This window comes from Anser anser (assembly GCF_964211835.1).
Source record: "Anser anser genome assembly, chromosome: Z".
NCBI classification, from domain to species: Eukaryota; Metazoa; Chordata; class Aves; order Anseriformes; family Anatidae; genus Anser; species Anser anser.
The window spans coordinates 35,399,444-35,539,176 of NC_139723.1; the positions used below are offsets into that span (position 1 = coordinate 35,399,444).

At 40.9% G+C, this 139,733-nt stretch overlaps 1 protein-coding gene and 1 long non-coding RNA gene across 11 annotated transcripts in view; one reads left to right on the plus strand and one right to left on the minus strand.

Annotated features, from left to right (window-relative positions):
* Positions 1–4,600, minus strand: part of LOC310889750 — a 7,059-nt gene extending 2,459 nt beyond the window's left edge. Inside the window, exons 1-2 of the long non-coding RNA XR_014576756.1 lie at positions 2,442–4,600; positions 1–708 (exon numbers count right to left, since the gene is read on the minus strand). The exon at positions 1–708 is cut by the window's left edge and continues 2,459 nt beyond it. This is a non-coding gene — a long non-coding RNA (uncharacterized lncRNA). The remainder of the gene's footprint in view (positions 709–2,441) is intronic.
* Positions 4,601–22,141: 17,541 nt separating this feature from the next.
* ZNF462 (zinc finger protein 462) lies at positions 22,142–118,403 on the plus strand. Of its 10 annotated transcripts, XM_083817703.1 has the most exons (14): positions 22,142–22,765; positions 45,421–45,624; positions 62,873–63,124; positions 63,739–69,236; positions 70,177–70,341; positions 72,391–72,662; positions 78,877–78,995; positions 82,865–83,056; positions 100,207–100,471; positions 102,429–102,565; positions 108,009–108,232; positions 110,682–110,814; positions 115,935–116,049; positions 117,120–118,403. In XM_083817703.1, the coding sequence occupies exons 3-14, from the start codon at positions 62,905–62,907 to the stop codon at positions 117,319–117,321; spliced, it is 7,542 nt and encodes a 2,513-aa protein (XP_083673829.1). In that variant the 5' UTR covers positions 22,142–22,765; positions 45,421–45,624; positions 62,873–62,904; the 3' UTR covers positions 117,322–118,403. The 10 variants fall into 10 exon arrangements, with proteins under 10 accessions (XP_083673829.1, XP_083673827.1, XP_083673825.1 ...); XM_083817701.1 differs by lacking the exon at positions 45,421–45,624; XM_083817699.1 differs by lacking the exons at positions 22,142–22,765; positions 45,421–45,624 and adding an exon at positions 23,116–27,577.
* Positions 118,404–139,733: the final 21,330 nt, after the last annotated feature.

The following is a 139,733-nucleotide window of genomic DNA, read 5'->3' on the forward strand; positions in this document are numbered from 1 at the left end:
CATCTCCAGCCAGCAGCCAGGCCATGAAGCTCTGGCTGTACTCAGGTGGGACTGGCAGAGCATGATTCTGCAGGACAAATGACCCAGACATCTGGAGTGCTACGGAGAGAAGGCAAAACCTTTGTGAGAGGTTGTGTGTCAGCATGCTGGGGAGCTCGCCATCATCCTTCCCTAGCCCTGGCCAACCCCAACACAACAACATCTTCCCTGTGCTCTTAGTATTACACCAGTAAGATGGGTTGTCCAATACAGTACAGGTCAACCATGCTCTTTGCCTGGTTTTGACATCCCAGCACCATGGTGAGAGCTGAAGTGTGATAGATGATGAATGCAGCTTGCAGCCATAAGACTGCAGCAGGCTGAGCATATCACCAGCTACAGCTGAAATGTTAGCTGGAAGCTGGGTGAAAGGAATCTGTTTAACAGGTGTGCTAGGAGTCTGGCACGGAGACTTGGGCTGGGGCCAGTACCACTGAATGTCTGCTGTGTTGATTCATTGGCAGGCTAGAGTTACAGCAGGGTGGAGGGAACCGAACGCAAATGTCCCTTCGTCTGCAGAAGCTTCTCACTTGCTAGAAAATTCCATCAGTGTTCCTGAATCATCTACTGTCCAGGAGCTGTGACTCTCTTTTTCTCCTGGTTTTATTTTTAATTTTTTCCAAGAATTCATGCAGGTGTCCTTTGCCAGGTATTGTTCTTCTGCAGTCCCTGTTTAAAACCAGAAAACACAGATCAGCAGGGATAAACTGTCCTGAGTATTGGCTAATTCAGTGCAGCCATCAAAATCTTTTACATATGACTACGACAAGTAATGGACAGATCAGTGTCTGTTTGTTCCTCAGACTAGGTATTTATGCAGCAGACCTGGCTCTGTTCAGTAGTCGCTCTCAGGATTTCCAGAACTACCTTAATCTTAGCTAGGAAATTACTCCAATTTTTATATTGTCATTCCAAAGCTGCCAGCTCAACCTTCTCACCTCACTACAAAAAGATAACGTCTGGAAGAGATATGATAGGTTTGATGGCTTGGGACAGTTTTAGATAGCAAGTTAAGCAAGATCTTTTTGAGCCAAAACAGAATCCTCTGCATCCTCCTGACTTTAGCCACATCAGCCATCCCTAATATGTGAATGCCTGACTGGAAGCCAGAAGGCTTCCTGGTGTCCCATTGACTTCACTGGGAGTTATGGGTGCACAGGACCAGGTGACAAAAAAGGCCTGGAGATGTTTCCTTTGGTCTGTTGTTTTCAAATATGACTTTACCAATTATTATACAAAAGCTTGACTTTATGCCTCAGATCAGGAGGAGCTTTGCTTCTGATCTCAGTGGGCTTTTTGGAAGAGCATTTAAAATTTCTGTGCTCCATCCACCAATTATGACTGCATCAGAAATTTTAACCAAGTTCTAACACTACCTAGCAGAAATAGAGAAGATAGAAAAGCATGAGTTTGCTGTACAAATGGTCTAGTTGCCTCCAGAAAGAAGCAGCACAGGAAGTTCCCCTTGTCTGCACAAATCCAGCTGAAGATGACTGGTAATTGCTTGAAATCTGCTGGACCAGAGACATGATCTGTTCAATGTTATGTGATCTTACTCTCTCTCATTATTACCATCCTGCTTCTTGACTGATCTCACAGAATCATTAAGAGTAGCAGAATCTGTCCAAGAATAGTTAAAATTGAATAGAAATTTTCAACACCTGTACACAAGAACAAACAGAACTAGAAACATAGGTTATACAGGTAAATGATCCTAAACGAGCCTCATTTCTTAATTCTTTGAAACAGCAAGCATGCAATCAGGTCAGGGAAAACTGCTAACCTGAAACAATAATTATGATTTGCCTTTTGTGATTTAGCAATTAATTAGCATATGACTAGTGAACATTAGGCTTATGCAAGATTGCAAATCTGTAGTCCCAACCCCAGCTGGAGGCTCTGTTAGACTATACTACTGACATAAGTCTTAATAAGTAGATTGGTAATCTCTGTTATGGGCTTCTCTCCTGTTCAGAGGGTAGGAAACATCCCATTTCTCTAGGTCTGAAGCAGGATTAATTGATTGGTCTCATATGAACCTGAAAACCATTAAGAGCACGAAGGATGAAAAGCAATTCAAACTGCTTTATTACCATTTTCTGGTAAAGTACCAGTTTAGACTCTGGACCTACTGTGAAGCAGCAGGTTTCCAGATATTGACTGTGCTGGCATGTGCTTCTGGAAAAGAGGAAACGACTGATTCCTGAAAGCAGAAACATCTGCTCAAGTCATGAACACACTTTCTGGCTGAGGCCAAACAGTGGGATTGCTAAAGAAGTCCATGTGCTGCCAGCCACACTGGCTGGAATCACAGCAAAATGGGTGGTGAACAATGAGCCACACTAGCTCCTCCCTCATGCTCAACACACCATTAGATAAAAAAATGGTGTTATGGGGCTTACCTTAGTCCTTCCCATGATGGCTTTTATGAGTAAGGCAAGCAGTGTCATGTTTTCCCCTGGTGTGGATGGAGAAGCAGAGATGTTTCTGCAGGACACTCATGAATTTCACAGACGCAAAACTGTCCTCCTGGGTGCCAGTCTGGGGCACTGCGCTAGAAGCTAGTGCATCTTTGCATAGGGTGCTTCTCCTACAATGCATTTTCATTTTGAGGGTTGTTTGATCCAGTTGTTTTTCCATTTAAAGCAGTGTGAATAAACTCTACTGAAGTCTTACTGGTGGGACAGTGCTACAAATTGAAGAGAACTGGGCCCAGTGAATACAGTTTTGATACTATGAACCCATTAAAATGTTTTATTTCTTTCTCTGCCCAGAGTAAACTTTGTCAGAATGATGAAAATAAGTAAGGGGAAATGACCAGTTAATATAGCTTTGCTTGAACCAGCGGAGTTGCAAAAGTATCCAGGTATAAATGTCAAGATACTTTTAGTAGTTTAGGACCATCAACAAGAAAATACAATTGAGAAATATGAATACTATTGGGATTTCATTCTGGAGGTCTTAACAGGAAACCTCTCCCCTTTTCACATATGTAAGAAGGAAAACTTCAGTCAAATCAAACGAATGGCAGCAAATTCTTAAGGAAAGTTGGTGGTAAAATTCAACCCTGTATCAATGACTATTGTGTAAATTTATATTCTGCAAAAGCAGAGTGTGGGTTCAATTTTGACCTGTGATTAACTTTCCCAGGGAAGTCATCGGTTACTGACTGTAAGTATTTGCTGAAATCTTTGCAGAATGAGGACCATAGGGTTGAATGCAGCCCACACAGGAAAAAAAGAAAAAAAAAGAAAAAAAAAAGGTGCATTGTCAATCTGTGGGACATGTTTTGCAGTTCCTAGTGCACCTTCCATTACAAATTATTTACTCTTGTTCTCTGCTTCACAGTATTATATGGACATTTCCTGCTTCAGAACTAGTACTGCAGCCTTTGATCATGAAATGAGCCCTGTAAGTGAGATCTACAGTAAGGGGCTCTTTCTTCTTCCTGTTTCCAGCACTCACGAAACTGTTTCTCCATCCGCACTTCAGCAATGCAGTCAAGCGTGTGCTTAACATTAAGGTCATGCAGGACTTATGTATGTGATTAAAATTAAGCATGCATTTAAATGCTGCGTGGAACTGGGACCTCAGTGAGGATGGCTGTTGGATCAACCTGTTATGACCTTTGCTGAGCTGATTATAACTCAGCCTTTGTAGCACTCTGTTTTTCCCCAAAAGTCATAGTTTATTCAATGTGTTTTGCATCAGAAATTTAAATGGTCCTCTTTTTTTCTTTTTTTAAACACTACGTAAATTAATATTGATTTTTCTAGCTCTGTAAATATTTGAGATGATGGGATAGATTTCCTAGATTGCCCCATCACCAAACAAATTCTGTAACACCTTTTGTGCACCAAGTATAAAAATACTTTGCATACGTCTAAAGTTCAAGCAAAGATAAACCCCCTTTTTTTTTTTTTTTAATTCAAGTTTCCACAAACCAAGATTAAGAGGAAAAAGAAGAAGTTGGATTTGTGTCTGCATCTGAACAAAGAAGAATGGCTAATCACCCACTCCACAAAGACTCTTGCATTGTCTGCTTTTTGGCCATTGTAAATTTCGGAGGCAGATTTGCTCCACTTTCTCTTTGGAAGAGCATTCCTTTCTTGCTAAGAGCTCAGAGATGACTCTGAATAAACCTGTAGAATTGAGAAGCAGAAAGAGATTTTTAATTTTTTTTCTGCAGATTCAGGTCTATGGATTATGCCAGTATATTATCCTAAAGAAAAATAAAACTAAACAAAAACAAACAAACAAAAAAAACACGAGATCATCTGCATCGCTGCTGTAAACAGATTAGCCCATGTCATGTGAAAACTCCTTGTCACACAGCTGGGGTTTAACATACGAGGACTAACCCTCTGCCATGTGGCCCTGCATGTTCGTTCACCCTAATGTTATAACTGCAAAATACTTTAATAGTGTTTTTCCAATTTACCTATCACCCATATTATGAACAGAGACAGTTGATCTTCCTTCTGATTTTTAATCCTTCCCCCTTTCTGTCCGGAAGGACTGCTTAACCTAAAACCTTAATCCTTAAGCTTGGAAAGTCTGTAGTCACTTGCCTTCATAACCACGTTAGCTTTACCACTGCATCATCAGAGGTACTATTTTTTAACAGAAAAGTCGATGTGCTAAGCCTCTCCTCCAGCATTGCAGCCTTCTGATATTTTAGCCTGAGATAATGCCAATGTCTTTGACCAGCTTCATGGCTGGGGCACTTTTTAATTTTAGATTATCTTAATTCATCCCCAGATAGCTGGGAAATCTTGGCTAATCAAGAACAAAAAGGCTACTAAACATTTCATATCTTACCTTTATGGAAAAGAGACAAAACTGTTTTCCTTTAAAAGACAACTGAAAACTGGGATGAAAGCCCACTATTGTAAAGTCAATGAAATCTTCGTCACTGAGATCAGCATACCATAATTTTACCTCAGATATTTTATTCGTTTCTGGGGTGTTTGTAGCTTTGGCTCTACTCTGCTTCCACAGGCTTTACAATATGTTCAACCCATTTTCTAGCAAGAAGACATTTATATAGCTGAGTGTCTACATGATGTTTCCCTCCTCTATCCCTGAGAGCGGCTAATAACCTCACCCTTTATTAGATATGGGAAAAGCACAGGAAAGAGATGCTAAAAAACAAAATTCAGTATTTCTGCCACTCATGGAGGACTTTTTTTCTTCATTAATGCAAGTATCTTGAAGGCACAGGAGAGCTTTAACATCTTTTCCTCTGGTTCAGACTTCTGCTCTTATATCCTTTTACCATTCCATCCAACTATTTCTCCACTTACAGCATCTACAAATCATTTTTTTGGTCTTTCCATTCTACCTCTCACCAACTCAAATCTCTTCAGGAATGATTCTTTTAAAGATATACAGAACTTCTACAATACCTGAGATGCCTCTATTTATACGTGATTTACAAAATACATTGCTCACATTTTTATACTTGACTATAAAACTAGGTAATAGGAGATTAAATCAAGCAGGAAGCAAGGGATATACTTCTTTAGTTCAGTAGTATTCATGCCAATGAAAAGACGAAATCTTTCTTATTCTAAATGTTTAAGTTTCAAAAGTTAAACATGTCTATAATGTAATTGTTCCTAATTTTCTTTTTTACTCATGAAAAATAAAATCATACACAATATATTGTGCTTGTTTTGTAAAATGTGAATTTTTCATTTTTTTAAAAAAAGAAAAGCAAACAAAGACTGACAAGTTTAGATTGAAGTGGTTACTTCATGTGAAGAATTTCTTCCTGTACAATTTCCATTTTTTTTTTAATTAAAAAGTTATAGAGGAAAATGATGGTCTAGTAAATTAATATCTGACAATATATTTATCAAAAATGAGTAAGGGCCTAATAGGGTTTATCTTGGGGTTTCTGAGAGAGATGCAAAGTAGCTAGATCCTCAGTCCTCAACATCTAGAGCTTCCTGCCCAACCAATAAGGAAGGCATGCAAATACAGTGTTTGTTACACTGATTTTCTGGAATTGCAAATTATCATATATGCTAACATAAATGTCTGCATACCTGCAGTGGACAATGCCATCAACCACTGCAATTAACCCAGTTCTGCTGAAGAAAATGTTGCCACACTGATACATGCTGACCAAGGATGTGGGAACATAAAAATCTGTGCACCCCTATTAACAGCAGCACTGTTGATGTGCTCAAAACAAACATAAGTGGTTCATGTTTCTATCATAAGAATACCTCAAATTCCTCCTCTGAAAGGATGCCTGCTTTATTAGCTGCCTGGTAAAATAAAAACATGAGGTTCCTCCTGATAACCAGTATCTCAGCCTTAACCAGAAGTACAAAATGACATCTTCTTCAATTTTAAGAGTTTACAAAAGAGAAATTTCATCTAAAACTTTACATGCTCCCTGATAAATAAATAGGAAGACATCAGAAAACCTGTTTAACTTCTGTGGAAAACCTGAGGCCTACTTTGGCTTAGCTTAATGTACTGGTGAGTTTTGAATGTCAGTTGTATTCCTAACAGAGAAAGTTATGCTGTAGAGATGCTGCAGTGGTGAGAGTCTGGAATTTAATCCATTTCTTTTTTCTTTTCTTTAATAATACTATTTATTTTAACAGCATCAGGCATGAGTAAGACTCCATCTTGTTTGACCATTCACCACAACACTCAAGAAAAAAATAAATACACAATTACCTAGGGTAAGGTATGCAAGGTTTGTCACATTAGGTCAGAATAATCCTGTCTCTGCCAATGGCCAATAGTAGATTCTTGAGGAAGAAATATGAGCTCCAGAGACATCTTTCTCTGGTACAGTTAAGCAGACTCTGAATAATAATAATAATAATAATAACAACAACAACAACAATGGATAAGCCTCTACAAAACTGTATATACTACTACATAATGAGAGAATTAAGTTGTATAGTTGTCTATGTCTGTATACATAGTGTCATGCATTATTGGCTAGAAGGGGCTTCCAGTCAATTTATTCCAGCCTCGCACTTTGAACAACAGAGGGCTTACAGGACAGTAAATCCAACAAAACATATCTGACCTGCTGTACTCCAGAACAGAGCTTTCAAACCGAAGTCTTTGAATATGGTATCAGAGAACAACACCTAATCAAGTCATTCACTTTTACTTAAACACAGCTCAGATTTGCAGCCTTGCACAGACTGATTTTATTGATCTCAGAAAGACTGAACAACATCCCACCACTCCACCCCTCCCAAAAAAACTTAGTTGGGAATGAGATAAAACATACATACTAGCAACAGAAGCAAAAACCACATAGGATCAGGCTACTCACTGTGCTGTGGAAGATTTAAACACAGAGGAATCTGAGGGCCTCTGGGGGAGTAAACACTGTGAGGATGATAGTCACTCTTAGACCTGAGTGTTACTAATACTCAACCCTGTAAACTATTTGGCCAAAATAGAACAGGCAATCCCTTCATTTCTGTAGAACAATCCACACTATATTGAGCTTGGATTAAGGAGCCTGGAGCCTGCCAAAACTTTGACTTTATCAAATGTTCTTTAGTAGCCCAGCCAAAATCAACTTACTTTAACTAGTTGAAGAGCTTTCTGTTCTTTTCTGCTTGGGGTTCATATAGCACACTCATCACTTGGGCCTCTGCGTGTTTCCAGTAGGTCTATTGCATGTCTGTTCTCATATCCTCTTTCAATGGGTCATCTGGAATAGCAGGTACACTGCTTGCACCGTTGTACGTGTTTGCATGCATATAGCTTTCACATATACGTATGCTTGTGGCTATCTATTTGCATGAGACAAAGAAATTTCAAAGAAATACAGTTTCCTTTTTAAACAGCACTGTCGTTTGCAATTGTCCTAATAAGGCCATTTCTTAGCATGGGTGCAAGCCCTGAAGAGGAGCTGTGTTCTTTTCAGCGTGTTGTGGTGTGAAGATCCACTTTGCAGCAGGAATGAGGGACACTCGTAACCTTGGAAAGCATTGGAAAAGCTGATTGGCACCCCACGGGACATTGTTCTCCAGATAAACAAAGAGGGAACCTTTCTAAACTGAAGAATTGAAGGATTCTTCTATAAAAGAGCAAAGTACAAGTGCTCCTAGTAAGAAATGCAGGTCTTTCTCAAATGGTTTAGAAGGATGGCAAGAAGGAGCTAATTTTCTGGAAAGAACCATCTGAAAATGCAAACAGAACTCCAACAAGTGAATGTGACAGGCAGCCCATAAGCTTTCCTTAACCTGCTGCCTTCTGTTCTGAAGTGTTTGATGGCTTGTCTCAGCAGATGAGACAAGAAACAGCATCATGGAGGAAGAGAGAGTGGAAGCAGCCTGCCTCTGCTTGTGACAGCCCTTGTAGCTGAAAGAGCAAGCCAGTGGCTGTACTGGGGAGGAGAAGGCAGATGCTGCTAAGGATGATGGGGCTACATCCAACGTAAAACATCACTCAGTGTGAGAAAGAGTAGATGCATCAGCCCTCAAGGTTTGAGTCAAACCCCATTGAGGTTGATGGAAAGCTTTCCATTCATGTGAGTGGAATAAATGAATGATTCATGACACACATTGTTTAGGTGATAGTGAGTGAGCAGTTCCCTAAGACAGGAATGAATTAGAAAGGTGAAGGCTCATAATGTATATGAAGTCTTTTTTAGATACAGTTCACACAACAGGAAGCCTTTGATCTTCAAGATAAATATTACCCTGCCTTCAGCAATGTTGAGTACATGCACAATCCAGCAGATATGTACCCTGCAAACTCCAGTCTCTGTTATTATGTTGGTTTCACTTGAGCAACAAAATGAGACCAACAAAATAGCACGGCTGAAAAATGCTGGGTGGAAGAAGGACAGAAACGCAGGTCAGGACACTATTTCATTTATGAAACATTGCTCCCCTGGCTTCTGGAATAATCAGATTGGCCTAGGATTCATTTTTCCATTTTTTCCCCCTCTACATTGGGCAATCCAATACCCAGAAAGCATCCTGTAACCAATCCAACAAACAGCTAAAAGACAGGCTTGTAGGTACTTGCACGTGTGGGATTCATCAGGACCTCTCGTATGTCAGATGTAACAACAAATACTGTTTCTTTGCAGACCTGAGCAGAAAACAATGCAACTGCATTAGCAGAGCAAGGATGGTTTGTGCCTCTCATTGCTGCACGTAGTAAAAGTAAAGTGCTTACAGCTGTCAGAGGTAGCATAATTAGTGATTATTCCTTTCCTTCTTCATTCATTTACACAGCCAAGTCCACCTATGCCTTAAATTGGGCACAGACACCGTTTTCCTGCTAACTGCATGTTTCCTCAGGCAACACTGGCATTGAAAGTTTCAGTTTAGCTTTTGTGTTGTTGCACCCTTATTACAAGTCTACTTAACTGTGGTCATTCAAACTTTGATTTGTTCACCTTCCTGTTTTACTCCTCTCATTATTTTGAATATACTGGTAAGCAAACTAGTTTTGAAAACACTTGAGAAATGTTAGCTCAGTAAGTATTAGTCTTCAGTATCTGCTATGCCTACACACTTTGCAAAGATGCTCACTTCAATTTTATACTGAAGTTGTTTACATATTTGCAATACAAATGCTTCTATCAAATTTACCATGATAAATGAAATACAAATTTCACTTGAATTATTCTGTAAAGCTTAATTACTGTGGTTATAGTTTTCATAAATTCATACACTAGTGGATGAATATTTGATAAACTTGAATGTTAATAATTTTTAAAACAGTGTGATAAAGGTGGTGTGAAAATATCCAATCCATATTTTACAGTCTTCGAATCCCCATCTCTGTATTCACTGAATTACTATTAAAAATGACAATACTTCAGTGCAACAGTACTTCTAATCAAACCTTTGTTGGAGGAAGCCATTAATAAAAAAATTAAATAAATTATAATTATTATTTTTAAAATTACATCACCTGGAATAATTTTATCACCTACTGCTAGATACATGCATAGATGCATACAAGAATTAGTTAGATGACTATTGAGTTAACAGTTTCTGTTGGAAAATGAAGTTTTACCAAAATGCCATAATATGGTTTTGGTTATTTTTAATCAGAAAATAAATCATTGAAATTAAATATGTTGAAATATTCAGAAGAATTTTTGACTGCCTGTTCTGAATCAAACAAAAACCAGTTTCAAAATATCCAAACTCTCATGAAGTCAAAAGTGTGTTTCCCAGCCAACTTTATTTAACATTTATTAAACACACCCATTTATGAAAGGAAACCTAAAATGAGAAGTGCCCAAATTCACTGGTGGCCTTTCATGGTGTGCTTTTTAAGCCTTTAGAATAGGCTTAATTGGGTTTCATTGCATGGCTGAAGTGACCCAATATACTTTTTGTTCTCAGGAAGATCAACTGAAAGCCATTGCGTCTTGTTCTTTCTTAGGAAAGGAGAAAATAGAGAATGATTTATGTTCCCAAGACCACAAAGAAGAGAATCATTCTGCCAGTAGTAGGGAATGGGACTAATTGGACTTCTATCCTCACCTGCAAGAGTACTTCTTAATAAGCCAAAGAAAGTAATCAACAGTATTCAAGTTTAAGCTTTTTCTACCTTTCATATACCCTTTTGAGATAGGAAAAGGTTAGATTGACCTCTAGACACACCGTTCCTCATCTTTATAGCATTTGGTTTCAACCCTTTGTTCCAGGTCAGTTCTTTCATTTTCAAGGCCTTTCCTACCCCTGATCTCAACCTTGAATACTCACTGGAGAAAAATGAGCTGCCAAAGAAGGTTGGTAATGCAGGATGAAAGAGATGGTCAGAAGTAGGGATATATTCCTTCCTTGAATTCAAAGGAAAGTAAGTAGGTCCCTGATAGGTTATGGGCTAGTCAGACCTGTATAAAACAGATCCTTACAAAGGACAAGTGAAGGTTGCTGGTTTGTGTGGTCCCCAAAGGCTAGATACAAATGAGAGGGGAAAGACATAGGTGGCAAGCTTGAGCCTGACAGCAGACAGTGGTAGATTTTAGGAGGCCTTGGATATGAAGCATATATCCTAACAATACCATAGCTTTGCATTACTTCATAGAAATAAGCCTGAAATTGTGAGGAAAATAGCCTGGATTGTGATCTTTATGTGGTGATGGTTTTTTTTTCTCCAATGACGGGGCAAGTTTGCAGGCTATAAGAGTTACTGCACATACTACCTGAGACCATTTGAGCAGTGGTTTTCTTTTGTGCTGATGAATTTTACATAGCAAAAGGAAGAATAACTGTTATGTAGTAGAACTTGTATGTCTATTGCAGTCTTCTTTTTATAACACATGACTACAATGCAAAAAAAATCTCCATTATGCTTGCTCATGTTATTCTGGCTGGGACTTCAAGAAAACAAAGAAAGAAAGAAAGAAACAAAGGGAATGAAGGGAATGTGGTGTGAGGCTAATTAATACTGAGAATTACACTAAGCCAATAAAAAAGAGTATCCACCTACCCTGTGATGTGTACTTGCATTTAGGTGTCTTCATAGGACACATTGGTCTGTATTAAAGCAAATCCATTAGTATTTTGGCATTTTCTTCATATAATTTAATAACTTGTTGTGGAAAATAACTAAAAGCAAAAATAGTGAGAGGTAGAAAGCCATGAAATAAAATGTTCAGAAGGAAGAATGGCATATTTGCCTATCTTTTTTAAAGGGGTAAGTTGATGAAATCAGTGTCTACTTAAACTATGAAAAGGATTGAAGACGAATGATGGAATTTATTGATTTCATTAGGAAACATTAGACACACTGGAAGCACATTGGTGCTTTTATATCTCAGGAGCAGGGACTGCTAGATCCATCTATGTGAAAGCCAGCGAGGACAAAAAAGAATAGACCCATTTGACTACAGGCATGCATTCTGGCCTCAAGCTGTCCATTGCCTGGTTTGTTCACATTTGAACAAGGTTAGATATCCATGGACAGAAGAACAGAGGAGGATTTTAAGCTTGGCAAAAACAGAAGCATCCTGGTGGTAGGATGTGTGTGGCTTGGCTGGAGAGTCTTGGCTGATTGGCAAAAGATCTGGAATCAGATGGGTTCCAGGGCTGAAATGGCAGAAAGCCTTGAGTGAAATGAAAACGTTTGGCATGCTTCATAATCTAGGAGTGGAATAAGACTCAGAAATATGTTCCAAGGTTTCTGCAACAGGGGCCGTGGGTCAGACAAGAATATTAGTCTAAGGTCTTGTCTACACAGGAAATGGACCAGTTATGTTGAAATAATGATACCGCTATAGCTCGGCTGGTTAGTTTCCCAGTGTAAACAAGTCCTTAGTAAGGCAAAGAAATCATTATGAGACAGGAAGACACAAGTTTGTCTGGTCTTATCAATCATAATAGAGTATGGCTGACTATGAGCTGGTTATTCCGAAGATGGCTTTCAGTCCTGCTTATTGGGGTAGACCAGGGAAAACAACATCTGACAGATGGACATGTTAGCTAGGAAACTGGAGCCCTTCTGGCCAGTGAACACTGAAGCAAGAGCTGCACATTTCACAGGAATGGCAGTGGCCTTCTCCTACAACTCACAATTCCCCTGACTGCAGTCTTAAATCCTCACATCCAAGGGACAAACAACAAATGAAGAGTTTAACATAAGGGAAGAGGAGGATGTTTGAATAAACTTGTAGAATACTAAAGCATTGTGAATTGGCATTTGGTCAGGGCAATTATGTAATGTTTGATGGATAAAAAAAAATGATTCACACCAGCCCTCTAACCTAGGAAGTGTAAGACCAAATGTGAGAAAGACATTTAGACCTCCATGCCTCCTCAACAGCAAACCACGCCTGAGTTGGTACACCAAAGGATTCTTGTTGTCATGAAATTACATGGCAGCTTGATTTTTACTTTAAAGTTTCTGAAATCTGTGATTAGCTAGCTATGAAGGCAATTAATTATTCAGTACATTAATCTTAGGAACAATTAAGTAGGTAGGCAAACAAATTAATTTATTGGAGTCCCTATTTTTTTTTCTAGTATGCCATGGGTTCTTGCACTGGCAATTCCCATCTGAAGCTTGGAAGTTGTCAAGAGGGAAAACAGATATCATCACAACTCTAGACTTTCTCACCTGGAGGGCACGAGAAACACTTTGAAATTAGGGAATAAAAACTTCAGAGTGTTTCTACTGACATGATCAAAAGAGAAACAGTTCAAAATGTGGGGACAGCTCTAAAGCTGATGATTAAGTTAGAAGGTGAAGAATGACAATTTAAGAACATATTGAGATGAATGAGAAAGTTCAAACCTCTTGGAGCTATTGCTCCAGGCTCTCTGCAAGCTCAGAAGAGGTACCTGCATCAGCTGGTGTTTGAGTTACATTTATCAGAATTTCCTTTGCAGCCACAAAAATTAGGAACAAGTTACGCAACATGCAGACTTGGGCCTTGGAGCAAAACTGGGCATCAGGGCTTCCACAGACAACAGCACCTGCAGCACAAATAACAATCTGAGAACAATACAAACAAACAGCCACAATAATGATAAGCCAGTTTAGAGTCAGGGAGCAATTTTCAATGCAAATTTGACTGAACTATATCTAACTAACTGCAGCACAGCCTGGTTGTGACCCCTATATGCATAGTCCACCTACTTGTCTCTCTGAACAGCTACAGAGTTGGTGTTGCCCTCAACTGTTTGTATCCAACACATGAATTCTGACTGTTTTCCCTGAAGAAGTTAATTTGCTTATGGCTTGATTTTTATTTTTATTTTTTTGATTTTGCACACCTTTGGCTTGATTACCTTTGTTACAATCACTATGCTGCTTTGCCTTGATACCCACCATGTCCACTTTTACCTGTCCTAAGTACTTCAGCTCATCATTCCATCTACACCTCAGTGCTCTCCTAAATCTCCTTCACTGGTTGTTACTTCCAATCATGTCAAATTAAAACTTCTATTTTCTTTTTAAAAAACATCTATTTAATGCCTTTGTCAGTGACATGGACAGTGGGATCAAGGGCATCCTCAGCAAGTTCACCAGTGACACTGAGATCTGTGGTGTGGTCGACAAGCTGGAGAGAAGGGATGTCATCCAGAGGGACCTGGACAGGCTTGAGAGGTGGGCCTGTGTGAACCACATGAGGTTCAACAAGGCCAATGGCAAGGTTCTGCATCTGGGCTTGGGCAATCCCAAGCAAAAATACTGTTGAATTGGGCACTATACATATGTCATAAAAACATCTTGTATTTGCCCATTTAAAATCAGAGCATTCTTGTTTCATTGGTGATATTTTGTTTTCTCTTCCAAGGCTTTCATTAAAGTACACTTTCCACAATAATTTTTCTCTCTTGTTACATATTTTTGTGTGTGTTTGTATGTGAAGATTTCAAGATCCACAGCAAAAACCATGCTAACATAATATAACTAACGTATCTCTTAAATCTCTGCTCCATCATATCACTTCTCATTACATTCCATGTCAAGTTTTGATGCTCGGCATGTTTTACTATTAAAATAGTAAGTACCAGCTTGATTGCAGTAATATCTTTTGTAAGACTATACAGGAAAGAGTACCACCCACTTGCAGTTGTCAGATTTTCAGATAAATTAGTTCATTACTGAGGAAATGACGGCTTTTTTTTTTTTCTTTTCTGCCATCTTCTTTTGAAATTAATTCAAATATTAATATATTGATTGGACAGGTGACATTTGCATAGAGACTGATATGTATAAATAATTGTTACCTTTCTGAAGATAGAATAGGTTGCTGAAATCTTTTTGTAATTATAGGTGGGGATTTTTTTCCAAGTGTACTAGTACTATTTATGGACTTCCATTTGTGTTCTTTTTTTCTTTTTCTTTTTCTTTTCCTTTTTTTTTTTTTAATTTGTGTGTGTATGTGTGTGTGTGTTCTACATTCTCCCTATTCACAATATCCACCCAGTCACCTTCAAGACTGAAATGTAGATTGGGTTACTATAAAGAAGTTTGAAAATTGTGATACTGAAATGGTGCGGCCAAAAAGGAAGCAAAACATATCCAGCCATTTCCGCACGTCAGTGTAGAAACTTTAATATTGGAAGATTCAAGACAAATTAAAATGGCCATAGGTTATGAAATACATTTTGAAGTCTACACTATAGCACATCTTCCTACACATGCAGTTAACTTTCATGATGACTGCCCACCTCTGACCAGATCAGTATTTAATTTAGTGAGTGGCGTCCCTGCCCATGGCTGAATTAGATGATCTTTAAGGTCCCTTCCAACCCAAACCATTCCATGAATCTTTGATTAGTGTGCAACATTGTAAACACGAATTCACATTACCAATGGTGTCTCTTCAATACTAGAGAACACAACAGCTAGCTGTAAAGAAAAACACTGGAAACAATTTCTACTTTATAAATGAAGCATACTAGTACAGATGCAATATTACTGGAAAAGAAATACTCCTTTGAAATACAGCATGTTGAAATAAATGAATGCAGAGAGAAATTCAGGAAAAGGCTATACTTTAAAATGTAGGAAGTCAAGGTGGGCATTAGGAAACTGGGTAACTCTAGGAAGATCAAAAGAATAGAACACAAGAAATACGAATTTAAAAAACAGAATGTCGCCCTATGAGACATCATAGTATCAGAAGTATCATAGTGAAAGCATCAATGAGGAAGAATGTCTGATTTCAAGAAATGGCACCTACAAAGTACTGAAAGTAATTGGTAAAGATTATTAACCCAATTAGATGTAAGAATGAGCCAGGCAGAAGGTTTGAATTAGCAGTATATGCACTGGAGTCAATGAAGCCAGCCAAATTACATCAGTTGAGGATTTGGCTGATCATGTGGAGACGTGGAATGGAAAAAAAAAAAAAAAAAGTGCCATAAATACATGGGAGTAGAACAAAATCAATCTTTTAGCAGAGAGAAATGGGCAGCAGATGGATGAAGAAGACCTTCATTTCCTGTTAGTTTCAAACTTAAGATTGTGAGAAAAGTCTGTAATTGTTTTTTTTTTTTTTTTAAAAAAAAACATCTCCAATTTTACAGTAGCAGTGACAAGATCTCAAATAGGAATGGTGTGCCCAAAACAAACGATGTGATTAGTAGAATAAGGTAGAGTTTTGGCATGTACTTCAGCAGTGTTCAATTTTCTACAATGTGCATCCCAATGCTCATAGGGAAAATGAATTGGAATTGACCCATATGTACAATTGGGACTTCAGCAAAAGCAGAGGAAGAAACAACTTCGTTAAGAAATAAACTGTAAGCTGAAGCAATTCAAAAGTAGGAGATAAAATGCATTGTTTCCTTTTTATACTTTCAAAGACATGCAAGATGGGAAATCATCTATGCCTGTAATGTTTCCATGGGAAATGAAAATACCTACTGGACTTGCTTCAAAAAATGAAACTTGGGCTAAATTTGTAATGTATCAATAAAAATGTCATCAAACTGCATATACCAGACAGATTATTCAGCAGTACCAGGCACTTCCCTACAAAGCCAGAGATGGCCTTGCTCAATTTTATGGTGGGTCTAGAAAAATTAAATATCAGAAATACTGTCTAGGAAGTGGAACTCAAATCTATTGAAGGCTGTACATTATACAGGTTGAATAGGACATATGGAATAAAAACTGTTTGACTGGCATTTGAGAGCATAAGTTTTAAAAATACTGGAATGCAAGAAAGAGAGATCAAGAGATGCAAGCATTGCATTTAGATCTTTAAAAAGGAAAAGGAAAAACAGGCATTTTTCCAGCATATGCAAGTAAGATTAGCTTTGTATTGAATTGCAAACACCTAGTAAAATATACAGGGTGAGGTGGATTGAAAAATGACCAGTAAACATAGCCAGAGACCATTTATATCTGACCAATAAACTCAAAACTATTTCACAAATCTCTCAGTATTTATCTCTTCTGAAGACAAAATCAAACTGTTTCTCTCTAGAAGTCTTCTTACCAGCAAGTGTAATATCATGTTGGGTTATGACGTTGCTATACTAATCACCAAGTGGTCATCAATCCAGAAGGTCTGATGTTGTAAAGTGACTGTGGCTTCAATCTCATTGATTCCATCTAAAGCTATGCAGAAGTTAAGTGAAATCCAGCTGTGTGATTGGAAGAACTGAATTCATAAAACTTTATTTGCATTTATAGCGAAGAGTATTTTGCATCTAAACATTTCAAAAGTGCCAAGTGAAATTAATTAAACTTCAAGGTCATTGTTTAGAGAGTAAGAAATGTAGTCAGGATGTGTCTTTAGTTGCTCAGAGAACCCTTGTCACGGCAATTACGGATTTCCCCCCAAATCAGTTTGTTGCCTGCCTTCTGGTGATGGGGACACCTTTTTGACTGACTGTATTTTATCCATCTATTAAATCAAGTTGATCATTTAAAGGAGAATACACACTGACGTAGTACTTACTACGGTCTGTGGCCATTTGTAGTTCATGTTTCAGTTACTAAGGATGTGCTCTGTTTGGTTCCAACCCAGTTAATTTTAACGCTTGTGGAATTTTTTCATTAAATCCACTGGGAATTTGACTGGGCTCTAAACACAAGGTTTTCTGCTGCCTGCACTTTTCAAACATGTTCTGAGGTTGGGGAATCGATGATATGTAGTACTTACCAAACCCACTCTGAAGTTTACTTTAGCCTACCAACACCGCATGCCCATTACTCGACTCATGCCTAAATTAAAAGGTTCTGAAGCAGGACTTGTTCTCTTCGTGAACTGACTTATTGGCACCTGGTCTTGGTGTAGAGTTTCTGAGGAAACTTGAGGGTAGGAATAAAAAATAACCATGGGTTTATCAAAAACGTCTGACAACTGAAAATTTAGTTTCCTCAAGGGAGCAAAAATTTTATTTCTAGCAATTTCAAGCTATACATCTGTCCAATAATAAAGTGACTTCCAATACCCAGCTGATACAAGACTTCACCAGCATTCTTCCCTTAAGCTTTACACCAACATACATTGGCCTTGCAGATGATAAAGTGATCTTAAAATGGAGAGCTTGCTTCTGGAGATTTCAGTCTGAGCGCTGCCAGAAATAAAATGCTTCAAATTTTATTAGCAGGCTGAAAGTTTAGGTTTTAATAGAAGAATCTTCTGAAGGGTTCTTGAGAGCTTGGATCTGGATTATTTGCATGTAAACCCTCTCAAATGCACTGTCCTCAAAAAGATTGTTTGCTGAAAGAAAATTTGATGAGTAGATATCTCTTGTCTTTCATAGATGAGAGTAGGATTTCTCTGCTTCCAACCAACCAGTTTCTCCTCAAAGACCTTCACAGTAACAAAACCCTTAGAGGCTAAAGAAATAAGTAAGTTGCCAGGGTAAAGGTCAGAACAGCACATTTCTAATCTTCTTAGATAGGAGAGTGAAATTCTCTCAATAGCTGCAGAATGTAATATTCTAGAGAGAGTGATATTTGGTTCTCTAGTGAGCTGATACAATGCTTGCCTCTTGCATAAAGACTGAGAACCCTTGCTCTGGTAGGATAAAATAGCCATGAAGAAGTGAAGAATAAGTAGGAAGTTCACTCAAACTTGTTGCAGGAAACAGAAGAAAATCTTCCAAATTTGTGGAGAAAGAAAAGGCCACTTTCAGTTCTGTGAGAGGACATGAACAACAGTGCTTCACTGTTGATTATGTATAGAGAAGTGTCCTTTCAGAGTCTTATTTTCTACATCGCTGTCCTAGTGTCTCCTGCTCACTAAGGCCATGCTAAATGTATTAGAGTTTCCTGTCCTGAGGAGCTAATTAGAGCCTATGGGGAAATGTATTAAAAAAAAAAAAGAAAAAGATAAAGATAAATAAAAATGGAAAGGCAGAACAGCACCATCTTGAGCTTCCTGTGGTCTGCTCACACCTCTGCTTGTGGTCTTCCAGCTGTGGGGCTCAGTCTGCAGCCCCCATGGACTTCCAGTGGCTGCAGAAGTGGGACGCGGGTGTTAGTCAGAGCAATGGGGCAATGCAACCCTGAATCACTTCACAGCAGTGAAGACCTGGCCTGGGGATAAAGGTTTGGGCCCATGCTGGTCAGATTTTCTGGGTCAGGAAAGGTGTACACAGTCCAAGAGGCTGGAAACCGTTTTCTCCTTTCTTTCCCCTGGCCTCACGGTGGAGCATCATCTGCCATCCCCAGGTCGGGGGAGGACAGGGGGACCTATTTGTTTTATTTCTATTTATTTATTTGTTTGTTTTTTAGCCCAGAACACCTCTTCCTGTGACCTCTGCCAAGGCGGCGGTGGGACACGGGCTCTGTGAAGCCGAAGGCAGGCTGACATTCCTGCTCAGCCCCCCCGCCCGGGGTCGGTGCCGGCTTTTCCCCCCGCCGCCTCCCCGCTGCCGCGCTGCCCGGCACGGGAGGCACCGGCGCCTTTGTCTGCACCCTCATCTCCTCCGGCGTCCCCAGATGCCAGCACCGGCGGAGGTGCAAACTATCTGCATTCCCCTTAATGGGACTGTTAACTCGCCGGGGCAATTAGGGCCAGGGGGGTGTCAGCGCGGTTAACCTCTTTATCGCTGGGCATGGCACCGGGGCGAGCCGGGGGGGCTGCTCCGCAGCCCGGGACCCCCCTTCACGCCCCCCCCTCTCCCCGCGGGGGCCCTGCGCCCCCCTGGACTTGCTCTCCCCACCTCCACGGGAGCCAGCAGCCCGTCCCCGCGCGAAACCAGTCGTGCGTGGACACGGGGGGGCTCCCCCCTCTCTTTCCTCCGGCGGCCGCCTTTTGGTGGGCTCCCGCAGCCCAGCGTGTCCACCTCGCCGCCTGCTTTCCCCGGCAGCGCTTGCAGCCCGGAGGGGAAGGCAGAAAGTCTGCGGGACGAAGTTATGGACCACCAGACCGCTGGCGAGAAACCCCCCGCCCCGGGCACCCCGGCACTGCCCTCCAGTGCCGCGGTTTCTCCGGCAGCCCTGACCTTCATCCCCCCGAGATCCCCACCCGCGCAGGTGGCCCCGCGTGGGTGCCCGGACCCACGCTGCGGGGGAGAGTGCAGGGTACTGTTCCATGGCTACCTCCGTGAAGATACTTTTATTTTATTTTATTTTATTTTATTTTATTTTATTTTATTTTATTTTATTTTATTTTATTTTATTTTATTTTATTATTTTATTTTATTTTATTTTATTTTATTTTTAACTTTATTTTTTTCCTATTTTTATTTTATTTTACTTATTTTCTATTTTATTTTATTTTTATTCTCCCAGGTGTGATGCCCACTGTTCCCAAGAACCTTCAGTTTGAAATGGAATTGTTGCTTCCCTGGAGGGTGGCTGGTCAGAAGTCAGGTGTTTTGGGGTTTGTGGTTGTGGGGTTGTTCTATTTTCCTTTTTTTTTTTTTAATTTAAAATACAATGCTGAGAGACAAAGAGGTAAATTATCTGCCTCGGCGTTGATGGTACGTCAAAGATTGCAAAGCCCAGGCGCTCTCTTCCTGCGAAGAGGATGATTTATAGAAAATTGCAGGCAGAACACATGCACATTCTGGCAGCCTTAAAGACAGTCCCTCCCTTTTCCTTAATGTTCTTTTATCAGCTTCTTAGGAGGTGTCCGCTTCATTTGTCTGCATGAAACCAGTAGTCTTAGTAGGAATCCCCAGTTCTGATGTTTTTTCCCCTTTTTCTTAAGAAGGATTCTCTAAATCCAACAGTGCTCCTTCTGCCCAGATATTATCCTTCCTCCTATTTCTCACAGCACTTGTTTGGGGCGAGGGGGAGAGCGGGGGGGAGCGGAAAGAGGAGAGAGGAGGAGGGAGAAGATCTTTCTCCTGTTTAGTGATTAACTTGCACGGCTCAAAGAAAGAGAAGATTTAATAGGAGAGATCCTGGCTGTGTGCTTTGTATTTACAGCAGTCTTGCGGATGGGAAGACCGGAGACTGCATGGGTTTAATGTTTGACTAGTACCTGGGCGACCGATTTTTGTTATTTTATTTTATTGCTATCGTTAGAGTTTCTGCATTTGGTCTTCAGCTAAGCTGGGAGAGTTCAGACAATGAAGTCCTAGCATGCCTGACCTCTCCCAGAGCCAGTAAAATCTGGACTCCTTTAAGAAGATCATCTCAGCTTCACCACTCACACAAAACTTCCTCGGAGCTGGGGAGGGATCTCCCCCTTCACCCGAACCGGAGCTCTGTGGTTCTAGTCTCTCTTCCACCCATGCAAATTGCAGCGCTTGAGGGCTCGAGAAATCCCAGTTATGTTCCAATACCAGCCATGCCCTTGTGCTCAAATTGATTTTCCCTCACTCCCGTGCATTGATTTTATGAGTCTGCACATAACCCCTAATCCCCCCACTGCCCCCACCCCCAGTGTTAGGCATAACCCTAGAAAGAATCTGACCTGTTGTTGTAGAAAGAGTGGAGGGCTGGGGGGGAGGGGGGTCGAGCAAAAGAAGTAGCTAAGCACAATGCTTAATAGAACGAGGCTAAATATAAATGCAGACTACAGCAGCTTTGTCTTTGCTTGCTTGCCTTCATCACCAAGATACCTTTCTTTGTGAGCCTTGATCGTTTCTTTCCTCGGTTTTAAATAATCAGTCACAAAAGAGCAGACAACTAGGTGTTGGAAGGCATAAAAGTTATTTAAGTAGGATTATTTATTTTATTTTGCAGCCAAAAACGTTTCACCAATGTAGGAAGTGATTTTGGTGCTCGGTAGTACAAGCTCTCTTTTCTCCTAAATGCTTGTGAGAAATAAAAAACCTGGAGATGACTGTCTTTATTTCCGGGAGTAGACTTCAAAATACGTGCCAGAAATGGACAATTTGAGTCTCCTTTCTCCACATCAAATGCGAGCTGGAAGGGGGATTAAAAACCAACCACGTGGTAGATCTGGTTTTATACTTTGCAACCTCCAGCTCCATTTATGTTCTTTACCCTGCTCAGGGAAGATTAGCCTCTAGATGGATGTGTCTGAGGGATCACCTCAGGGGCAGATCTGCATGCAGAAACCGGTTTTTGCCATGGCTGGAAGAGAGCTATGACCTAGCATAGCGCTCCATCCGAGCGGCTCCCCCAGCATCGCAGGAGCTGCTGAGAGCTCCTGTGCAAGAAGCTTTGTGAAGGCAACAGCTTGGAAGGGGAAGCTCTTCAGATCTTTCCCCCTTCTTCTCCTCCTCCCTGGCCCGTGAGTGATTCAGTGTCCCAAACCTTAACTTTTTGTTACCACCTTCCTCCTCTTAATCTCCTTCATCTTCAACACCTCCTCCTCTATCACTACCATCTTCTTCTCCATCTGTCTGCCTCCTGGATCTCTCTCTTGTTTGCTTGCTTTCCCCCCTCCTCTTCCACCTCCCTCCTTCTCTTTCTTCTTGCCTTTTCCTTCTCTCTTTTCTTCTCTTTTCTTTCTCTTTTTCCTCCTCTTCCCCTACACGTTGTTGTTGTTTTTAGAAAGGATTCTTGCACCCCCTGGTGCTCTTGCGTTTTGTGTGGTAGGAGAGGAGATTGTCTTCTTTCTCTCTCTCCCTCTGGTTGCTCATTATTCAGAGAGAGACACAGAGGGTGAGTGAGAGAGAGAGAGAGAGACGGATATCTCAGGTCATCTGCAGCTGCAGCAAACCAGTGAAGGAGAGAGAGAGAGGGAGAGAGAGAGAGGGGGGGAAAAGCAGGGAAAGATGGCGATTCTCCATTGCTGAGACCTGGCAAGGAGCACATGAGACTCACAAAACAACTTCCACAACAATAACAAGAAGAAGAGCTAGGCAGAGAGGAAGAGGAGAGGAGACAGCAGCAAGAGCAGCAGTGCCGGGACGCTCCTGTAAGTTCTTGCAATTAAAACCCATCTCCGGTTTGGCATTGGAGAGATCATCTCTCATGTGTATATATATATCTTTTTGTTTGGTCTTCTCCGTCTTTCTTTCTTTCCACCACCTTCCTCTGAAATCCATTCATTCGGCCAACGGAGGAAGGAGGAAGAAAGAAAGGAAGAAAAAAAAAAAGAGAAGAGAGGGAGCGAGAGCGGGGTGTTTTGTTTGAGAGAAGTCTCTTGCATGGAGGAGGAGAAGAGGAGGAGGTGCTGGTGGTGGTGGTGGTGGTGGTGGTGGGAGGAGGAGGAAGGCGGTTAATTAATTTTTTGTTGTTGCATTAAAGGGGGGGGGGGGTATGGGGAGATAAGTGAGATATCAGTCGAGCTTTCGGGGTGGGGGTGCCCGTGTGGATATGTGTGTGTGTGCGAGGTCTGGATGGTGCTGTGCGTGTGGACTTGGATCAGAGACGGGAGAGACACGGAGGAGAGAAAAGCTCCGTGCTGGCACGACCCAGGCAATCGGGTGACCTCTTTCTTCCTTCCTTTCTTTCTCTCTTTCTTTCTTCCTTCCTTTCTTTCTTTCTCTCTCTCCCTCTCTTTCTCCCCCTCTTCCTCTCCTGCTCTTTCTCCTCGTCCCCTCTCGCTGCCCTCTCTCGCCGCTGGCGAGGCTGGTCCCTCACCCCGCCGCTGGTGCCCCCGCTGCCGCGCTCCTCCACTTGGGATGCGGGGGTCCCCGGCGGCGCCGGGGCTGGGGGGCTGGTGGTGCCCGCAGGAGGTTGCTTGGAGGAGGACAGCGTTCAGCTGGAGAGCAGGAGCCATTACACACGCTTCTGCTCTCCTTTGAGAGAAAGAGAGCGTGAAGGGAAGAAAGGAAAGGGAAGGAGCCCACTTCTTCTCGCTCACTTCTCCGATGTCCCTACCTTTAAACCAGGCAAGGGAGAAGGAGCTTTCTCCCCTGCCCCTTTCTCCACCACCCGGAGCAGCTTTCTCCCTATCTTTCCTTCTCTTTCCCTTTCTTTATCTCCCTGTCCTCCATTTGCAAGCTGTCTGCTTTGGTTCCAGTCCAGGCTCCACAACACAAAGCTTCTCCTCGCTCTCGCACACATGCACACACACAGTCTACAGGCTCTTTATGTCTTCTGGAGTAACCTTCTTCTACCCCCCCTGCGTCCTCTTAGCATTGTGGTTTCTATTCTCCACACAGAGATCCTCCTGGAGCTTCATGTAGTTGTGATCTGATAGGATTTCTCCCCGCCTCACATCCCTCTTTTGGGGGAGAAAAGGGAAAAGTTTCATTCGTTTTTCTGGTGTTTGGAAGGAGAAAGACCTTCAAGTTTGAGTGCTTTCTGCTGCTGCTTTTGTGTGTGTGTCTGTGGGGGTCTGTTTGTCTCATGAAGCTGCTTGCATGTCTAAGAGGAAGTGACTAGTTTGGCAGAGAGCTGTGATCTGAGTCAGGTAAGCCATGTCATGTTCTCTAGCTCCACCAGAAAATGGAGGAGAGAGAGAGTAGACAAAGCTGAGATGGGAAGTGCTCCTAACATCGTGGATGTGTCTCCATGTTTTGAAGCTTTGCTGGCAGAAGGTGGCTTAATCATGATTTTTTCCCCTAGGGTTTCTTCAGTTTTTTCAATGTACAACATTGTGATGGGTCTTCTCTCTGACTTCATGCTATCAGGAAATGAGGATTGGAGGAAATTGCTCAGATTCTCCTTCACACAGAGAAACACATCCTCAGGCTTTTTTGCTCTTATGCTTTCATGTGGAGGTCACCTTTCTAGACATTTTTCTTTGGTTAAAGACCACAGAATTTAGGAGGTTGATCAGTTGACCAAAGAATTGTGTATGTATGCTAATATTTATAGATTTTTGAAAGCATTTGGAGGTAAGTGCACACAGATTGAGGCTGCTCAGGTTCTTCCAGAGAATGTCATGAAATGTCATTTTTTTTTCTAGGTGATGCTGTTGATGCCTGATTTATGGGATTTTTAACTTCTGATTTTCAAGAGCATTCCTTCTTTTGGATTCATTTTATATTAAGATGGAATATTTCTCCCCACTCACTAGGTTGCATTAAAACGATACTGGCAAGCTTTTAGTAGGTTCCTCAGAGCATCATAAAATACACAATTTCTCTTGGAAAAAATGAAACAGTTTTCACAGCTGTCTTTTTTGGTGTCTTTAAAGGTTTTTTTTTTCTGAAAACTTATGGCAACATTCTTGTTATGATTTTAATGTAATTATGGAAACCTAAGATCTTTAAAGAGAGATAGCAGTTGAAAAGGAATTTGTGTGATTTTTTTTAGCCCACCTTTTAATCTGAAATCAGTTTCAGTAGTCTCAAACCAGGCCTCACTCTTTTCCCACCAATCTTGGTTTGCACATCAGATGCATAGTAGATGCAGTTCCTCAAAAAATTCAAACTACATGCTGAAATGCATGAGGTGGATACCAGGATGCAGTGCTACTGAGTTTGAATGCACTGCTCCATAGAAAGGTAGCATTCATATGTAGATTATTTTGAAGCATTTAAGAAGGAACTTGTTATATATGGGAGGTATATGTTATAGAATAGGAGACCAGTGAATCTGAAAACACACTCCCACATGGGCACCAAGAACAGAAAGATTTGATGACTGTAATCACTAAAGATGAACTTGGGATCCAGCTACTGCAAGGTTAAAATCAATGTCCTTGTTTCATTTTTCCTGTGGAATAAATTGTGTAGTGTATATACTCCAATATTATTGGAAAGTATACTGCATTATCAGCTGTGCATTTTGTTAGTGCTGGTTGCTGATAATGTCACACAAAGTACTGAGATACTGTGGTTATCTCCACCCTTCTGAAATGAAGCATTTTCAGAGGTGGGCCATGCAACATACCATTTCATGTATGTTTCATCTTACAGTTTGACAAAATAAGAAAGGAGGTTAACTATTTTTTTTCTTTTCTTTTCTTTTTTTTTTTCACCGATGTGATGTTCATTGATGCGCTTTACAATTTCTGTACAGGTCTAAATCAGCAGCCACTGAAGATAATAACAAAGTCCTCACTGACCTCTGCTGGTTGGGTCAGATCCTAAGTATCCATCCTCTCTATTAGGTATATTGTCTCCATAGGTATCTGATCGTGTTTCATAGTTTGAAATCATGAATTTGCTCTTACTTCTTGAGAAGTCAACTCAGTGTTTACACTACAACATGACCTGCAGATACATTGTTCATAAATGTGGCATGTGCAATACAAGAACAAGTTTAAGATTTAAGCTGGGGATCTTGATGGGAGGGCATCTTGCCCCTCTCCTGTGGTGACAGACACCCTAGGAAAAATAACATTTTTGCAATGGTTTGTATTGGAGAGTGGTGTTATTTGAATAGGTGTTTTCTCTACTATGAGACTGAAATATCTTTAGAGAAGAATATTCTCATTAATGATGTTCCTTGTTCTAGTCTGCCCAGACTGAATTTCACCTTACTGTTAGAAGACTAGCTGAGTGACTTTTATTTTTTAAAACAAAAAAGCAAAAAATGAAACAAAAGGCTTTCAGGGGATCTAGAATGATAATTTTAATTCAAGAGATAGTGGTGACCAGTATGTTTCTTGTCATCAGACACAAATTTCTTCATTCAGATATTGGATTTCAATTGCTTTTGATTTATGAGCACCCACAGTTTGTCCATGGTGCAAGATCTATCAGAAACTGCATTCATAGCTTATTGTTCAGTATATAAACTAGCTTTTCTTAATCACTTTTCTCAACCCCACTAGACATAACCTAAGGACCACTGCTTTAAAAATATTTAAACAAATATTTGATTTCCTTATTCCTTTTTTATAGGTTAATAATGAACTACATTCTGGAGAAACTTAAAACATCATGTTTATAATTTCTTTTCATTGGTTTTAAAAATAATTTTGATACAGGAGGAAAACTAAAAATGTGTTGTATATGCCCAGGCAGTGAGGAATATGAGTACACAATTGGATGCTGGAAATGGAAAACTGCAAACACAAGTGGAAAAAAAGATGGTCATTTTAATTTAGTAAAGTTTATAACAAATTTTGCAGTGTTGTGAACTTTGATTTAAAGGAGAATTGACTTTTAGGAAGACATGAGTAATTAAAGAGTTGATAAGTATTGGAGAAGAACTGCCTTCAACATAGATGTCTGGACATCTGGCAGATGTTACTGTGGGCCCCAAAGAATGGAAAAGTTTAATTTTAGTCTTAGAAAGGAAATGTGAAGAGCTAAAATCTTATAATAGTACAGGTTACAGTTTGAGGAAGGTTACTTCAGAAGAGCCCAAAGATGCCTCCTGAAATTTGGAATTCCAAGAAACAGGTGTAAATGAGTTTTTCCTGTGTGTTTTCCTATGATTCCAAACAACATGTGGAGTTACAGTATAAATTGAGATTGCTCTATTTTTGCTCTAACACTTTCTCTGCATGTTGTTGTGGATAATTACTTAAACTGAGCAGAACACTACTTTGAGCTTCATAATAGGGCAATATGAGTAAATGAATACTACATAGCTTTTCAATAATTTCACAGATATAAGTCCTTTTTCTGCAGTTTCCTACTTCATTTACTCACATTGCCCTATTATGAAGCTAACACTAACCAAACCTAGCAATGAAACCTGTAGAAGAATAATTATCAAAAAAAAATAATCTTAACAACAACAAAAAAACACTACAACAAAAAATGAACTGAAATACTGAAAAGGATGTTTGGAAGAAGCACAATGGTAAAGGAAGGGAGATACTCTTCTGACAGATCAGGAAAGGCCCATGAAGACCCATATCGTCTTTGAGTCATTTCAGGTACTATGTTTCCCTATATGTTGTACTTTGGTATATTTTCAATGTACTGTAGCAGAAAATAATATAAATGTTCTTTTTTTTTCCTTTTTTTTTTTCCCTTAATCTTTGTTTTGAACTGAAATCCTGTCTTTCATGAACTTGTTCCAGAGGAAAAAGGTCTGCTGTTACTATCAGCTATATGATTTACTTAACACTTAAAGGATGTGATCACGTATGAAGTTCTAATTGCTGGCTTTAGTAAAATCTTTAACTTCATCAAGTTAAATGTTTGCTATCTTTTCAAACAGTTGCTTCCTTCTAGAGTGCTAACTAATCAAGCAGTCTCTCTGAAAGGGCTTGTTTAATGGAAATCTTTCGGGTAGCATTAAGATATAATACGGGCCCATAGCACATGACACAATGAAGTATTAATTGAGGAGGGGATGAGAACTGCCACCTTACTCTTCAGGGAATGAAAGTGAGGGCAATTTTGAAGAGAAGTAAGGAGAATGATAAGAATTAAAGTTGCTTAAATATCTGTTAAACTGCAGAAACTTAAGTTCCTCAGAGACAGGAACTCAAAATTTTTAAAGAAAGAGATGCTGGAGAAGGTGGTGTGATGTAAGTCTTCTGCTGCTGGCAGAGACACAGTTAACATTGTAAATGGTTGAACTTCAGCATGGCACTTCTCCAAATGAGTTGACTGTTGAAAATAAAATGTTCCAGAAGAACTGGGAGAACAGGAAAGAAGTTAAAATAGCATGGCTTGTATGCCAGTGCTGAAAGAAGAAAAGGGGGGAGGAAGGGAGATAGCTCAACTTATGATAATTATCTTGTTGGTTGTAGTGAAAAGGCTCTAGCAGAAGTTTCCAAACGAGGGGACTAGATTTAATGCAATCTTAATTTATGTCCTGAGTTCTGGAAGTATTAGTCTACTTTCAGCATGTGTTTGGGAAGTTGAACACATGCGTAAATAAAAAGTCATATGAGATTGTTTTAGGGTTTGTTCCATTTTGTTCTTTTAACTTTGGAAACAATACCAAAGATCTAAAGTCTGACACTTATCTCTTGGGTTTTATGAAGCTGTGCCAGATGTTGCAGTACAAACACAACTCTGGAGGGTTTTGAAAGAGGGGATGAGATGGGGAAAGGGAAACCTTTATTTAGGGAAATCTTTAAATTCTGGTGTCTGATATTTGAAATACTCAGGCTTATGTACAACTTTTTTTTTTTTTTTCCTGTGTTCTCTTCATCTCTTACTGATTGAATATCTTGGTGCAGTTGCTTTGTTCAGCTTGAGTCAGTATCTGTTACTGCAGTCATCTCAAAATATCCTTGCTTAACCACTGATTGAAGGAGCTTTCCTTTTAGCAGTGTTTGGAAAAGAACCTTTCCTACACTCTTGGTTGTGATTGGTTTGTAGTCATTTTTTGAGACACAATGATTATCAGAACATGAGTCCCAGATTTAGCGGTAATACTATACCTTTCATTTCCTCTTGATCTTCACCTCTTTGTTTTTGACTAGCTCTTTTTTTTTTTTTTTTTTTTTTTTTAAATTTTTGGAAGTAATGATGGACCTCCATAGCTGCTGTCTGTGGGGAATACAGTGAGTTTTTGGCTGGGGCTAGAAGCAGTTCTGTGGGTAGAAGATCGTAGGATCCCTCAAGAAAAACAATCAATTTGGTAATTTAAAGAAGATGGAAATGAGACATCTGAGGATGTGCAGTCATTGTTCTTGACTGGAGTCAAACACAGTCTCTTTAAGAATACATTTAATAATGTCAGCATAAGGAGCTGTAGGCACAGCGTCAATGTCATGAGCGATTAGGAAGGACTTACTGAGAGCTTATCAGGGCAGCAATCATTGCAAGGCCACTGTGTTGAGGACAAATAATTCTGAGAGAACACTTTATTCACTGGACTATGGTTAGTTTTTCACTAGTTAAATTAAGAAATTAGTTGAAGTGTGTAGCTTGTTTTTTTGTGGTGGAAGATAAAAAAATCTAATTGGGAATGTGCAGAAAATTGAAGTTATTTTACACCTTTGGGAGAGAAGAAGCTAGATGCTTGTATTGTATGCCAGGAAAATGCAATTAATAATTTGCTGTTCATTTACATAATGGGTGGTTAGCAGCACTGGACAGTGTATTTGAAGCACTTTTTTTACAGGTATAGCCTCTGTGATGACCTGAAGATTAAGAAAGGGGATGTTCAGCACTGGCATTACTGTTGCTATTAAAAAGCTCTGGAAAGGGCCCTGAGAACCCCAGCTGCCGTTGTGGTGGAGGAAGTCAGGCCTTCAAAGGATACAAGGATTAGAGTGTCAGGAAAAGTAAATGGTAGCATCAGCACAAGTAGAAAATAGGCATAGCTATTCAGCAAACAGAAAAGTAGGCTAAGGCATGCCATAATTATGTGTAGTGGAAACTTGCTGCTAATAGAGCAATTGCGTGGGGTAGAGAGGCAGGAGAATGATTTTTCAAGACAAAACAAAGCAGACATTGCAGAGAATGATATAGGAAGACTGAGGATTCAGTGTGCTCGTGATAATGTGAAAGAGAAGACTTTGTTTTGAAAGATGCTAAAAATGGAATCTTCTGATGTACATGTGGTCACTGTTTCCGTGGCCTTGTAGGACAATAGGGGCTTCTTTGCACTGCCCGAATGAGCAAACTCTTCCTTCCCGCTTGCAGCTCTTAAGGTTCAAATAGTGCTGCTTCAGGGTGATAGCAGTAGTTGTGGAAAGAAAGCATCACAGGATATTCTTTTGGGGAAGAAGATGGGTCATACCGTATTGGTCTGTTGTCATGCAAACATTTCAAGATCTGATAGCTACGTATCACAAGAGCCAGGCAAATTCATCCCTGTCACACATTATCCCTAGATCTTTCATTGCTGTCAAAGAAAAGAGCAGAATGGGTGAATGTGACACCCAGAACCAGAGTTCCAGCAGCCTATACTTTGAGTTTCTCCTGATTTATCAAATAAACAGAGTAACCAAGGTAAGACTACATGTGCTGGAAAATTTGGGTTCAGCATGAGTTTGACATTCCGGGTGGTGCATTCTTAACCAACTGGGTTGACTTGGTGAAGATTTAAATAAATGTCTAGCTGAGATAGGGATCATTAATAAAGGGTCTGAATGCCAGAATGTGGCCTAAATGCCAGAATTCAGCTGTCTGATGATAATAAAACTTTTTTTTTTTTCCCCTCTTCCCTCTTGTTGATGTTAAATTGACAGCTCACATTGTTCCATATTTCCTATGTCAGGTTGTGCAGAAATTTTAGATGGATTGGTGAAGGTAGTTTTTAACACAGACAGTTAGTTCCCTTCCCTTCCCTTCCCTTCCCTTCCCTTCCCTTCCCTTCCCTTCCCTTCCCTTCCCTTCCCTTCCCTTCCCTTCCCTTCCCTTCCCTTCCCTTCCCTTCCCTTCCCTTCCCTTCCCTTCCCTTCCCTTCCCTTCCCTTCCCTTCCCTTCCCTTCCCTTCCCTTCCCTTCCCTTCCCTTCCCTTCCCTTCCCTTCCCTTCCCTTCCCTTCCCTTCCCTTCCCTTCCCTTCCCTTCCCTTCCCTTCCCTTCCCTTCCCTTCCCTTCCCTTCCCTTCCCTTCCCTTCCCTTCCCTTCCCTTCCCTTCCCTTCCCTTCCCTTCCCTTCCCTTCCCTTCCCTTCCCTTCCCTTCCCTTCCCTTCCCTTCTCTAGTTTTCCCACAGAAAACCTGTATTGAGCAAACTTTTTCTGCAGAGAACTTAGGTCCCTGAACATTTGTTTGTTTTCACTAAAAATTGGATTCTTAGGTGTAGTCAGACTCAACTAGATTTGTGGGTAAGAGGGTGTTTATAACATGATTTTCAGCATTTCTGACCAAACACTGAGGAGACCAAAGAACTAGTGGCCAGCTCTGGAAATCTTGCTGTTAATTTTTTGACTTCCTTAAACAATCCATTCCTCTATTCAGTGAAATAGCCATAAATAAAATATAATGGGGATATTGGAAATTAAGACCTTGGTGCTAGATTTTTTGCAGTCAGTTGAAACAAAACCATGTGTACATAGGAAAAGAAAAGGTTCCTTTTGGGAGTGGTTCTGGTGAGTGAGATTGGACCAGATCTCTTCTGTTTGCAAACACTTGGAGATGGCCACTGGAGGTATCTGCCACTTTTCATCTATGTCATTGCTCTCATTCTGACTGATCATTTTTTCTCAGATATGTTACTACTTGTGGTGAGTATGGAAGAGGCTAACTATGTATACAGCATCTACTTAGCTTTAGTTGTTAATGTATTAAAGTCTGGGAAGGAAATGGCCATGAGGAGTCATCATGTTTCGTATGTTGTGTGGCAAGTGGTACTGTCAGAAACATAAATAAATGTCAATAAATCATTTCAAATTTGTTCATATCTCTTTATTTGGTTGGAAGCTCTGATCATGCATTTCAGTTTTTCTCTTCCTTGACTGCATCTGGGTGGCTTTGGCTGCAAGATATAGGACCTCCAGCACTGGTAGGCCCTGAAACTGTGCTTCTAGCGTGCCCAGCTGAATAACTTGACGAGTGTAAAAATGTTAACAAATGGATGATGGAAAACTGAGCATAGCCAGGCAGCTCTCAACCTTGTTAATTAGCTTCCTGACTGCTGAATTCTCTCTGCCTTCTCACATGGCTGTAACTTGCAGCCTTGCAAGAAAGGGTTTGGGTTCCTGGCCAGGAGCACATACTGAAAGTTGAATTCATGTAACTTGAAGTCAGTCTGGACTGGTTCTTTTTGGTCTAATTGACCTTTTATCTTTGGTGGGGGAGGGCAGTGGGGAGAAAGCATATCAGCTTTCAACTGTGTCAGGTCATATAGAGGTCAAGTTCTCTTGTCTGTGATCAAGCATATGGTGTAAAACAGCCCTGTGCATGATAGCACCAGGGCCTGGGGAGAGGAGAACCTTATCGGGCCTTCAGGAGGTAAATATGACTGAAGGCCGTTGTGTGAATCAGCATGTATAATGGCTCTCCACTTGGGGGTTGCAGGATTTATGTTTTTAACTCTTTGGTGGTTCTGGCCCCTGGTGTGTTTCTACTCTGCTAGGTTGAGAAGAAGCTGTTGTTTCTCAAGAGCATGCAGATTTCTCCTGCCAGGTTATCCATGCATGTGAGAGACTTTCTGAAACCCCTGGCTCCAAGGGCATAACTGTATTATTCACTGAAGCTGCTGAAAAAGTGAGTCAATATATTCTGGGTCTCTCAGCTGCATGAATAAATGAGTAAATCTGAATTATTTTTAAATGATCAGATTACAGAGGTGATAAACTACAAAGATTTTTCCATTCAACTCCCTCTCCACAAATGCAGTGCTCTCCTTCCACGGTGGAGCAGGAGGCAATACAAGATTTTCAGTGTGTTTTGTTCCCAAGAAACCACATAAAAACTGTTAAGGTCCCTCTCAGAAAATGTTTTTGAGACCAAAAGCCTTGAGTCAGGAGTTGCTTGGCAGGATGACAGGCAGGTTGACCAAGGGTTGCATGTGGTGTTCTCTTGCAAAATGAACATGAAATCCTCATTGCCCTCCATGTTGCTTCAGTGCTTCCACAGGTTCACCCATGCTACTTCAGTGGTGTACAGGAATATAATTTGCTTGCTGGTGTTATGGTCTTATCTCTGAAGATATTTATTTTAAGAATTCATGTCTACATAGGTTTGTTAATACTGTACTGTAATATCAGATGGGTTGCTGAGACCTCAAGAGGGTGAGCAATCTATTTTTAGTGTGTTTGAAGGGTAGATGATGTTTCAGGTTGTGGAATGACTTTCTGGGGGGCCTGTTACCATACACTGAAGTTTTGTATGACATGGCAGTGGAGGCCAGTCATATGATGATGAGGTAGTAACTTAAATGGGACATAAAAAAAAATCCTTCTCATTGGGGAAATTTTAAAGATAGATGGAGCTAAAATGCTATACAGTCTATTCTTATGCTTGTTTCCTTGATATGCTGAAAACATCTAATCCTCTTTACAGGTGAAATAAGCAGCCTGCTTATGAGCTGAAGGCAATGCCTGCTGATCTGTTGACATCCAGATTGGAGGGTTATTCATGTCTAAGTAAGAATTTTAATAATAAATGACCAAAAGACTATTTAGTTGCCCAAGTGGCACAAAGAAGATGGCTTATGATCTCCTTCCACATCAGAAGTTAGTCACATGTGGGAAGCTGGACACTAGTAGTGCTGTCCTATTTAAACATATCTGAGATCCCAGCCCTAGAGAGACTGGAGCTCTAGGCTGAGAAGTCTGCCTCTGATAAATGTCTGCTTGCAGCAATCTGAATAGTGACTCCAGCCTTGCTTTGGAAGCACTGCACTGTAGTGGTAGCCCTGGAGAACCTATTTTAATGATTTATTATTGTTAGATTTTAAGTGAATTGGCTTCCTATTTGAAGGCACTAAAACTGCAACTTCTACAAGATTCTTCTTACATTCCTGGGATTTTGTTTTGTGTGCAGACATTTATGTGTTATTTATTTATTTAATAAATCCTCACTACCACTGTTACGAACATTAACAAAATGTTTTTTAATAGGTCAGACCTCATCTCCCATTGTATTTTGTTGTTACTGCAGTACATTTGGCAGATAATACAAGATGAGGGCTAAAGTCCTTATCCTGTAAAAGCTTATTCATTTGAATAGTCCCTGTGATATGACTTTGAGTTTGACTGCAGCTACTCCTGTTGAGTACGCATTTAAAGATCAAATCCTTAACTACATGGACTAATTCTTTTGGAGTTTTCAGGGAGGTATTTGGAAATTGCATCTTAAATAGAAGATGCCTTCAGCTTTCAACAGCTACCACCTACATACACGAGATGTTCATTTGTGATTGCATGTGATGGCATGGTTGTAGCTGGTTTGCAACAGCCAATGGGAACTAATGCTGTAGATAATTCTTTCACTTTCATTCATGTGCTCCTTTTCTTTCATTCTCACTCTTTGTATTTTGACAGGGGGAGCATGTGTGTTACAAATACCTCAAGTTTGACTTCAACTAATGCTGGCATGTCCCTGAAATATGATTTTATATGAGTTTAAGGGTGTTCAACTGGGAACATTCATGTTTCTTTGTTGCCTCTAGATGATCTTCAAGCATTTTGGAGCCACGTCACTAACTGTGGTGTTTTTGGAAGCCATGACTTTTCACACTTTTTTTGCCATTAAGAGAATGGTTTGAATAGACACTGGCATGGTAAATTCCTGTTCAAGACAGAGGTGCTTTGGATCAGGGAAAATGTAACCTAGACCATTTTACAATGATAGGAGTGTGTAAATTTGCATATGTGTATATAATAGAAGTTGCTATCCATGTGTTCATGCTACTATGGTACTTCATCTGGCAGATCATTTAAATATTTACTCCAAAAGATCTTGTTCTCTGTTGGTGTGAAGCAGCACTTCCAGTTATTTTTAGGTCATTTTCATCTTAGCAACCCTGTTGGAGATAAACCAGACACAAGTGCTATAAAGTGTCCCTGCGTTTTGGTAGAAATTAATAAAATAAAGTTTAATGGTTTGGTCCCAAGGGGAGAACAGACCATCTGGTTAACAGAAGGTTCAGCCAAGTAATACAGTGCTGAGAGTACCACAAACCAACCCAGAATATCTGGTAATGTGTCCAGTTGCTGAATGTATTAAGCACTGAAATGGTGCTTTCAGATCTGCAGAGCCAGCAGTTCTGTTACCACTGCTGTGACGCAGGAGATAATTCTGTTGGGCAAGCATCAGCATGGGGGTGGATCTACAGTACAGGATGTGTAATGTCAACATGAAGCATGGGAGCTGGCAGTAAGAAGGAAAGCAGCCATTTCATGCCAGCGCAGGAAGCCTAAATAGATTTTTCCCTCTGCATCTTGTCCTTTTATGCTGCTTTCATACTTGGTATTAAACACTTACCTTCTGCTTTGTCATCTGAAAACTTCAGTCCAGCAGGGTTTCATTTCCTTTTGAAATTCTTTTTTTCTTCTTTTTTAAATTGTTATTACCAATTTTTTTTTTTTTTTTTACAAGTGAAGTGCCCTCCAAAAGCATGTCTGATGGATTTTAAAAGGGGTTAGGGGGAGGCTGAAGGGCTAAGCAGATCTGGAGAAAGAGAAGAGTTCAATCATGTGAAAGTTCTGAGCTTCAGCTGAAGTTTCATTGTAGATCCTTTTGGCTTTAGTGCAGAGACAGTTTGTTCAAAAGCTGTAACCATTTAAGAACATTGTACTGCAGCTGTGAAATGCAGAAAGGTACAAAATACTGCAAGTGATACTGCATAGTCTTTGAAACTGTAATTACTAAGAAACTGCAGAAAGCCATTGTAATTGTTTCTGCTTTCTTTTAAGCAGGAATGTCCTATTAGATTTTTTTTTTTCCTATTTGATTAAGGCTAGTGCCAAATTACTTTGACACCATTTTTTTAAGTGCCAAATACCGTTACATGACTATCTAAATCTGGGGCTGGGGGGGGGGGGAGCAAAACAAAACAACAACAACAAAAAACTTATAAATAAGCTTTTCAGGCATTCTGTGAACTTTTAAATCTTAAAAAATGTAGTGATTTGTCTTCTGTATGCTCAGTCATGGATAGGTCTCCTGTTTTCGTTTGTTCTTGTTTGTTTGTTTTTGTTGTTGTCATTTTAATGTCCCTCTCCCCAATGTTTGGAGACATCTTCTTCTAACTGCAGCCTGGGAAGCTCTAGAATAGCAGAACTTGCTTCCTGATGGGCATGGCAGAGCCCTACTTCATAATCAGAGCTCTCATGATTTCTCTTGCTTGTTCAGCAGGATTTTCAAAGAATGATTTTACAGCTTCTCTTGAATGAATCCTTGTCTTAGATGCTGTTCTGTGGTAGCCCTGCAAAGGTATGACTTTCTTCATACGTTCCTAAGAACTGGAGTGGGAGTGTGGTAGTAGTCAACCCACAGGTATGTTTTCCCAGTTGTAATTTGGTGATGGGAGGAGGGGATGCATATAAAACAAGTCTGTATGTGAAGACTGTTTGTTCTGTTCTGCAGTAACTTCATCCTTACACAGTCCTCCTTGCTCCATTGGCCCCATTCAGCAGATTTTTTGGTTGAAACTATGGAGGACTAGCACTTCTCCATAGTGTACTTGGAAATAAATATCACTGAAAAATTAGGTGAAACTTGAACACCATCTCAGGCAGAACTTTTTCTTGGTTACGTAGATAACTCCATGTATGGTAGCTGTTTGAGCATTAGAAGTATCAAGGATACAGTCAAATCAATAGGCTTCTTCTTCTAAGATATAGTTACTGTGTACATATAATTTCTTTTGCAGGTTTTATTTTCTGGAAGTTGGAAATTTTATGGCTTTTTCAGTGTGTTGAACAGTTTCTAGTGCACACTGGAGAGAATGTTCATCAGAAGTGTTTCTTCATATGCAAATGAATAAGGCTTCTAAATTTTGTCTGTACCTTTTCTTGCTCAAACTAGAACATCTCTATACTGCAAAGAAAATACAGGGTCCTTCACTTTTTCATACCCAAAAAGGTGCTACTTGCTGAAGATAGTTTATTATAAATAACTGCTAAGATGATAATCTCACCACAGCATGCTTGGCAGTCTTCCACTGAGTTAGCCTGTTTCAGTAAGGAGCTGTCGCTTAAGATACAAAGCAATCTGCAGGGACATATGATCACACACACTGACTGTTTTCTCTGTCATCATGGATGCCTTATCATTTCCTGTGTCTGATAACTAGGAACTGGAATTGTTATCTGGTTCTAGCAAGCTCTAGCACCAGAAAGATGGACTTGAGTTCCCATCTCATAAACATGAGGTGACAGAGAAGTTCTCAGTTTTGAAAACACTGGTTCGAGAACATTTGTAGGACATGTTTTTTTTTTGTTGTTGTTGTTTGTTTGTTTGTTTGTTTTTTTTGGTGCCACAAGTGTAGACATCAAACTCTTGGTTTGTAGAAGTTCACAACAGATTTTCCTGTTAGAAGCGTTGGTGAAACGTGCCTACAACTAGCAATGAAAATGTAGAGACAGTTTTTGTTGTTGTTTTGATTTATTGGAGGTAAGTATTGACTTTGAGATCTTAGAATTTTTGTTTGTAAATATTCAAATGAAGGACTACAGTAGGAAGACATAAGGGACTATCCATTATTTTCTGAGAGTATCAGAAGAATAATAATATCTTTATAGGTTCAGTGTCAAGATTTGATTGTAGTCACACAGCTTGATGGTGGCTTATTTTTATTTTAAAATTTAATACTTCTTTTTGGTACATCGCTGTTGACTTATGTTGTTGCAACAGTTATTTGATGGATATCATTGACTGTTCTATGCAAAACAAGTAGAGTGATGGCAAATTTTGTGTTTTATTTATTTAGAAACAATTTGATTGGGCCACCTCTACTGCTCTGTTAGCAGTACAGTGTGAATCAGAACTTTGACTAATCTCTGCATTATTTATGGATTTTATTCCTTGACACCCGATGCTTTTCAGAGACCTAAAAACTTACACTTCAAGCATATGTTTCTTCGATTGTTTAAAAATATAGAAAGTGATCTTCAGTTGAAGCAATTGATAAGACTGAGATGGAACAAATGAAGGTACTAACCATGATGATATTTTTTTTTTCTCTCTGATTTGACAGACCATGTTAAATACTGTTTGTATCTCTAAAAGAACAAGGGAAAACCAGAACATGAAACATTTAGTGAGACACTGAGTTTCCAGCCTTAATAACAGTCCTTTTTTGCAAGCCAGACAAGTGACTCTCATCTGGGAAGTAATTTGACCTCTTCTGATAGGAAAGCATGGAAAGAGGCAGAGAGATGTAAGGTTCTTTATCGAGTGATGGTATCCCACCACACAAGCTCTACAAAGGCAAATTTATGTGTTCTTTCCTGAAATTGTGGGAGTAGATTAATGATTGAATGGGTTCTGCTCACTGATAAGATGAAGAAAGCGTTGGAACTGGTTCCTGATGTCCAGTGACCCAAGTATGCTTAAAGAGTGTTCTTCATCTCAACATGTGACCTGGATAGATGCCTTTTTACTAACTGATGGCTGTTCTGAATGTGTCATGTCTAGGAGCTGCCTAACTTGGGTGACCTTGTGGCTTTAAAGAAAATCCTGTGGAACAGTTAGTTGCAACCTTACTGAAGGACACATTCTGAAGAGCTAGCTCATTAAGCAAGCTTTGAAGGGTGTGCTCTGCAGATCAGCTTCCTGTTATTTGGTTAATGGTTGACCTAGTTCTATTGCCATATGCTTCCTGGAATGCTTTCTAATATAAAATATGTGTTAAAGCAAGACTGGGATAATAAAAGGAAAGTCAAAGCCTTTATGAAACAGAAATTATATAATGCTGTTGGATTTTGGAGGATATTGTACTTACTAAAAATGACAATATCTTCATGGAACTGTATTGATTCTGATTGAAACTCAGCAGTGTTAATCAGACCCATTTATGTATTTTTTGAGTCTGGCCTTGTACAGAAGGTTTGTATCAGTAATTCTCTGTGCTCTGTGTGTGAAGTTAAAGTTCGGGAGTGAAGCACTCAGAGTGATGTTATAGCTGTGAGGAAAGATTAGATTAGATTCGGTTAAAGGCAGAATGACTTTTTCCCCTGTGGTAGGGTTTGGTTTTGTTTTGTTCATTGCAAACCATGGATTAGCATTTTTTCTCCCCCCTTTTAAATCCTGGCTAGAAGCTAGAAATGGGGATTCAAGCTTTTACCTGGCCTCAGACACCACACAGCATACGTAGTCGCACGTAGGCAAAAATACAAGAGATTTTCAGGTACTAGATAAAGTTATACCTCCAACTTGAATGAGTGTTTTCTGACAGACTGAAGTTCTGAAGAACCTACAGGCTGTGCTTTCTAGTTAATATGATTTTCTGACCTAGGGAAAAAAAAGTCTTTGTGATAACAACGGTTTCATAAGTAGCATGCATTATGGTAGAATAGGGGGAAGGGAAAATTAAAGCCATGCTTTGTAACCTTTTGAGAGCTCATGACTATATCAATAGATGTGGTGATTTATTATTCTTCGTCAGTGTGGGAAACTGAACCGCTTACCAGACATACTGCTTTGAATATTCATCTAACTTGGCAGTAGCTAACACATGTCTCTTCAGTTGAAGATAGCTTGCAAGCAGTCCAGGTGTGAATTGTAGGTGAAGGTATGTCACGACAGTGGTGAGGGTTGCTGGGACCAGCCCAATATATCTGTGTGGGAAGAAATAAGTTGTTAGAATCTGTAAAAGCAGCTGTTGTTTACCAGCATGGGGAGTATATAATCTGCAGAGAAGTAGTGGGATGTCTTGGGATTCATAATCAAGTTCTACCCCTAGAAATCCTTCAACTTGGAGAGGCCCTTCATATGAGCCTTATGACACTAGACTTATTTGGTAGGGATATGAATATTTTGGTTTATTTGCTTAGGATACATGTACTGACAGTGTTGCACAGATTCCCCTTCTTCCTTTGTGCGTAACAGTGAGTGGTATTTTTGTAGATCTCCTGGATCTTGGGGAAAACAAACCACAACATTTTTAGGTGGACACAATGTGGTGTGTGAGATGTAATCATATTGGTCATGAAAAAAATATCTGCTCTGGGGACTGACACAAGCACAGCTATTTGTGCAACCTGATCAGAACAAAGGATAATGCTTCTGCTGCAAGATCAGACAGATCTGATGCTTCAGCAGGCTGAGCAAATGAATGGAGGAAGGGCTCCTCTTATCCATTGTCTCAAAGATGCAAGCTTACAGAGAAGAAAGGGAGGTTGAATAGAGCTTCTGAAGGAATATGCTGCTTTGTGTTCTGTGGGAAGAGAGCAAGCAGGATTTCTGGAAGTTCTCTGCGTTGGCAGGCTGACAAGCTTGTAATAGGAAAGTGTGGCAATGGGCTACTGGTATTGAACAAGTACTTTCTCTTCTGTAGCCTGCTTAGAAAATCCTAACTGTTATTAGGAGGCAGAAGAAATATACTGGGCTTGCAATATGGGACCAAACCTACCTCGAAGGAAGCTCAGTGCATGTAGAAGACCAATTAATTCTGATGTACTAGTAAAGAATGATTTAAGACTTTCTGTACATGAACAATTTTCAGAGTTTTTCCCTCCCTCCCTCCCTCCCTCCCTCCCTCCCTCCCTCCCTCCCTCTCATTCTCCCTCGTTCTCTTTTTTCCTTCTTCCCTTTTCCTTTGTCTCTTCTGAATAACCTATCTACGTGTTCTGGTATACCTCTCAGTTGTGTTCCTGGTGGGATTTTTATATAGGGAGAGCTGGGCTGATCAAATTAATGGGACAGTCAAAATCATCATCTGCTTGGAAGAATCCCTCTGTTTCTCTTGCTACAGCTGTCAAGCTGTCATAGGCAAATTAGCCCAAGTGGGATTTTAGTAGCAAGCTCTCTTTTTAAAGGCATAATGAGGCCAAGGAAATGTGAGAAGAGAGGGAGCAGAACAGGAATTTTTTGATAAGCTGAGTAGAACTGAGGGTTACATCATGTTCCAGAGCTGTAAGATTTGACTTCCACCCTCAAGGGGGATTTCAGCTGAGAAGTGAATGCTTTAGAATGAGGGGTGTGGGAGTTACGTCATTATCATAGTTGGTTAGATCTTTGTGTGTTACCTTTTTGTGTGGTCACTGGGACTAGCAGTTGCTAGCAGTTAAATTTCTGGTTATCGGAAGACTTTTGTATATATTCCCTTCTCTTTAAAACCAGGCTTTTCTTGGTTCAGGGACCCATAGCATCATTTCTTTAGCAAGCATGCTGTTTTTCTTTCTTTAAGTTAATGGATATGAGATTTGTATGTGTAATAACAAGAGAACCAGTCTTGGTGATCCATGAGATCTCTTCCATACTTTGTTCTCCAACAACCTGTCTAGAAGGTAATATGAATGCTAAGGAGATGTAATGAGTTTCACAAGATATGAACACAGTCCATCGCTACCTTGCATTGGGGATGAAGATGCTTCTTTAGGAGCCTGCTTAGAAAAGCGCATCAGAAAGTCACCAGACCCCTTGAGAGGAACCTTGTGTTGAAACTTTTAAATATGTGATGTCTGGGCCATCATGACCACCTTGTTTAGTATCCAAAAGCAATCGTGAAAGTTCCATCTTCTTATTCCTAGGAAGGAGTTAAACGCAGACCCAGAGGATGTGCCATGCTGGATTTGACCCAACATATCCTTCAGTACGGGTTTCCAGCTGTCTTGACCAAGAGGAAATACTGTTGGGAGAGGAAATGATGATACTGGTTTATCCGTGGCTGAGCTCTTGTGGCTTCTTTGCCTCCATTATTCAATTGTGGTTGCACCATGTCTAAACTAAATCAGCTTTGGGCAGGGTGACCAAAGCTACGTATATAGTCTGTTGGAAAAGAGTTAAATGAAGTTTCAAATAATACCTGGGTGTGAGGACAGGATGAAAAACCTCCTGGGTGGACATAAATCTCACACAAATCACAAAGCATTCTTCCAAGTGTTGCTGAGAAGGAGTGCTTTCTGAAAAGAACACGATCAGCTTGATGCTAAGCAGAGACAAAAAGTCAATTGTCTATCAATGAAGGCTGCAAAAACATTTCTTATTATGTTCTGCTTGCCTATTCAGGAAACAGGAGGCACAGCAGAGGATGTTGGCTAGTTTTGGAGATCCACTGAAGCTGTTACATATTCCAACCTTATATTAAGCAGATCTCATCTTTGCTTTGTGGGATTTTATTTTAGTGTGTTCCTAACAATACAACTCCTTAAGTTGGACCCATCACTGTTTTCTAGAAAGTCAGAACTACCAATTATAATTATGGTAATGTTTTCATAAAATACAGAGTATATTATGGCTTAGATAACAGAGGAACCAAGAATGGTTGGCTTGTATGAAACTTTGAACTGTGCAATAAGCAAGAGCCACTGTGTTTCTGAGTCATTCATCTATCCAGGCTAAGGAAGGTGGATATTTGAAGTTCTTGTGGGTAAATGATGATTTTTGGAATTTATCCAGTATCATTACAAGGCAATAGCCATTTGGGGGAGAACGGGGGAAGGGCTGTCCTCAAATATTCACAAAGGTGCCAAGCTGAAGAGGAGAAGTTATCAAAACATGTATTTGTACAATCTTTAAATCTCAGCCTAACATTTTTTATTATTTTTTTCTCCCAGTAAAAAGGGATTGAAAATTGAGTAGTTTCCTTGGGGTTATACAGATGGAGGTGCCTGCTTTTGCATCTCTAGAAGAAGGGGATTCTGGCGTAAGAAAACCTCATGCAGAGAGCACAGAGGAATCACAGGTCTTATTGGCTACTGGCTTTTTAGTATATCAGAAAATACTTTGGGGGCTTTCCATGACCAAAGTAAATACTGACCTTGCTTTAATAGATCAAACAGATAAAACCGGCCTTGTGTTTTTGAGAGCCCTTGATCCCAGAGAGAAAAGCAAGGGTCTTCCTTTTTCTTTTGGACCTGTTCCACTGCAAACAAAAGCATCCCACAGGTCAGAAAAGAGGGGTATCTGATAGGATTTAAAGAGACTTTTCCTTTTTCCTTCTGTTCTCTACACCAGTAATTTATATTTAGAAATAAAACAGACCTAAAATCTCCTCATTCAGTTTTTATCTGTAATGGATAGAAAATATGGAATAGAAAATGCTCTGTGAATCACTTGAGAAATGCCTTGGCTTGATAGCCAATGTTGACTTCAAAAGTCCCATCTTTCTCTTGAATTAGAAAACAAAAATGCTGTAAAGGAGTAGATATCATTCAAAATGGTTAGAATAGCTAAACAGACTACTACAGTACTCAGATATATAAATACAGGGGATACTGTCATTCCTCTGCTGATCTGTGCAAGTACTACTCTTGGAATATTAAATCCATTCCTGAAGTTGACATGTCTTTAAAAATAAGGGTAGAAATGCTGAGGATAGCAATGACTTGAAGTCTGGAAAATTGTGCTTCACAGTGAGAACTTACAGATAGTCCATTCTCCCCTTTCAGAGGATTTCAGAAGTGACATTTAGAAGGCTAAAAGCAGTTAATTTGACAGGCTATGCCCGATATTATAGGAATCTGGAATCTGTACCAAGCTGTAACAAGATGCAGTGGCTGGAATCTAAGACTAGAAAATGTTTGCTATATAAATAGTTATTTATTTCTAATTTAATAGTGGAAAAAGATTAGGAGCTATTGGAATAACTAATGGACTCGGTAGAAAATCCTAAGGCATCAAGCCTGTAGTCTCTCTCTAGAAGCCATGCTGAGAGACAGGCTTTAGAGTACTATCAATGAGTTGGATGAGGACAACTGCCTAGCTGTAGATGGTGAACTTTGAGCAAGGTGACTGCACTTATCTCATGCCAGGTCAGGGGTAAGTTGTCTCAAAGAATAGCCGATGAGAATGCTGGAGCTTTGAAATGTAGGAAATCTAAAGAGGTACTTGAGTTTTACTGGAACATGCAGTGAGAATCGTTTTCCCCAGGCATACCAGAGTGAAGCAAATAACCAATTAAATGAAATAATAAGGCAGACTGCAGGTTTGTAGTATCAGTTGATGCCTGATTATCTCTCTCCCAGGTTTTCCTCCATTTCCCCATCTCAGGTTTAGAACTAAGGATAAACGATTTGCACTTAATTCTCAGCATGGAATCTATGTACAAGGTTGGTGGAAGCTGCGTTCCTCTTACAAAGTAGATGTGTTTTCCGGTTGTCTTAATAGAGGAAAAGAAGAAATGGAACAAAGTTTTTATATAGTCCTGACAGTGCTGAGCTGCTACAGACTTGCACATTGTGGTTTCTAAAGGACAGTAAATCCCCCAAACAGAAGACCTCTGGTTTCCTCTGGACTCTACAGACCAGCACTTTGGTCACCCAGAACTTTAGTCCTGATTTTACAGACAGGAACTAGAGACTTTGGTCCTACAGTTACCACAGAGGTGGTTGTGGCATAAAAACTCAATCAGAATTTGTAAACATGTTGATTTCCTAGAGCAACCTAACTTTCTATTAAAAATACCCCACCAATTATATTGTGATTTCATAATAACCAGTTTTCATAATAGTCATAATTTCATAATAACCAATTCATAATATCTTTCAGTAGTAATCTATCAGTTTTTTGTTAGGCAACTTTCAAAATCATATTTATTCTGTTTAGGATGATACACCTAGGAAACTTTGAGATTAACTCTCTTGTCTTCTGTGCTAATCAAAACGCTTTTAAAATTAGCACTGTCATTAGATCTTCTGGGTTTCTTGATAACTGATACACAAATTAGTCAATATCTGAGAAAAATGGTATATTAGCTTCTTTTGAAGGTCATGCTGCAGTAAAGTCCTCATTGTAAATGCTTTTCTTTTTATTTTTTGTAAAACAGTTATTACAACGGATGAAGGAGAGTTTTGATTCCCTAATTGACAAAGTATTTGCAGTTCTTAATTTGTAGTTTTACTTTTGGAAGGCTTTCAGGATTCAGAACACTGTATTGCAGTAGTCTAATTGGAGGAGTTAGAAGACAATGGCAGAACAAAGGATTTCTCGAATGAAGAAGGGGGAAGAGGTCTGAGCTGTTTTTTCTATGTTTCCTTGGGAATGAGTGATTATTTTAACTCATAAGTAACAGCTGTCTTCCATCATGAAATGCAAGTGAAGTTAAGATAGAAGGTGACTTCTTCTCTTCCAACTGTTCCCAATCCATTTATCTTCCATATTCAGTTTCAAATCTTTTCTTCTTTTTGCATGGTTGCAAAGGTACCTTCTTGTCTTTAACTCGAACATTTCCTTTCTTCTTCTAATCAAGCCTACAGATATAGCCCCTGTATGCTCAGCTGAAAAGGAAACCACTTTTTTTTTTTTGTTGACAGTGAAACTTCACTGCCAAAATGATCTTGGACTGCAGGTGGCTGGAGGTATATGATACAAGTTAGTTTGTCAGCTTTGGAACACATCTGAAGGGCAGACTCTTCAGGAAGGGTGAGCTGCAGCACCAATCCTGTGATTAGCCAAGTCTCGTTCTGCCTCCTTTAGCTTCCAAGACCTTGAAGATCCATTGCAAGTTCTGCTTTCAGGTAAGGAGAAATGGATTCCCATTTTGACTCTCTATTTTGTAATAAAAGCTAATCAGTAAGTACTGATCCACATAAGGGTCTGGTCCTCAGCTGGGGAAAATTGGCAGAATTCCAGCAAGTTTCTAGAAATAAAAATAAAAATAAAGAAGAAGAAATCTCAAAAAGCACAATAGGTACTGGAATTTGTACAGTATTCTGCAGCTCATAAGAACACAGGAGCAGGAATGACACTGATGGCTTAATCTTTCTGTGGTCTCTTGTTTTTTCATGAGGGAAAGAAAATCTTTAAGAGAGAACTTTGCTCCTGTTCTCTTGGTAATATTGGCTTGCATGGCTTTGTTTTTCTTTGAAAACTGATATCAGCAGAGTATCCAGCCTTCAGGAGTGAAGCCATTATATGTGGGGCTGTGCAACAGGAGCCAAAGTTTAAAAATAAAATACCAGGCTGCCTTCCTGAGGATCCAGACATAGCATACACACACACACACACATATGCAATATCTTGACTGACCACAGTTATATCAGTTACTGAGTTCAGAGCAACAGACAATAAGAACCAAAAAGGGAGTCTTGTTCCTCAAAAAGAAAGAGGAAGAAATGTAAGACTGCTGCAGGCTCAGATACCAGATTGTGGAGTGCATGGGAGGCCCTTCCTCACCAATACGTCTGAGAGACAGTAAAACCAGATGACTTTTGGTCATTCCTGGTGGTATCTGCTGTAGTACATTCACAACCCTCCCTTTTCCCTCCCTTATTTTCTCTGCCCTACTATGTTCCTTTCTTAAGAAATGAAAGCAGTAGCTTTTATTTCATCCTGTGTGCTTTGGGACCAGCACACCAAACATACACAGAAGAAGTGAAAGACCAGCTCCTTTGACTTCAGAGCTACATTGAAGCTGCATGTCACCAGCATCATTCTTTTCTAGGCTGTGGAAATAGCAATAGCAGGTGACCAGTTTGCATCTTTCCAGAAGACCTGGAGAAGGAGCGGCCCACAGAGCAAGTAGTAGGTAGACCAGGAAAAAATATGGCAGAAAAGCAGGAATTTGAGGTTTAATGGCAGGAATACAGCTTCGAAGGTGAGATAGGTTATGTTAGAAAGGAATGTTCTTTCAAAGGAAAAGAACTTTTTATATACTTCCTCAAAATGCTGATGTCATATCTACTTCCAGAGTTTTCCAGAAAATTGTGAGCTTGATTGGCAGAGTTGGGAAGTAAAGATTCCACCAGTGGCTTGCTGTGAGGTAGCAGGGGGTCTCCTTCTTTCAGGTGACACAACAAGGAAGCTGTCTGTAGATATAAGATGTGCACAGTCCATCTGCCTGTTTGCTGCCTTAAGCTAGAGTGCTAAAATATTGAAGACTACCTTTTTTGACTGCAGAGATTTGGCAGATGCTGTTTCCAGAAAAATCCCGGATTCCAAGATGTCCCTCACAGAAAACTCAAAATGGATTTTTAGCTAGGCTTTTTCCAGCTGCAGCAAGCATGTTTGTGTATTGACAACTGTAGGGGAACAAAAAAAAAGAACAAAAACAAAAACAAAGAAGAGGTGTTACCACTTCATATCTTTGCCCAGGCCAAGTAAGTTACAGCTGCCCATGACACACTTGGCTTTTGGCAGAGCTTAGGCTGGTTGTGCTCTGCAGAAGTAGGATGAAGCATGATCAGTATGCTTCCTTCAGCAGGAATGCCAGCAGTATCTTGGATTACTACAGAGAATGTTTTGTGTCTGTAAGCTCCTGCAGAATTTGGGTTCACATTAAACAGGATCAGGAGTCATTGGCAGGTTGTATATGGCTCTCAGCAGAAGCTAATTGCCATTTTTGGAAAAACGTGTTTGACATCCAGACTGTCAAGATAGGATATTTATTTTACTGAAGTTTTTCAGGAAAAATGTACTAGTTGAACATACAGTGAAGGTGGTGTTGTAGACTAGAGGTTTTCTAAGACTTGATTCTCTTACAATCTGAACTTTAAAAAAAAATCCATAAAATGTCTTTTTTTTTTTTTTTTTGTGGTGTTGTCCTAACAGTGAAGGGTAAGTGCAATTGTCAGCATGTGAAAACTAATTGCCTGGGTTGTTCTCATAAATTTTGTTATCCAGGGTGGAGTGGAAGTGTGCGCAAGCTTTGTGGCTCCAGCTAGCATGTGTAAAAGAGAGGTCTGATTAAATCAAACTTCCTCTTCTTTGGTCATGAATATCTCCTGCTTACAGAAGACATTGAGGAAGATCTAGTGTTCCTCTTACAGATATTTTTATAAAGGTGCTATAAAGAAACAAATATCCCCTTTGATTTTTATTATTATTATTGTTTTTTTATTTTTCCCTCCACTGGACATTTGCCAGAACAAAAGAATTATGAATACACTGCCCAATATTTAGAAGAGTTTGGTAAGAGCATAAGGATTCAGCAGTTTCGGTAAAGTCGTCTCAAGAGAAGTGCCTTTCAGACCTCACAATAACTTGAATTTTACCAAGTGTCAGTCCTTGGAAACAAATCTCCTTTCCCACCCCACTATAAAGGTCCCTTTTTGAACTGCCTCCCTTTTTTTCCATCTCCTTTCTCCCTCTTGAACTCCTGTGATCTCAAGTAATATGAGGGTTAGACCATGATCACCATCCCTAACCTCTGCCTCCCCCGGTATTCTTTTCTTCAGCTCTGTAGGCATTTTGCTGAGTTGACCTAAATTCTTCAGCAAAAGACTTGGATTCTGTGCAGAAAGCTGGAAATGGCAATTCCAGTTAAGAAGTAAACACAAAGATGATTAATAAAGAGCATCAGTTATATACTTGTGTGTGGTGTGTGATTTACCCCTGCTACCAAAATTTTTACTTCCATTGTGCTGCAGAACTTTGCATTTGTAGTTGCGGGAAGTTAGCACTGGGATTTTAGAGCCAATGGCACAGAAAGATAGCATGGCATAATGAGGAAGGGCTGGAATTTGGAAGCCCACTTTCTTTCAGACTACTTGTGCAACCCGTAGCCAGGCCACTTCACCTCCTTGTACTTCTCTAACATCAGGTAAAGGAAGAAGGATCTTCATGATGAAGACTTGCTCCTCTTGCTTTTCACACAGTGAGAGCCTACCACAGTGTGGCCTGAAGTTACACGATTCCAACAAATAGGTAGCAACTGTATGGAACAGTGTATCAGTATTGCTGCTTGATATATTTAATTCTACATTTTTTTTCTGTACGTATTATTTACCAGTTGCGAGTCCTCAGCTAATGCTCAATAATCTGTATCTGTCTGAAAACCACAGGACTACTTCTGTCTTACTGTCTCTGAGAGCAAGTCACTTCTGCTGATTTAAATGACTTGTTTATGACAAATGAATTGAAACCAGAGACATATGATACTGTCTTGTGTCACTTTGGTGTTCCATAAACAGCAGAAGGAAAAAATGAAATTTCTGCAGGACTGATTGTATACTTTTGGCATAGACTCTTTTGTCAATGAAGTCCTAAATGAATGTGAAACTCTGCATACATTCTTGCTAACAAGAGCCCACGCTTGAATGAATGCTTGTTGCAAGAAACAAATAAAAGACTACAAGTGGCTTTTAATCAAATGAGTTTTAAAGAAAAAAATGTCCAGAATAGACTACAAAAGATTTTTTTTTTTTTTTTAAGGATGCTGACTAATGTAAATGAAGTTTCAAAAATTCATTATATTTTGGTGTCATATGGTTTATGTATATCTCTTTTGGGATGAAAAAACAGCTAGGAGATTCACCTGATCGGCAAGTAGTGTGGTTGAATGAAGCACCTGAAGGACTATTCACTTAGCTGGACTTTTACTGGAAAGAGACACATATTTATCTTAGTGATTGTCCACGTCTCCTTTCCATGTGTAATTGAAAAGATGTATCTGTCCCTTTTGACCAGCATAGATCTGAGGACATGTAATTTTGTAACAGTTCAATCTACAATCTTTCTGGTTGAGTATTTCTTCTTCTTCTTCTTTTTTTTTTTTTTCTTAATTACTTTTTATTTTATTTTATTTTTAATTATTGCTTGCTTGTTTCTGTCTTAGTTACTTTAGCGAGAAGTGACGAGTACAAAAGAGAATTTTTATATATGGTTCTGCTTTGAACTAAACCTAGTTCATTTTATATCCTCCTCTTGAGCTGGAGATTTTAATGACCTTTGGTCTACCTGAAGTATTTACGTATACCTCTTGAGAAACCAGTAAGTTGCGAATTTTGTAAGCTTCTTCCCCTTAAGTCAAACTTTAGTTCCTTCCTTTAGGTGGCTGTGTAACCACCAATAAAAGTGGTGTCAATGATGTGCCCCTTTGCTTTGGAACTGCAGTGCACTGCAGCATGTCTTTGTCGGTACCATATGTGAATATTCTTTCTCTTTGTTGAAAACATTATGAGCCCGATTACCCTTTCCTTACTTTCAGAACATTAGTGAACTGGTTTCAGATTAATTAAACTTCTTGGCAGTTTATCTAATGCTTCTCTTCAGACTTCTTTTTCTTGCTTCTTAGCATTTTTGTGCAAAACCAAAATCATGGTGAAATCTAGGGTTCTCCTGCTGTTGGAATCTCTGCCTTTTTTTGAATTTGTCCAAGTATCTTGGTTGCGCCTTTTTTATTATTATTATTATTATTAATTTTTATGTATTTATTTTGTATTGGTATTTTTTCCTCTTTCACTAGGCACAATTACGAGAGCTTGCCAAAAAAAATTCCTGCCTTAAAGTTGCCCAAGAAGTCTCTTTCCTTAGGCCAGCGAAACAAGATTTTTTCTGTACTTCACCTTAACTTAGACAGTGTTCTCTAGGGACCTGTGTTGAGTCTTCTACATCCTGCCTCTTAAAAAAAAATGAAAATAAAAATCAAGCATTTGGATTCAGATTACAAGTTGCACAGATTTCCAAAGGTTATGGAATCTAAATTATTTGGAGCCTTTCTCTGAAGTGGATTTTCATGTGCTTTTCTTTTTGCATAATGAAGATATACTATCCTCTTTTAGAGTGTTTGAATAAAACATGACAGCCACGTTTCAAATTGTTGATGGCCTGAGGTAGCTAAAATCATTAATGATCTATTTGTAAATTATGCGAAGCTGTTAGTTTAATTCAGTGCATTAAATGGGAAGAGTAGGTGTCTGGAAAATATAACGTCAGGGTGTTCATGGTCTCCCTTTAATTTCTTTTCAAAGGAACGCTTCTCCTATCGATAAACTAGTCTTAAACTGAACTCGTGACAATAAAGATAGTTTTCTTTTTATGTAGTTTGGCATTTGTGTTCATATTCTGGAATAAAGTTTTGGAAACTAGTTTCTCTTTTGTCAGCTTTCACCCTATATCTTTAGGATAAAGCCAGAATGGTCCCACTTTCTTCAACATGAAGGTAATCTGATGTCAATAGGGACTGATTTTTCAGTCTAAAATTAGATTTTGTAACCTTAGTACTTAAAATTCTAGAAAATTTTCCAGCTTTATATTACTAAATGTGAATCATTTTTTTTTCCTAGTATGGTAAAGGATGTGTGCAAAAGAGAAGCCACAATAGTTCTTTAATGTCTCCATGCTTTCAGGGAGTGTAGCTTTTGAAGGATGGAGTTGGTTATTATCTCAGCCCTCCTTAGCTGTGGGCCATATTACAAATAAAGTCTTATTTGTTTTTCTTTATAGTTCATTTCCTGTTTGGGTGTTCCTTAGGAGGAAGCAAAAGAAATCGGATTTTAGTGGTTGACTCTCAAATAGGTTATTTCAAGGAAAAAGGAATAGGCTGGGACAAACCTTCATTAGAAGCTTCAACCTTTGATATAATTCAGCTTTAATAATACTCCTTAATTTGAATATGTCCAGAATAGTTAGGGGAAAGGGCTGCTTATTATTGGAAAGATGAGGTGGTTCTCTTTGTTTTGGTTCTGTTTTGTTTTGTGAGGTAGATTATTCTTAATTATTATCTGTGTAACAAAGTACACTTCTTTTACAGACAGGGAGTAGCAGCTTTTCCCTGTTTTTGATGCAGTTGTTTCTAACATCTCTTTGATCTAGATGCCTTCTAGCTGGAGACCTTACATTAACCTTGGTTAATTCATAGATACTGTGAAGCAAAATGCTGGGATCACTCTGAATTCTCTATTTTTTTTTCTTCTTGTCCTTGAAGTGCATTGTAGATGTTCCATGTAGTTTCTTTTAGATACTGATATCTGCAGATCACAAAAATGGTGATGATCGAGTCAGCATTCTTCCCTTATTTAAAATGGTTTGTACTCGGGCCTTATATATTACACCAACTGCAAAAACTTTTTTCCTGGAAGGACCAAGTGGGTGGAGATGGAGGTTTAAGGGGGAGTAAAAGAAGCAAGGTTCTCATTTGGATGCAGGATATTGCATTTCAGTGTTTATATATTGCATCCCAATATGTAATCCAGTGAAGTATATACACAGTTTTTGGGACAACATATTTTGGATAACATATAAATGTTAGCTGCAATTTTTTCCTTTTTTTTATAGTGGTATCACTTTTCAGCAAAGTCAGTGATGGTACCAGCATCTTGCTGCTGCCGTCCCAAACAGAGAATCTTCACTTGCACAGGTGGAAAAGATCTTCTGGGAGGGGTTGCAGGGTGAATGAAGGGTGGCAGACTAGTGATTACCACTAGTCTGAGATCTGTCAAATACTGGAAAAATATCTATTCGTCTACCTGGGGCAAAGATGCTGGCTGCCATACTGTGAGTGAGTCAGTGGGCAAATAAAACCATGAATTCTGTCTGGCATTATAAATGGGTCAGTGATGGATTTGTATTACCTGAGGAAATGAACTGGCTGACAAAAAGGCTTCTGCTGGCTGCCCAGCAAATGTCAGATATAGCAAGAAGCTGGGGGAAGAGGATGGATAGCTGGAGATGCAGGCAGTGGTAAAGCAGCCAGGTTGTCAGTGGAGCTAGCTCCTCAAACAAGATTTTTTGAGGAGTCTACTGGGAACACAGAACAATATTTAGACTTTGCTAATCAGTGTGTTCTTGTTCTCCAGTAGGATTTCAGCCACAGATCCTGCTTTATAATTATATTCATGCATGAGATAGGTTTGGGTTTGCATGAGATGGTGGTGCTATTCTACTCAGCTTTGCTGGTACAGAACATGACTTCTGATGTTTGGTTTTACAGGGTTAAAACTGTTCTTCTGAATGCCTTTTTTCATCCTGTCCATATGCTGTCTGCATGTACCCTTTGAAAGAGGACTGGTTACATCTGGAACATGTAGGATCTCAGGACAGATTGAGAGAGATGACTGTCGTCCCCAGGGTTCTTACTAAGCTGAACCCATGTTGGTGATGAAAGCAGGCAATGGCCTTTCACTTTCCTGGATCTGATCCATGCAGCTTTTTTTTTTTTTTTTTCCCAACTCTCCTGTGAATTTCTTTTATTTAGGGAGCCTTGTATTTCTACCAAACTGGGCAACTGTCCTGTGAATTTCTCTTATTTAGGGAGTCTTGTATTTCTACCTAACTGGGCACTGGATTTTGGAAATGATCTGTGGTGTTTGAACCTGTGGCTGAAAGGTGTGTCCAGAGAAGCAGCTTTTCAAATCTGCCTTACAAGATGGTGACCTCTCTTAATTTTACCGTCTTGACGACTTCCGTAGCAGTTCCAAAACATTGCTTTACTCTTGTAGTTGGTACTTTATGAGTGCTAGTGACTTGGTTTCTACCTCTGTGACTTCACTGAGTACCTGCTCATGTTTTAAACCAACTGTGTTGGCCAATCTAATCTCAGATCTCCAGGATTAAAATTCTGTGGCCTCTAAATAATCCAGCAGTTCATGTGTTCCCATAGTTTATCACTGTCACCAGTTTTTAAGCTGTATTTAGCCTTTGTAAAAACACCATGCTCTTTGCAAACTAAGATCAGTTCTCTTTATAGCATGCTTGCAACTCATCAGCCACAGCACTGTAAGTGATCAGACCGTGCAGTGGAGTATGTACTTTGGGTGAATGGCAAGATTGCTTTTAAAGGCAGCACAGGCTAGGCAAGGCTGTTTAAGGGTTCAATTAAGGGCAGATGGCCATCAGGAGATAATCTTTTTTGTCTTCAGCCACAGCTCTGCTCTTTCCCTCTTCAGTTCATGGTGTAGCAGGGTATGTGGTTGAATTTGTCATATCTGATTTGCTACTGTCAGGACACCATTTATAACAGGTCTGACTTTCCTTGGCAAGAAAGAGATCTTTGCTGGGGTTATGCCAGGCTGAGGAGTCTGCTCCTCCCCCTGCTCCTATGACGGTAAGGCTGGTAATGCACCCTTTGTGTAAAGAGCTGTTGGAAGATATTATTTGCAAGGCATGAGAAGGAATTGGGTTGTCTCTTGAGTACCCAGGCAGAGCACTGCTGTGTTCTTCAGCACCACCTACTGACATCTTCCTCTCCCAAGTCCATGTACACAGGAGAGTCCACTTCTCACATCACAGGAACTCGATTTCTTGCAGTAATTAACAATATACTCTTGGCTCAAAATAAGAAACTCCAGACCCACTGCTTTCAACTTGCACTATGCCTTGTGCGGAGCAATGAGGAGCAGGTTACAAAATCAAAATGGATTTGCTCTGGTATCTGTGCTCCTAGGTGGGCCAGCCCAATTGCCTTTTGACCAGATGTCTATGCAGAAGAGTGTTGAGAGTTTGGGTTGTGTCACTGAGGTGGGTGACAGCTCACTTCCTGTGATCATTTAGTATGGGAACCAAGTAGCACACCTCGTTTGTGCTCTACAGTTTTGCTCTGTGCTGTTCCATATATATGTATAAATAATAATATTTTTTTTATTTTGTATTAGATTAACTTCAGGTTTGAAATACATATTTTCCTTGAAAGTTTTGACTGGGAAAATGGTTTACTGCATTTTGTGTGTGTGTTTTATTTTCCTCTTCTTCTCTTCCTGGTCAGAAAGGAAACTAAATTCATTCTGTGGAAAAGAAGGAGCATATCTGATTAGAATGACCTCCTCCCCTAGCATAGTTGCTGCATCTTCGTGAAACATGTAGCCAGGGCAGTATACTGTTTATTGAATCTGGTGAACCAAAGGAAAAGCTGACAAAACTGTGTCTATACTTGAACCTCCACAACTACTTTTGTACAGTAAATGGAGTAACTGACATACGTAATAAAGAAAAAGTTCTACTCTGACCATTAGTTGTTAAGCCTTGAACATACATTTAGAGCCATGATTTCTGTATGGATTAATAACTTTCCATGAAGATAATTTAGAAGATGAGAAAAATACATCCTAGTCTTGTTTGGAGCAAAAGAATTTAATATTTGAGAGCATTCTCATAGTCCTGAAGTTTTTCATCCTGCACCTCAGTTGCCCATGCTCTGCATCACATAATGCTTGACAGCTAACTGTCAGGCAGGGAAGACGTACATTTGGAAGATGCTTTCTTAATTTTTCTTTTAGTTAAGTAGTGCCATCATATTTACAATCTGCTTTTCAAATAAAAATGTGAAAGTAGCCTTCAGGCACTTACATGTCTGTTTTTTTTTTCTTTTTTTTTTTTTTTTTCCCCAAAAAGAACAGATATATATTTATACCAAAGAGCAAATAGGATACCAAAGAAAAAGTAGGAGAAGTTATTTGTGAGAACTTCAAATTGACTGATCAGCATTTAGGTAACTTACATGCACCTCATGGCTCAAAAAATATTTTTTTGATTTTATTGTAAAGAACATCTGGGTTTAGGATGAAGTGTTCCATCCACCAAGTTGCAGGGAAGAGTCAATATGTCAGAAGATAGGAAGGCCCTGCAGAGGGACCTGGACAGGTTGGGTCGGTGGGCAGAGGCCAGTGGGATGAGGTTCAACACGGCTAAGTGCTGGGTCCTGCACTTTGGCCACAACAACCCCATGCAGCGCTACAGGCTTGGGGGAGAGCGGCTGGAAAGCTGTGCAGAGGAAAAGGATCTGGGGGTGTTGATCAATGCTCACCTGAACATGAGCCGGCAGTGTGCCCAGGTGGCTAAGAAGGCCAACGACATCCTGGCTTGTATCAGGAATAGTGTGGCCAGCAGGACCAGGGAGGTGATCGTCCCCCTGTACTCAGCTCTGGTGAGGCCGCACCTTGAGTGCTGTGTTCAGTTTTGGGCCCTCAGTACAAGAAGGACATTGAGGGCCTGGAGCGTGCCCAGAGAAGGGCTATGGAGCTGGTGAAGGGCCTGGAACACAAGTCCTGTGAGGAGTGGATGAGGGAACTGGGGGTGTTTAGTCTGGAGAAGAGGAGGCTCAGGGGAGACTTTATTGCCCTCTGCAGCTACCTGAAAGGAAGGTGTGGGCAGCTGGGGGTTAGCCTCTTCTCCAGGTAACTAGTGATAGGACTAGAGGGCATAGCCTCAAGTTGTGCCAGGAAAGGTTCAGGTTGGAAATGAGGAGATATTTCTTAGAAATAGTAGTCAGGCATTGGAACGGGTTGCCCAGTGAAGTGGTGGAGTCACCGTCATTGGGGGTGTTTAAGTAAAGTTTGGACTTGGTGCTTAGAGACATGGTTTAGTGGGTGACATTAGTAGTAGGGTGATGGTTGGACCAGATGATCTTGGAGGTCTTTTCCAACCTTAATTATTCTATGATCCTTGAATTTTGTATTCCCTGCTGGGGAAGTTTGTGGGTTTTTTTTTTTTTGCAGTGAGATAATTATCAGTTGCTGTGTCTGCTTGAGGCTGGGGACTGCAGTCTTTTTCGCTGATACATTGCTAAAACTGACATCATGTTCCAATTTTTTTTTTTTAAAAAAAAAAATCATAGTCTTGGGGAACTGGCTGAACTGATACTGATGAACCTGCTTCAGGTCATTTATGTGTTTACCTATTGAGTTCTCCAGGAAAAATAACCAGAAGTTCTGTGAATCATTGTTCTCTAGAACTAAAAAAGCCATCTATGTTCCTGGGCAGCTACCAGCACTGTGTAGCTGCTCTTTCACAAGTTTTAAGAGTAATGTGGTTTATATTTCCTCTAGTGTTGAAGATTTTGCAAGCTATGCTGTAGCTTTACAGTGACCCATAGTATGGTATCTTGTATGTTAAATGAATGCTTGCATTGAAGTACAGAGATGCAACTGAAGTAAATGGTGACTTCATAGGGATGAACAAGTTGGTCATCCTATTTTCTGTGATACGGAGACTTTTGATAAGTTTGATATATATTGTGCAAAGAAGGAATCCAACCTGGAACTCACCTGAAGTTCAAGCAGTCTTCCAGGTGGACATTTTGGGGTGGGGGGGTGGGTCTGTCTCTTCTCAGTTTAGATCGTTTTTATTGTTGAGTTGTAATGCATCTGTAATAGAAGTTTCTTTCCAAAAACTTTGACAACATCTTATATTGTAATATGCTAAAAATTTCCTTGTTGGTCAATAAACCAGAGCAAACTGGTAAAATATTTCCTGGAAGAAATGGGCAACAGGAATAAGGATCACACATCTCAGATAACATATTACTCTCAAGGGTATAACTGTTGAGTTTCAAAATGTTATAAATGGCCCCAAACTGGATATCAGAATGGAAATTTTGATAATAAAACTTATATCTGGTGATAATATTTTACCATAAGTACTTTACGTGAAAATAGGAACCATGAATTAACCATATGTGAGTGGACAGTTGCAACCCAACCCATAGAGTCCTATCAATGTCCAGTTCTATCAAATCTTCTATCTCCCCTCTTCCCCTCAAGGGAAAAAAAAAAAAAAAAAAAAAAAGGGGAAAAGGAACCAGTGTTTCAATTCAGTTTATTTTTATATGAGTTTGGATGAGTGGCTCCAAAGTCAACCCTTGGAGGACCAAGAATCCCCATAGTTTGAATGGAATATAGTCATTGAAAAAGACCCATGCGTTGAGTGGGTTTGCCTGACTTTAGTTGAGAATTGAATTTACTCATGGAGTTCCTCACTAATTATGTTTTCTCATAAATGAAAAATGAGGCTGTCTCCCTCCACTTTGAACAGTCTTCAGGTTTCCAGTTCCTCAAATTTTGCACCGTTCCTGTGATTTTACTTGTTTTGCCTGTTTTCCCCATTGCAATCCTGTGTTATAAAAAGGTATTGTTTTTGTTGTTGTTGTTTGTTTGTTGCTTTTAAAAAAGGAAAAAGCCCCAAACCTGAGGTCATCAGACCATCTTAGTGGTATGTGAGCTGAAGCAAGCACTGACAGGAGCCCAAGCAATGCCTCTGAGAACCCACCAAGCCTGTAGGTACTGGTTCCTCCTGAAACCCCAGCTTCTGCAGCAGGGAAAATTGCCTGGCCTGTGGTGTTATCCATGGGATTCTTGAAAACCGTGTCTCTGATTAGTTACATGCTAATCACATTGCTTTAGTGTCTGATAGTTCATTTCTGGTGGACTAATCTCCAACAGGAAAAAAAGTAGTGGTGAGGGAAGAGTAGACCAATGCGGAAGCTTACTGCATGTTTTAAAGGAAAAAGATCACCCTGATGCATGACTCCAGCCTCTGCGACGATGTTTTGTTTACGCTGAGACGCTTTGCCATGAGCAGATGCCATGGAGGCGCCCCAACCCCGAACCGCAGCGCGGGGCCTGGCAGCCAGGCCTGTCCCAGCGGCCCAGCACCAGGCACCTCCCTGGGGACAGGGCTGGTGTCAGGGCAGAGCTGGCGACAGCTGGGGACCCGCCTTGCTCTCACTGGGCAGGCATGAGGGCCATGGGGGGATCCTGGGCCATGGGCAAGGTAGTGAAGGCCTGAGCAGGGCTGAAATGGGGTCCTAGGCTGTGGGCAGTTAGGGGGAGGCCCAGGGGGCCAGGCAGGGACAGCAAAGCTTGCGGGTGCCCTCAGGGCCCTGACACAGTCTGTGCCTCCAGGGGAGCTTTGTAAAGTGGAAACAGGCTTGGACAGCGTTGTTGCCTACGGAGCCATGTGTGTAACGCCAGGATTGCTCCGTTTCAGCTTCACTTTTGGCAAAGAGTAAAGTGAAAACCGTTGAGTGCAACCTGCATGTGTGAGGTAGGGATGAAGACACGTCTGATCATCAGAGTATGGAAAGGCTTGGAAAACTGGAGATTTCTTTATTTTAAGTGCAATGTTAAAAATATTGAGGTGCAAGTTCAGATAGTGTGTGTGGTCTGAGTGACCTTTTCAGCTGTGGTTGTGCATGTGCATATTCTTAACTTCTAGAAGCAGCGCTGACTCCATCTCAAAATATAACGGATGGGTAGTCAACCACAGAAGCTCAATTTTGAGGTCAGTGCCTTGGGCTTCACAATTAATTTTGTATTTTGAAGCTTTAAAACCAAACTTAAACATAATGATTTGTACTACTTTGGCTGCTGCCAAATTCTGTAATGACTGTTGTTCAACAAGCACAATTATCTTTTGTTTTGGATTTTTAAAAACCTAGAAATCTAATGCAACTGTCTCTCTGATGTTCTCCTTACATGTTCAGGAGCGTAGAGAAGTATGTCAAAGACAATTTGAAAGCTTAGCTTGGGTCTTTAAAACTATGAAAACTTTGAGAATCTCTTGAGCTCAGTGTTTTGGAAGCTTTTCACTCATAAGGGAAATAAGAATACCTCTTCTCCGTATTCAGCATTAAAGCCATATATTTTAAGAAGAGGTTGTAAATGAAAATTAGCCAGACAATGGGATTTTAATAATCTGGTGAGGTTATCATCACATTAGTATGGGTATTTTAGAAGTCACATTATCTGTGGGCAATGTGGTCTCAAGAGATTGGTTGTGAATATGTTAGAGGGCTTGTGCGATTTATGGATTCATTTCATGGTGGTTGTTTGCTTATTTGTGTTTGTTTTGTTGGTTGGTTTGTTTGTTTGTTTTCTTTCCAGGCTTCCTGTTCTGCTTTTGAGTTAATGGATTTGGTAATTCCCTTCACAATCCACCTCTGTTCCCCCTTACATTTTTTATTGTGCTGTTCAAAAATTTAAGGGTTAAGGACTGTAGGTTTTTTTTTTTAAAGAAAAAGATAGAAAGTAGTATTGTTTGTATGTATGGAAAGTGTTGCAGTGAAAATGCTCTTCACTGGTGGCTAGGTGGATCTCTCTTCTGTATTCCATGCAGACAATAAAGAAGAGAGAAAGACACACATTGTGTTTCAGTTTCTTTTGAAATATGAGCTCAAACTAGCACTGTGTTTTTCTTGCTTTTGTGAAATGTCTGAATTTTAAGGAAAAATGTGGAAATAGTAGGGCAGAATTCCGTATAAAATGCTTCATCCTGCTTTCAGCCTGATGCTTGGTGAAAACATAAAATTGAAGTCCATGCAGCTGTACCTGATGTTTGTTCCTCTCAGCTGCAGTAAAATTAACCTCTTCTATGACTTGGTGCTACCTTTGCGATAGGGATCCTGCAGACATTAAAGCTAGAATCCATGAGAAAGACCCCATCAGGTTTTGTAATCAGCAGTTGTTCATGATCTTCCAACTCATTCTTCTGATTTGTAGCAGAAAGGTGCTGCTGTTGATCTAAGATCGTCTAGACAACAGCAAGCATCCTTGAGGATACCTTCTCTGGTTGTCAGCTCGTAAAAGAAATGTGACTGCTGGAGGTGGGGATGGTGGTGTTTTTAACCTCTTGAAGCTGCCAGAATTACATTTTTTTCAGAACTTCAGGTTTGCCCTCCCTGTTTTTTGTATTTTGTAAGCTGTCCTGAAGTTTCTGAAAGAGACAGCTGAAAGTGTTTCGTGGTGGTGTTTCTTAAGGGTCTGAAGATTTTGGGGGCTGGGGGTGGGGGGGGAGGAGGGAAGGATGGATTTGTGCGTGTGTGTGTGTGTGTTGTTTTTCCTCTCTTCTACACAATGGAGCTTTCAGAGAACCTCTCTTAAAAGGCATAGCTACAGCCTTTGTGTTGAAGGGTGTGTCTGCTGGCAGGGTTTGCTGATGCAGACAGGCTGGCTGGTGATTAACAAAGGTCATTAGACTTTGGAATCTGGCAGGGGAGTGGGGTGGTGTGTCTTCTGCGCTGAGCAGGAGTGCTCCCCAGGGACAGGGCAGGCTGGAGGCCCCCCGCCTGCCTCCCCCCCAACCCCGCCTCCTCCTGGGAGGCTCGGCTCTGTGTTGCCTCTGTAGGACAGCTTGGACCAGTGTCTTGATGCTGTAATGCTGTGTTTCTGGATTGAATCATCACATTTGTCATCCATGGGACAGGGGAACCAACCCTAGGAGATGCTTGCCGGCGATCTGCTCAGGGAGAGAAGGTGCTGCTTGGGCAGTGCAGGGGGACACCAGTGACATGGTTTGGGGTGCAAGTCACGCAGGAGTAGGGGAGGTGTGTTCTGGGGATGCTGATTTTTCAAGCGTGACCCAAGAAGGAGGAGGAAAAAAAAAAAAAAGGAAAAAAAAAAAAGAAAAACCCTGGTGTGCTGGAGATGAGGCTGAGATAAGTGAGGCCATGTTGTGCACGGGCGAGAAGCTCTGAGCCTCTCAGTGCAGGAGTTGTCTGAGCTAAAATGGCTGCTCCCAAAGCTCAGAGGACTAGGGCAGCTTAGTGAGTCTTAAAGCTTCAGTGACGCAGGGGCTCATATCTCTTGAAAGTGTGATAAACACATTCAGCAGAGCTGTGGCTTGTTTGGCTGAGATGAAAGGACTAAGCTTGGGGGATGGGTAGTGAAAACTAGATGATCTGCTTTTCTGTGAAGTGCTCTAAATGCAGGAGTCGTCTGCTCCATGGAAAAATTTGTTTTCAGGTCTAATGGACTGTGCTAAAGGAGACGTGGGGTGGGGCTTCACTCACTGCTGTAATTTGATCCAGAGCAGATAGCAACCTCTTCCACACAATTTGGTCTGGTGCTTGCACATAAAAGCTTGAGTATCTCGATTATTGTAACTTTGTTAGCCGAAAAGGAGCTGGTACAGCATTCATTTTCTCTATTGGTGGTGGGAGGGAGAGAGGGGGGTTGGAAGAGAAAGGACACAGTGCAGCCTGCAAAATAATGTAGGTAAATATGTGGAGAGCCTGTGTGCTCAGACTGTCCAGAATTTGACTTGCTAGAAGTTTATTTTAGCAGGCTATCAGAAGAAGCATTCTTTCATATAAAATCCTGATGCAGTATCCTCTCTAATTTCATTTCACTAATGTTTTGGAGCATTCTCCTCACTGTAGAAGTAGCTTTGTACTTTATGTGCAAAAAACGTGGAATTTTCAGCTTTTGAGGCAGCCCTTGTATACTGGACCTCTGGACTGCCCAGATTATCGCTGTACCAGCACAGCATGTGGAAGCTTAAACAAGTAATTCTTTTATTGATATAGAAAAGTTGCTCTTCTGTCTAAATACTGCACAGAGTAGGAAAGTAAGGCTTTTGTCTTGCTTGTGTTTTGTGTCTCCTCTCCTTCATGGCAATGCATAAATATACAACTCTCTGAAGCAGGGTTAGTTGCTCACACACCAAACTTCCATAATTCACATTGCCATATCTTGTGTTACTTGGTACTTCAAGATATGTAGAGCATTTGGATAAATCAAAGAAGCCATGATGTTTCTGAGGAAAGTCTTTGTTACTCATACTTCCATTGTACTTTTGCAAAATTCCTATTTCCTTTGCTGTCTCGCTCATCCTCCAGGTCTTGCCTTCCCAAAAGACAAAGGTTGTGTCCCCAGAACAGACTCAAATTTAGCAGTAAACATTTTAACAAAGAATGGAGATGCCCTTGCAAGGCATGGTGGAAGTAAGGTAGAACAAACCATTCTACCTTGAGTGCATGTGGCTGCATCTCAACTTGCAGTGTTGTCTAGGTTTTCCACCAACCTCAGAACTGAGAGGATATTGAGAAGAAAGGCAGATTTTTTTCCTGTAGAGGCTTTTAATCTGTAGTGGATAAAGCAGGCAATACTTTTCAACTTCCAAGAAGTGTTAGTGAGATTCACAGAGGCAGAAGCCATTGTCTTCTGATTGTAAAATTGAGTACATGACTGTTTGGGAGTAATGTGCTATTTCTCTAGCATACAGTTTGTGGTCCTTGAACAAGACAAACTTCTGAACAACAGCCCTGTCCTATGTAATGGAAAAGCCAAGAGGACAAAGTCCACTGAGTCAGTAGTCATTTGTCAGAACGTTGACTGTAGTGTTGAGTCAGCAACTTGTGAGCTACCTAGGTAGGACTTCATGTGAATCCAAACTGAGGCATCTTCATATAGTAACTACAGCTTGAGTTTTACACTGCAGTAAATGGAATCTCTGGAAATGACTGTCTTTATAAACATGATATTACCAATTTCAGAATTTGTTAAAATGGCATTGCTTTAAAACCTCTCTCTTCTTCTCCCTCTCTTTTTCTTGCAGAATTTTCTCATGTGAAAGATCGTTCTTGAACCATGGAGGTGCTGCAGTGTGATGGCTGCGATTTTCGAGCTCCATCATATGAAGACCTTAAAGCTCATATTCAGGATGTTCACACTGCTTTCCTGCAGCCAACCGATGTCTCAGAGGAAAGCCCTAGCCAGCCAAGGTCTGGTTCCATGAATGCTAGCAACCAGACTGAGGTTGAGTTTTCCTCCGTAAAGGATGAATTTACGATTGCAGATGAAATAGCAGGTAAATCTCAGCTCTAACCACCTATTTCACACGGCTTATTTTAGTACATATTAGTTAATACTTTTAATGTGATTGTAAAAACTCGATTATCCTTATTGCTGTGACAGCAAAGCAGATATCTAGCTTCAGCCATGTTGGTTCTGACCACAGCTCTTCCAGTAAATAGAAACGTGAAGGGTGGTTTTATTAGCTGCTTTTAGTGTCTTTTTTCATAATGCTTTTTGTTTGTCAGATCTTCATGGTTCTTCACCACTACGAACCACCTCAAAATTTTCAACCTTATTAGTGTGCTAGCTTTCTTTTTTCCCAGAGAAGATAATTTTGGAAATGGTCCATCCCAAAGTTTACACCATATCACATATATGTCTATATTATGGACAATGGCCATTTTTCTGAAAGTCGCCAGATATATAGATAAGCGTAGAGAGTGTATGGTCTGTAGAGAGTGTACAGTCTGTAGAGAGTGTACTTAAGTCATAAGTAAGTGAGAGAACCCTGGTGTGATTGATAGTTGTTCAAGATGCAGTTGTGTTCTTACGCGTATAGGGTGGGTGGAGAAAAGGCTCAGTATTTGATTTTATTTATTTATATATTCACCTTAATTCTCATTTTAGGGCAAAATGCAACAAGTCAGATGGGGACTGGAAGTTACTATAACCAGAGCCAGACTTTCTATGGTCAGCATATGGCTCCAAATCCTAAACCAACCAACAAATTTTTCCAGTGCAAGTTCTGTGTGCGCTACTTCCGTTCCAAAAACCTCCTCATAGAGCACACACGCAAGGTTCATGGAACGCAGGCTGGGGGGAGCTCAGTGGGGCCACCAACCACTAGTTCCTTAAATTACAACATCATGATGCATGAAGGGTTTGGCAAAGTTTTCAGTTGTCAGTTCTGCACCTACAAGTCACCCAGGCGTGCAAGGATTATTAAGCACCAGAAAATGTATCACAAAAACAACCTGAAAGAGAGTTCAACTCCCCCTACAGCTGCCACTGCTATATCTGAATCAACATCTGCTTCTGTGCCAGTGCAGGAACCCTGCAAGGAGCTGCCTGCAGAGGTGGTGGAGCGGAGCATTTTGGAGTCCATGGTCAAGCCCCTGACAAAGTCGAGGGGCAACTTTTGCTGTGAATGGTGCAGCTACCAGACACCTCGAAGGGAGCGCTGGTGTGACCACATGATGAAGAAGCACCGCAGTATGGTAAAAATACTGTCAAGCCTGAGGCAGCAACAAGAAGGAACCAGTGCACCTGATGTACAGAACAAGAGTGCCCAGAATGCCTCCCCAAACTCTAACTATATGTCCATGAATACGACAGGACGTGAGATGTCGAACGCTAATGTCTCAAACTTCAGAAGCTCTATGGGCAATTCCCTTATCAGGCCCAACTCTTCTACATCTTCCAAGTTTTCTTCCGTGTCTTATCCTCAAATGAAGCCTAAGTCACCTCACAACTCAGGCATGGTTAATTTGTCTGACAGATCCCGCTATGGAATTGCTGATATGACAAATTCTTCTGCTGACCTGGAAACAAACAGTATGCTAAATGACTCCAGCTCAGATGAAGAGCTAAATGAAATGGACAGCGAGAATGGCTTGAACTCCATGGATCACCAGACCACAGGAATGTCCGCAGAGCAGCTGATGGGATCTGATGGCAACAAACTCCTGGAAACAAAGGGGATCCCCTTTAGAAGGTATATGAACAGGTTCCAGTGTCCTTTTTGTCCTTTCCTGACTATGCACCGCCGAAGCATTTCCCGTCACATTGAGAACATCCACCTGTCTGGAAAGACAGCCGTGTACAAGTGTGACGAATGCCCTTTCACTTGCAAGAGTTCATTAAAGCTTGGCGCCCACAAGCAATGTCATACAGGTACAACATCAGACTGGGACACTGTGAACTCTCAGACCGAAAGCATCGCCTCTTCTTTGAATGACAGTGCTGTGTCTTATGAGAGTGGAAATATAAATGGCAGGAAGTCAGCTGGGATGATGGAGCCAGTGCAGCAGCAGCAGCAGCAGCAACAACAACAACAGCAATCACCCCAGCCCCATTCACAGCATCCATACAAGTGCACAATGTGCAACTATTCCACCACAACTTTGAAAGGCCTCAGAGTTCATCAGCAGCACAAGCACTCATTCTGTGACAACTTGCCGAAATATGATGGACCACCATCCAACACACCACAAGAGAGTGAGGCAGATGCTCACACCTCTGCCAGCACAGTGAAGAAGAGCCAGACCTCGATCCTTGGGCTGTCATCTAAAAATAACTTTGTTGCAAAGGCACCTCGGAAGGTGTCAAATGATTTCCCTTTAGATCTCTCACCAGTGAAAAAAAGAACTAGGATCGACGAAATAGCAAGCAATCTGCAGAGCAAAATCAACCAAAACAAACAGCAAGAAGATGCTGTGATTAATGTAGAGGATGATGAGGAAGAGGAGGAAGACAATGAGGTGGAGATAGAAGTTGAGTTAGACAGAGAAGAAGAGCAAACAGAACCAATGATAGAAGTTTCCAGTTCTTACGCACCACAGCAAATGTGGGGAAGAGAGGCTAATGATTCCCAGAAGGAGGCAAACTTCAGAAGCTTGCAACATGATTACAATTCTGCCAATGGAGCAGAGATTGAGCTCACTTTATCAGAAGATGAGGAAGATTATTATTCTTCTGTCAGCATGAAAGAACATCAGAGCCCTAATGCCTCTGTTCTGGGGGGCCAGTCAAACATGTATGGTACTGATCAGAACAATGAGAATGCAGAGTTTAATGACTCTGGCAGGCTTTACTATTGTAAACACTGTGATTTCAGCAACAAATCTGCCCGGAGCGTTAGCACCCACTACCAGCGAATGCACCCCTATATTAAATTCAGCTTTAGGTATATCCTGGATCCCAATGATCACAGTGCAGTATACCGGTGTCTTGAGTGCTATATTGACTATACAAACTTTGAAGACCTGCAGCAGCATTATGGAGAGCATCACCCTGAAGCTATGAATGTACTGAACTTTGATCATTCTGATCTGATCTACCGCTGTCGCTTCTGCTCTTACACAAGCCCGAATGTTAGAAGTCTGATGCCACATTACCAAAGAATGCATCCCACAGTGAAAATTAACAATGCAATGATATTTTCAAGCTATGTTGTTGAGCAGCAAGAAGGGCTGAACACAGAGTCTCAGACACTGAGAGAGATCTTGAATTCTGCTCCAAAAACTATGGCAACCTCCACCCCCGTGGCTCGTGGGGCTGGTGTGCCAGCTGGCTTTAACAAAAATGCCGCCAAGAGTTTTAGTCCTGAATGTGAAAATCAGAAGGAACCTTCCGTCAATACTGTGGTTGTTTATGACTGTGACGTGTGTTCATTTGCAAGCCCTAACATGCATTCGGTTTTGGTTCATTACCAGAAAAAGCACCCTGAAGAAAAAGCATCATATTTCAGAATCCAGAAGACCATGCGTGTCGTGTCTGTTGATAGGGGCTCTGCCTTGGCTCACATGTCTTTTGAGATGGGGACACCTGTCTCCCCAAAACTGTCCAACTTGGCTTCTCAGCCTCCACCTCCCCCCCCCCCACCCCCAGACCTTGCTACTGAACTCTACTACTGCAAACACTGTTCATACAGCAACCGCTCAGTTGTTGGAGTGCTTGTCCACTACCAGAAGAGGCACCCAGAGATAAAGGTCACTGCCAAATATATCAGGCAGGCACCTCCCACTGCAGCAATGATGAGGGCTGGTGAGCTGCCACCTGGTATTCAGAGGCCACCAGTGTCAATGCAGCAGTTGAGCCGAGGTGGTTCTGAGACCTCTGTGAATCCTCCTGAGAATGAAATGTTTTTCTGCCAGCACTGTGATTATGGAAACAGGACCGTGAAAGGTGTGCTCATTCATTATCAAAAGAAGCATCGTGACTTCAAAGCTAATGCAGATGTGATTAGACAGCATACAGCCACCATTAGAAGCCTTTGTGATCGCAGCCAGAAGAAATCAACTGGCAATGTGCCTGCTCACACCTCTAGCACCGAACGGGACAAGTCAAAGCTGAGAGCCCTCAAGTGCAGGCAGTGTAGCTATACTTCACCTTACTTCTATGCATTGAGGAAGCATATTAAGAAAGATCACCCAACACTGAAAGCTACAGTCACATCCATTCTCAGATGGGCATTTTTGGATGGCTTGATAGAGGCAGGTTATCACTGTGAATGGTGCATTTATTCACACACAGAGCCAAGTGGTTTGCTTGTGCATTACCAAAGGAGACATCCTGAGCATTATGTTGATTATACTTACATGGCAACTAAACTCTGGGCAGGTCCCGATCCTTCCCCTCCTGCCCTAGTGATGCCAACAGAGGCAAAGTCCTACAAGTGCAGAGATTGCATTTTTGAAGCATCTTCCATTTGGGATATTACTAATCACTACCAAGCTTTTCACCCTTGGGCCATGAATGGGGATGAATCTGTGTTGTTAGATATCATTAAGGAGAAAGATGCTGCTGAGAAGTCTGGCACACAGCCTGATGAAACTGGGATCAGGATGGATTCTGAAGACCAGATAACAACGTCACAGATGGACCAGGATGCAGAGTGTGCAGAGGATCCCAGCCTTTCCCAGGAGAAAACGGTGCAGCTGGCTTCTGCAAACCCTGCCATCTCCTCTACTCCATATCAGTGTACAGTTTGCCAGTCTGAATACAACAACTTGCATGGCCTTCTGACACATTATGGCAAAAAACATCCTGGCATGAAAGTGAAAGCTGCAGATTTTGCTCAGGATATAGACATTAACCCAGGGGCTGTATATAAGTGTAGACATTGCCCATACATTAACACACGTATTCATGGCGTTCTCACACACTACCAGAAACGGCACCCATCAATAAAGGTCACTGCTGAAGACTTTGTGCATGATGTGGAGCAGTCAAATGATATTGCTCAGAATGATGTGGAAGAGACGAGCAGGATTTTCAAGCAAGGCTATGGTGCTTACAGGTGCAAGCTGTGCCCTTATACCCATGGTACACTGGAGAAGCTCAAAATTCACTATGAGAAATACCACAATCAACCTGAATTTGATGTTTTTGCTCAGTCACCACCAAAGGTGTCTGCTTCACTGGAGCCAGACATGGTGACTGAAATCAAGGCCTCCCCAGAAATTGCTGCTGAGGATGTTGGAGAAATCTCTGTTGCAGCACCTCATTTCTCCAGTTCTCATTTAGTGTCTCACACAGTTTTCCGGTGTCAGCTCTGCAAATATTTCTGCTCTACCCGGAAGGGGATAGCCAGGCACTACCGCATCAAACATAACAATGTACGGGCACAGCCAGAAGGCAAGAACAACCTCTTCAAATGTGCTTTGTGTTCCTACACCAACCCTATCCGCAAAGGGCTTGCGGCACACTACCAGAAAAGACATGACATTGATGCTTACTACACTCACTGCTTAGCAGCCTCCAGGACAGTAAGCGACAAACCCAATAAAGTGATCATTCCATCTCCTCCCAAAGATGACACTCCTCAGTTAAGTGAGGAGCTGAGGAGGGCTGTAGAGAAGAAGAAATGCTCGCTTTGTTCCTTCCAGTCCTTCAGCAAAAAGGGTATTGTGTCCCACTACATGAAGCGTCACCCTGGTGTTTTCCCGAAGAAGCAGCATGCAAGCAAGCTGGGAGGTTACTTCACTGCTGTATATGCCGATGAGCATGAAAAGCCAACTCCAACTGAGGAGAGGAATGACTTTGAGAAGCCTGAGGTGGAAAGTGAGGCTCAGGAAATTGAGTGGCTTCCCTTCAGGTGCATAAAATGTTTCAAGCTGTCCTTCAGCACAGCGGAGCTGCTGTGCATGCATTACACTGACCACCACAGCAAGGATTTGAAGAGAGACTTTACCATACTGGGAAGTGGCACCCGCTCTCAGAATGCTGTCTACCAGTGCAAGCACTGTGATATGAAATTGCATAGCACGGCAGAGCTGACTGCACACTTGAATGGTCACAACGAGGAATTCCAGAAGCGTGCCAAACGTCAGGAGAGGAGGAAGCAGCTTCTGAGCAAGCAGAAATATGCAGATGGTGCTTTTGCAGATTTCAAACAAGAGAGGGTAAGGATCTGTGTGTCTGGTCTCTTTCCCTCTTCTCCCTGCCCTGCCAGGGGAAAGAAACAAAAACACTACCCTTCTGCACCCCAAGAGGCTGCCTGTTACTAATGCCCACTTGCATGTTCTCTTTGACAGCCAAATGACCACAGGCTAATGAATGACTCAGTGTGTCAGTGAGCTCCATAAGTCAATTACACATTCTGCTTCAATTTCCTCATCCTTTCCTTCATCCTCAACCCCTCCCTAGGTTCCGTAGGAAGCCCTATGATTTCTTACTGCTTCCTTCAGTATTTTCTCCATCTCCTTCCTTTCCTCCCACCCTTCTGGAAGGCCATCTGTATCTGACAGTTCCTTGTTCTTTTGTTGCAAGGCTGCCATGTACTTTGTTGCAGACTCTTCACAAAATGTCCAATCTCCTTTTTAAGAGTGCCTCTGAGTAACACATCAGTTTACTTCTCAAGCTTGTTTCTTCCAGTGTGTTTACTGGTAAAGCACTCAGTATTAACATGACATGAATCTATCTGATGACTGAAGCTTTGGACTAGTGCACCGTAACTGGAAGACCAAATTGTGCTCTTTTTCCTGCTCACTCACCCCATTCATTCTGCTTTGATTTGGAATATAGTTGCTGCAGAAAAGCCCCTCACAGCTGTTTGGGAAGTGGTGGGGTCATGAAAGAGCAGTTTCAGGCCAGATTGAATAGTCTTCTGGAGAACCACTGTTATGCAAGACCTGAAGGTCTCTCCTGCACAGATGTCTTGCCCACTTGTTCTAGAGGCAGTAATAGACATCAACAAAAATTGGCCTTACAGTCTTGCAAAACAAGACATGCGCATGTCAAACATAATTTCCCTTCAGCTGCAAAATCCAGTCTGCATTCCTTAAAATGAGATATCAAAGCACACTTTAGCATATGAATTTATTTATGCTTGTGTACTCATAGGCTTTTGGGCACTTGGAAGATGTTTCAAAACTTAAAGAGCGGAAAGTGGTTGGTTACAAATGTAAATTTTGTGTGGAAGTCCATCCAACGCTTCGAGCCATCTGTAATCACCTCCGCAAGCATGTCCAGTATGGAAATGTCTCTTCTGTGTCAGCTACAGTAAAGGTGAGAATTTTAAAACTGTAATTATACCTTTTAACATTGTTTAAAATGAAGGACTCATTGAAAACCTGTGGAGAGCTCTTGTGAAGTTGAATGGATTTTGAGCTGGGTGTTCCAGTTCAGGGTAATGTTTCTGTCATTTAAACATTAAGTTTCTGCAGTGCATTTGGTTTATTTTAAGATGTTTTAACTTTTTTCCACTTTTGATCTAGGGGCACGAAGACTATTTAATTCTCATTTCTTCTCAGCCACAAAGGAATTGATGTCGTTGATGACCGAAAGACTTGGTTTATGATCAGGAGGCTTTCTCTCAGCTATTCTGGGCTACTTTTCTACTTAATTAAAACATAAAAGACCTGCTTTCCTTTTTTTTTTTTTTCTTGTTTTTCTTCTTTTAAGAAGAGTAAGTGTGCACATTCAAATGGGTGAATGGTGAACTTGCTTGTGGTATACGTTTGCACATGAAATTTTGGGTCCAGAGGAGGGCCACGAAGATGATCAGAGGGCTGGAGCACCTCTCCTATGAAGACAGGCTGAGAGAGCTGGGGATGTTCAGCCTGAAGAAGAGAAGGCTCAGGGGAGACCTCATTGCAGCTTTTCAATAGTTAAAGGGGGCTTATAAAAAAGATGGAGAGCAACTCTTTGCTCGGGCAGACAATGACAGGATGAGGGAGAATGGCTTTAAATTAAAAGAGGGTATATTTAGATTAGATGTTAGGAGGAAATTCTTCACTCTGTGAGTGGTGAGGCAGTGGACCCGGTTGCTTAGAGAAACTGTGGTTGCCCTATCCCTCAAAGTGTTCAAGATCAGGTTGGATGAGGCCCTGGGCAACCTGATCTAGTGGGAAGTGTCCCTGCTCATGGCAGAGGAGTTGGAACTAGATGAGCTTTAAGGTCCCTTCCAACCCAAGCTGTTCTACGTTTCTGTGATTTCCTTACTGGCTCCAGATAAAACATTGAAATGGCCAGCTGAGACAGTGGTACCATTCAGGTGATTAGTTGTAAATATTGTTCCTTTCTCCCTGTGAAAGAGAGCGTCTTCTGGGACACCTCCAAGGATAGGCCATGCTCCACAGCCTGATTTTGATTTCCACGGTATTGTCAGTAGCAGTGCAGGTGCAGTAAGGCTGCAGGAGCTAGGTGTGTATTCCTTTTCCTTGTGCTCCTGCTGCAGGTTTCAGTCCCTGACTTAGGGTGCCTCTTTTGTGACACCAGCTGTGTGTGTTTTGAGGAAACTCATGCAACCTCAGAGAGGTTTCATTGCCCTACCATGGGCCTTTTTTTTTTACCTTACCTGACTGCTAATAGACTGTGATGTTTCCCTCCTATCAGACCATTTCCCCTCCTCCCAGCTTCTCACATGAAGTTAATGTGGAGTCAATGCCATCTTTTGAATAAATAGATGTTATGCAGCAGGGAACAAAAGTTGAAATTCAGTGCTGAAAGAACATGATGCAGATATTCCTACAGGTTTTTAAAGTTGCTGCAAATACACATGCTTTGGTTAGAAGAGGGAAAGGGCAGATCAGTTAAGAAAGGGAATAAGAAAAGACTTTTTCTGTTTGCTTTTTAAGGATTCTGGGATCTTAGAGCACCTACTTCTTTCTTATGAATTTGACGCTGATGGGCAATGTCTATGTGGTAAAATGGACTACTCTATCAGTCTGTAGAGTAGCTACACTATAAGCTAGAGCAAAATAAACTAAAGTGAACTTGCTCTATACCATATCAAGGTTTCACTGATCAAGTCTAGAAGATTCATATAAGTACTACTGAGAGAGAGTTGATTCAGTTTCTTGTCTCTCTGCATTCGTTATTTTATTACGCAGAGAGATTTTTTTTAATGTGTATGTAAACAATATATACAATTACCTCTTCCCCTCCCAAGAATAGGCTCTTTTTTCAGAAAGCCATTAATATGGAGCTTGTGTAGGGATATATTTAGAAAAACAACGTAGTGGAAAACCTAGGAATTAAAATGAGCACGTGGGAAAGCCTGAAGGGCAGAAGGGAGAGAGAATTGATGGCTTTGGGGGGGTATGTGTTTTTTAGCAGGAAGCTGAAGATTCTTCAAACACAACTTTGGAGGGTTGTGAGGGAGCCAAAGACCCTGGCATTGTGGAATTTACAGAAGCTGAATCTGGAGCATCCTTGGAAGATGAAACCAGGCCTGGGGGCTACCACTGCAGCCAGTGTGACCGGGTTTTGATGTCTATGCAGGGTCTGCGATCTCACGAGAGGAGTCACTTGGCTCTGGCCATGTTTACCCGGGAAGACAAGTACAGCTGCCAGTATTGCTCCTTTGTCTCTGCTTTCAGGCACAAGTAAGTTGTGGCTTTTATTTTTGTTTTCAAAAGAAGCACAGATTAGCACTACTGTTCTGTAGGTTGACAGTGAAGAAGAGCACACTCAACTTGATTTTGAGCAACCATTTTCTCAGCATTTAGGTATCTTCTGTGCTGCAAAACCTTTGGCCATCATTATTTGTAACTGCTTCTAAAACATCACATCTTTATATCTTCTTGAATTTATTTAAACCCCTTTTTCTTGCATGTAGGGGAAAAACATGCAATCCAAATAATATGACTTTTTTCAGTAGGTAAACATTGAAACTTACCACTTATGAAGCCATGTCAAATGCATGAGACCTAACAGGTAAAGAAGAGGAGAGAAAAGTATTTTTCTTTTTAATCATTAACACACAATGAACTTCTGCTGCACACAACTACTTGTTTGTAACTACTACAACTCCTTGATCATTGAATTTTCATATCTAATGTTAAATAGCTATCATAAGATTCCTTAAAAATAGATTTTTTTTTCCTTAATCATGGTGTGCAATTTCACTCTAAAATATTTCAATTTCACACCAGCATGGTATACTTATGATTCTGTCAGTTGTTTCCTTGTCTCATGCAGCATGTAAAAAATTTATAGTCATCAAAAACAGTCAGAATTCTTATGATTTTCTTCCTACAGGTTGAGTTTGCCATCAGATGGGTAGTTTTAAAAATTCTTACAATCATATACATACATACATATGTATAAACCTTCCCAAAAAATGGAGGCTTAGGGGTATTTTTCACTGGCATGTTGGACTGACATACAGTTTTCTTTGTGACATGTATCACACATGTGACACACATTTTTGCTAGTCTGGGGAGAGAGCTGCTTCATTTTAACAGAAGAAGAGATGATTCACATGGTCATTCAATATAGACATTTTGTAGCACCATCAGTAACACCCTCAAATTTGGTGAACATGTTGCTGTTTTGCCATTAAATGTATGTGGGAGAGAAGCACAATACAAAATGTTTTTATACTCCTTACATTGGAAACCAAGTTTTCTACTAGTGTCATGACAAATTGATGCCACAGTTTGGTCTGCCATGTTGAAAAGATCCATGAGGTGGGGGAAGGATGGATGCTACTGTGCATATACCACCCGTCTTTGTTGAGGCTGACAGTGGGGACACCCCGACCTCTCTTGGCTCACAAAGCCTGCCGTTTGCCTAGTAAATTGGTTTGCTTCCAAAATCAGACTTGTGTTTAGTCTCTGGTTACTCTGTTTTCTACCTAGGAAATGAATAAAGTGTTGTCCTACAAGTAGAAGGATTGGTAAGTCAGAAAGTGGTGAATAGCAGGGAAGAACTCTACAGTTACCACCTAGTTTGATAATAGGTGCTGTTGCTATTGTTGAGGTGGTCTGCTTTATCTTTTATTTTTGATCCTGATGCAATTGTTGTCTTGAGAGATAAAGTTTATGAAAGAAACCAAACCAGTGTTTAACTGACCCACTGTTCTCCCGAATCTTACCAAAACTTAAAAACCTGCCCTTGGAAGAATTGTGCTGGCAACGTATGTGGTCATGAATACAGTTTTAAGTATTACAATGTCGAACATCTTAAGGTATGTATTTTAGAATAGCTTGAATACGTATTATACACATCTTTGACAGTCTGCTTTAATTGTTCAGCAAGTTCATTGCCTATCATCTGTTTAAAATATGTTTTAAATATTTGTTACAAGTATTCACTGCAAGCATTCAGTATCTTACTATTTGAGAGATTTCATGGAATCATTTAGGTTGGAAAAGACCTCTAAAATCAAGTCCAACCTTTAACCTAGCACTGTCAAGTCTACAATTAAACCATGTCCCTAAGCACCAAATCTGCGTGACTTTTAAATGCCTCGAGGGATGGTGACTCAACCACTTCCCTGGGCAGCCTGTTTGAATGCTTCACAACCCTTTCAGTGAAGAAATTTTTCCTAATATCCAACCCAAATCTTCCCTGACAACTCTGAGGCCATTTCCTCTTGTCCTACTGCTTGTTGCCTGGGAGAAGAGACCAACCCCCACATCGCTACAGCCTCCTTTGAGGCAGTTGTAGAGGGTGATAAGGTCTCCCCTGAGCCTCCTGTTCTTTAGGCTAAATAACCCCAGTTCCCTCAGCCATTCCTCATGAGGCTTGTTCTCTAGACCCTTCATCAGCTTTGTTGCCCTTCTTTGGACATGCTCCAGCACCTCAATGTCCTTCTTGTAGTGAGGGACCCAAAACTGAATGCAGTATTCAAGCTGCAGCCTCACCAATGCCAAGTACAGAGGAACAATCACTTACCTAGTCCTTCTGGCCACGCTACTTCTGACACAAGCCAGGATGCTGTTGGCCTTCTTGGCCACCAGAGCTGGCTTGTATTCAGCTGGCTATCAACCGGTAGCTCCAGATCCTTTTCCACTGGCCAGCTTTCCAGCCACTCTTCACCCAGCCTGTAGTGTCAGATGGGGTTGTGGGCCCCAGATACATGAGTGGGCACTTGGCCTTGTTGAATCTCATACAGTTGGCGCTGGCCCATTGATCCAGCCTATCCAGATCCCTCTGTAGAGCCGTCCTACCCTCAAGTTGTCTAACACTCCCTTCTAACTTGGTGTCATCTGTGAACTTACAAAGGGCGCACTTGATCCCTTTGTCTAGATCACTGATAAATATATTAAAGAGAACTGGCCCCAGTACTGAGCCTTGGCGGACACCACTTGTGACCAGCTGCCAACTGGGTTTAACTCCATTCACAGCTCTTTGGGCCCAGCCAGTTTTTTACTCGGCATATGCCTGTCCAAGCCATGAGCAGCCAGTTTCTTCAGGAGAATGCTGTGGGAAACAGGGTCAAAAGCTTTACTGAGGTCTATGTAGACAACATTCACAGCATTTCTCTCATCTACTAAGCAGGTCGCCTTGTGATAGAATGAGATCAGGTTAGTCACACTTTCATAAACCCATGCTGACTAGGCCTGATCACCTGGTTATCCTGTATGTGCCATATGATGGCAGTTAGGATGATCTGCTCCATAATCTTTGCTGGCACTATGGTCAGACTGACAGGCTGGTACATTCACTGGGTTCTCCTTCGAGCCCTTCCTGGAGATTTGCATCGCACTTGCTTCCTCCATCCAACTGGGACCTCCCTGGCTAGCCAGGACTGCTGATAAATGACGGAAAGTGTCTGGGTGAACACTTCCTCCAGCTCCCTTATTACCCTTGGGTGATCCCATTTGGTCCCATAGACTTGTATGTGTCTAAGACGTGTAGCAGGTCACTAAACATTTCGTCTTGGATTATGGGGGCTTCATTCTGCTCCCTATCCCTACCTTCTAGCTTAGGGGTCTGGGAACCCCTTCGCCTTTAAGATTTACTTTTTTAAGTGTCCAGCCTTCCTGGACTCCTTTGCCCTTCAGGACTGCCTCACAAGGGACTCCACCAACCACTCTTCTAAGCAGGCTAAAGTCTGGACTCTGGAAGTCCAGGGTGGCAGTTCCGCTAATCTCCTTCTTTATTTTTCCAAGAATTGAAAACTCTATTATTTTGTGATCACTATACCCAAGACAGCCTCCAGCCTTCACATCACCCTCAAGTCCTTCTCTGTGCGCAAGTAAAATGTCCAGTAGGATGCCATCCCTTGTTGGCTCACTTATCAGCTGAGTCAGGAAGTTATCTTCCACGCACTCCAGGAACTTCCTAGATTGTTTCCTCTCAGCTGTTGTATTTCCAGCAGACATCTGGTAAGTTGAAGTCTGCCATGAGAACAAGGGCTAGCAACTGTGAGACTTCCACTAACAGAATATTGTGTCTGCCTCTTCAACCTGGTTGGGTGGTCTTTAACAGAATCCCACCATGACATCTGCCTTGTTGGCCTTCTCCCTGATTTTTACCCATAAGCACTCAACCCTATTGTCACCATCATGAAGCTCAAGACACTCAAACCGCTCCCTAACAGATTCTCCTTTCTAGGCTATCCCATCAGAAGAGTTTATGGCCATCCTTTGCAGCACTCCAGTCATCCCACCATATTACTGTGATGGCAACTATATCTGTTTTCCTCCTGCACAATGGCTTCCGGTTCTTCCTGTTTGTTGCCCATGTTGTGTTCATTGGTGTAGATGCACTTCAGTAGGGCTACTGATCCTGTCACCTTTTTGGGGGAAGAGGTTTTAATTACTATGTGACCATTCTCAGGCACTTCAGTGATTTCACCCATCAACAATATCACTTATGCCTTTTCTGTCACATGGCTCTCCATCCCCTACCTTTGCTGGGATGGCAGACCAAAAGACCTTGCTAGCACACCGTCCCACAACCACTGGTTTGTTGCCCTCAGACTTGTCTCTACTGAGCCTGGTTTTATCCATTTCCCCCTTCAAATCTACTTTAAAGCTTCCTCAATGAGCTCTGGTAACTCCTGCGCAAAAATCCTGTTCCCCCTTCAAGATGAGTGTACCCCATCTGTTGCCAGCAGGCCTGGTGTCTTGTAAAACAACCTATGATCCAAAGTCCTGCCAGTGACACAAGGCTCAGAGCCAGGTGTTGACCTGCTGATTCTTCCTGTTTCACCCCTCATCATTCCCTGCAACTGGAGGGACAGGGGAGAACACTACTTGTGCTCCTGATCCATTAACCAGTCGTCCCAAGGCCCTGAAGTCTCTCTTGATTGCCCTCAGACTTTGAAACTTCAGCACTACTAGCCTGAAAAATCAATAATGGATAATAACCTGAGGGCTGCATCAGAGTAGGAAGCTTTGTCTTCTCATCTTTAATTGGGGTCCCAACGAGGTAGCAGATGTCCCTAAGAAGTGGGCCCGGTCTGCATACTGAGACATCTTTTCCTATTTCCGTGGAAAAGCTGTACAGTTTGTCATGCTGCAAACTTCATCCTGGATTTGTTTTAAATTGTATTTGTTTGAAGTGGCCCTGAGGGGGACATAAGTTTATTTCTAAATTTTTTTTTGCTACCATCAGAATTTTGAAGACACAGACGTTAGTGTTAGGTCTTGTAAACAGGGATGTTCTGGTTTAAGCTCTGTCAGTGTGGGACTAAAGGTCCCATGACAATCTGTGTAGTGTGAGAGGGCTGGAACAGCCTGTGCTTGATTCCATGTTGATGTTCAGTAAAGAAGAACATGATGATTTAGGTAAAACAAGGAAATAAGCCTAAAATATGTCTAGAATTAAGGTGGCAGGTGGGGGGACAGTTCTGTCAAATTACTACTCCTACAGCCCTCTCTAACTACCTTGTTCCATCGCCATGTGTAAGGAGACTTAAACTAAAAGTAGATCACAAAGCATTAATTTTCCAAGGAAGAGGCTGTGCTGGAAATATTTACAACACAAGCTGAAGCTACTTGCCTACCACCTGGAGACTGTGAACTCTTGACTGTGGGCCACAGCATAGAAACTGCAGAGCTCTGCAGGACTTTAGAATGAATTTGATCTTTTGTTAAAAACTGGAAAATGTCTTTTTTTTTTTTTTTCCTTCTAAATTTCACTGAGCTGTTAAAAGAAGCTGTGGAGAGAGAGCAGATTCTGATCACACCCTGGTTATCAAGCTGTCAGTAGCTTCCAGTTTCCCTGAAGAAAGTAGAGGCTGGTCTTAACCACCCCTTCTTCTCTTGTTGAGCTTTGTGCAGCATATCCCACTCTGTTCTGCCTGAAACTCTGTTGCCTTTTAATCCTGGAACTCATCAACTGCAGCCTGCTGGCACCCTCCCCAGAGCAGGATCTCTAATCTGCTTTTGCTGCTGTAACCAAAAGGCTTCCTCATTAAAGCTGGTCAAAAATATATATATATATATTTTTTTTTTGCCAAGAGGACAAAGGGGGGCATATTTCCACAAAAATGTTTCCCAGGAAAAATATTCTGTAATGATAATTTTACTGTTTTCATCTGTTTCTTGTTTCTTTTAACTGGTCCTTTAAGTCTAAATCAGGTATAATTTAATTTATACTAATTTTGCACTAGAAGTTATTTAAGAGGCTTACTTTCTGCATAACAGAATTGGTGTCAGCTCTGCTCCTTTTCCTCAAATTAGATTCTACTTTATCTGTAGGTAGACCTGTTGAACTTAAAGAGATTGCATGAGAAATTGTAATTGAGCCTGGTTTGGCTCTTACTTAATTATTGCTGTAAATGTTTTGCCTTACATCTGAAGGAATAGTTGAAATTATTTACTCTTTTGTGTTTCCCTTTTTTGCATTTCTCTTTTAAAGTCTGGATCGTCACATGCAGACCCATCATGGACATCATAAGCCGTTCCGTTGCAAGTTGTGCCCATTCAAGTCCTCTTATAATAGCCGCCTGAAAACCCATATACTGAAGGCTCATGCTGGTAAGTTTTCTCTCTCAGTTTTGCAGTGCAGCAGCAGAAATGGCCCATGTATTCTTGTTGCTGATGAGAGATGCTGGTTTGGGTCACGCGTTTTGTCACCAGATTTGGGTAAGATTTCAATGGCAAGCCAGGATTGGCCAACCTATGCACCTATTGGAATCAGTAGAAATTTGGATAATGTTTTCAGAAAGAAAAAAGGTTAAAACAGTGATGAGTACTTCTAGAAATTTTTCCTTTTCTTCTGGTTTCATTTTTGTAAATGATTTTTTCTTGCTTGTTTCCAGGAGAATCTAATCAGTCAGCGTATATCACTGTCTCAACCTTGCTCTGTTATGTTTGTATTTATGTTTGTGCTTTAAGTGGGAAAACAGTTGTGGATTGAATATTGGTTTTGGTAGATTCTTATGCTGGCTTTCATGGTAAAGCCAAACACTGGAAATTTTGGGATTCAAGTCTGTGTTCAGCAGACTAAGAACATCATCATTCCATTATTTCACATGGAAATTTATCTTGGAGTTCTCTGTATTGCAGTACAGAATCCATATGAGTGAGCATGCAAACATGCCTCTGTTGAACAAGAACTGGGAAGGGGATCTATCATACAGGATAGATCACCACAGAGTATTGCAGCTGTGATTGTTAAAAAGCTTGAGGCTCAAAATATCCTGGTAGGTGTCTTGTCTTCACTACATGGCCTTAGATTCTTGGCAGTGTGATGCATCATGCATTGAAAGGTTATCAGAAAACTGGAGTCAAGAACAGCTGGTTCTGTCTGCAATTGTTGCATCTTTTTGGATAACAGACAAAAAAACGAACCCCAAACCACTATCCAGACATCCACTCTGATACACATAACATAATATTGGCTGATCTAAAAAACTGCAAAGTAGATCAGTTGTTACCAACTCACATTTAGAAACTACTGGAACAGATGGCAAAGGTCTACAAGTATGTTCCTTTCTTTATTATTTGTTCACATCACGTTATATTCAAGTTGGGATGGAGAAGGAAGATGTGAAAATGGGGAGAAAAGACAGGAGGAATTCGTAACTGTCTGATAATTTTTAATAAAGGTAATTTTTACCCTTCATCCAAGACAGATTTTGTTTACAAAATGTAGGAGGGATTGTTGGTCTTTCTTGTACTCCATTTCCTCAGATTTCACAGAGCTTGTGCCAAGGACCCTTTTCTGTACTTGGATGGGTGTTGTGGGTTAGCTTGTCTGTTGCCAACCTCATGTTGTATATGACTATGGCATTCTCTACTTCCAAGGCAATCCAACTGTATGCAGCAGTTTCAGTTTATAGAATCCCACATCCTGTACAGAGATGACATGGTTCTTCATTTTCACCAACCATAAAATGTTTTCTCTACGCTATTGTGAAGTTGGGCTTCTTTGTGTTACCTCGTTCAAACCTGCCAGATTTTTAGACCTGAAGTTAGCATGCAACTGATATTTACTTCACACTCCTCTTCATGTAGGTTATTGATTTATTTATTATGAATTCATGCTATTGAACTTGATTAGTGGACACTCCTTGAAGGGCCATGTTTTGCATCATACAAGAACACAATTTCATGGTTGCCTAGATAGTGTTTTGCACAATGACTTGTGTAATAGGGTTTTCAAAGGCTTATGATCTGTTTCTGCCTCAGTCCATTTCTACCAGATTTTCACATCACAGAAAATTGCTCAGATGTTTTTCAGTCAGAGATTTGCTTTGTTGTGTTTCGAGTCAGTCCTTTAGAAATATATAATAGTGAATAAACATTCTATGAAGAATTCTCCTTAGACTCCACAGTTTTTCAGTGACACAGTGGTTCTCTGAACCTCTTTTGTTACCATTTTTTCTCTGTTGTCAATCTTCTCATTATCAGTTTGTTTAGAATTAGAAATTTCTGTGCCCCTTTATTAATTTGTCTAGTCTCCTGGAGATCTTTTAAAATTCACTAAAATCCCAGATCCTGAAGTGGCAGAGTATTGCCCCACTTGCGTTCTACATAATCTGAAACAGAATGCTCCAAGTATATATATCAAGTGCCGAGATTACTCCCACCTCCCGCCCCCTGAAAATTTTAGATTTATTTATTTGTATGTATATTAATACAATATTTTTATGAAATGCAAAACTGGCAGTTGAAAACATACAAAGTCTTATATTGAGTCAAACTATAGTCTTGCCTCTAGAAGCTACTACATCCTTTCATGCTGAAGTCTACCAGAACTGTTATTGATGGGTAGTGTGTATATTTGTTAGTTGTGTCCAGTCTTCTTAATATGTAATTGTCGTCTTTCCTTGAATGTCTTGTGATGCTTATAAGTTAATGGTTGGTGCCTACTCTTGTCCAGCAATTTCTTAAACTGTGAAGGTTTATACCTGTATCTCACTGGTATCTTATACTTCGGGAGTTTCTTGTGGCGTTACATTATTGTGTTCCATTAAGCAGCTTGTTTTACATGCTATCCAAAAAGTGCTTTATTTCTGTTTGTATAAAGGTAACTCATAACTCTGATGTAATATGCAGGTGAGAAATACCATTTGAAGAAATGGGACAATTTCTTGTTTTACCGCTTCAGATTCTGTGATCTATTCTCTTTCAGATGTACCAAGAGAGTCTTTTTAAGTTTATGTTTTGTCCCCACGATTAGCATAGTTTTTCAGAAAGAGAGGGTTGGGAGGTTGTTTTTTTTTTTTTTTTGTAAGATGGTTGCTGATTTTTTCAGGTGTGCTTATTCTGACTTGCTGCAATATGCATGTTTACACATGCTATTTTGGTTCATGTATTTGTGCTGTTGGAAACGATGCTATTTGAGAATCTTGTTTGCTAAATTTGAGAGATGGAAAACATTTTCTGCCTTGTTCATTACCAGAGCCCTTGGTCTGCTGTACTGTTCATGAATATTTTACTCGAATATGAGTTTTGGCTCTTTATATACAGCTCATATGTGGCCAGTGTACATGGAAGTGGTACTTCCAAAACAATAACTTGGCACCTGTTACTATCACATTGTTTGTGTTGGGAGAGTTTCACTTTGTGTTCCAATTGCCTCCATGCTTAATGCAAAACAAATCTTATCTCAAGATTTGTTTCCCCTTGTTTGCTGTCTCTGTAGCTCGGAATGTGTTCAAAATTAAGTTCACTACTGTTCATTACTTCTTTTCTTTCACTTCTTTTAGTGCTTTCTCATAACACACTTCCACATAGCCCTGCAGATATGCACTGTTCTTGGTATTGCCATGTTCACTTCTTGTTGTAAAAAAACTTTGACTTGGTTACCAGTTCTATGGAGATTATTCCTGCCTAATGGAAAATTTTTCATAAGGAAAAAAATGTGACATTCCCCAAATGTAATTTTTTTTGTTTTGCTTTGTTCGCTTGTTTGTTTGTCTTTGGTTTTCTGAGGGACCTTTGATATCATTTTGTAGTATCCTTCTTTCTTCTTTAATAGTGATGCTGAACGTGCTGCATGCAGAAACAGGTGATTTCACTCTCTATAGCTGCTGTGCTCCCAAAGAAGTTTGGAAAGCTATAGTTAAGTGACTCCATTTTCATCTCAGAGTCTGTTTTCTTCTCATACCATGCAACACAGGCATGCTAATAGTCTGGTCTCTGTTTTTTTTGACATCAGTCACTTTACGAGTATCTGCAGTTGTCCAAAAGCAATACTTCGTTCCAAAGCAGGTGTCTGTACCCACAGACTTCAGGCTGCTCCAACAAGGAGGTGCACGTAGCTTGTTATCTTTGGGATCAGTCTAGTGCTGAAGGAGTCCATGGGAACTTTACTTCCAAGTTCAGTAGGAGAAGTATGGGGACCCCATTTTGTTTCTTTTGTGAGCTGATGACTTGCCTGTATTTCGCTCACCCAGGTGAACATGCCTACAAATGTTCCTCCTGCTCATTTTCCACCATGACAATCAGCCAGCTGAAAGAGCACTCCTTGAAAGTGCATGGGAAAGCATTGACACTACCAAGACCCCGCATGGTCAACCTTGCAGCCTCACACGCCCACCACACCTCCAAGAACCACACTCCTGCTGAAGAAGTGGAGGACTCTAATGGTAAGAGGTGCCTCAGAGCAAGAATTTAATTTTCTAAGGTGCCACTTAATATATTGATTACAAAAAAAAAAAAAAAAAACAAACAGCAGGCAGTTTGTCCAAAAAGCAACTTCATTTGATTATTAATAAAAATCTGAAGTTGCATCAAAACCAAGAATAAACATGGTGTTTTAGGTCATGACCTTCACCAGTGAATACCTCATTAACTTGTCCTGTCACCAGTTGACTTTGGAATATGTCAGTGCTGGCTTTACTTCTTAGGAAAGATTTAAGTTGCAGAAAATTTTCAAATGGAGAACTCCTACTGATAACCAGTGGGAAAGGAATCATCTAATTCCATCCATGCACCTGAAAAACAGCCCTTTGTCCTGTTGGAGAACTTCAATGAAACCATACCACTAAGGGTAAAATGCAGAAATGTAACAATTGTAAAAGCTACTATTCTTGCTCTTGCTACAGAGGACACAAACAGTACCTCCAGATACTAGACTGCATCTGCAAGAATGAGAAACTGTTTTCTTTCCTACACTTTCCTTCAAGGCTGTTGATCACCTAGTACTAGGGAAGTACACAGAAGATGTTTAGAAAGCAGGAGAGGAAGGGTGCTGTGAACAGAACTAGACTTCTAGACTTCTAGAAAAATGTTGTGTGGTATCATAGAAAGTGTTAAGACTTTTTAATGGGTAGCTTAAGAGGCAAGTTTTGAGTGTCACTTCCTTTCAATCAAGAGAATTGGTCTTTGGGCAAAAAAAATTTTGATTCCTAGATGAGTTGCGTTTACATGGGTAGAGAATGTAGGTGAATATAAAGAAAAGATTGAGACCTGCAGATGTTCAAGGAACTGGCACGAGAGGTATTAGAAAAGGAGGGAAAAATCCAGAAGTTTGCCAGGTTCTTGGTGGATTTGTTTGTTTGTTTTTGTTTTGTTTCTTGGTAAAAACATTTTTGTTGTTTTTTTTGTTTACTGGCAAAGTAAGGGGGGGGGTGTTCTGAATACTATCAGTAGTCATTTTGTAGCATTTCTGGTCTCCCATATTCCTTTCTTTCATTTCTCGCCTGAAAAAAAGTGTGAAATGATAAAGTGAAAGATAAGAAGTAAGTTCAGAAAACGGCAGAAAGGAATTTAAAGAAAAAAATAAATGGCATAGAAATACTTAGCTGAAGAAAAAGAGAGAAGTGAATAATATTTTTGTGGTTAAGCAAGTCACTTCTGGGGTCAGAATCAGAATCTTATCAAACGATTTTGACCAGCTGCTCTCAGACTGCCTTTTGTAAAAGGGTTGTCTGGAACAGTATGAAGAAAACTTACTAACTGAGCTTTTATTTTTGCTAATGCTAGCTTAAGCTAATCCAACAAGCAGAGTACATCTTGTGATTGTATTCTGCTTTTTAATTGCTAAAAAAAATAATCTGCTGCTGACTTTCAAGAAGTAGAGAATAATTTTTAGTGGCTGTCCTAGTCTTTACTGTGTATTAGCAATCTTTTAATAGTAATAGTGGTGTTGAGACATACAGAAGGACAGTATTTGAATTTGGGAAAAATGGTACACTTACACCTTTTTTGCTTATTCCATAGCTCAAAGTCATGATTAGTGAAGTTAAAAATATTAAGTGCAGAAGTCAAAAATTCAAGTACAGAATATAATTTTATAATCTTTAATATAAATTCTTCCTAAAGTAAATAAAAGGAGATGAATCTGTTAACAAAAACACCTTATGAGGTTGACTCTGTTACCTAGATTTGTATTGCATCCAGAGACCAAGGCAGAATTTGTCCCAATTAGCTTGATCATCTTTAAACAGGGTTAGTGGTTAAGTCACTTTGACAGTAATAGAAGCCACCCACCCACTGGGGAGCTAGTCATATGAGTACAGGTGTTATAATTATAGTGTTAACATTTCCAACATTGTTTGAGGAAGGAATAACCTGCTTTAATTATTTTTTTTTTCATTAGAAAGTTGGCTGTAGATCAAGGTAATGGCAACAGCTCTGATGACATCATTTATTTTTGGTTTTTAAAAGGGAATAAAACAAGCTGTATGTGACCTAGGCCTGCAAGTTGCAGGTGATACATAAAGCTACATAAAAGACTGGTCCCAGTAATCAGAAATGCATGTCTATGTGAGAGGCTCTGTTGTGTCCAGTTGGAACCAACAAGAAGAGGGGCTTGTACAAGGTGTAGTTGGACTTTGGTTGTGTTGCTGTGTATAAATAATCTACACGTGGGCTCTGATCAAGTTAATTCACTTGGGATACAAAATTGAATTAGGGATGGGGTGAGTGACTGTCAAAATGCTGCCTCACATTGTTATGGACTTGTTTTGTAGGCTGGTAGGCATGCAGCAGACAGTATAATTGAAATGGCTGCAGAAAAGTTTTTTTTTTTGTCTTTGGATGAATATCATACTTGGAAGAAGAAAGGTTACTGGATGGTTTGTGGAGATTTGAGGGTGTAGCAGAATTCCTCTTGTCCATTGCTGAGCATTATAAAAATGAAGAAAAAGAGAAAGGGCACCAAAATTGTAATAGCAGAGTGCATGTCTGAATAGAACTGTTCTGGGACAAGAGCAGTTGGTGGAACTTCTGCTAATGCTTTTTTTTTCCCTGTAGAAATTGTTCCCTGAGGGGCCTTTCTTAGAACATTTCTTTTGTTCTGCTAGATTGTTCCATTCTTTAAAAGTTGCAAATATATTTGAATTTGTGTGACTCAGTTCTATGTGGGTAGCAGCAAGCATATCTGAAGTGTTCAACTGTATATCCTGGATATGTTTTGGGTGCTTGATGTACTTTTTGCGGAAGTGAAGTTAAAGCAGGGTAGGTACTGAAAGATTGAGGCAGGCCATCCCCAACAACTACATTGTCCTTAGAAAGCATAACAACCACTTTAATGCTTGTATGCTTCTCTCAGGGCAGTAGTGTAAGAAGGTGTTTGCATCTGTCTCAGTAGTGAGTCAGCAGTGCAGCCTTTCTTACAGTCATTGGTGTTTTTTTTTTGTTTTAAATGCTGTTTTTTGTACCCTACTTGCATGTTGTGTGATTTTTGGATATGTAAGGAACCTGTTTTTATTGTATCCTAATCTAGCTAGATGTAAAACGGTTCTTTTTTTTTTTTTTTTTCAAATAAAAAGAGACACAAAAGATCAACAAGTGTTGATCACCTCTGCAACTTTTCTCTATTTTGCATAACATGATGGCATTGAATGGTTTGTGGTGTCCAGCTCTTCTTGAAATGATAAGATTGCTGTTGTGGTAAATTGTTCTTTTGCTCCTGATAATTTACAAGTATTTTTTCTCTTGCAAAAATAGAAATAATGGTGTTCTGACTATTTGCTTTTGTGTGGTTGTTCATTTTTCTTACTTATTTGCCCTTTACACTGACTTAGCAGTTACACTGTGGCTTAACAGTTTTGCTGTCTTATACAGTAAAAATTAAAATTGTGTATGGAAAAGTTGCAAACTGTTAAGAAGAGTGTTGGGTGAATTGCCTAACAAGATTTGTGTGTTCTTTCACAGTCCTTTTGAGAACCAGAACTTAAATTCATGTTACTCTCTGCCCAGAAGGATTGTATGACTTTATTGGTGGTACTATCATGTTGTGGCAGTATGTGTCAAAGATAAGGGTTTCCAGTACTACAGTGTGCAGAGTCAGCTCTGTTGACTTGAGTGTGGGGCAATGGAATCCCAGGGTCTGTGTGCTCAAGTCATAATATTAAAAGACCACTGTCACTTTCAGTAAGGAAGAGTTGAAAGCAAGTCAAACACAAAAATTGTGTGACTGAACACAAGAAAACAGAGGAACAAGTATTACCTGCAATGTGATCATCAGCTAAGGAGAAAGCATACGTGGAGAGGCACTGCTTGTATAAGCACCGAGGTTATGCATGTTTGCTTGTATTCGAGAGCTGTGGAGGTGGCGCACTGCCTTCCTTGTATAAACTGGAGAAATCCACGAGTGTAGTCAATTGTCTTAAAGCCATAAAGCAAAATGACTCAAAAGATGGATAAATGGTTTCACGTTATTACTTCACCCTTAAGCAAAAGCTTTTTGGGAATTTGTAAAATACTTGTTCTAAATTGCCCTGGCTAATACTGTTGCTTTTTTTGAGTAGCTCTTTAAAAAACAACACAACAAAACCCTCTGGCCTAACTGTATTGTAGAGCAGAGTACTGCTCTATATTCATATGGCTAGCAGACTTGGAGCCTCATAAAATTGTTTGTATCACGACTATGTGCAGTAATTCAAAATAATAGTTTTTTAATTTTACTGATTAAGGCTATTGAATTGCAGGAATAACACAGTACTAAGTGCAAGTGATAAACTAAACAGATCTGGATTTGGATTCCAATGTCTTCTCAGTCAAGCTGCCATTGCACAAGATCATTCCTTTTTAGTGGTAAGCAGCTCTTGAAATGTAGAAAGCAGCACATTTCGTGTCTGCCCTTGAAGCTCAATAGTTATGCTTTTCACTATTATGCAAACCAAACAGTATCTATCATTAATAACAGCACACATCACAAAACACATGCAGAGTCAGAGTTAGAAGATTTTTTAAAATTTCCCAGTGCGTGCTATGTCAACATCTTCATTACATTTAATTAAATGGAACAGTGAATGCATTAAAAACTGCTAAGTGAAACACCCGTTGCCCGGTTCCAGCTTTTTCTGAACTTTAGCCTTTGCCAGTGGAAAAGAACTTTGTCTCATCTAGAAACTGGAATTTAAATACACCTGCTTGCTTTGCTGGAGCTAAGTAGGGTACAAAACGGGTTGAATAAGTAGTGTCTCTGGGACTGTTGTTTAAGAACTATAAATCCCTTCCTATTCCTGTACACTTTTTCAAAATATGTAATACATAATCAGGGTGTGTGTCTCCTATGCTGCTTGTCGGATGAAATCTTGAGGGGTGCAGAGGATCTTTAGCAGGTTTGCTAAACCAATTTCACGTACTGCCAGAATGAGAGGAAACCTGTGTGGAAGCAAGGAGACTTTTCAATAAAATTCTCTCAGCTGGTGCCAGTGACACAGGATTGTTACTGTGATCCATTAAGCCCTAGAACTACTCAGCTCCCTTTTCTGCTTTAGGGAGGAGGCATGTTTTACATATGCTTATACATGCTACCCCTGTTTTTTATTTCTATTTATTTATTTATTTATTTTAATCAATTTCTTAGTTTGTAACAGACTGGTTTATTTCTATTCATAAAGTATGCATAGCAAAAAAAGCACTTCATAAAGTATGTTTTTCTAGCCTTCCAACCAGGGCAGAAGGACCATCCCTAAGAGCATCACTCTTCACCTTTCTTGCTGTTTCTGTCTCATTGCTATTGTGTCTTAGTGTTTTATGGCTACCACTTTTAGGGAAAACCAGGGAATGTCAGAATCCTGGAAGCCTCACCTTGGAGCAGAATAGCCTTTCTGTTGTATTTTAGGTTGGGATTTGTGTTGTTTGTTTGTTTATTTATTTATCTTATTTGTTTGTTTGTTAAGGTGAGGGAGTTTGAAGTACTCTTGTGAAGTATGATAGCCTCTTCTTTGACTGTTTTTTGACTGGGCAGCCAGCCTGCGAGCCATGACTACAGGGCAAATTTAGGCGATGCTTTAATGCATACAGTCTTTAATTGTAAGGTGAGTTGGAAGAGTAGCATCCATGTTAAGGATGCAAGATGGTGGTCTGCATACTGCTGAACAGAAGGTGCCTCTGCTTTTGTAGTCAGGGTTCACAGGGATGTCTCTCTGTTCTGCCTGTTTTCTTGGCTTTGTGCCCTGTAGGAGTAGTACTGCATGCCCACCTTCCAAATCTCAAGTATAAAATTAATGCTTCTTCCTTGCAGCCCTTCCCCAGCCACATTCCTTCCCCAGCCATGTTTTTTGTTTCCCTAACCTAGAACTAGTTGCTGCTTTCCCAAGACTTTGGCTTCCCAGAAGTGCTGTCAGTGGCCACTCTGCTTGCCAATGCTTGTTAAAACTCTCAGGTACTTGTTGGTGTGTCTTATTTCTTGTGGTCAGCATTAAACTAATTATCAGATGTGGGATCAGATGGGAACTTTTCTCCTGCATCAGATTGGCAAGGACTGGCAGAACAAGTGCAGGGCTTGTTCACCTCCAAGTTTACTGAACAAACTTCCCACTGTTCCAGGGCCCTAGGGCACTGATGATGCCCTTGTTCTCTGCAGCTCTCTTCCACTGGTGTATGGATTTTTGGCTTTTGGCCTTTTTCTGCAGCATTTTTAGAAAAGTTTTGTGGCCAGTGGAACAGAGGAAGATGTTTATTCCATCACTGGTTGTGCTCTGTGGGGGTGTCAACTTGCTGTTCATTGTGCTCCTTTCTGGTCCTGGGCTTTTTGTGCTTGAACTGAATGTGCAGAGGCAAAATTGAGATTCAACAGGATGGAGACAGGAACTCGGGCAGCTGGAAGAAAGATGTTGCTGCCAGTCTTTGTATGGATTTGGCCGGCCTGCTGTGATAGGGTTGATGTGATATTGAAAGACTTGCCCAGAGTGGAGAGAAGATAGAATAAGTTGTTAGGATGGAGTGAGTAATAAAGGAAGAAACATCTCCTGGATTCTTTCCTGTTAGCCAGAAATAGACCTTACTGCACCTACAGGAAAAAAAAAGAAGCATATGGAGATTCCTTTATTTATTTCTTGAGGTTTTTGCTCATTCTTGGTACTGGTTGTTATATTTAGGGTAGGAGACAAAATGGTAGTGAAACTTATACTGTTGTCCCTGGGATTTGTGAAAACTCTACAAAGTAAATAGGATGCTGTTGCTCTGAAGGGGTATGTGATATGTCTTGACCAATGCTGTGCAAGATAGTGTTTCTGCAGACTATCATTTCTACATGTTAGTAGTCTTCATGTGTAAGCTAACTGATATTCTCCCTGTTTCCTGAGACACCAGTTGCTTTCCATTGATCTAAAACCTGCTAGAGGGATTTGATGTTTGACAGAGAGGTAAAACTCCTTTGCTCATTTTAGCTGTTTTGAAATGGGCATACGTTTTAACATCAACATAGTTGGAGGCTGGAGGTTTGACATTTAAATAGCTGGGTTTATTTTTTCTTTAAGAAATGTTACTATGTTTCAGCTCCAATGTTTGAAAATGCTGCCTGCAGTGATCTGAGATGACTCAGATCTAAGGATAGAGATGAGGTCTTTCCATTGGTAGAAATAATAATGCCAAGGCGTATGCTTCAGGTCTCCTGAGCAAATTACAAGTTGCTGAGCTCTATGATTATAATATGATTTTCTCTAGAATATTATTAGAATTACTGTTGGACTCAAAGATCCTTATAGGTCCCTTCCAACTAAAACTATTCTATTCTAACTACACAGTGTTAATTAAGATGTTTGCTTTGTGGAGAATTGAAGCATGAACCTAGTACTACTTTGTCATAGGACTAAAACATTAAAACATAGACTGGATCATCAGCACACATGTATTTTCACTGTAATAATAGGACCAGTTTTAAAGCAGAATGCAAAAATATAGCACTTTATAGAGCTGAATTTCTTTTCCCTCTACATCTCAAGCTTAGAGACAAGTGAAGCATTTAGATGACAGCAGCATGTGTGTTTCTGTCTGTGTATTTGTATTAATGTTTATACTAAACCCAACATGTGTTGTTGAAGGGAAGGTCATGCCGTACAAACCTAATATCCTTTTATGACAAGGTTGCCTGCCTAGTGTACAAAGGTAAGGCAGTGGAAGTGTTGTTGTTGTTGTTGTTTTAATTTTAGTAAACTTTTGATACTGTCTTGCACAGTATCATTCTGGACAAAATGTCCAGCATATAGCTAGACATGAACAAATACAATGGGTGAACAATTGGCTGAAGGGTTTGACTCAAAGGGCTAGGGTAAATGGGGTAACAGCCAGTCACTAGGGCTGTTCCCTACAGCTCAATTTTAAGGGCCTGTTTTCTTCAAGGTTTTTATCAATGACCTGGACACAGAAGTTGAGTGCACAATAAGTAAATTTGCAAATGATACGAAGTTAGGAGGAGCTGTTGACTCTCTTGAGGGTAGAAACGCCTTGCAGAGAGATCCTGATAGATTGCAGTGCTAGGCAGTCACCAGCTATATCAAATTTAACAAATGCAAATGCCATATTCTGCACCTGGGACAGGGCATCCTGGTTTATGTATAGGTTGGAGGACAAGTGTTGGAGTACAACCCTGCTGAGAGGGATATGGGGGGGGTTGTTGGTGGCAAGCTCAGTATGAATAAACAATGTGCTGTGATGGCCAAAAGGACCAACTGTATCTTGGGGTGCATTGAGCACGTCATAGCTATCTGGTCAAAAGAAGTGATTGTCCTGCTTACTCTTCTCTGATGCGGACTAACTTGATATACTGTGAACAGTTTTGGGTGCCACAGTGTAAGAAGGACATAAAACTATCAGAGAGTGTCCCAAGGAGGCTACAAAGATGGTGAAGGGTCTAGAGAGCAAGACATATGAGGAGCAGCTGAGGTCCCTGGGTTTGTTCAGCCCAGAGCAGAGCAGGCTGAGGGGAGGCCTCACGGCGGCCTGCAGCTCCCTCACGAGGGGAGCGGAGGGGCAGGCGCTGAGCTCTGCTCTCTGGGGACAGCGACAGGACCCAAGGGAATGACGTGGAGCTGGGACAGGGGAGGGTCAGGCTGGGTGTTAGGGAAAGGTTCTTCACCCAGAGGGTGGTCGGGCACTGGGACAGGCTCCCCAGGCAAGTGGCCATGGCCCAAACCTGTCAGTGTTTCAGAATCATTTCAACAATGTCCTTAGATGCTGTATAACTTAGGTTGCACTGTGAAGAGTTGGGAGTTGGGCTTGGTGATCCTCATGATACCCTTCCAACTGATGATATTTTGTGGTTCTGTGATAAAAGGGGCAGGGCAATAGAGAGGGAAACCTGAAATGATCCTGAAAAAAATACCTGATGAGTTGTCCTTAAAAATGAGAAGGAAATCACAAGGCTTGTTTGGTTACCAGTGCGTAAACAAAAATGAAACAAAACAAAACAACAACAAAACTTGATAGATTATTGCCTGAGTAAAGGGTCATTTCAGAAAAGAACTGTTTACCTGCGGGCAGATTGGTTAAAGAAGCATCTTGCTAAAGCTATTTGTGTTCCTGTATTCTGTAAGTGTAATTTCATTAAGAGATTGAATTTCATTCAACAGAGTAAGGAACAGCTAGACAACTTTTTAGTTTATGCATGGTATGGAAATTGATAAGCACATGAATCCCGATGTTTGACATGTAGACAGAAGGCTTGTTTTTATCTGACACATTATATTCAGACACATTATTTTATTTTATCAATAACAAATTATAAGAACACAGGGTCGAAACGTGACCGAGAGGTTGAACTATTCACTCAATATAGGTAGGTAGCAGCAGATTCTCGGTCTGCAATGTTCTTACTTTAAAAGAAGGCCGTGGGTAAACAGACATGGAAGAACATGAATGCAGCAGGGAAACACAATGCACACTGCATGGATCATCTCCCTATTGTAGGGGAAGTGGCAACAGACAAAGCAACAGGTGGGGTCAAAATGGCATACTGACTTGGCACTGATGTTGCAACAATTGCAAGCAGTAGAGTAGCTACCAAAACAGCCCAAATTTTAAAGAGAGGATTGTGTACAGTGTAAAAACTAGTAAGTGACCAAATCACCTGAAGAACTGAAGGAATATTAAACTGAGTTGAAGCCAAGTAAGAAACTGTGCTGTGGGAGAGGGATAGGTGAAAAGAAGGGATAACTAGAAATTAAGTGTGTATATGATGGAGTGTATCATGGACACCTTGAACAGATCCTTCCAAATCACAGCATTAGTAGAGCATGGTAAGGATTCAGGCAGTGTTCATGTCCATGTTATGCTTTGCCTAAGGATGAATGGAAGTCTTTAAAGATAATGTTAATAGGACCTGGTAGTGTTGGAAACTCAAAAACGGGAGGACATGAAGCTCATGAACTAGTCCCTCTCTTCTGAGGGAAGGAACATGGTCTAACATATTTCATTGATTGTGTTCATCCTCACTAGGCCTTATATAATTCCCACTGCTTTTCTTTGCATCTTATCTTATAATCACTTTCTCCTTGATCTCAATTGTGAAACTCCAAGATGCTTCACTAGACAGCAGTGTGGGTCTGTCGGTGTAAAGGAATTCATAAGATAAAATTATTTATTTTCTTCTTAGTAGATTCAATATATATCCCTTATATGTGATTTTGATATTAGCACAAGAAGCTGCATAGAATATATCCTGTCTCAGCTTCATTCTGAGACAGATATGCACATAAAAGACAATTCAAAGTCATAAAGAATCATAAAATGGGTTGGGTTGGAAGGGACCTTAAGGATCATCCAGTTCCAAACCCACTGCCATGGGCAGAGACACCTCCCACTACACCAGGTTGCTCAAAACCCCATCCAGCCTGGCCTTGAACACTTTCAGGGATGGGGCATCCACAGTTTCTCTGGGCAAGCTGTGCCACTGCCTCACCACCCCCAGAGTATAAGAATTTCTTCCTAATGTCTAACCTAAACCTAACCTCTTTTAGTTCAAAACCATTACCCCTTGTCCTGTCACCACACCCCCTGACAAAGAGTCCCTCCCCAGCTTTCCCGTAGGCTCCCTTTAGGTACTGGAAGGCCTCTGTAAGGTCTGCCTGGAGTCTTCTCTTCTCCAGGCTGAACAAACCCAATTCCCTCAGCCTGTCTTCATAGGAAGCTGCTCCAGACCTTTCATCATCTTTGTGGCCTCCGCTGGACTCATTCTAATAAATCCATGTCCTTCTTGTGCTGAGGGCCCCAGAGCTGAATGCACTCAATTCCACTGCCCACGTCACTGACAAAGATGTTACAAAGCACTGTTCTCAATACTGACCCCTGAGGAACACCACTTGTTACTGATCTCCACCTGGACACTACCTCTTCTGAATAAGCAAAACTGCGTAGCCCATGTATCCTTCTGGTTTCCTTCTTCTGAACCTTGGACAGATATGTAATATCTTTCTCTTAAATGCAATAGCTAGTCCAAAGTTATCCGAAAGTGGCTTTTACAGATAGTGCTGAAATAAATTCCTCTAAGGAGGCTCTTTTTAAAAAAAAATTATTTATTCACTTATTTAAAATCCTTTAAATAATTATTTAATTAAAAGGGTTTATTTTCTTTCCCATGTGATTACTGTTTGGAGTGTGTGAATAAGGATACAAAGTTTATTTCCTTTTGATCTCATTCATAACATCCTAGCAATGTAAATGTTCTTTGGTAAAAATCAGAATTAAGTAAAGAAGTAGGTTCATACTCTGTTTTTAAACTTGCAATGAAAAAAACGTATACACTGTGGTTCCTTAAGCATCTTCATGTATGTTTTGTTGCATCCCTCTGAATTTTATTCTGTTCTATCATCCTCTTCCCTCAGTTAATTTACTGCCAGAACATTTCACCCTCCCACATATTCTTCCTTCCAGGTCAGTGCTGCATGGCATAAAGTGAACAAATGTGTGTAGTCTTGACAGTCTTTGTATGACACTCTGCTTTGCCACCTTCCCACTTTTCAAGCTGTTGCCATTCATGACTATATGCTTTCCTGCCTTTCATTGAGCTAGTAATTTTGATTTCCATTGAATTTCAAAAGGGATTTTGTACCTAAATCTCATAAGCTTCACTGTTAGCCTTCATAGTACCACAGAATGATTTAGGTTGGATGGGACCTTAAAGATTACTTCCTACTAAGCTCAGGTTGCCCAAAGCCCCATCCAGCCTGGCCTTGAACACTTCAGAGATCGGGCTTCCACAGCTTCTCTGGGCAACCTGCTCCAGTGCCTCACCACCCTCAGAGTAAAGAATTTCTCCCTTACCCTCTGTTAGTTTAGAACTGTTACCCCTTATCCTGTCACTACACTCCCTGGTAAAGAGCTTTCCTGGAGGTTCCCTTTAGGTATTGGAAATACACTGTAATGTTTATTTGGAGTCTTCTCATCTCTGCTCTGAAGTTAGTAGCCATAACTTACTCATTTAAAATAATTATTTCTAGTACTCTTTACTTTTAAACATGCATTTTTTTTTTAACGTAGTATTGCATCTTGATTTGGTTTCACAAATGTGTTTCCATTTGTCTAGTGCTTTTCTTAATTCCTTGGAATTTCTCTGGCCTTCTTCATAGAAATCTCTTTGTATGAATGAACTTAGAATAGATTAAATAGCATTCCAAATAGTTTCCTTTTGTTCTCTTTGGGACTTTTTCTTACAGATCTGTAATGTCTTAGGCTTGTATTGGTATTATGTAACATTTTTCCCCATAGAGTTATTTTAGTTATTTATACATTCTATCTGAGTGTTCTTATCTCAGGAGCCAAACATTGCCTTCTGCAGTTTCATTTGTCTCACAGTTGCTGCTCTTTTTTGACTTTGGTTGATGCTCCCATATAGATTTACCAGGAAATCATGATGTCCTCATTTTTATCTGCCTCTGTCTTCTTCTGGTCATTCAGCTATTTGATTATTTGTAGATGGGCATGCAGTAAAGGTACTTTCTAGTGTACTTGAACAATTGCTTCTCTTGAACAATATTTCTCCCTCCATCCATATCTCTGATTGTGCAAACGTAAATACTCGCATTAGATGTATCAAGTTCTGCTTACCCTGAAAGGATGAAGCAATGGTTTGATTTCTTTCCTTTAATAGATAATTTTCCTTCCATCTCTCGCCTGATGCTCAGTGTTCATTACTTAGACATTTCCAGGTGTTGCTCTGATCTGTTTTTCTTGTGTTTTTTTTTTTAGGTGTCATGTTTTTGTCTGTTTTGTTTTTGTGTCCATGGTTATTGATGGTTCTGCAAATACCTACAAATGGCTAAAACATCATTTGACTTCCAAGCAAATTTATGTAACTGGATCAGAATCTTTATTTACTTTTTTCTTCTGAAAATATCTCAGTTTTCCTTCTTCAGGTGTCTGAAACATTTGCTATGTGCATGTAATATGCTGCACAGGATCCATGAAAATTGAATTTTCATTTTGCTTTTGCGGTGAGTTTTTGCTGTATATTCTTCGCCCGTGTATAGTCTCAAGATACGCAGGTGTGTATCAAGTTGCATTTTCACCATTGCATTGCATTGTGGGGGAGACTGTGAATGCCTTTTTGGACAAGGTAGTGACTTTCAGTAGTTATGACAGACACTTCATGCCACTTTGTGTCTGCACTCTGGGTGAAGTTTTCAGAATGGCAAAATCACTTACCTGGCACTGAAGTGTTTTAGGCACTTCTGGAAATGCTGTTTTTCTTCCCCCCTTGCGGAGCCACTGTGAGACTTTCTAATGCATTGTTACCAGCACATGGCAGTAATTTAGATATGGCTGTGTTGATGGGACACCATGAGGACAGTCTTTTCTTCTGCTTTCCTTTCAACTAGTCATTTTCTCATTTGGATATGAGAGTGTGGTTGTATATCAAGGGTGAATGCTGTGGTCTTTTAGATCCACAGGTGCTGGCATGGATTAAACTGCCTGCTAACCTTGTTATTCTTCCTGTGCAGGTAATCTGTAGGTAGAGATGTTAGTTCAAAGTTCTAGTCATAAGATTTGCAACATTGTCACTTTTCTTCTGTGTTTGACTGCATCAATTACCTTTAATTTTTGCCTCTTGGCATGACTATAGGTGTCCTTTTACTTCAGAACATCCCATGCCATTAACTTGCTTTTGGAGTTGCACAGTTAGGTCCTTATTTCACTTTGGATAAAATAATTTTTAAAAATGGTTTCTGTGTGTGTGTGTTTTAAAGTTACCAGGGCTAAGTATTCTGTCATTTATTTTCTTGTGGTACTTTGAGGCTGTTTTATGAAAAAGAAAACAGCATTTTTTTGGTTAACATGTAATCAGTACTTCCTAATGTTTGTTTTTTCTTCATTTTCTCCCTCTGTATGTTTTCTTTTTTTACTTTTTCTTTTACATTACTTCATATAATTTTGTTAACTCTTCCCTTTGCTTATTTTAATGTCTTTCTTCTGTTTTCTGACTTTGATGTAGTCTTCTATGGCCACTTTACTTTTTTCACACATGTATGGCTGGACCATCTTTGTGCTTCTGACCAAGATTGTTAATGATCTCCTAGAGTGCTCCCAACCCTTTGAGCCATGGATGCAGGCAGGAAAAGGCTGAAGTGGAACTTACATTGTGTGTAGCCATTACTCGGTTTTTGGGCAGTTTTGAGGGTAAAACTATTTTCTCTTCTTCCTTCCTTCTTCACTCTTAACATCTGGGCATCTTGTTGTTGCAGCAACACAGGCAAAAGGTGTCCATCATTTTGGTGCACACCAGCTCAAGGCCTGAGTAAATGCAAAGGCACTTATGGTACTTGGTTAACATCTAAGTCAGCTTGGCACACGCAGAGCAGTTGGAACACCAGCCTGCTCTTCCAGCAGGAGTAGAGTAGGTGCACACATGAAAGTGCTTTGCCAGTTTGAGGCAGTGCTGTTTCTTAAAAATCACTGTACCATTGCTCATTGTCTGTGTCTTTTTGATTTTTTGATTTTTGATTTGTCTCACTAGTCCTTTCCTCAGTTGCTGTTTTGTTGTTGTTTGTTTTTTGGTTTGTTTGTTGTTGTTGTGTTTAAATCCCAACTTCCAGACCCCATCACCTGTTTCTTACTTGCTCGCATTCCCATCTGTGCTGTGTGCTAAACGGCTTGGTTGGAAACAACTCAAGGCAGTTTCCATCCTTCCACTACCTTCACTCATTTCAGAGTGGGCATGAGCAGTGTGTCGTTCAGTGCATACTGAAGTTCGTGGAAAACCTCACGTGACTTTAGTTGGCTTTGAACTTAATCCGAAGTATTCCTGGTGGAGCTGGGTTGCACCTGCATGCTAGCACATCTGTATGGCAAGCTGATTCTCAGAAACCAACAGAAGCCACATACACGTGTTAATGATGGGTATTTTTCTTCAGGAAGTGCTAAATCTTGCACGTCAGAAGGATAGTAAAATAATGAAAGCTTTTGGCAAGGCAAAAGGGGAAGAATATGCAGGCAGAGCTAGGAACATGCATGCTACCGTTGTTTAAGACTCTCCATATAAGCTCTTCAGATTTTTTTTTTCCCCTGTATCATAACTGTCTTAGTTGTAACAGAATGATCCACCAAAAATTATAAGATGACCAGTGTGAATATTTAAAGGTAGGATTTGGTTTTGGCTGTTCCTGATGACAAGGAAAGCTACCTTGTACACTTTTCTTCCTGTGGGAATAATCATGTAGCTATCTGCTCCTGCAGTTTTCATGTACCAGAATCCACAGCTGGAATAATAGACACCAGACACCTGTTTTTAAACCTGCAGATTTCTTAGTGGTGGACATCACTAAGGTTTTGGCTGGGAATCTTCATGATGTGTTGTAAAACTTTGATGCCTCCTTTCTGAGGAAGGGAACAGTGAATTACTAACTAAACCTTAATCTAGTGGGGAGCCTGCTTCAAACAAAAGGGAAAAGAAAGACTTAACATTTGAATTGGTAGAGCTCACTGTGAGTCCTCCATGGTGAGGGAACCTGCTGTAGAATTGGTGAAAACAAGACTTGATAAATGCTGTATTGTAATCCAGCCTCTGTTCATGAGACTTGGATAGGAAAAACAAAAAGTATTTAGTTTAACCAGAATCTTTCATGTCTCTGCTTTTGTCTTTACTGTACACCTGGGGGTGAAGCCAGGGGAGCCTGGAGACATTTATCTCAAGCTTGTGTTTTGTCGGTGTGTTTGTTTTTTTGTTGTGTTGGTTTGTTTTTTTGTTTCTCAGGCACGTATAACCCCCTTTTGTAGTAATGAGAAAAGAGGGTGAGCATTTTACTCTTTTGAAGACAGGTGGAGAAGTCCCCATGCCGAGTGCTGTATAGGCCTGTTTGCCTTTTGTTTCTCCTTACTAATTGGTTAGAATGGATGGTATTAAGTTCCTGCAAGTATGTCTGTTAGAGAATTCCTGCATATCTAGCCTCAGGGAATTAAGCTTTGGAAAATGAAGTACCCATCAAAGCAGGAGTTGGCTGGTACAGTTTGTATCCTGACTTCTTTTCTTTTCTTTTTCTCTCTTCTTTTTTTCCTTCTTCCAAAAAGCTTAAGAAAAGAATCTTTTGTCTTCTTTTCATGAAAGTTACACTGAAATTCATCTGTGCTTTATTCATCTGCTTTCATTTGTTCCATTCATGGGCAGCTGTGGGTTATACAGGACAAAGCAGATGAATTCCTAACCTCCACATATAAGCAGTGTGTCGGAAAAGGTTCAACACACACCCTGCCCTTTTTTGCAGGGGCCAAGTAAAGTATTACAGCTTTTAGTGTCAGTACTGAGATACCTCTGGACTGTGTTTTTCCACATGCCATTAAAATGGTGTGACAGAGTTTTTCTGGCTTGTAGAACGGAGGTGTCTATACAGATTTATCTTTTTCTCAGTACAGCAAAGCTTAGTAACTTCTAAGGAAATGTGGTTTAGAAGTTTGCTTTACTGAAATTTATGAGTAAATAACTTTTTTCCATGATGACTTGATTCCAAACATCCTCAACTCAGAGTATTTGAATTTACCTGTTGTGAAGACCTCTTCAAATGTGACAAAGTAAAATTTCATCTTTTTACTGCAGTTAACTTTCTGTGTGGGTTTCTCAAAAAATTCCATGAATGATTAGGGAAGAGTATCCATTTCTTTTTTCTTTACTATTTTTTTCCCCCTATTACATAGGCAACTCACATGTATCCTATGCCAGATCTTCGTCTGGTGTGAATTGGCATAAAAAATTTCAGAGAACCTGGTCTGATTGATGCGCCAAATGCATAAGTGCTCAGCAGTATGATTAATATTGTTTACCTTCATAAATGAAAAATGTCTTAAGACTTCTTTTTAAACTACTTTTAACTTAAATCTGTTGCTACTTTTTTCCTCCCCAAATCAGATTTTAAAAAGCATAATTTATACTGATCAACTTTTATATTGTAGATTGCACATTAGGTATAGAATTGGTTTACCTCTTCTTCTTAATCCCTTCAGAAAGCTGTCAGCAAACTGACGTCTTTCCCCTGGTCAACACCCTGTAAAAGCCAATAGGTGCTGGAGCAAGTCTTGAACCTTTTTAGGTTTGCTGATCCACATGGAATAACAGCTTCTCTCTGTTTCTCCACAGACTCTTCATACTCAGAGCCTCCTGATGTTCAACAGCAGTTGAACCACTATCAGTCTGCAGCTTTAGCCAGGAACAACAACAATGTCAGCCCAATCCCACTTTCAGGGAGTGCTGCAGGAATGGAAAAAACGGAAGCCATCCTTAACTGTGAATTTTGTGAATTCTCCTCGGGTTACATACAGAGCATTCGGCGTCATTACCGTGACAAGCATGGAGGGAAAAAACTCTTCAAGTGCAAAGATTGTTCCTTTTATACAGGCTTTAAGTAAGTACTGTGGAAAACAGATAAACTGAACTCACAAGGATTTTTTAGTACTTGAAAAGACTTCTGAGATCTTTGAGAGCTGGCTGTAGCTAACAGAAACATGGCCACTGCTGACCAGAGAGAGGAACATAGGAAATGCCATGCCAGATCACAGCAGCATCCATGTAATCCATTTTCCTCTCTCCTACAACAGCCGGTACCATCTGCTGCAGACGAAAGCACAGTGAGTCCTTGCAGTAGCTTTTACTTGCTGAAGGAGATGGTACAGGTAGTGCTTTTTCCTTAACATATGCAAGTAGAGGGTTTTCCTTATCCTCAGGTGTGAAAATGTTCTCTTAAAAAATAAGGTCATTTCCTGGTGCAACTGGCATGAAGCATGAGAAAAAAAAAAAAGTGTTTTAAGGAGATATGAAAAGTTATATCCCTTTCTGAAGAAACCTCTCTCATGTAATTTTATTTCTCTCATTGTTTATCTAGCTGGAGTGTGTTCTCCAGAGTAACTGATAGCACATAGAGACATTTCAGCAAATCCAATTAGATATTGCAGAATGTAAAATCTCAGCTGTCTTGTGTGTGAGTTTTAGCTGTTGTTCCCTAAGGAAAAAACGCTTATGCACCTGTGCATCATTTCACTCTGATATGCTGGACCCTCAAGCCTAAGTCCCCTAACTGCCATTTGAGATCTCAAATGTGTTAAGTACTCAGGAGTCTGGTGACAGTAAATAGTATGATTGAGTACAGGAAAGACGTTCTGTTAAAGAAAATGTTGAGCACAAACCTTATCAATCTCCACAAGAGCAACTTTTATTTACATATCTTCAGGCCCTCCCCCCCTTTATGGTACAATTATGCTTTATACCCTGATTGCTATCTGTCTTCAAGATTACCAGTTATCATTAGATCCGTTAAATCTGCTCACATCTTGCTAGTGCCTTTTACTGAGATGAAATAAAATCATCTTAAATCAAATGGCAATTAAAGATACACATACTTGTGTAATGGAGTTGTATTTCTTCATGTGGTATTTCAAACTTTCAAGAACTAAGTCTTCTTTTGGAAGTACACTATGTTTTCTCCCTTTAAAAAAAAAGGGTAAAAAAGCCCATACAAATCCCCCCTTAAGCTCACTGTAGAAACTTAAATGCATGAAAGCACTCACTGAAGTTGATTGAAATACACCTGTAGAATTTGATGATCCCTGGCTTGTGCCCAATGCCACTTGTATTAGTAAGTTGTTCAAGCTAGCAGTCTTGCAGAACTTCAGTGAGGACTTTTAACTCAAGTTCAATGTGGCAATCTCACTAGTTTTTGCAGGCTTTACCACTACCTTAGGAACAAAAAAAAATAACTAAGTCCCCCAAGTTTACAGACATGTCTCATTTCAGTAGTTGAGCTTGTGGTTAGGTAGATATATAGTTAATTTCCTCTATATGGAGGAAGAGTTGCATGTCTCTTACAACTCTTAAGTATGCCTGTAACGTAATATCACAATGGTCTTGTCTTACAAAGACAGAGGAGGTTAAGAATGTTATTTGCCTCCAGAAATACATCTGTATTCACCCTGCAGTCCAGAACAGTTAGATTTTACTCAAGTTGCTAAAAAATATTTTTTTGTTAGAAAAAGTACACAGAATATTTCAGCCTGAAGACAAATAATGCACATAGAAGATGGGAATTCTTTTGGTATCTTAACTATAACAACGTGACTATAGAGCAACTCATGCAGAATATATTGTCAGAATGTGTGCCAGTTACTTGAGTATACAAGCCTACAAATATTTTTGCTCATGTGTTACTCATGTGAGTCGCCCTGCTGCAATGCCATGTGGCACTGTGAAGACAAGGCTGAGTGGTATCTGTACCATTTTACAAGACACTTTCCTTATAGAGCTGTGACACTTCATCGTTCACTGCACACCTCTTTTGACTGCTTCCATCTCTCCCTCCTGTTTCACAGATCTGCTTTTACTATGCACGTGGAAGCTGGGCATTCAGCAGTTCCTGAGGAAGGACCCAAAGACCTTCGCTGTCCTCTTTGCCTATATCACACCAAATACAAACGCAACATGATTGACCACATAGTTCTGCACAGAGGTAATGATATTGCTGTATGTGTCTGTCTGATGAGGGAAATGCTGAATGACGCCTGTGTATTTCAGACTGGCTTCATTAAATTTTCACCTCTCTGTGCTTGAGCACAAGTACATTGACCATCAGGACACCAATAGGACATCAGGCCTTCAGTATTTTTTATTATTTTCTAAATGATACATCTTAATAGTTTCCTGTAAAATTCAAATCCGTTGAAACAGGACAGATTCAACCTCTCTAAAGTAAAGCTTAAAAACAATTTTAATAGTCTTCAAGCACCTATTTACCAAGAGTAGCACTAATTTACAGCTTTGATCTAGGCTAGAGTTGTATACTGCTTTTGTCCTTGTTATTGTAAAGTCCTTGCTATCAAAAACTCTGGGGCACAGTATACCAACTAACTGTAGAGGACCCAGAATATCTCTTGATTACTTGCTTGAAATCTTTCTCTTCGTGATGTGTCACTGTTCTTAGGATCAAAACAAGAATGATCATATTTTATTTTTCTTTAAGACTTCATTTCTTTCTGCTCCTCTCCCTTCTTTTTTTAACCCAGCTAAAAATGGGATTAGGGATTTCTATATTGTATTAACTGCAGGCTTGCTAGCTCAGAAGAGACAGCTGTTTACGCTCTCTGGGCTGGGATTCCTGCCCATAGCTATCACATTTGATGCTTGTAGATGGTCTGTTGGCTGCCGAAATCCAAACCCATGTGTTGGGATGGCACTCTGCCTGCTTGCAGGTTGGGCAGAGTTTCACAGTAGGATACTGGTGGTGTGCAAACACAAGTTTTGCATGCCATCTTTTTCCTGGAGGAGATCCTGGTGTGACAAGCGCTATCGTAATTCCTTATAACATAGCACTTACCACTGTTGGTTACTTAAAGTCCTTCTTGTACCAAAGGAGTGAGGTTGGCAGACTTGATACATATCTCCTAGCACAGCTATTCTGAGGAAACATCTGGGAAAAAATGACCTGTCAGTGATTCAAAAAGCACATTACAAAGCTGCTTTATTTGGTTGTAAAAGTTTGGCAGATGCTTTTACTTCCTGTCTTTGAAGGTGTTGCAGTGTCAGATTTTGCCCAGCTTCAGGGCATTTTCCAGAATTATCTCTCTTCAGAAAAGAGGAAGGTTTAGTTAACCCTTGTACAGTAGACTGTGTGGTTCCAAGTGATGCCAAGGTGTGCTCTTGTTTGTCGCTGTGCCAGAGCACCAGTGAACACTGCCAGACATTTAAAATACAGATAGACAGACTGAGGAAAGGACGTGATGGACTTAGTTAGGAAAGTTTCCATCAAACATAGACTTTACACTGGGAGTGTCTAGCTGCAGTAGTGAAAGAGCACTTCATGTAGCTGTGCTGCCTCTACAGAGGTGTTTCTGACCCATTGCAAGGAGGTGATTACCTCCTGAGTAAGGTACACTGTGGATATGTTCTTTTGTTTTGCTGTTGTTTCAAATGCACAAACCAGCCTTGAGCCACTGTGCTGCTGGGAAAAAAAAAAAAAAAAGATAGCAAAGGACATGATTGTATACCTGCTAGAGCACCGGAAGAGGTAAAACTGTGTAAAAGAAGTTTTAATAAACAAAACAGAACAAACAAAAAAAAGGCACCCCTACAATTTTGTTTATTGTTTGGCAGCAAAAGCAGATGATTTTGACAAGATTTAACATGCACCGAGAGAATGAGAGATGATGAACACAGTCTGGGATAGCCTTCTTCTTTTATAGTCATTACATTGATAAAACAAGAGTATAGTTAGAGTATAGTTGTGATCTGTGGTTAAAGAAAATCAGTTTTTAGGTAGATGGAGTGGTGCAGTGTGTAAAATCAAGAGTGAAGGATTTGATCCATTTCATGTTCCTCCTGTGTAAAAAGGCACATTTACAGATGCATAACTCTTATATTACTTCCAAATTGTTGCACCTGTAGTCCTTGATGAAACTGCATGTGCTTGAAATGGAGAGTATATTTGCGTCTTAATTAGGGTCTGTGGACGTTGACTTTCACAGGCCTAAAGCATTATAAGCTGTAAGGCTGAATGGCTTGTGAGAAATAATTAGACAAGAAATTTGCATCCCCTTGAGGACATGGGCAAACAGGATGCTTCCTAGAGCCTTCTTGCACGTGTAGCCTATTCTGTTCAATCAATTCCTTATCAGTGTAAAAGCTGTTCACCGTCCCTTCTGCAGGCACAGGTGGAGCACAGACTCATTGCCTTTTGGTGGGCCATATTGGGGGACTGACACATCTAGAGGATTTGATCCTCTGTTATGCAGGCAGGTGAAGAGAGAGAGTGTGGTTCTTGCGTTCTTTCTGGCTTTTCTGACAGGCAAGCATGGGAACCTTCTACAGAGACAGAAATCTTGCTCCATGGCCAGCAGAACTATTGGCCTTTAACTTAGTCTGGACGGTGTGATTAGGTTTCATTATCCCTTCCAGCAGCATTTTGGAACACGCTGATATTTTTCCAGGGCTGAATGCAACTTACCAAGATCAGTGTTAGGTCTACTTTAGTGTCCTTGGGAAATTATATTTTCTTCTTTTAGTGATCATTTTACTCTCTTGCTGGCAGAAATGATGATTTTGTTCTTCCATTTAATAGAAACTGCACCCATTTATCTCAAATAGTAAGTTCAATATAAAACATTCAAATTTCCAACTTAATCTACCCCCCAAAAGGTTTCATTGCTGCCTGTGCCGATTCCTTACACATGGTTTTTTCTGTTGTTATCTCTTGTACACACAGCTTCATTCATACATGCAGAACCCTTGTGGTCTGCTTGCTTTTGGCTACTGAAACACAAAATGGTATGTGTTCTGTGACTGTAGCTTGTATTTACATTCATTACAGGCAAAAAATGCATATGTGCAAACACCCAGCAGTACCAAATAATTTTTCTGTAGGCTCAACAGATCGTAGGACTATTTTGTTTGCACTTGGTTTACATTTAAAGGAAGGAAATGAGTTGTGTGTGCTATAGTCTGTTGGTGAGTAAAGAATTTTCCTTGTTAACGAAGGACTGATAGAATCATGGTCTTTTTTATGACTCTAGACAAAAAATGTATGTCTGCTTTAAGTAGCAAATAACTAGCACGTCAATGGCCTTTCAGTGTGTTCTCTGATCTGCACTGGAATTAAGCTGAATGTTTGAGTCTAATTTATGATTGAATTTCTTAAACTGAGATGATGCTGTTTAGGTGTTTGTTTTGTTCTTGTTTTTTCTTAGACCTCTTGATACTATTCCACAATTCATGACAACTTTTCTGTGAAGCATATATAGAAGTCTTTGTTTCATAGAATCATTAAGATTGGAAGAGACCTTCAGCATCATCTGGTCCAACTATCACCCTTCTACCAATGTCACCCACTAAACCATGTCCCTAAGAGCCAGGTCCAACCTTTCCTTGGACACCCCCAGGGATGGTGATGCCACCACCAAATTAGATTAGTTTAGACACTGCTAAAGTCTGAAGAAATCCACACTTGAGAAAAGAAGCTAAATCTTTCAATTTTGTTAGAGGCTTTATGGTTTGCTGTAGTTTTGCCAGTTGCTCACATATGATTAGTGTGTTCTAAATGAGTAATTAAATACAGAAAGCTTTATAGAGGCAAGCCAGATATAAGAACATCACCTTACAAAATGTGAGGTTCTGGGTCCAAATCACCCTGCGAGTTCCAAAATAATTTCTTCGAGGTATCACTCTATGAGCTCATCAAGTAAAAGTTTTAAATCATCCCCTAAAAGTAAAATCCTTCACTCTAGAATTTATGTTTATCTTGCTTTTCTCATGTTACTGTGTTGCTTTTCATTTGAGGAGTGTATGTGTAATTGTGAGAAAATAGGGTTTCCTGATGTGAGCTAGGAAATGCTGAGTTACTACAGAGTAGTAGATAAAACATTTTATACTATGCCATGTTTTAGTGTTTTGTTTTATGTTTTAAATCTGTGCCATGTGCTATAAGAAAAGGGAATTTTCAGATATTTTAGTTGGTGTTTCTCTTTTTGGACGCTTAACTTAGCATTTTCACTTTTGAAACCAGCTGCTTCACTTATTCAACAAGTCCAAAAGCACACAGTAGCAACAAGCTTCTAAAAAAATCTTTGACCACAGAATCACAGCTTTAAATTCTGTTGTCTCTTAGACTATATTTTCCCTTCCCTGCTTTCCACACCAAATGGCCACAACTTAGCGGCTCTATAGCTAGAAAAGCTGTTATTGGTGTAGAAAAGAATCACAAGTCCTCCAGGTTTTTTAGAGATTTTGCTTTTTTGAAGTGGCCAAAGTGGTAGTTATGAGGTAGGAAAACTTTTGTATTCTGGGAGAAGCTGAGGAGGATGGAATATTTTCATGGGCTGTGGAAAAGGTCTTGTGAGCAGTGGTGGCACATGGATTGGCTGAAGATAATAGTGGAGCCTTTTACCACCTTTTAGAAGCCATAAGTGACTTTGTATTTCTTTGGTTGTCTTGTGTTGTGATATTACCCTCCTCGCTAAAGAGAAGGGCCCATTTGCTCAGATTTGTATGTGGATTACCACATCTCATTCCCGTACCCTTCTTGTCAACCACCTGAGATTCAGGCCTGTTTTTTTTGTTGTTGTTGTTTTGTTTTGTTTTGTTTTTTTTGCTCATTTGTTTTAATATGTTAAGGATGACTTGCATGAGGAGGATCAAACTCCTCCTTTAATCTGCAGTCCATAAGGGATAACAGTACTAAATTTTAGTGTTCTAATTAAAAAAGGCCAGTTAAATAACAAAAGCCCATAATAAGGACCTTCTGGTGACCCTCAGCTGAAGGGTCAAATTTGGGATTTCCCTTGTGCACACAGTTTGGGGAACACAGTGGATGAGAGTTACATCAGATTCTGGTTCTGTCAAAAGACTGAAACTAATTGCTGCTCTGTTAAACATCTGTATTTTGTTTGAGAAGCGGAGAGTTTAAAAACTCAGCAAGAGCGTTTGCTGTACATGCTTGTATCCCTGATCTGAACTATGGGAGGTGTGACATGATGTGTGTGTAGATTTTGAATCTGAACTTTCTAGCAGTTATGGATGTGTTGGGAGTTTCTGGTGCTGGCTGAACTGCACAGTCTCTTCCAGAAAAAGGTGCTGCCTTACTTGACCTCACAGTCACCAGTGAGTAGCTTTGAATATCATTTGCTCCAAAACCTCCATTCCCATCCTCTTTACCCAATGAGTAGTTACATTTGTGGGGACATCTGTGTCTGTAGTCTTAGGCGATTAGCCCTGTTGTTACAGAGAATTTTTTTTTTCGTGTGTGTGTGTGCGTTACTCCAGTTTGGGTCCCACTCCTATGTAGGTGGATCTGCATACCCTTATACAAGATTCTGTTCTTTGTGTGGGTGGTAGTTTCCAAGCTGTTGACACGAGGCCTGGTATTTCATAAAATTTGTTAAGCGAACATTGTCCTGTTCCTACAGAAGAGCGGGTCGTTCCCATTGAAGTCTGCCGTTCCAAACTGTCAAAGTACTTGCAGGGAGTTGTTTTCCGCTGTGATAAGTGTACCTTTACCTGCTCCAGTGATGAGAGCTTGCAGCAGCACATAGAGAAGCACAATGAACTGAAACCTTACAAATGCCAACTCTGCTACTATGAGACCAAACACACAGAAGAGCTGGACGCTCACCTTCGAGATGAGCACAAGGTAATTACAAAATAGTTTTAATTTGTAACTATCTACTCCTTGCAAAGGATGTATTTAGTTTATTTGCATGTTAACTCTGATTAAGCCAACCTGCCTTCTCTTCCTCCCACCCCATGACAATTGGAAAACTAATCCCATGTTGGATTTTACTTCCTGTTTTTTTTTTTTCTTGTTTTCTTTAGAAAGTCAAAACTGAGAGTTTCTAAAACTGTTAGATTGATCAGAATTGGCAAACTATTTTCTGCAAGGTGTGATCATCTGGAAAAGGCACTTATGAATGGTATTTTTTTTTAAAGGGGAAAAAAAAAGCATTACAAAACAATATTAAGGCTATATGATTCAGTTTTTCTAAAAGGCAGGAGATTCCAAACATAAGATTGCTCTGGCAACTTAAGCAGCATGTAGTGCCATGCATATTTTAATAACAAAGTGGGCAATACCTTCCGTTTACATTTAACACTGGAAAGATAAACTGCAAATGTAATTAAGTCCTAGCTTAAGACTGCTTTGGAGTTTTTGTGGAATCCATGAGTACAGACCTAATCCAGTCTTTAAGAAGCCGCTACAAGACTTCCCACAGACTTCTGTTAACTTTGAATTTCTGTAGCTGTGAACTGTGTATCTGGGAGATACTGAAGTTCTAGGACTTAGTTGTGTTTTGTAGTATTTATCAGAGTATTTTCTTGTTACATTTCCAGGGCAGGCAGCTATTTGTTTCCATCTATTGGAGCTGAGCTGCCCAAGTCCTCATTAAAACTCACTCTCACTTCATTAACTGAACAACACTTCCCTTACCTCCAAACATGTTTATGTCGACAGTATTAGCAGATCAGAAGTCCAAGCAAAACTCTTTGCACTTAAAAAATAAACAAACAAACAAATAAATAAGTAAATAAATGTTTGGCTGTCTTGTAAAAACAAACTCTGTAAACTTAATGTTGGCCTGCTGTGCTTATTTTTATTTGTCTTCGTCTTTATAACTCCTCAAGAGTCTTCTGCAATTCATGCGGTGCATGAGATGCTCCTCATTTTCCAATCACCACAGCAAAAGCCCTGGCATATCCAGGAGACATTAATCCTCATTCTTTTCACAGTGGATCAGAATGGGAAGATTATTCCTCACCTAGCTTTTCCTTCCAGTTTGTACCTGCAATAATGATCCCAATAGTTTACAGTATCTTTTCTATGTCTGTATTCAATAATTTATATCTTACTAATTTGTGTCCAAGTTCTGGGCTCAGATACCCAAGTGATATATTGCACCTTAAAGATTTCCTGTGTATGAACTGGGTCGAATTAAATGCCTTGCATGTGGTCTTGTCTGTTTAAGTCTCACTGGGTAACGTGTCAAGTCAGATAACCTCATCCCAGCTGTCTGTGGGTAGTAGTTCTAGGAACCCGATTACTTGTACACAACTGCGTTTAGGATAGCTTGCTATTTGGAGATATACTAGAGTCTAATTCATATGACCCTTAGGTTCATTCAGATTCCCTTTTCTGCAGAGGCATAAAAGATAGTCAGTGGGGGTTGGTATTTCATTCAGCATCTTGCAGGAGATGTTGTACTGCACTCATTCCTCTGTCTCCATCCTCTCTGCCTCTGTAGCTCAGTGCCTGTGCTGCTGGAGGGCTGTCTTTTTGTGTGAAAGCTGAATCCAAAATCCTTACCAGCAGTGATCAATGAGCTCAGAGGGCTCTCGTCATCAAACAAGTATTAGCCATAGTTTCCTGGTCATGCTTCCACTGTCTGCCTCTGCTGTAAATCTGGACTGTCCCTCTGCTGTTTCTAGTGAATGTAGTAGAGTTCCTGACTTCTGTGCCCTAAGCTGCTGCTTACATACTGCTGCCTTGAGCTATTAAGTGCTGGTGCATTTTACCCTAGGGTTAGCTGAGTTTAACTGCTGGGTGAAGTGTTCACATTATAGTCTATATATCAGTTTGCAAAGCACTTTGAAGCTGTTCATGAGAATTAATCTGTTATTAACGAGTGAAAGTGTACATGGTGTGCAGCAGCCATGTGCTTAGTAAAGGACTCATCCTTTCATGCGTGACGATGAATGAACCAGCCACAAACAATTTTCTTTCAATATGAGTGTGCAATGGCAATGTTTGACCATCATAGTAGAATGATCCTGTAAAAGTAGGATACAACTTAGTACTTTATATTTCTTGGACTTCTTTAGTTTTAATACCTCAAAAACAGGAAGAAAAGAGGATAATTTACTGAATGGCATTAATCTTTGAAAACCACAAAATGAGAAACACAGATAAAACAGTGAAAAATTAATTGTTGTTACTGAAAATAAATGAGTGTTAATTTGAGCAGGTCTGCATGTCACCTGTGGCTGAGTAGGCTTTGGGGTATACTGGATTTCATTTTGCATATGTGGTGTTTTTTCTGAGTAGCTGGTGGTCGTGCTGATTGCTGACAAAAGTGTTTTTGTCAAAGGTGAGTCGTAATTTTGAGCTGGTTGGACGGGTTAACTTGGACCAGTTGGAACAAATGAAGGGAAAAACAGAGAGCTCCAGCAGTGATGAGGAAGAAAAAGAAGACGAGTTAAGTCCCAAGACCGAAGAGAGAGGTCAGTACAGTGCTTTTTTTTTTCTTTTAAGACACAGCAACGTGCCCCACCAGTCCCAACAAGGAAGGTCAGCTGTTGACTCTACAGCACATTCCAGCAGAGTCATGTAGGCATGCCAGGAGGAACAGAATGGAGCTTTTGTGAAGACACCTTTCCTGGGGGAATCTCATGTTTCTAATCCTTATTGCAAGTTTTCAGTCTGTTAAGAAAATACGTACTATGAGAAAATGCATATAGGATCGTTGACTTTATCTGCCCATGCAGAGATAACATCTATAAGGTCCTGGAAAACTATGCAAGCTGGGAGTACTTTAGAGGTCTCTCAGATTTTCTGTGTTGGTAATCAGTTTTTAGCTTCTCAGTTGGCAGTGTTCAAGCAAGGGATGAAGGAGTCATGGCCAAACTTTTTTATGGGCTGTTCCTAACTCTGTGCCCAGCATTCCTTCCTTGTTAGAGAGCTAGTCCTGTTGTAGTTGTTGCAGTTGGCAGCTCTAGAGCCAGGGTAGGTCCATGTCCAATGTATACCATTGTGTATTTATGTGCATAAGTGCATTTCTATGAGTAATCCCACTTACTTTAGCAAGGCTAGGGCATGTACTCGCTAATGCATTTGTTTTGGTCAACGTTATATCAATAGGGAAAAAGTAATACCCTTATAAATCAAACCGTATGTTGTCCTTGCCCTCTCCCAGTATGAAAACCAACTTATTGCAAGTATCTGGTCTAAATTGTATGTTGTTTAGTTTGCTGTGGTGTTCAGTTCATTGGTCAAATACAGTATGTTCATGACTCTTTAATAAGCCCTATGATGCCTCGATGTTGGGATCCTGGGGGTCATTCACCCTCCAGGTGCCAATGACTGCAGTTAGCTAAGTTTTTATGTACTTAAGTAAAGATATGCCATGATGTTTACCTTTTTCCTCCTGAATTTTCAACTTTCAGTGAAAGATTGATTTCCAACACATACAGGAGTTGTTCACAAAAGAAAAAGTGTCTCCCCAAATCATTTTAGACCTTGAAAAATTAAGATTTCTGGATTCACAAGTTGTTTTCAGAACAAGAGAGGTGTAGTTCATTTCTCTCACCTTCTTAATAGCCAGGCCCCAGTGTCTTGGCTTTTGTTTAGTGTTCCTGCAGCATAAATTCAGTCTGTGCTTATCAGTAGCACTTCAAGTGTAGTTAATGATAGTTTTTATTTAAATGAGAAAGGAAGCTAGTGGGATAGGAAACCATTTACATTTTAATGAAAAGTATCCTTCACAAGATCTTAGGTAGCAGCAGTAGAAAAATCAGAGGACCTGCTAAAGGGATATTAGCTCCATATGCATTTCAAAGTTCAGGGTTATTAAGTGTGAAAGCCTGATCAGGTGTCAGTTCAGGCAGAGCTTCAACCCTCAGAGGTTCATGGCTGGAACACTTTGTCTACAGGACCACCCCCCTCCTAGTTGCAGATACAGCACAGTGATTAATGTTTTGGATAGACCCACAGCTAGTAAAGGATGAAGAGTCACGCTGACCTTGTGAGGATTACCTTAGCATTACACAGAAGCAGTGCTACTGAAGTGACCATGGAAACTGTGATATCCAGTACAAGGGGAAGAAGATGCTGTCTGCCAGGCCTTACAAATCCCTGTAAATGTGCTGTAGGGAGGGGGACAGCCCAAGGTGAAGTTCATTGGTTAAATTGGCTTTAGGATATTTCTTTTTGTTATATTTATGGTGCAAGTGTAAAAACATCGCCTTCTCTGCTGGAGATTTAAACTTACAGGGAAAATAGATAAGTGTTATCTCTGTGTTTCATGTGATCTATAGTTAAGCAAGGGATAGTGTGTAAACAATTCTAAGTTTTATTCTGTACTTTTTCCACCTGTGTATTTCCCATCAGCGGCTGGCTAAAAAGGGATTTGTGCATGATTGTTTAGATGACCAATTTAAAAAAAGCATGCATATTTTCTGGCTCGTTTTGCAGGTATTCTTTCCTGACTGGATGATAAGGGTGATGTTTCACCATTATTAATTTTTCTCCTTTTAATCTATTACAACTTGTAATATTTTATCCTATAATAGGTTGAACAGGATTGAATAGGAAAACATTTATGCCTACTGCAGAAAGTTATATTTACTGTATTTTTCTTGCCAAATTGTAGTTTACCACTTTAAGGTGCAAGATCCAAAGTACATTTTAGAAAAATGTCCCAGTGAGACAGGAGCTGAAAGTGTGATTGGATGCAGAGTTGCATGTTGACATCGTCTCCCAATGGATTTTTAGAAGATACTTCTAATGTAGAAATGGTTTGCTGTCTTAGCAGAGGACCAGACCCATGCTTTTAAATATTGACTGCCACAGTGGCTAATGGTGTCACAGCTCTCAAACCACATCAAACTGTGTAGTCTCATATTCCTCTTGGGGGTGCTTTTGATGATTCTAGCCTTTGTGGTGTTAGCAGGAAGTGGGATTTGCTGAGAGTGCCTCTTTGTGCTCTTGAGAATCTGGAAGCAAATGCTGCCTGAACCCTCTGAAGTCTGTGACTTTGGCAGAACCAGGGTTTCTTTCCATGAGTCAAACGAGCGGCCTAGATTCACCGCTTTGACTTCAGGCTGGAATGCACAGTACTGAAGGTGCAGAGAGGAGTGTGTTGCTTCTCCAAATGGACTACTGGGGCAGTGGACCAAAGAAGAACGAGTGCCCATGCGAGCAGACAGAGATGGGTATGTCCCCTCAGCAGAGCTGAACAGCTGTTTTTGATGGGAAAGGAAAACAATGTTTTGCTTCTGGTGAAGGACAGCAGAAAACATAATGACCTGGAAGGAAGAAGATGGCAGGGGCTGGAGAGGAAAAAGAGGGTGTTTGTCATACACCACAGAAAGAAACACTGCCCCTGCTAGAGACTGTGTCCCAGATGACCTCTGTCTCACCAGAATCTACTTCCATGGTAGAGGGGGGAAACAGGGAAGGATACAGAAGTGCTTGTACATAATATTATGCAAAAACAAAAAATACAAACAAACAAAAAGCAACAACAACAAAAAAACACCACCAAAACTGAAGACAAGTCAGGTGTCTGTGCAGTTTGTTACCTCTCATCCCTCTCATTCTCAGGCCCCAGAGAAGAGCAGCTTCTGATACTCCTTCAGGGAAGCAGTCCAAATTCACAGCCCTAGAAGCAAAAATGATCAGGAAGTAGGGTGAACACTAGAGTGTATTCTGAAGAGCTGGTGGATTTACTAGAGTAGCACTTGCTAATCTTAATGGGAATTGCAAATATAAATCCTCCCTATTTGTTTCAGCAAAATATCCTCTGTAGTACATATCTCTTCTTTGTAGAGAACCAGAACGAAGTTCCTATTGTGTACTATATGGCAGGCATATTTCTTGTACAGAAGAGCAACTTCTGCTTCCAGAACATCTGCCCTCTACAAATATTTGTCCCTGTACCATGTCTGTGTGTTGCAGTGTACTTATAAATTTGTACCACACACATGGATTAAGATCCAGATGGATTTCCCCATCCCTGGAAATGCTTACAGCCAAATTGGATGGGGCTTTGGGCAACCTGGTCTGGTGGGAGGTATCCCTGCACATGGCAGTGGGGCTGGAACCATTCTGTGATTCTGTGTAAACTGAACTAATGGTATTGACTTAATTTCTGGTGTTCCTATTGACACAGCACCTTGCTTTGTGATGTTTATCCACGTAATAAATCACCAACAGTAAAAACTAGGAAGCAGGGGTGTTTCTTTGAGGAGGAAGAAGCGACAAATGATGTTAAGAATAATTTCATATAGAACTTTACTGAAGTGGGATATGTGTCACAAAAATACCTTTACAGAACTTTAGATATGGATAGTAGTGCTTGTGTGGACAGTTTTAGGATCATAGGCTGATCTTGAACAGAGTAAATCTGTGAGTGAAGAAATCAAGCGAGCAGAGATCAGAACTAGAAAGAAGCAAAATCCCTTTTATTATGTAGTTTGGGAGGAGTCAGAAAGACATTCTGTTGATTTCTTGCTTAAGATAATCCCTGCTAAGGAATTAATGCTCTGAGCAGATGGTGCTGTCTCATATCCAGCAAAAGAATCAAGTGAGATAGTCCATGCAATTATTTTTAATGGCTTGTGTGGTGATCTTCTTAATTTGTGAGAAAATGTTTCATCTTTTGTTAAAGCTGGCTGTGTTCACGTGGGTTTTGGCTTTCAGAAATACTGCTCCCTCAGCTGCCAGTGAGTTCACTCGTTTTACTAGGTGCTTGACACTTCTGCAAATGAGGCCCCAAGCCCTTCGTATAAAAAGATTAGGATGGGATGAAACACCTATGCAGTTATGATGCAAGACTTTTACAGATACTCTAGCTTGTAAGACTTCATAATGAACAGTCTATTTCTTCTGAGGATCACATGTTAATCGCAGAATCATAGAATGGTTTGGGTTGGTGCTCCAGACCCTTCATCATCTCTGTGGCCTCCTCTTGACTCACTCTAACAGGTCCATGTTAAGAGGTCTTGTGCTGGGGGCCCCAGAGCTGAATGCAGTGCTCTAGGTGGGGTCTCACGAGAGCAGAGCAGAGGGGGACAATCACCTCCCCAGCCCTGCTGGCCACGCTGCTTTTGGTGCAGGCAGGATACGGTTGGCTTTCTGGGCTGCAAGCGCACACTGCTGGCTCATGTTGAGCTTCTTGTCAACCACCACCCCCAGGTCCTTCTCCTCAGGGCTGCTGTCAGAGTTTGTGTACAACCAATTCAAAAAATTGAAATGTAGATGGGCTTTTTTTCATTTTTCTTTCAAGCCATTTTTACCATAAACTCCTCTCAGTGTTAGTTTTGAATTCAAACTCCACAGTCTCTTCATTTATTGAAATACAAGGACAGGGTGTAGTAAGTAACTCTGTTACATTTCTTTGCAGATATGTTCTAAGATTTAGGATGGGATATGTTACTTGGCAGTGTCATTTTGTTTTGGAGAAATTGCATTTTCACAAACACAATAATTGATGGGTATGTCCTTTTGCTTCTTAGAGATACTCTTTTTCTCTTGGAGCAGCAGAAGGGATCAGAGTAGGATCGCAGTGGTCCCTTCTTGCCCTGGGACATAAAAATTCACAGGCTGTGCTGACCTTTTCCAGATCCCATGATGTTTTCTGACACTGGTCCTCCAGAGAAACGCTTCCCGTGCGAGTTCTGTGGCCGATCATTTACAGAAGGCTCTGAGTGGGAGCGACATGTGCTGAGACATGGCATGTAAGTTGGTTTACCCTCCTTCACCAAAGAGCCAGAGGTAACAGTAGTAGTGTATTCCCCCACAGTATTCTCACCTTCCAGCCAGTCCCATGATGAAGGCAAACATGTTTACATGAAGGAAGAATTCTATCTTAAGTGTTGCTACAGTTATTGGATGTCTCTGTATGAGAATTTCCAGTTCAGCCTTTTTTAACTGCACAGCCCAGAGTGGCTGTAGACTGTAGGGCTATCCCTAAGTGAATACCACATAGTTGCCCCAGGATAACTTCAGCAGAGTGTGCAGTTGACTTCGCCTGCCAGTAGAGCAACTTAAAAACGGCAAAAAAATATGAGGAATGTTCTAGGAAGCACCATTTTTTTTTCTCTTGCCTTTCTTACTATGTTTATATTGCATGCTTGCAGCTAAACTTGTAGAGCAGTGCAAAGAATTATGTGCAGAGAAATTACGGTAAGACCTTAAAGGGGAGTTAAATTTGTAATGAACTCCTCTTAAAATGAGCATAGTGAAGTTCATAGCAAAGATCTTTGTCAACAGTTTGCACACCGTGGGATGATACGCGTCACAGATAAGATAGCTGTCTCTGGAACGCTTAATTTTCCTTCTCTTGATGAAGATCAGTTCTGTAGTACAGATGTCTTTGCTGACAAGAGTTTCTTCAAAGAACAGAACTTGTTCAAGGTTGCTGTCCTGCAGAAGACATTTAAATACAATATTGTAACTTAACTGTGGCAGGGTGAAAAATACTTTAATCTTAATACCCTTAATCTTGTCTACCTAGGTAAGAGTATTTGAAATGTTGAAAGCTAGAAAAAGTTTTATTGGATCATTAACTCTTTGGGAAAAGTACTCTTTTCCTGTGCCTTTCTTTGAGCTCTAATGTCATGGGTCCCACTGGCAGCTTCATTCCACTACCTCTCCTCTTAAGCATGAGGTGGCAAAGGTGTGGCTGCTTGTGTCAACTTTTTTAGGAAGAAGTCTGTTTTTCCTCCTTCTGTGGTACGCATGGATTGGCTTTGCTGTTCTCTGTACTGACTGCAAGTGTTTCTGTATTCTGCTGCTTGGCTTTCAGGGCACTGAATGAAAGTAAGCATGGGACCAGCGAGGACAGCCAGCCGAAGGAGGATGTGGAGGAGACTGTTAGCACACTGCCAGAAGAAAAAGAAAGCATTGAGAAAATGGTGCTGGACTATTCCCACAACAGTGAAACAGTAGTCAGTGTGGTAGCTGCTGACAAACCTCTCCAAGAAAACCCGGAGGCCAAAAACGAATAAGCATTTGGTGTGATTTTAACCAACGTACTTGAACAGTGATGAGTGGGATGGGGTGGGCGGGCGGGGCGGGCAGAAGGAAGAAATAAAGCTGCTTTTAGGACTGAATGATCTATTTTCAAAGCACTGGTACCTGTGTGAGTGTGTGTGTATTAAAGTTATTTAAGTGGTGGAATAAGTGGCTCCATTACATCACTGCATCTTTTCTTCTGGATCTTGACAATGGGAAGTTACATTCATATTGGACTAATGAAGAAACTCCCCATATTCCTACATTACACAACGTGTTTTGCAGTGGAGACTTGGATTGTTTGTGAATGGAGGCATCGTGAGCCTGGAAGAAGTAAGGGGATAACTTTTCAACGCACAAATTTTGGTGCGTTTTTCTAGTTTTAATACATAATGCTTTTCCAGACTGAATGCAACTGCTTTAGAAATGAAAAAGAAAAAAAAAAAAAAAAAAAAGAAAACAGAAACAAAACAGAAACTGCTTTGCTTAAAACAGTCACCTGTTTCCTAGTACCTCAAAATTAACCAAGGGAGATCTCTGCATTTGTCAGTACTACCTGTTGTCATTGTGGTTAAATGTAGAGAGACTGCTGGGCAAGGTGGTGAATGGAGGAAGAAAAAAGTTTTAAAGAAAGAAACAAATTGTGCTTAAAATCCCAGTGTGGGTTTTATTTCTTAAAATACTGTGATTTTTTTAATTATTTTAGTAAAAAAAAAAACAAAAAAAAAAGAGAGAGACTTTAATTCCTAGATAACTGTTTGTGAATTGTCATCCTTTATTCCAGGTAAGCTGTTTGTTAGTATTCAGTTATAATTTTAGGATTTGATAGATTTCATGTGACTGATTGTGCGGTTTTGTTTGCCACATTTATTTTCTATCAGCCTGAGGTGTTACAAATACAGCACAATTAAGTTTGTCATGTAAAATGAATTATTTCTTTTCAAGGGGGGACAGGGAAAGGAGACTAGATCTTGTGAATAGAACTTTTTGTTGCTGTTGTTGTTGCTGTTAATTTTAAACATACGTAAATAACAAAGATGTTTTAACTTTTTTTTTTTTTTTTTTTTTTTTTTTTTTTTTTTTTTTTTTTAAGAATAAAGAACCAAACTTACAGCACAGCTATGCAGCTTGCGGGCCAAACACATAGGTCCTCATAACCGTTCTGTTGCTTGTCATATTAACATCTATCAGTCTCACACCAGTAACGTTTTGTTAAGATTGGCTGCCTTGTTTTCTTCTGTCCGTGGTGTGCGTGCTTTCTTTTTTGTTTTGGTGTGGTGGGAGGGGAGGGGTGTTTGTTAACACATCTTTTTGCAAGCGGAGGTGTAATAGTTACATATGACATTGAGCCTGGAGAACTACTTTACTCGATTCAAGGTGGAGTTGCTGAGTTTTTCCCCTCCTCCTTAGCTTTTAGCATGAGGGGAGCAGCGTAGAACGAATAGGAACCTACATACCTAAGTGGCTGATCCTGCACTTTTCCTGGGATGGAAAGCCTACCAAACTCAAGGGGATTTTGAGCAGGGAATACAGGATCTGGTGCCCATGGTATGTTCTGATTGTGAACAAAAAAGAGTTTCTTTCCAAAAAGTAGAAAGTACTTGACTGAAACCTAGTTTTAGAAATGCATGTGTCTTTGTTTTTTTTTTTTGTTTGTTTTGGGGGGGATCTATGGGAGGGGGAGGGGGGAAAAGAGGAAGCTGCTGGGAAAACGGTGTCCCAGAGAGCTTCACATAAAATTGATGGCAAAAATGTTGCATTTGTAGAATAAGTGCTACTTGAGAAGCATGGTGTTTTGCGTTTGAGGATTCATCAGTTGTGGGGTAGGGGGATTCCTTTGATTTTTGTTTTCCAATTTTTTTGCCTTTTTTTGAAGTAGGGAGGGAACGTCATGTGAAAAACACATTCGAGGGACAAATATAAATACACATTTTGTGTCTGTATTTGTTTTTAATTGGCCTCATTTCAAATGTATTTCAACAGTTCCATACCTGGATTGGGTGTTTGCAATGGTTACCAAAAATGAAAAAGAAAAAAAAAAAAGAAATAAATGATTGTGACATGCTTTTATCACTACTTTATTTTTCAAATAACATGTAAATATTGTAATCCATTGGATTTTGTTTTGCTAACCTGTTAATAAAACATACGGGACCATTATCCTTTTAACAAGCTTAGAATGTCATATTGTTTTCCTTTTTTTTCTTTTCCCAAAAATGTATACCTGATATATTGTGGACACACATTTTAGATGCATTATTATGATTCTGTTGACTGTAATGACATAGAATTGAAAATAACATTTTTTTCATTGTTTAATTTATACAGAGGACTTTTTCAGAGTTTGACAGAAGGAATTAAATAGCAAAATGCTAACCCATTGGCTTCAGCACTCGGTATTTCCTGATTTTAAAATTACTGCTTACTGATGGGGGATAGGAAGGGGATACTGAACTGTTGCACTGACGGGTTTGTTTTTTTTTAAAAAAAAAAAACAATGAAAATTAATAAAAACTTTTTAAGAGTGTGTGCCTGTGTGTGTGTTGTTCTTTATTGGCTACTTTCATGATGGGACTATAGAAATATCTATGTGACTGGTTCTGCATTTAACATCTCTGGGAGGGAGTAAAGCATCCCTTTTTCCTCTCTTCATCCTTTCTCCCCCTATTTCATGGAAAGGGAACTTTGGATTTACAGGTGGGGTGGGGTGACTCTTATCTAGCTCACATAGGGGTGAGGGGTCTGCCACATCCCTGAAGAATGCCTTACATATCCACCAGCCCAACATCCATTAGAGGACAAGGGCATATTGCCAAAGTCTGCTGACTCCTCCTGAACCCAAACATAGAAATGAAGAAATTTTGCAGTCTGTCTTGAAGGATCAAAATAGATGGAGACAGGCTACTATTTGGATTATCAACTCAGTCTCTTCATGAGTTGGGATACTGTATGCTCCAGTATCTGATGACCTGAGACTGTGCTTAATCAGAGTTGAATATACACCCAGTTAGCTGGGGCAAGGGGGATTATTTTTTGCCTTTTCCTCTGTTGAAAACCTTAAATGATGCTTGTGGTGTTGTCTTGGAATCTTTCTTTGCTAAGTATAGATTTTTAAAAGCACATTGAAAAGATGTCAGAAGTGTCCCCCTTCCCCACCCAATCACCTCCTTATTTTCCATGTGTCTTAAAATAACTAATTTTTTAGCCTATCTATACAAAAAAAAAAAAGAAAAAAAAGGAAAAAAAAGGGGGGTGGGGAAATGATGTATTTTAGGCTTTGTAGACATTGCCTTTTTTCAGTGATCTCTGGAAACCTTTGTCCATGAGGGAGGCCTACAAATAACTTGCACACTATGTTCTACCCCAGAACTAACTTGCACTTCGAAAAGAGAAAGGGTTGCCATTGATCAGCCACTAACAAGAATTACATGACTGACATAATGAAAGACCTTGCGATGATTTCTAGAGTATTACAGTTCTGTTATCCCATTCACCTCAGTGGCAGGTTTGTGTAAGTGAAATTGAAATAAAGCCCTCTGTTTTCCCTTCCCAGTTGCAGGTTTCTGGCTGAATGGGACTGGCTCACCTGTCTTGAAATTCCTGTTCTGAATTAAAATACATCTTAATGTTTTGGGAGAGGAAGAAGCAAAGGAAGTAGTTGCTATCATGAGTCTCTACTTGAAATTCCTTTTCTTTTTTTTTTTTTTTTTTGGTAACTGGGAGCCCTGGGCTTCACAACAAGCATTCATGCTGTTGGACAACTGGTGCTCTGCACACAGTGTTCCCAGGCTCATTGTCCTTCCTTTTCTTAAGAAGTCTGGGTAAATGTTTACTACCTTATTACTATCTGACTCCTGGCATTTTCATTTGGCCTTGAAGTGCTCACACTGGTGCAAAAGCTTTGCTGGAGTTGCTATGGGAAGGGAGACCACAGTCTCCCTCTCTTGCAAACACACAACCTCCCTAGAGTTGGGTTGAGCAGCCTAGGCCACAGGTTACCTGGTGATTTAGAGACCAAAACTGAGGATTGGCAATGTCACAGAAAAGATTGTAAGTCCAGTACTGCAGGGCTTTCAGTGGACAATCTACTGTTTGCAAAATGAGTGGGACTTATGTGATACTTGTACCTAAGTTATCTTGGAAACTGGTGTCTTATGGAAGACTTCATGTGAACTTAAACAGTGAAAGTCAGTCTCCTGGCTTCAAGAAAATATCTCAATATCAAGAAAAATATCTCAATTGCAGATGTTCGGTACATTTCAGTGAAAACTACCCCAAGCTTCTCCTCTCCTCCCTACCCTGAAGTGTATTTTGTTCAATATTTTTTTCTGATAACACAGGACTTTTCCACCATGAGAGCCAACTGTCTGGCTCCAAAGCAACCAGATTACTGAACAGGAAATGATTCTGGGTAAGAAGATTTTGGAAAAGGGGAATGTGTAATCCAAGATAGGCTTAAGATGTTACAGAAACCTCTCTTTGTTTGCAGAGTGGTTAATTCCACTGCCCCCACACCAAGTGCCACTGGAAACAGGGATTCCAGTTTGAGCAGTCTGGAGTGCAACCTGCAGCGTTGAAGGCTACAGTCCTCCCAGGATGCAACAAGTAGACCTTTTGATGTTGTCTTGTCTGTCACTTATCAGACTGCCCTCAGATAAATGGGTGGCGTCAAATAACCCCATGAGTCAAAGGTGGGACTGGAGGGCATAAGTAAAAGAGCGAGCATCCTGGTCAAATTTTTGGTAAAGAAGACTGATGCCTATTTGGATCAATAGAGGTTTGGAGAACCTAGTTGAACGCATCATTCTTCCTGCTGTGTCTGCAGTTACTTACCTGTATGTGGAAATGCAGTACACCTTTTGCAAGGGTGCAGGAAGAGAAGGAAGTCTGATTCATCAGTCATGCAGGTTGTGTGAGTGTGGATATAAAGGGAGAAGGAATTTGAATAGGGTAACAGGACAGCTTCCTGAACAGCGGAGTGGGACAACAATGGAGCAGGTCATCCAGTGAGGATATGGTATCTTCACCCTTGTTGTTTTTTCAAACACATAAAAGCCATGACTGACCTAGTCTAGCGTTGGCAATAATTCTGCTCTTAGCAAGAGGTCAGACCAGAGACCTCCAAAAATCCCTTTCAGGCCCATTTCCTATTTCAAGATAAATTTCCCCTGACATTTTGCAAGTCCGTGATTTTGGTGTGAAATACTTTAAGGAGGTGCTCATTGACTCATGAGCTCTTCTCTGAACTCAGCATTTGTCTATCTTATGTCCACTCATTTTTAACCAAAAGGCATTACTTCCATACAAATATATGCCCAGTGATGTAATGCTCCTACGGTAACAATCTCATGGCAGGATCAAAGAAAATTTTTAGCAGACTTTCTGTGTGGGTTTATTTTCATCATTAGCAAGGGACAGCACTGAACAGCGCTTAGATGTAGAAAACAGCTATCAAATAGGAGAAGATATCTCTCTGTGCTTCTGGGATTCCTCTCGGTCCAAACTATTTAATTAATTCAGCCTTGGATCTCACAATTCCTTTTCTCCAGCACTCCCACAATATGCTACAAATCAAGTGAAATACGAAAAAAAAAATAGTGTCAGTGTGGTGGGGTTTTGTTTTTGCTTTGCTTTTGTGATTGAACCAGCATTCTCACTTGTTACAACTGGAAGAATCCCATCCAAAGTTCTGTCGACTTTAAAAAAAAAAAAAGGAAAAAAAGAGGAAAAAAATAAGGATGAAAACATCAAGAAAAAAAAGCTTGAACAAATAACTTCTCGTGCAATGTACTCCGTTGTGTAGCAACGGATGGACTGATGGACTGTGCAGCTAAGAGTCAGGTAGCACTATTGGCTTTTCTTCTACATTTGAGAACTCTTTTCTGCTAGCAGAATCATAGAATCACAGGGTGGTTTGGGTTGGAAGGGACCTTCAAGATCACCCAGTTCCAACACTGTGCCATGGACAGGGACACCTCCCACTAGACCAGATTGCTCAAAGCCCCATCCAGCCTGGCCTTGAACACCTCCAGGGGCGAGGCATCCACAGCTTCTCTGGGCAAGCTGTGTCAGTGCCTCACCACCCCCAGAGTATAAGAATTTCTTTCTTATATCTAAAACTACCCTCTTTTAATTTAAAGCCTTTGCTCCTTGTCATATCTCTACATCCCCTGACAATGAGTCCCTACTCAGCTTTCCCGTAGGCCCCCTTTAGGCACTGGAAGGCTGCCGTAAGGTCTGCCCGGAGCATTCTCTTCTCCAGGTTGAACAACCCCAACTCCCTCAGCCTGTCCTCATAGGAAGCTGCTCCAGCCCTTTGATCATCCTCATGGCCCTCCTCTGGACTTGTTCTAATACATCCATGTCCTTCTTGTGTTGGGGTCCCCAGAGCTGAAGGCAGTGCTCTAGGTGGGGTCTCACGAGAGCAGAGCAGAGGGGGACAATCACCTCCCCGGCCCTGCTGGCCATGCTGCTTTTGGTGCAGGCAGGATACGGTTGGCTTTCTGGGCTGCAAGCGCACAGTGCTGGCTCATGTTGAGCTTCTTGTCAACCACCACCCCCAGGTCCTTCTCCTCAGGGCTGCTTCCAATCCATTCTCTGCCCAGCCTCTATTTTTGCCCCGTCCCAGATGTAGGACCTTGTACTTGGCCTTGTGGAACCTCATGAGGTTCACACAGGCCCACCTCTCAATCCTGCCCAGGTCCCTCTGGATGGCATGCCTTCCTTCCTGTGTGTCATCCCTTCCCACACAGCTTGGTGTCATCAGCTAACGTGCTGAGGGTGTACTTGATCCCACTGTCCATGTCACTTACGAAGATGTTAAACAGCGCCAGTCCCAGTACCAACTCCTGAGGAACACCACTTGTTTCTGGTCTTCACCTGGACACTGAGCTGTTGACCGCAACTCTTTACGTGTGACCATCCAGCCAATTCCTTACCCACTGCGTGGTCCATCCATCAAATCCACATCTCTCCAATTTAGAGACAAGGGCATCATGAAGCACAATGACAAATGCCTTGCACAAGTCCAGGTAGATGATGTCAGTTGCTCTTCCCCTATCCACCAGTGCTATAACCCCATAGTAAAAGGCCACCAGGTTTGTCAGGCACAACCTGCCCTTAGTGAAGCCATGTTGGCTGTCAACAGTCACCTCCTTATTTTCCATGTGCCTTAGCCTAGTTTCCAGGGTCTTGCCAGGCGCACAGGTGAGACTGACTGGCCTGTACTTCCCTGGGTTCTCCTTTCTTCTCTTGCTAAAAATGGGTGTTATATTTCTTCTCCTCCAGTCAGTAGGAACTTTACTGCTCTGCCATGGCTTCTCAACTGTGATGGACAGCAGCCTAACCACTACATCCACCAGTTTCCTCAGGACCTGGGAATGCATCTCATCAAGTCCCACGGAGGAATGGGAGAGTTGATCAGATCACGTGTCTGACTAGGTCAGGGGCTTGACTCCTGAAGGAAAAAGCAGAATATTGCTTGGTGAGCAGGAAGAGAATAGTATGTCCCTAACAAAAATCTCATCCTAATCCATTCTGAAGACAGTTTTATGCTCAGAAACATAAGGAGCTCTACCTGTTCCACATTCATTTTACATTATATGTTGTATTTTCACTACTAATTCCATTGTAAATTTTACTGAACTCTTGGTTTCTGTGATGAGAGTTGACAAGTAAAATATTTTTGTGTGTTGAAGTTAATTTAGTAATTTTAGTTATCCTGAAAGTTAGTTGTGTGAACTCTTATTATTCTTACGTTGTTCATAGAAAGCATTTTTTGTGTATATAAAATAATCTGTCAAGATTTCCAGTTGATTCATTTCAGCTAGGATGCTTAGGAAAAAATGAAGTCATCTGCTGGAATGAGAAGAGACGTGCTTCTGTTATTCTCAAATAATTTGCCTCTTTGAATAGTTTAGTGTAAAAGCAAATATGGCTCAGCTTGATTCTTGAATTCTCTATTGAGTTTACTCTTCTATTAATGAAGAGCTTAGCTTAGTCTAGCCAACTGTACATGCATGACTTCCAAATCTAAGCAAAATGTGTCTCTTTGCAGCTGTTCCGCTGAGCTCTCAGTAGTGTTTAAAGAGAGGAATATATTTACCAGCTATGCCTCAAATTAATTTAGCTTGTGTTGAAAATGTTGGACTGAAATTTTAACTTTTCTCTGCAGCGGAAGGAAATCATATTAAGCTCCTGAGCCAAATGATGCTTTGGGTCTGTGGAGTCATTTAGACTGGAGTCACCAAAGACTTCTATCAGAGATGCTGCAGTAACAGAAGTGGTAGTTTTGGTCTGTATGAAACAGTGGATAATTAGACAGCAGGCTCTGTAAAGCAATGAGTGTTTTACGTGTTATGTCCGGAGAATGTTTTCCTCTCCTTAGACTCTTCAGGAACTCAGGTATGTGATCGTTGAAACCACATGATTTAAGTAATGATAATAATTCAGAAGTAGAAAGGAGTTGGTTTCTCATAGGTAAATAAATAGATGGCATTAAAAAGGATGTTGTCTGCAGAAAAAATAAATAAAATAAATAATAAAAAAAAAGTAATGTCTTTGAGTCATCTTTTGAGCCATCTTGCTGCAGCTACATACAAGGTATTTCTTGCTATTGTTATAGGAGACTTCTACTAGAAAACAGGCAGAAAATGAGGCTTGCTTCCCCCTTGCCCCAGCTGCTCCTGTAATTGCCTATTCCACTTTCCATTGCAGGGTTACTCCCAGTAATCAGATGAAAAACCCTGGCCCACTAGAACTGGTAGGAGTTTAGCTATTATTCTTAGGAGAGTGAGAATGTCAACGTGGTTCCTGGTGCTACAGGGAGCCCAGGCTCGTGTATGGGCAAGACAGACTGCACAGGCACTGTCCCGGCCTGGTAGGGTGGAGCGTGCAGCAAGGCAAGCAAGCAGAGCTGTCTGCTAGCCTGTGTCTAGTTGTGACCACACACAACGCACATGGCAATCAAAAGCGTAGTTTTCCTTGCCTTCATCAGTCCTTCTGATCAGCTCTGGGGCAGAGGTGCAAACAGGATGTCTGCTGTTTCAGCTCACACACAGAAAAAAGATTTGGAGGGGTGAATGAATGTGAATGTGCCTGATCCTTCTCTCAGGAGCAGGCTGGTCATCTGTCCTATCCACCAAAAGCAGGAGGAACAGGCGATCAGCTCTAGATATCATACCCTATGTAATTAATTAACAGCAGCAATAAAAGTGTAATTACATTCTTATAATCGGATTAAATGTATGTTGTTATTTAATCCATTTAACATACATGTTTAGCAATTAGGACCTCATTCATCCCCTCAGGCATGCTGTAGCTTAGATTTCTTTCAATGTAATGGAGTTGGAAAGTTGAAAAGGAAATGCTGTTTTCCCATTAATTTAAATCGAATGGGTGTTGACCCTGAGTGGGTGGGCTGCTCACAGGAACACTGCGCAAGCTGGGAGAGCCTGAGAGAGAGATGGAAAAGAGGAATAAGGGATAAGGCTCTCCAAACAATATGCTAATGACACACATGGTGGCAAAAGTAAGCAAACGCATTACTTCCTTGGCAGCCTCCTTGCCTTGCAACAGCTGAAATGGCAGCTTGAAATTTTTAGAAGTGTGAAACTTCTGTTTTCAGGGGTCTATTGGAATTCTTTGGCACCTGAGTGGTTTCGAAAACATCCAAAAATCTTACTTTCCAGGAGATGTGAGTTCAGGAGTGAACATGAGAGTTTGTATAATAGGTGTGATGGTGACTGAGAGGGCCTCCTGGTACATCTCTCTGACTGCAGGCAGGGAAGTGTCTGCTTTTCTTTTGTGTCTCGATTCACCTGAAGCAGAAGACTTCAGTCACTTACTGCAGGTCTTTTGGCCTCAGAAAAAAAAAAATAAACAGGAGATTTCCTCCTTGGTGTAATACTGATGAGACCAAACTCCATCATTATTTGCTCCACATGCACGTAGGAGCCTGATAAGATATAGCCACCTGGAAAGTGCTGTGTTCACAGGTGGCTAATCTTTTCATGAAAGAGGAGTTCATTTTGATTTTCCTGCAAAGGGAAACCTTGAATAGTATGAGCCCTCAAGTTTTCTCAATTAAAATGATCATATTCAGAGAGCTGCAAGCTGATAAGAACACTAGCAAAGGCTGTAAGGAAACAGCAAGCATGTAATACAAAAGAGCTGTTCTCCAGCACTCAGGTGAGTTTCTGCTTTATGAGAGTTTTACTGACAGATTCTGAGTTTTAGTCACACTTTCTGCAAATAACAAGGACTTCATTTCATGGTTGGATCTTACGTATTTGTAGGTCACTTGCCTTTTTATGGTAGCTTACGTATCTCGAACCTGACCATTATGCTTATATTTTCCAGATGTCTAATGCCATCTGACAGCTAATGTTGGAAAAGAGAAAATGTAAACACACAGAGCCATGCCACAAGCTAGCTTCTCAATTTCAGTCCGCTGCTGTTGTTACCTGTGACTGTCAACCATATTGACACAGTGCTTTTCCTTACAGACCTCAAAGCCACTGATGAAGTGAGTCAAGGTTCAAGTACTTCTTTTCAACACCGAGGCACCTGACCTCTAGGAGCTGCAGTTGGGTGCAAACTATACTCTCAGATCCAAATTCTACATAAACTTTGGAGAAGTTAGGAGCTGAATACTGCCCAGTCCCTATGGAAGGTCAGTCTAAAAACTTACAACATGTCTGAATCCTGATCAAAGTCCTGTGTCTTGAATCCATCTCTAATCTGAAGATCTAAATTGATGGTTCCTAAATAACCTCTCTGTGCAGCTGTTTCATTGTTGGACTGCACAGTTTTCCAGACATCTTTAGCTGTCTGTGAAGAGTGATAAATCTTGTTTGCTTCTCCAACAGAAGGTTTCCAGTGCAGCTTTAGTTAGTCCATATTGTGTCCAATTTCATACTGAGATTTCAGTCTTTTAAAGGTAGTGAAACTGCCCTCTTGACTAGCTTTCAAGTGTTCTGAATTACATTCATGAAATAAATAATATTTAGACTTTGAGTCCTCTCAAAGAAGTTGAGCAGGAAGAGTTGTACAAACTTGTATTCAAAATTCCTAAACCTTAATTCCTGTTTATACTCCAGTGACAGACAAGGGCTTAAACCTATTTATAAATGTCTCCTATCACCATTTCAAAGTCCGCTTTATGGAGGATCCATAGCACTGGGAAGGCTTCTGTTGTTAATGAAGTGTTTCAATTATTTTAATTTTCATGCTTCTTTTCAGCAATGGTAGTCATAATTTCAGCAAAAGCCAGTTAGTATTTCATGCTAGTATCCTCTGTCGCTCGTGCACCCTCAGACAGAGTAATTTATAGTTAGAGGACAGAATAAAAAATGGAACAAGACACTATTCTTTTTGCACATGACAATAGCATACATAAGTCATGCCACAGAAGTATTTTTGTAGCGCTTGCTGTAGTATGAACAGAGCACAAACTCTTCATCTAAAAAAAATCTTACCATCAGAGGGACAAAAATGCTGTGTGTTGGTGTTGGAGAAGGAAGAGCTTTCAATAGCTCCATTTACTCGATGGAGAACTGGTGCAGGAAGAATAGGAAATAATATTGTCTTGGGGAAGTCTATCATAACTGGGACAAAAGCTCTTGTAAGTTGGGCCCTTGTTCATCACTTTAGCATGAAGCACTTACCATTTTTTTTTTTTTTTTTAAACCAGAATAAGCATGTAAACCCAGGAGGGAGTGTCTGCATCATGGAGCAGGGTCCAGCCAAACTAACAGTAAAATTGGTTCAGCCCGGAAAAAAGGACTAAACATCTACTCCTGTGCACATCTGTGCACAGAAGGATAATAAACCCACCTCAGAGATAGGCAACAAATGCCAGGTCAAGAATAAGTCCCCTAGATAAAGAATATAGACCTGAATATTCCATTTCTTAGTGTAAAAAGAAAAAGTTTACTCCAAGGACTTGCAAAACACATTCAGCTACAGGGGAGAGGAGCAATATGTTCCTTTGGCAAGCTACTTGTTTTCTTTGAGCGGCATCATGTTGTCCAAACACTTGATAAGGACACACATTTGTTACTTTGCAGGTTAGATGATATCAGGACTGCTGGTACTTTTGCTGATAGTTATTGAAGACATGAGTTGGGATTAGGAACTATCCGTCTCTTGGTTCCACAACTGCTCTCATTTAAATCTGTCCTCTTGGTATGTGTATGGATGCATCTATATGAAGAGGAAAAAAGCTTTAAGTTAAAATTCCGTGCATGAAAGACATGATTTTATTTCACTTGTATAACATATCTTTAAAGCTGCTGTGCTGCCATGGGCTCCAGTTTACTTTCAAGATGAGTTAAAATTCAATACAGTATAGTCAAAGAGTTTAGGCAAAATTAGTGAGTTCCCTCTTTCCTGAGGGAAAACAGATCTTCCCACCTGCATGGGGTCTGTTAATGGAGCTTCTGGGGAAAGGGACACTCTTCTCTGGTGAGAAGCCCCCATGCATTCACATGACTGGGGCTAAGAGAAGGCCCTTGCTTGTTGGACCTTCACCTTGACAAGGCACTTCCACACCAGCCCTGCAGAAGTCAGGGGGGCTGACTGGGTGCCCATCCTCTCCCACCTCCTTCTGCAAGTGCAGAAACATGACAGCACAGCTTTCCTTGTGGTAAACCCCTCCGGCTTGCTGGCAGCTTTGCCTTAATCTGATGCTAGTGGTGCTGACCCTTAGCAATCCCTCCTCTTCTCTGAGTCTCTGTTGTAAGCCCACAGCCCTCTGGAGACCCACAGGAGTGATGGCCCGTGCTGGCTGCTTGCAATCCCTTTCCTCACTCATGCCTTTCTTGTGAGTTTGCATGCAGTAGCTGAGAGCCTCTGTGAAGAAACCAGCCTCTTGACTGCACTTGGCAGCTCAGAGCTGTGTTGTTAAGCTGAGGATGTTATCTTGCCCAGAAAATGGAATTTATCCTTTTAAAACTCGTTGTGATGAGGAGGATGGTAACATTAGCTTGGGCAGCAGATGGCTTTTTCAGGAAGACGTTCTGGGAACGTGTTCAGGTTTCTCCTTTCATGTGGTGTATGCGCATACTGGCAGCTGATTTAGACTAAACAAAGGGTAATCCTACATTGTGGTTTCCTTCTGTCAACAGGCTGCGTGGTTGGTTGGAGCTCCCAGTGGCATGTATCAGATATTATTTTCCTTCTCTTTGGGAACCCTAGCGAGCACCCATTTTGATTCTAAGTCAAGTCTAAGGTGTCCCCCTTTTCTACATTTTCAAACACCTGTTGCAGTATCTAGTCACTTGCTCTCCTCCTGGCGATGCTGGAGGCCTCTCTGGTTTCAGCCCCCTTTGCCCTGGCCTCTGCCATCAGCCCGCCTGCCGATTGCACTGGCTGTGCCTTTTACCATTGACCTCCTCCTCTGCTGTGTGGGGACATTCACTGCAGATAGGCTCTGACCTCTCTCCTCATTTTTCCACCTTGGGATTTGTCATTAATTTATCTTCTACTGGCCATATTTTTAAGCACAGCTTCAAGGAGACAAGAGCTGCAGATCTTGCTCAGGAGCATATCTTCCCACTGTCCCTTCTGGGGACAGTGAAACCAAACAATATATCACTGCTCCTGACACAGCACGGGACACTTTGCTGACATAAAATTACTGAGCAGTAGCTGAAAGCACCTAATTGCTACAACGACCTGAACACTGCGTGTTGGGGGGTTGTTTCATGTGTTTAATGAAGAGCTCAACAGTATTTTAGTGATAATTTGATACTTAACTTTTAGCCTATTATGTAAGTGCTAATTAAATGTTTTAACATGCTGTACATGTTTTATGTATTAATAAGCAATAAGTGTACAAGTTACACTTTTTATGTGATTTAGAATTAATTGCAGGGCGGTGAGATTTTCTCCTTTATATACCTATTAAACCCACATAACTGCTGTTTTTACAGTTGATTGGTGTTCAGTTAACGTACAGTAATTGCTCTTTAAAGGCTTTAGTAAGTGCATATTTGAGACAATTTACAGTGTTAGCAATTTCCTGGTGGTATTCCTCAGAGGTATAGGGAAACTAATCACATTCAACACTGGAATTCTCCTGGAGCCTGCCACACGTTTCCCACAGCGTTCCATGCAAGCCTCATTCAGCCATGAGGGATTCCACGTTCAGAGCTGATAAACACACAAGGAGAATCACTTTATTGTCTATAAAATGATCCTGCTGCAGCGAGGCAAGCAACTGGGAGGTAGGGACATGTTGTTAGAAACACAAATCAGGAGGGGCATAACTCAGTGCTTTCTGTTCTGTTCTGTGAAGCCGCAGAGAAAAGCAACAGGCTGTCCTCTTTTCTCTTGGTAAATCACATGCTCCCTCTGTGTCTGTCTCATTTGAAGGTATGGAAGCTATAAGCCCAGGACCTTGTATCTCCATGCAATCGTGGCATGACCTCAGGCAAATCACTGAGCGCCTCTGTGCTGCACTTGCCCCTCCGTGGATTTAGCACTGTGCCGGTCTTTACTCCCAGGGAATACTGTTCATTCCAGACTGTAGACTCCTCCAACACTGAAGAGATCAAATGCATATTTAAGATAGATTTATAAACAAACAGCACCACCCTTCTGCCTCATTAATTGGGAAATTTTGAGGGTGACAGAAAACTGATTGCTGCTTCCTCGAAGATCGAGACAGCAAGGTGCACAAAGTGCCTACCACTTAATTGACACAGCTATCTGAAATCCAATCTACCAGGCAAAGCAGAGGAAGATTGTTTGAAATCTGTATGCCAGCGAGAGAGAGTGCATGGAAAAGAAAGCAATTTTTGTTCCACATCATTCCTTTTGCATAATGTTGTATCCTTTTGACAAGGCAGCATAATAAAGCTTAACTCCCTCTTTGCTCCCCACCCTCCAATCACTGACTTAAAAGAAAACAGCAGAGCCCTATCTTTAGCGTCAAATGAACCATGGGCATTCTTCCAGCAAGAAGAAATGAGCTGTTTTTGAAAGAGTTGTGGAGGAAAGTGCAAAATGTTCTGACTTCACATGAAATAAATATTTGAATGATAGTCGCTTGGCTTACCCTCTAAGATGTCAGTGTAGGATTTGCACTCCAGGTTTATATGAAATATTGGCCAGGGTAGTTAGAGAGGCTTGAAATCTCTTATTGAAGATAAGAAAAGACAGAGATACAATGAGACAGAAGATTTTCATGTTCAAGGCACTTCAGAAACAGTAACTAATTAATATTCCCACTACAAGATGGTATATATCATCCTATCTTACTGATGAAGCATGGCCAAAACTTCACAGACAGCTTCAAGGATATTGAGACGTTGATTTTAACAAGACTTGGGAAACTCAGTCCCCTAGGCAGCACCACATATTTCAGCAGAGGCTTGGGGCCGTGATGCTGCAGCCTGCGCGAAGCTGTAGGAAGGCACCCGGGCAAGAGAAGTGCTTTATCCTCACAGGGAGCTGAAGACCTAATGCAGCAATGCAGGCTGAGACCAGCCACAAATCTGATCCAACATTTAGCTGAAGGCACAAGGCATTCAGACCAACCATGAGGAGCTGCCTCTGCAGAAATGGGGAGATCCCTGCTCCCCCATTGGTTTACCCATTCCTCTCATGATTGTAATTTCTTTTTTCTTCAGAACTGTTCAGCATTAAAAATGTTATGTTCACAATATCTAGGTTCCTCTTCTTGTTGTTTTTGAAAGTTAATAGAAGTTTTGCAAAAGTTTAGAAAAGCTAATTTTCTATCTAGCCCAAGTAGCTAAGTCCAGCTACCTGGATTTGTGCAAATTATTTGACACTGCCCCCCATGACATCCTTGCCTCCAAATTAGAGAGACATGGATTTGATGGATGGACCACTTGGTGGGTAAGGAATTGGCTGGATGGTCACACGCAAAGAGTTGTGGTCAACGGCTCAATGTCCAGGCAGGGATCAGTGACGAGCAGTGTTCCTTGAGGGTCAGTATTGAGACCATGGTGCTGTTTAACATCTTTGTTGGTGACATAGACAGTGGGATCAAGTGCACCCTCAGCACGTTTGCCAATGGCACCGAGCTGTGTGGGAAGGGATGACACACAGGAGGGAAGGCATGCCATCCAGAGGGACCTGGGCAGGATTGAGAGGTGGGCCTGTGTGAACCTCATCAGGTTCCACAAGGCCAAGTGCAAGGTCCTGCATCTGAGCTGGGGCAAAGCCAAGGATAAAGGAGCGCTTGGGCAGAGAATGGATTGGGAGCAGCCCTGAGGAGGACCTGGGGGTGTTGGTTGATGAGAAGCTCAACATGAAGCATTTAAGGCCAGGCTGGATGGCGCTTTGGGCAGCCTGGTCTGATGGGAGGTGTCCCAGCCTATGGCAGGGGGTTGGAATTAGATGGTCTGTAGGGTCCCTTCTAACCCAAACCATTCTATGATTCTCTGACTCTAATTTAAAGGAGGTACAGGCAGTCTAAGGAAGTGTGTTATTCCCTACATTGACATGGTAATTTTAATATTTTTGAAGGAATGTCTTTTTTAGAAACTTTGGAAGGGACTCCACCAGTTTTATTCCCCTCCCAGCTAAACTCATGGGTGAAATGCTTCTTTCAGTATTTCCACCACAAAATGATAAAAATAATTTAAAAAATCCTGAAAAGTCTTTTCTGGTTTGTGTACCCACCAGAACATCCACATAATGATGATAATTTACATGTGCATAAATTCAAACCATGAAGTTGCCCCCAGCAGCTGCTGTGGTTCTGACAGGAGTGCGCTGTCTCAGTTACCTAGATGTCTCCCTGTGATTGTCCTCCTCTGGAGCTACTGTATATTTCCCAGTGATGATGATATATGGAGACTTGCAGCATGCAACCAAAAGAGGGAAAATAGTCTTAAAGGTCAGGCTTGGGGGTAGAGTTCAGATGAATGGTATTTGCTCTTCTACACCACGCAATGATTTGTCTTTAATTCAGTGGGGACTCTGCTGCCTTACACAACTGGAATACAGTGAAAGTAAATCCCTCAACAGCTCAAGGTAGGCAAAGGGTGACTTTTGAAAAGCAGGCGATTATCAAGAGGTTTGTGTAAACCTGGTCCATGACATGGCCTGGTATTTTAAGTAGTCTGTTTCTTACTTCTCACTGCCTGCTTTTTGATACAACAGTAACCATGGACTGGTGTCTGAAAGAGCAAAGAACAACAAAATAAGTGCTCAGAGTTAGCTGCTTTTACAAAACTGGGAAGTATCTGAAATACTGGTGTTTTTGCAAAATTTACAATTTGAGCTTTTTTGTCGGAGTGGAGTTTTTCGCTGAAGTTATAGTGAAATGAAACCATTTATCCTGGTTCCTTTTAGTGCTTCTAAGGCTGTTTCTTGCAAGTAATTAGCATTATCCAGAAGTCCCTAAGGTGGTAAGAGTGAATAGCACGATCATGTTAATTTGGCAGAAAGCAACAACGTAAACACTCACAACAGTGCTGGTTGCCCTTTGCAAGAACTGGAAGTGGGAAAACAATTTTGCAGTGAGGGCGTGGTAGGACAACTTGCTCTGGAAATCCTCTGGGCTTCTCTCTCCCTCTGAACTGTGATTCAGCATTGAAGTGGCAGTGTGATTTGCCCTGAGTGCCGTCTCTGCAGCGGAGGTGGTTGGAAGCTTTCCAAAGGCAGGGTTTTCTGCTAGGAGGTGCTGATTCAAGGAATCGCAAAACCTGCCGTGCACGAGGATTGTTCTGGCTGGAATCTACTTGTGAATCAAAACAATCGGTTTCAGTGGTTTGAAGTCCTGACAGGGATAGGCTTTAATGTTTTTTGGAGATAACACACTGTTTTGAAAGTCCGTTTTGAAAAAGAAGATTTTAATTTTGACTGAAACGTGGTTTCCTTCCTTGCCCCTGGGAGGGACCTCTGCACCTTCTGCCTGGCGCTGGATGCCTGCAGCAGCTCAGCACCTCCGACCACGCGTCAGCACCTGAGGAGCAAAGCTTGAGGTGATGGAGAATGGAAAGAGGCCCCAGGTTTTCCTCTGTGGGAGCTTGCACACACCTCCCTCAGCTGTGTACCAGCAGCATGGGCCTGGTCGTGGCTGAGCTGCAGCTGGCAGGGCCTTGCCTGGGGACTGCCGCTCCTCAGACCCGCTGTGAGGCCGGTGCCATGCTCTTCTGTTTTGTTTCTTGTGCATCCCTTGGTTTCACCCAGCCCCACAAATCTGCCTGTCTCAGTTCAGGGGACACCCGATACCCTTTTACAACCGGAGACTTAACTAAAGTGAAATCAATACCCGGTGGCAGGAATCCATCTTCTCCGATTTCTACTCAAACTAATGCAGAGGGCAGGAGCAGAGTGAACAGGACGGATTAAAGCTGTGTCCTCTCACCTCTGTGGTCCTGGAGCAGAGGGGCAGGGAGAAGGGGACTTCAAAGCTTGGCAGCACCTCCACCACAGTAGCAGAGGAGGCAGGGAATCATCACCTTCACACCAACAACTTCCCTGAGCCTTGGTAAGTGGCAGACAACTGAGATGACAAGCTTCTGTTACCATCTCTGGATCCAGGCTGGACACCAGAGAAAGGGATGAGGTCAGGATTACAGAAACAGCGCAGGCTGAGGAAAGGCAGAGCATGTCAGGCAGTGTTGCTCTGTGTTTTTCCATGACCTCATTAGGCTCTGTTTCTCACCTTCTGAAGCCCAAGGGGAATGTGAGGGAATCACACAAACAATGGATCCTGATGAAGTGCATGCACTTCATGATGTCCTGCTGAAAAATACCAATGTGTCAGGGATCTGGAACATGCCCTCAGACCTGTAAGCACCCTGCTGCTAATGTTTCCCTTCCCTATGCCACCTACAACCAGCTCCTGCCTGAAAGCTGCATCATTTCCTCTGTCTGGATCTTGCCAACATCTGTGCAACACCAGAGAATTTGGTGCAGTGAAGTGGATATAACCGAAGGCCATAAACAAAGTTTTCAGCTGTCAGTGGACTCTCTCTTCTGAATATTGCATATTCTTTCTTGTTGCACAGAGGTTTTCCTAGTTCGGGAACATCCAAGGATGACAATGCCCAGGACTGTAATGTTCCCTTGCAATAACACCTCTCTTGCTCAACTCTATGCCTGTGGCCTGTTTCTTTCAGTGAATAAAAAATGAAAACAAACAAACAAACAAACAAAAAACAATACCAACAAAACACACACACACACAAAAATAATAATAAGTTTTGTCAGTGTTTTTTTTCTCACTCACAGCTCTTGCCTCCTCTAGCAATTTATGCTGATGCAGAAAAAGGTGGTGAGTTCTGTCAAATTATCTCCAGGAAGATGCAAAAATACAGTCAGACTCCGAGTATAATTAAAAGTTTATTGCAAAAAGGGAGAAAAACCAATGTACTGGAAGGACATCTCCTGGATGATATTTCCTAACCTCAATGCAGTGGCAGCTGAGCTGCTGACCTCTGATTATCTGTTCCTGTGGGTAGCTGTAGCACTAAGCTTGTGCTCCACACCATGCTCTGCTGCCTAAGGCGTTTCCAGGGCAAAGATGTGGCATGCAGGTGGTGCAGGACACAAGGTGAAGAAGGTGCATTGGGCAAGAGAAAACGGAGGATATGTGAGGTGGCAAGAGGTTGTAGAGAGTGCGGGTACTGGGTGAAGGTGATGGCCTGGCAAGTGCAGATGTAGTAGGGAGCATGAACATGGACAGAGGGGGGTGGTGACAGAGCATGGACCCAAAAGTGGGGTGGGGCAAGACGTTGTGGTTGAATACCTGGGATGCAGCCCATAAGCAGCCACGGTAATATTATTCCCACCCAGAGGCAGAAAAGAAAAACAACTTTGCTCCAAAGCACTGACAAGAGCTCCACACATGCACACACATGCATTTTGCAGTGTCTCTGCAAAAGAAATTTCCTGAAGAACTGGAATGTGTGACTAAAGCACTTGTGAAGTTCCCCCAAGGGACTGGCTCTTCTGCTGGCATAAATCAGCACCTCCCCACTGACACGGATGGATTTACTTCCCCTTGTGCAGGCCTGAGGCACATGCTACCCTTTGTTGCTCCGTGGGTGCACAAGGGTGCAGATCTGCGTGGCCAGGTACTTTGAAATTCCACCCCTTGGTTCCAGCGACAAAATGAGTCACCCCCCAGCTGTTCCAGCGGCTTGGAGGGTGCTCAGATGTCGCTCTATAAATAGCTAGCTAGATCTAGCTCTTAAAAGTTTCTGGGGGCGATTGCCGTGGAGTGAATTGTGGCTCGTAAATCTGTGGTGGTCGGTGCGCCACGGCTCCCAGTTTTGGGAGTGCAGTAATGGAGGATCTTTCACGAGCTCACTCCATGTATCACTTCAAAAGCACAGAGTGCTGCTGGAGCTCCTGCTAAGCTGAGGGGTCTCGTGTAATGGTGCTGAATGTCTGTACGTGAAGTGGAGTGAGTAGTGCAGACTTAATGGTGTCTGAGTGTTGCCTTCTGAGGTTGAGTGTTACTTGACACAACATATTCAATGCATGGTAGGACAATAGCAGTGCTCACATTGTGTTCTGCTTCCCGCTGGTGTGAAAACAAGGAACATCCACTTCTTCTTGACAAAGAGATGTCCCTGACCAAGGCTCAGCCTTACCCTGTCGAAATACAGTTCTGTTCTCAGAAGTGCCTGGAGAAGTGCGCAGTGGAGTTGCATGCTCAGTTTGCCAGCGACCTCCTCATCCACTGCACCTCAACGTACAATGAAAAGCCCCTTACTTCTCACCTGCCAGTCTTGCCTGCTCTACCTCGAGTGCTGAGACCACGTGGGATGTGCTCATCCTCCTGTGCAAGCAAAAGCGGCAAAGGGTCTGAGAGCAAAGCCGCTTTCGATTCCGCTCACAATAATCTTTACAGGGCGGCAACAGGAAAAAATTTGGTGGTGATACGCAGCCACAGATCAAACCTGGTTCATGCTGTCTCAGGGATGTCACTTCTGTGGTGCCCAGGGGAGAAAAAAAAAAGCTATGAAGTACTGCTGTAACTCCCTGGGTTACCAAAGAAGCTGAACATACTCGGAGGATCTGTGCTCTGCAGCAGCTCCTTGACAGATGGAGAATAAATGTAACCATGAGAACTGATGAAATAACAACAGCAACAACGGCAACAGCAACGGTAATAATAATAGAGGTGGAGGAAAACTATTCATGAGTGTTTTTGATTTGGGATTCTCATCAAACAGGTTCAGACTTTGCCTATTCAGTCTTTATAACACCTCAAAAATCAATCTTTTTTTTTTTTTTTACTTCCTCCTGGAAATAAAACTGTTGTGCATACTACTAAAAAAATTCTCTGATCTTAAAAAAAACCACTCTGATCTTAAAAAAAAACAACTCTATGCCTTACTCATTTCTGTCTAGACCATCACTGCAGAGACTGTTTAGCTGTTTAGCTGTCTTTGCATCTTTTCATTAGCTGCTCTTTCTCTCCAGCATCAGTCACAAGACTGTATTTTCCCCTAACTCCCAGGTTCTGTCGAACATCCCATCCAGCCCACATTTGTGCTTGTGAGATGATTGAACAAGAACCTGGATGCCTTCTCTGGTACGTTCCCCACTTGTATTGCCTAAAAATATGCTCTCTCTTCTCCTCAGAATCGTTTTTTAAGACATATTTGCCATGGAGTTCTCTAAATCCCCTCCATGTTTGCTGGATTTCTGGTGTGTTGAGAGGATTGGTTGACCTGCTTTGACCAATGGATTTGTTGTTTCTGTACTCTCCCCAAACTATATGTGCCTTTCTCATGTTGAATATCAACACTTTCTGCAGAAGAATCTATGTGCAGCCGTCTCAACCAGGATGATGGGATCCAGGCCCCTGAGCCAGGCTCTGGATACATTTTTGCTGCACACAACAGTACAATTTCTAGAGTTTAAGGGCTTTACTAAAGATGTCAGGATTATTGTCTCTGCTTTCTATGAGAGGAAGCTGTGTTACGTACAGAGATAAGTCCAAGGTCATTCTTTGTGCCTGAGGATTTTGGTTTCTGCAGTCCCAAGCCTCTGTCACTGTACTTGTCACTGTACTTCCCCAGTACTCAAAACCTGGTGAGAAATGGCATTTGTAAAGTTTCTCCCCCCAAATCATATACTGTTTTTTTTTTTCCTTTAATTTAAATTTTGTAAAAACAGGTCTCTACTTAATTTTGGCTTTTATAAGCTCCTATGTCCTTCTCTGTGGTTTGAGCTATTAGGCTCCTTATCTTTGTCTTGGTAGGCATGCTGAGCAGTGGGTGACCTGTGAGAATTCCACTCTCCTTTCCTGAGGTCACATTGTACATGTAAGAAAAAAAGGATTAACATACCTTCCACTTCCCACCCCACTGAGTTTGAAACCATTGTTCTCCACATTGTTTTGGTTTTAACCTGGATCCTATTTGATCCCATCAGTGGACTGGTGGCTTTGTGTTAGACCATACAG

Excerpts from the sequence above, each read along its gene's own strand:
- ZNF462 (XM_083817703.1), top strand. The coding sequence starts at position 62,905 with ATGGAGGTGCTGCAGTGTGATGGCTGCGATTTTCGAGCTCCATCATAT. Across the intron at positions 63,125-63,738 it reads GATTGCAGATGAAATAGCAG|GGCAAAATGCAACAAGTCAG; the intron begins GTAAATCTCAGC and ends TTCTCATTTTAG. Across the intron at positions 78,996-82,864 it reads TATACTGAAGGCTCATGCTG|GTGAACATGCCTACAAATGT; the intron begins GTAAGTTTTCTC and ends TCGCTCACCCAG.